Here is a 144,179-nt window from a genome sequence, read left to right as displayed (position 1 = left end):
ATCTTCTACAGTATGGGACCATGCTGCTTCTTTGCCTTTCAGTCCACAGTGTTTCATTCTCCATAAGAAAGAACAACTTTCTTCTAACTGGCATATATCAGATCTTAATAAAAAATAGCCTACAATCTACCAGGGAAGAGAAATCATCAACAGAATCAGTTCTGAGCATTGTCATTTTTATCAGAGAAAAAGTGTGTATTTTTTATTTTCCCTCTGGAGGCTGGTACACATGAAAGATGAATCAGTTCAAAACAAACTCCAGTGGAGAAGCCTTGTTCTTTAGCTAAAATGCAAAATCTTGGGGGTTTACAAGCCCCTCCAAAAAATTCTGCTGATAGCCTAAGTGAGAAACATTGCCAAAAAACAACCCCAATTAAAACAAAAAAAAAAAAAGACACGTGCCCAAGTCTTTCCTTAGAGTGTAATTTAGCAGATACTCTTTTGTTTTGCTTTGTTGTTTTTTTTTTAAATATATCTGAAGCAGTAGTATAACAACTCCCCATATCCTAGCTAGCAACAGTGCTCATCTGGACTTTCCTCTTGGTCATCTTCACTTTGCAGCATGTCTCTATGACTTAGCTTGTACAGATAAAATCAAATCCTTCAGAGCATGTGCTTCCAAGGGCCTGAATGGGTCTAAACCACATCTGATAATGCAGATTCATCTCTGATCTGCACGTGATAACAGCAGATCTAGTTTGGATTCCTGTGCCTGCAGATTAAGTTATTAGTCACAGGTATTTTCTTATTGGTACCCATGGTTAATAATAGATGGAAGTTTTCAACCTGTCTGTCTGTGCCTGTGCAAAATTATGGTCTACTGTGGAAAACCTGGTCCTCTGCTTTGCCTGTTTGTGCTGCTACTTAAGGATGCAGGCAGCGTTGTGTCAGCATTGTGCACAGAGTTCATCGGAGCTCGCTGTAGCCCTCATGCGTGCAAAGGAGGAGCAGGAAGAAGACTACGATTAAGCTCCAATAAAGGGCAGAAATTCATCTTTTGTGAGGGGTTTTATGATTTTTGCATTTCAGTTTCCCTCCTAGGGAGAACCTTAACCCCACCTTCTGAAATGTTCTGTGATTGAGATCTGTGAGTATGACAAGTTAAGGTACTCATCATTCAGGAATCTAAATGTTCCTTTCAAAGTGGATTCATCGTAGTTTTCGTCTTCAGGTAACACTGAACATGTATTTTAACACTTGCACAGGCTAAAATTTATGAGGAAAACAAAAAATAATCTCAATTCACTGAAAAAAAGGAAAATATAGAGGTCTCTTCCATCTTATAGTTCTACCAAATAGCAAGGATCCCAGAAAGATCTGCTGGTGTTCATATAAAGTCCCAAGACTGGAATAAGGCTTGCATGTAAAACAACCTTGGGATTTTGTCCTGCCTTGGTGAAACCATGATGAGTAAATTGATGTTGAGGTTAGTTCTCACTTCTTTGTACTTCTTTAGTGAGGAAAGACACATTCCCAGGGAAGACTTAGAGGAAACTTACGCTCTAGGGTTCAAAACAATATACTAAATATAATATATGGCATTACTGTTGTGATACATGAGGCACAGAATATGCCTGGAGGTGACAGAGTATTGCCTATTTTTTTCTGCTTTGAAGAATTTCTCATGTATTCTTCCAAGTCGAGCCCAGCATATCTGCTCAGAGCCTAGTACAAGGCACCTAGGGAGTGAACGTGGTTTTCAAGATCTAAAACATTCTGTCAGATTTCCTTTTATCCCACCTAAGAGACTATAATTACTATCTCTTGCAAACTTCAGTTACAAGGTGCTTTGAATGCTGTAATGCTATGGAATCCATAGGAAAGTGCTTTCTCCCACCTGATGCTAGTCACTATACTCATCTCTGCCTCGGCATTTTTATATCTCCCACTCTTTTGACTCAGGTATTTTCAGGTGCTGTTTTGGTAGCAACGACAAGATGGTGCTCGTATTTGTTTTCTTAGTGCAGGATTAAGCCTTTGAAGAAATGGTGCATTGTGTGATATGAACTATTTTCATTACTTTTGACATACAGCATGGGATTTTCTTCACTACTTTCATGTGCTTTATGACAGTTTCTGAGACACCAGTGGGTCCTGGGAGCTGGGAACTGGGATGCTGTCCATGAGCCTTGAAAAACATCCCGCTCAGGGGCAAAAAGCAGTGCGAATAATAAAAAATAATACATGACCTGCTTGATTAATTTTTCTATGTCAGGAACTTGATCAGGAACAATTAGATATTTGTTACTTCTCATCAGAAAAACAGGGAATGTATAGCAACATCAGTCTGGTATTTCAAAACTATAAGATTGTTAAAAATAAGATCTTACCTTACCTAGGTGAGATTCTTCATAAGCATGCTGTTTCAGCCACTCCCTTTGATTATCCTTCTCATTAAAAAATATCTCCTAATTCCTATGTAAAAGGTTTATTCTCACAGTTTCAGGCCATTTCTTCTCATCATATCATCCTCTGAGAATTACCTTCTTTATATTTATTATTACTCTGAAGTGATACATAAACTATTATCACATTCTTCATGAATCTTTACTGTAATAGATTGTATAGATTCAGCTCCCTCCATGTCTCCACTGATAGTTTTGTCTCTAATACTTTTATCTTTCTTGCTACTCTTTTAATTTCTTTGGTTCTCTGCTGCCTTCCTAAATGGTGCCATTCTTTTGCTCACAAAACCTTTTTTTTTTACCAATGACAGAAGAAAATGGACAAAGAAAAGGCATGTTTTAAAACTCTCACTTTTTCCTTTACAAAGTCAAAAAGATTAAAGGTAAAATTCTCTTGTTCTATTTCTACCTGTGGTTGTTCCTATCTTCTGACCACCAGGAAAGATCATAAATTGCCCAAGAGTTATATAACCACAGTCGCTGTCTACAGCAGCTGTTTCATACTCATTACGTTTTCCTTTCCAGAACATTTCTCCAGGGACAATGGTATAAAATCTAATAACAATAAAAACCATTGTGGGAAAAATAGTCCAGGGACACTCTTTTCAGTATATTTTTCAGAGATATGTCCAGCAAAGGTCTGTAGCAACTTAACATTGCTGTCATCAAAGATGAAAGTGTGTCTGTATATAACAAATGTTCTCTGCAAAGATACTCTTTCACACATACAAATGTGTAAATTTGTAGAATGAGCAGCAGATGGAATAATGTTTTCAAACATTTTCCACAGAAACTAATTTAGTTCCTAACGACCCATGGCTAAAATTATAAATATTATATTTTGTCTGTATTTCCATTGTTCTACTTGGCAGAATGAGTATCTTTCAGTCTTTTCCTCTTATGCTTGCATTTTGATGTAAACTTGATCACTAGCTTTGCTAGTATTTTTGTGTCCTGGTTCAGTCAAACCTCCTCATGAAAGCACCAATATTTGTCATCTATTTTCTTACCAGCAGTTACTCCTTGGCAGTGTGACAAATATCAGGCGTACCTGATTCCCATTACTTTTCCCTCTGCGGTCCAGATTACTATAGTATTAAGCATACACATTTTTGTATGGTTTTTGTGCACTGGAAATTCTTTTGAGGAACCTGTGGAATTTTCTGCTGTTTCTGGTTCCCCACTGTCTGCTGGGGACAGGAATCTGATATTATGCCAGGATTTGGGGTTTTTCTTCTCTTCTGTTGTCAGAGGGGAATATGTGGATGTAGAACATAAGGAGAAACAAAGATAATTTATCTATAAATATCTATAATAGGTAATTTATCTATAAATCTTGTGCTATTCTTAACTTCTGATCTCTCAAATCTGTAAGAATAAGCAATTTTTGACAGCATGTTCATCCTAAGTTCAATAAGAGAAAGAAAGCCAGGACTGAAAAAAACAATGTTTCTTTTTCCACATCCATAATCTTTTCTCTCCCCCAAGCACTCACCAGGCTCCACAATGCATAACAGCTGACACTGTTTTACTGTATTCTCTTCTGCAGCAACTATCAATTCATCTGCAGATTTCACAAATGGGAGGCACATAATATTTGTCCCTTTGATACATAAATACTAACTAATCATGAGGTGGGTTGGAAATATACATTACTTCACTAGGAAGCCTGTACAATACTAAAATTGAGGAAGGGTTTTAGGCTTTGAGAAAACTGACTTTCATTTTGCCCCATTACCACAAGTACAAACCTCACATCAGTGAATCCTCACACAGGGCGTGTATGATATAGCAAAATTGTATGAAAATGTGTAGTAGTGGGCAGAGAAACGAGATTAGCACACCTGCAGGGAGACCCTGGTTCAGCACTGCCAAAAGCAGCCCTTTGACTATAGTAGGTTGTTTAGATCTTTAAACATTTTGTAATTGTCTAGTACTGTGGGTTATCTGTTATATTGCTAATACTGATCCTGAAAGTGCAGTTGACTGATTGGCTTTTAATTACGTATCATTAATATAATCTATAAACAGCCTTGATCCTGGTTTGAAATAAATCACATGAATTGAGCAGTTTTCCCCTGCAGCAGTCACCATCATTCATTTTATCTTTCCAGGAACGAATATTTTTTATGCAGTGAGTTAATAAAATAGTTTGGTCTTTAGTACGGTACAGTGTGTTGTAGTTAACTCCAGTAGAAGTCAATTTCACCTAACAAGAAGAGAACTGAAGTTCAGTGTTACTGTAATTGAGGGATAAGGAATATGACAGCCACGTGGGAGACCCGTGCTTTTCTCTGTTTTCCTGCTGCCTTTCTCCAGCATCAATAACAGGAGAATTTGCTTCTCCAGACCCTGAAATCCTGAGCCTTTGTAATTAAATACAACAAGGTGAGGCAATGCACTTTGCTGTGTGTCATACAAGAGCTAACTCAGTGAGGACCCTGATGGTTTTGAGGCTGTCCGGGTGAACTGAAACAAAAATACTGAAATTCTACAATTTACTGACTACAATATGGCTACCTGCAATTCATCCATAAAGATAGCGGGATGACAGAGAGCACTGAGGAGTTACCTCTGTCTTTGCTCTCTCTGACTTTCTTTGATGTGCAATAGTTAAGGATACACCTATTCATACATATTTATATTTTTCAGACAATATAAATATTCTCTTTAATCTTGGCACTAACTGTTTTCCTAGGGATCTTGTTTGGTAGGAAATGTTTCATTAACCCTTCCTGTAAGTACAGAGACATCGGACTTCCCAGAAGCATTTTTTTAGGTTCTGAGGGGTTCTGTGAGGCATTGAACAGCAGGTGAGAATAAAACAAAATAGCCAAGAGCTGCATTTTTTTTTTCCAAACTATGGCTGTGGGAAAGTAACAAGTTTGCTTAATTTTTTTCACAGTCCTCGTTAAAGGGTTTGTTTAGATATTGCTCAATTGTCAAGAAGATACTGTAGAAATGAGCATGGCCTGTGTGGCCTCGAGAAAGTAAATGGCTTCATGCTTGTTCTGAGAAATGCTGTTATTTGGATTTGAACCAAATAGCTTCACAGGGAAAACACTGCTGCCTTCGGCTAGGGAAGGCTGCAAATAAACACCATGGCTGAATTTCGTCTGAGTATGGAGAAAGCTAACCTCTGCGACTGTGCTCTTCTGAAAGCTTTATACACAATACAAAACAACAACTGCACTCTTCTCTCTTGTTTAGTTCTGAATGTCCTTCTCAGTTCTTAGAACTATTAATTATGAGGATAGATTTAATTGCGTCTCAAACTGCATTCCAGATCCTTACTGTTGATTTTTGATTTTTGACCTTAAGATGAAGGATGTAAAGTCTGTATAACCCCACAGTGGGTTGCAACTCTCGCTGCTTATACACCCATAGCCACCATAAACAGGACATCAGATGGGAATATAAGCCCTGTCAGCAATGTCCTCACAGCTCAGGAACTCAGAGAGACTAAAATGCTGGACGATTAATCAGTGCTAGGCACTGCATGAAGGTAAAGAGTGGGAGGATGACCCCACACATCTCCACAAACACTTGGCCTGGAGTGGATGTGACTATCCCACTAACTAGCTAATGGCTGGTAGGTGTTGGGGGGCTGTGAGATACCAAAAGGTGATACAGCCAGACTTTCAACCACAGTAGTGGGCTCAGAACATTTCATGTGGGTTAGAAGCTTGGAGCAGGTCACAGCAGAGCACCTTAGATGCTGCCTCTCCTCTGCTAAAACTTTTGCATCCACTGTTTGTCACCCTACAACCAGAGGATAGTGCACTCCCCCACACTCAGCTCCCAGACCCAGAGCATCAGACTGATCATGGGCAAAGCAGTTGTGATGGCAAGGACTCCCAGGGAGCCATTCTGCCCATCCTCCTTCTCAAAGACTGTGAGGCCTGGGGCAAGGGGAGCTCCTTTCATTAATCATTCATTAATGAGTGTGTCCTGTTGCTCTGGATGCAGGATTCTGTTCTCCATTACTTCCATATGACATCTTGTAGTGCAAAAAGCAAAGTGGGAAGATGGAGAGGGCAACAGGTACTGGAGTTACTGGAGTGTCACTTGTAAACCACAGGAGGAATTACAGCATATCTTTTCTCCATGAGTGATGGTAGCAGGGATGCTGACCTGCTCTGACAAGCCCCTGCATCTGCAGGAAGCAGCCACATCATTTGTAGAGGAGTCTATTACCAAGGAAGCAAAGGTTTGTTGGTTGGTTTCCTTTCAGAAAGTTTCACACCACATGTGCAGAGATGATGTCTGGACCAAGCCACTAGACTTAAACTAACTCATAGATGTTTCTTTGAACTACTTGTAAAAGAGATTGTAAAAATTCAACACAAATCACTTCAATTTACTGATCCACTTCTGATGTGCTAAATTACTTATAAACGTAGCTGTAGCCCCCAGCACCTGTGTGATGAAGTTTTGTCAAGCCCAGAGCCTTCAGACAAGTTTTGGAGCAGGAAGTTCCTCTGCCATTGCCCAGGTCAGAACGGCCATGGGACAAGAGCCAAGAGCTATCCGTGAACTGTTGCAACATTCAACACTGTAAGCACTGTTTCCTTTTTCCAAAGGCGTAATTCTGATGTGGGTTTCAACAGTCCCATGTCAACAGAAGCTCTGGTTTACGCCAATGTCCAAAACCTAAAAATCCACCTCTTACCATATGTTCTGTTGAGTGAGAAAACAGCCTGACTGGCACTTTTATTACTACATTCTCCATGCCTTGATGAATAAATCCAACACAGCTGTCATTCATGGGACAGCATGATGGCAAAACACAGTGGAGTTTCTCCATGATCTTTCTTACTGAAAGAGAAAACAGGGATGGAAAGCAAAAAACTTCAATTTTGCAGAATGCCATTTTCAGTTCGCTCCAGAATGTCATTACGATATAACAAATGTGAGCTGGCAAGCATCTGCTTCTTAGCAGAAAATTGAAGTATTTTGTTGGGGCTGGGGATAGTTTAATATCTGTGATAAATCATCTGTAGGAGGTAGGGAAGAAGGAAAAAATTGCTATAGAGCTCATGCAGAGAAGCAGGATTGGCTGTGCCTGCTTAGAATTCGGAGAACTGCATTCATATCAACACCAGGAGCTTTGAGAGATCACACCTCTGTAGACAAATTTTATTCCACATCATAGGAATTTAGCCATCTAAAAATTAAGCTAAATTTGGTTACTCTTGCCTTTTTTTTTTGTGTGTGTGTGCGTGTGTGTTAAGAAGAACAAAATACAACCAATTAACCTTCTGCTAAAGGGATCACATGAACATCTATGGATGAAAGAACATGGGTCAACACGAAGAAGAGACTAGAAGCTAAATTGAAGCAACTGTGACAACAAGTCAAATAAACAGAATAGCTTTGGACAGCTTGAACTGAAAAGAAAGACAGCTTGTGCCAGCGCAGGAGAGCTAGTCTGCTTTGTCATATTTTTAGATTATACAATAAGAGAGCATAAATAGAAAGACAAGCAGAGGTAACCACAGACCCAGAATAAATATGAGATCAATGAACTGTTCCACACTTAAGAAATCTCACCCAAATGACCTTAGCACATTAAAAGCTATGTCTATGCCTTGTGCTAATCTGTAATAAAAATAATTGCAAAGAGTTCATCCTGATCTGGGAACAAAACTGTTCTTTTCTTTATATTCATGTCCTTTACCCATGCTTAGTAGTCAGATTATAGACCTAGTGTGACCTTTGTACTGGAGTCCTGACTCCTGAACATAAGAGGGAGTAAAAGGTGAGGATACTACAAACAGAAGATAAGCTATGCCTTATCATGTCTTCCAGCCTCATAGTTCTCTGGTTTCTCCCTCACAAAAGAAAGCAAGAAACAAGAAACTAAAATTTGTTGAATCCCTTACTGAGGATCAACTGCCAAGAAACATCACAAGCCTTAGATATTTCCACAGCCTGGTGGAGGCACAGTTTCCAGTTCCCTCTGGAGAAGAAAAGCATGTGGTCCAATTTCGTATTTGAAGAAGAGGTAAATCTCTGTTACAGGGCCAAAAGCATACAAGTAAACTTATCTGGTAGGAGATATATATATATATATAATTTTTTAAAAAGAAAATTAATATGCAGCAGTCTGTGGATATAATTTCATTTCCTTGGATATTGTAACACTCCATCCAGCCTAGACAGCTTTTAGGACATAGTTTCCAATTTATGAAAAATTCCCCCAAGGTTTCTCCAAGAACACTTTGAAGTACTTTCACATACCAAAATATCCTATATTTCAAAGAAACAAATGCACGTCTAATACAGTTACAGTCATATTGAAGAATCTCATCTGATTGTTCTTAAAATCAACAAGAAGACATTACATTTTCAGCAGCAGATACTTCATGCCAGTTGTCATACAGCAATCTTGGCTGAGATTCCTCTGGACTAGATACTGTAACACTTTCATTTTAGGCTCTTGTCCCTCAGAATAGGATCCAAAATAGGATCAGAGCTGGAGGTCCTGAAGGAGGGTGAGGAGGCCCTTTCCACTGGAGCCTGACCCAAGCTCATCATGTCAGAGCTGGCCTTGAGGACCACCAGCCAAACCTTGGGCAGGGGGGAAGAGGTTGTTGAGGCCCTTGGTATGCTCAGGACCATGACACCCCTCTGTGGATCCAAGCTCCCGAGCTACTCAAGAGGAGTATTCTCTGAGTTTGGTTTCATCTGAGTTTCATCTGCTGTTCTGAGAAATGCCTCCTTCTACTCATAGAGCCAAGGCTAGCCCAGGGCTTAGCATACTCAGCTGGAAAAATAAGGGAACCCAAGCATGAAGACGACCTCTTCTTAACCTCAGGGGATTCAAAGCTATGTTCCCTGGGAATATGTGAGTAAAGTATCAGGTGAGTCTCAGGTTGTTGCTGGAGAGTATCTGACCATCCTGCTTAAACCACCTCCTCCTCCAGTAATGACTACAGGATTTATTGAATAATAAAAAGAAAGCCTAGAAGAAGCTTCAGTCAATAGGATAATGTTCAGACAATTTTGTTATAATAAAGAAATTCCTGGGGCCCTGGTCTGTGTTTATGTGGGGAATTGTTTCTTTTTTTTTTTTTTTTAACCTGTAACTAATGTAAAATGTGTATATAGTTCCTGGTAGTTAGGATTGAATTCCAGCCTCCCTTTCATGGCATTTTTCTTTTTAATATTATTTTCTGTATAGTGCACAACCTTAAAATACCGCCGAATTTAATTTTTTTTACCTGTCAGATTGAAAATGAAAACAAAAATCTGAATGTGCACAGTCCTACTGAGTTGATGTGCATCAGTATTCTCATGCTGAAGTCAAATTATCACTGAAGAAAGAGACTGGTACTTAGGGGAGCACTCAGGACTGGGATTTGCTGTTTTGTCTGGTACCCAGACATCTGCCTATGTGCACCTCCTGAAAATACCCTTCCGTTGTGGAAGAAAAGCCCTTTCAATAGAGGAAACATGCTAATGAATGAGGCTGGGGAAGTCACTGATGTTTCTCTGTCCCTGTACAGCTAGTTTGACGATAAAAGCTAACAGGAATGACCTGTTTGTACATAAACTTTTGCTGATGGCCAGAAGCAAATCCTACAATCCCTTTTGCCTGTTTAACCTCTTGGGTGTCAGATTCTTTTGCAGATTCAGTCTTCCTGATAAAGGGGTTTCTTACTAAAGGAGGAAGGAAGCAATTGGCAATTTTCTGATCATGCAGAAAAGCAGGGATGTGATCCTTTCAGGGACTCTGAGCTATTTCATAAAAATTATGAGCTTGCTTCTCATTTTCAGCAAGAACTCTGGGCTCAGGTAGGCCCGCAGGCACCTGATTCCCAGCACACTTTCCAAAAGAACCTTTTAAAGTAAGACCAAGCCCACAAAAGTATGTGCCAGGCACTGGTAGATTACTGCAGGTATGCCCCACTGAAGTTTGTCCTGCAGCCGGGTTGCTCCTGTGAGGTTCCATGGTCATATGTGTGGATGCTCCATCCCTTCAGTAGCTGTTCATAACCAAGACATCTTCAGAATGCCTGACTGAGCCCTGGAAATGCCACCAACACCCTGGAGGGGGGCTCCACAGAGCAGGCTGGGTGCTAGCCCCAGCAGTCCACTCCAAGCACACCATCAAAATTGTGCTCTGGCTTTCTTCAAACTTGGGTTTCTAGACTCCCTTCCCATCGAAACAGGGAATGTTGGGGGGTGTCCATGCCCCGGGCTGGGCCAAATGGGCCCCCGCAGGGCACAGCTGAGCCCCTCAGCCGAGCCGGGGGCGCCGGGGAGGGGGAAACAGGTTTGGGCAAGGGCCAGAGGCGGCCCAGGCAGAGGAGGAGGCAGCCGAGGGGGGAGCAGCAGCAGAGGCAGCCCCAGGCCGCAGCAGGAGGAGGGCAGGAGGTGCCGCAGGCCCGGAGCAGGGCTCCCCTGCAGCCCTGGCGAGCCCCCGCCGGGGCAGAGCCCCAGCCCGCAGCCCGGGGAGGGCCCCAGGCCGCAGCTGGGGGCTCTTTCCTGCAGGAGCTGCGGCCCTGGCGAGCCCCGGCGGGAGCAGGGGGTCCCTGAAGGGCTGCAGCCCGGGGCAGGGCCCGCGCTGGCGCAGGGAGACGGGGCAGGAGGCGGGAGCGGGGCTGAGGGGCTCACACGGGCTGGCGCACGGCCCACACCGGCACAGCCCGGCCCGCGGGGGGAGAGGGGCCGGGAGCTGAGGGGGCAGCTGGGCAGGGTTAAAGGGGGGGGTGGGAAGGTTTTTTAATATTTATTTTTTTCTTTCCCACTACCCAAATTGGTTTGGGTTTTATGGGGGTTGTTTTCCTGTTTGTTTGTTTTAATCGGCAATAATTTTCCTGAATTTGAGTGCTTCTGCCTGCTATGGCAATTTGCAAGGGATCTTCCTGTCTTCATCTTGATCCATGAGCTTTTTTATTCAAATTTCTCTCATCAGTTCGAATGGGGGAGCAAGCGGCTGGGTGGGTGTTTGGCTGTTATCCAGGGCTAACCCACCACAGCACTGAGGGGTGTAAGGGAAGGGACAGGCCTGGTCTGTCCTTATGTGGAGCTGCGATGTGTCCAGAACATTAATATGGACTGAAGAGACCAGAAAGAGAAGTTGCCTCCACACTTTTAAAATCCATCAGTAGGAGAGATACAGTTCAAACTTCCCATGGAAAATAATGAACAGCTTTTTCTACTTCACTGTGAGAAGTTTCCTGAGGAATACCCTTCATACAGGTGCTCTTTCATCAGAGCATGCTCCTCCAAATCCTCTCTGTTCCAATGGCTAGCGGAGTGTTTCATTTTTTATACCAGATCTTCATCCACAATTTACAAAATAAACGCTGAAAAAGCTGTGTCAAGAACATCATGCCATTTCTCCTGCCCACAGGTTCTTGTGGGGTTTCAGGGCACTGGGGGATCTCGGTCCATGTTTTCATGGCCCAGGCTGCTAGATGCAGTGGTTTCTGTGCCATGTTTTGGAATGAAATAGGGACTTGTCTGAAGGGCAGAAGACATGGAGACATTTCTAAGCTAAGAAATGAGCCAAAAAAACTCACTGGTGCCTTTGGAAACAATTGCACCAGGGCCTTTCAAGCTTGTGTCATATGTTTTATTAATGGATGTACATTTCAAAAGCTGTTATTTCTCCTCAGTAGTTTCCTAATGCACTCTCCACTGCACTTGCATGAGTTCTCAAATGCATTTCGCCTTTTGGGCATCTTGGGCAGAAGAATATTCCATTAAGGACTGGCAACTTGGAGCGGTCCCAGGATGGCATCACTCTTGCCCACGCCTGGCATATTGCTTAGCAACACCAAGGAACATTCATTGCACATCCTGCTATTTATGTTTCATGCTTCACATGTTGACTTTCTCTCCTGCCTCCAAGCTGCTCTGATGGAATTGCTGTGTGAAATGCCCCAGTAGTGATGGACAAACACAAGCCCCTGTTCTGTCCCTACAAACTAAGCAGGCACATGATTTCACCTGCTGTGACAAGCCTGTCAGCTTTTCCTGTTTGTTATGGAAAGTTGTAGCACCTGATTAACATCAAGTATACGCTCATCGTTAAATTAACACTATATTCACAAACACATGGATACAATAAGGATGCTTCTAATCTTTAAAGCTGATGCTTCACCTAGATTGTATTTTAACATAGTAAGGTGCAGGTCTTGCCTTCATTGCCCTGTTGGCAGACTTCAAAAGATGTCCTTGCCCTTTGGTGTCCCTCTATTTTACTGGTACGGCTGTACCTCCTCCATACTGGTATTCACCCCACACACTTCTTTCAAGAACCACAGCTGACAGGAAAGACTGGAAATGACAGGGCAACAGGAGGCACAACTGGCTAAAGGTGACCAAGAACACCAACCCTACCCCCAGCAACTGCTGGCTAGGTGTTTTAAAATATTTTTGCTCTTCCTGTTTTTCTACATCTAGAGTGCACATCAGCAGAAAGCCCAGACTGGCATCATACTGTGCTATGCTACAGTGCAGCAGCTGCAGTACACATAAAAACAATAAAGTGTAGGAGTTTCTGTCTGAGGGGCTTCATGTTTTAAATATGTGACTCTCTTTACAGTTGTTTAGAGAGGAGCTCAACAGTCAACATAGGCTCAGACTAGAAATTTACCCTGATAAACCCCCAAATAAATGTTTCTCAGGGAGGAGGAGAGGAATTTCTCTTTAATATCAAGCTGAATTTCTTCACAGTAAATTAAAATGTCTAGCAAAGAGCAAAAACTATACATGTTGAATATAAATAAGATGTGGAAACATAGGGGAAAATATCAATGATAGTTGTGTGAAATGCAATGGGCTAGATTCAGAGAGGTGTGTGAAAACCTTTTTTTTTTTTGCTCATTTTATTTAGCATCTCTCAGATTTCATTTTGGGATTTGGGGCTTCAGTCTGGTTTTAAAGAACTATTTCTGGAAGCAGCTGAGCTACATTCTGGGAACCAATCCCAGTAATTGAACATGAAAAATAAACTATGACCATATATCTGATGCACTCTTTCCATTTTCCTTATGCATTTGACTGGAAAGATGAGAAAGAGCATCTTATGAAAAATTTTACATGAATTTAAGATAGATTCAAGAATATGCAATATGGGGCACTATGACTTTAACACAATAAATCAATGTGAACCTTGATGTAAGTGGAAATTACTTCTGTATGTAGTCAAATACTACATTTCTGGGGAAGAATGGAAAACTTTGTGGGAGAAGAATAAGCATATAGTTCAGAAGAAGGATATTAAGTATAGTTGGGAATATAGAAAATTTCAGATTAAAATCAGATAAATTACATTGATATAAAAACGGGTCAGTTACTGTCATTACAAAATAAAGGAAAGCACAAGAGTGGCAAAAAATATATGAGCTTCAGGAAGCTCAGTTTCTCGCAGTGTTAAGTGCTGTGAATCAGAGTATATGCACAGAAGGTATTTCAGACTTTCTACAGAAAATGCAGTACAATTAGACATTTTGTCAATGCTTCTTTGAAGTTTTCAAGGCACATTAACTGAAATGTCTTCAGGATGCAGATGAAGTTTTTAGTTGTTTGGATGATGTCTTGCAAGAATCAACACAGATTTGAAAGCTAACAATAGATCACTAAGAAAAAAAAGTGCAAGGGAGAAATTGCCATGTGTATCTAACAGTTCATTACTAAATATTGTAAGCCATACAGTAAGCCTCCTCAACAAAAATCTAAACTAACAGTAACATCCTACTCATAATATGAAATAAATGTGGGGAAAACAACATGGACATATGTATCAGTTAACATCAGCATTTTTTCTTCTGCCAGTGCTTGCATATAGGAATGAGTGGACCAGACAGAATGATTGTGTTCAAAACCCATTCACTCAGGGAAAGTGGCAGCTCACTCACTCTCATGCAAAGCCGAGATGTGAGGATCAACACCAAGTGCTGCAGTATGGGCTTAGGAGAAAGGCAAGACTCCCTGTTTACAGCAGCGGCCGCGTGAGTGACAGTGGCTCAGACCCTTCTGCTCTATTTTGTCAATGTGCTACCTACTGGCGGGATGGGGAGATCCAAGCATCTAAGCAACACCATCTTCAGTGTAATGTATTTCTTCCTGTGTAAGGGAGTGTGTCCAGCAGCTCCCCACTGAGATACGGCTGCCTTTGTGCAAGACTCATGGCAAAACCTTACCAGAGTCTCAGGGTGAGTAATCCGTATGCCAAGCAGGTTGCATAGTTCCCTGCCTAGTTACAAGAGGAGCTACCTGACTACTCAAACTTGTTGGGACTACTACCTCCTTTAGAAACGAAAGCCTTTGCTCTCAGTTGTGCTTTGATGTGGGAGTATCAGTCTTGAAATCACAGTTGTCATTCACACCGCATAGGAAACTAGGGTACCTGCTGGCCTTTTTACTTCAACAACTGAGTCAGAAGTCCCATAGTAGTCACAGTGTTCATAAATGATACATACTGATCATGAAGTAACAACCATACACCAGCTGTGACCAGGAGCAGTTCTAATCAAGAAAAGATGGTAAGAACAGAAAGACATACTCCAGATTCCTGGTGTGGTCTCAGTGAGCCTGAGAAGCTCAGCCCCTGATCTGTCTGGCTACTGCCATCCCATTATCTTTCAGGACAGAAGCTTTCTGAGGCCAAAGGCATCTGAAGACAGATAATCCGTAAAGTTCAAATTTCAGCTTGGGCTGCTGGAGACTACCACCGATGGCAAAAACCATGTACCAGCTATCAATAAAGTTAGGGTGCAAGGTCCAGTGGGAACCACTGATAGTCAGAAAATGCAGATCAAGGTCATACAAGCCTTTAGGAAACCTGATGTTCCTTCAGGTCTCCCAGCCAAATATTTCAAAGAAGCTGATAAACACTTGCTAGTGCAGGAATGTTCTTTCCTTCAGAAGACTGCAGAAAGTGCAGATTGTTTTTAAGACAGACTCACCGCCTCTTCCCCGCCCCCCCCCCCCCCCCCGGAAAGAATTCCAAATATCTGCTGACACCCTCAGGCAGAAAGGCAAATTTTCTTTTAGTGTAAAAAGAGTGTGCTTTTCTCTAAAAAAAAACCAGCAACAACAAAAAATCCCAAACCAAAAAAATACATGCCTCATCCAAAGTAACCCAGGAGGGGGAGTTTGCCCCTTTTACCCAACTCAGCTGCAAAAACATCCAAAAGTAGCTCATCTATAACATTCTGCGCTCAGGGCTGTGGATAACAGATCACAGTTCCTGTTCTGAGCAACCTATAACAGAAGTCTGAAATGTGACTTATTTTCTTCTTTATACGTGGTTACCCAGAGTTTTATATCCCACTACAATTTCTTCTCTCACTAGACAGTAAATTCCTTCAAGGTAAGGAGAACTCAGGAACCCAGAGCATGCTTTCAGAACCAATGAAAGCCAGGCACTAGGTGCCATCTTCTCCAGGAGTAAGAGAGAACCAAGAGAATTATACAAAGAGGCAGAATGGCTCCATGTTCAAGCAGTAGCAATAGGGCTACTCTGTTCCCACAGGTCTGGCCCTGGGCACTGCATCAGTCTGACCGTATCGAGGTGATGACACCCAGAGTCCTATCCTCAGCCTCCTGCTATTTAAATCATTCTTTCCAAAGTGCCAGCTCTGTGTGATTAGGTGAGAATTTAACTACCTGTTTAAAAATGTTTCTTCACTTGCAAAATTAAAAAGAAAAAATATAGGGAGAAAAAAAAGAAAGAAAGCAAAAAAAAAAAAAAGCTATTTATTCCAGTCTCGTTATCTTAGATTGGTTTGCTCCTTCTTGGGTGAGAAATTTTGCACTTCTGAGACTCGTTTGAACCTTCAGCATCCTCATTTCCGTGTTTTTCACTGCTAAAAGGAAACAACAGGGACACTGCTCAGTTTCGATACAGGTTTTCCAGATAAGGAAACTACCTGTTACTGTACACCAAAAAGTTTTCAGCTTTGCTGTGATCCTCCGTGCAACAGGAATTAATCAGTAATCTGTATGTACTGGAGCCAGGGTCATACCCTCGCATGTTACCACCACTGAAGACAATTCGAAAAGGTCTTTTTTATGAAAATGTAACTCAGAGTAACCATTTTTTCTATCCCTGTTTAACACATATCTCATAACACTTGCTCTGGCTTGGAATTTTACTCTGAGGGTAGTATCTTGCTCAGAGGAGTAAGTGCCAGCTTGCCATGTGCAAATATCTACCATTGACTTGCGAATGGCATAAATGAGTAATAGCAAAGGCAGACTTCAATAGCAAAGGGCACACAGGACGCAGTAAGAGGATTGTTACAGGACAGCAGAAAAAGACCATCCTTTTTTCTGGGAGAGACATGATTCATTGGAAGGGAAGAAAAAGTGAAATGTGAGCTCAGGAGGATCGAGGAAGAGCTCCTGCAATGGAGCTAAACCACTGTAGGCCAGACAGGACCACCCAGAGGGAAATGCCGGTGCAGAGATGACAAATGGAATATAAATGCGTTTCTACACATTGAAAATTTGCGATCAGTCAATAATTCTCCTTCAGGTTTCCAAAGGTTCTTTGTGGGCTTTTGTGGTGTGTTTTTTCCAAGTGACAACCACATTGTAACAGATATCCTCTAATGACCATAATTCTCCTTTCTTGCCCACACAAACTCTCCCTTTCCCCATCTGTGAGGAACAACCCAGAGAGAAGTCATCACAGGCATCAATATCCAGTCTCAGCACCTTGACCTTGTACATCAGTGGACACAGGAAAACAATACAAAACAGAAGGAGAAACCTCAGATGCTCAGAGGAGTTTTTTAGAGGACTGAGGTGATTTGCTTGATGGAGTTACTCACCTGGAGTTAGCCCATAACACTTCCTCACGGCACACTGCCTTTTAGGGGAGAAGTGCCCTGAACTAGCTCAGTTGCCAAAACTAGTGTAGCTGCTTCATATGTTACCTTTTACTGGTTCTGAGACACATTTATCCTAAAGGCATGAGTCAGGACCCCTCTGCTGAGCTGAGATTTGCATCAAGTCCTTTGCCAGAAGAGCAGCTATAACAAAAATGATTGAGACCTCATCTGAACATAGAAAGTAAGAAACACTTCAGGAGGAAGAAAATCTGGATGTGTAAATGGGAACAGGGGAATGACTGGGAGGACCAGGATCATGGGCATCATTAAGTATCTGCATGAAGTCCAAATCCAATCTTAGTGGATTTTCCCCATTGTCAACGAAGCATTCAAAGTCAAACAGGATGGCAAGGACAATTACGTCCCTGCAGCTATGATTATGTGAGCTATTCTACTAGACAGCAAGAACTTTCCAGAGGTGAACAGATAGAGCTGATAGCAGCCATTGGAGGAGGAAACAAGACTGAAAGATTAGGTCCAAGCTACAATTAGAGGGTTCATTTCATGTTGGTCTGAAGAACCCTGCAGTGGTATAAAAATAAGGCTATTCTTCTGCAGTTGGTAACCAAATATAGGATCAGTGGGAAAAGAAAAATATGGAACCATTGTAAGAGGAAGCCCTGAGGGAAGGTGCAACAGTGCAAAGAATTGCTTGGCAACATCAAAGAAATAAATGAACTCAAAAAACACTAGTGGGCTTATCTGGAGGGCTCATTTGCACAGAAAGTTACTTTTTAAAACTTGCGCTCCTTTTAGCCAAAGTGTGTCTCTGACTCTAGTTCAGAAAGAAGGGTGGGGAGTGAAGGAAGGAATATAGCAGAGAAAGAGGGAAAAAAAAAAAAAAAAGAGTAAAACCAAAGCTGAAAAGTCAAATCGAAATCCAAAATGCAGGTTGAAAGGTTAATGAATGCAAATAGCTCAACTGGGGTGCTGCATATTGAAAACTAGCAATCATGTTGAACAAGGGAATAATCAAGAAAGGATGAAAGAGGAGCATACTGGGCCATGGTAAAGGCACAATTAAACTGGCTTGATGTAAGTCCAATGCTTTCTCATGGAGACACATCCAGTGCAAATGTGATCCAAATTCGGAAAATACAATTTGCCGCCTTTTTCTTTTTCTAAGGAAAATATTTCTGCTGTTCTCATTTTTGTATAAACAGTTGTTTGCACAAATATTGCTAGTTTTATACAGCCAGTTTTAATTAATTATCTTCCCTCCTAGTACTCCCAAAAGCTGAAGGTGAAAACGGCAATCCCCTACAAAGTACTGTTCCTAATTACCGCAGCTCAAGGGCTAAGGGTGTGAATGGACACAAGGCAAAACAGCAGTGTTCATGGACTTTTCAGGAATGGACACCAACAAAAGTGAGAGCCTATAAACCAACCTTATAAATGGGTACAGGAAAAAACAGCGAGAAGTTTGTTGTATTTGAACAGCAGGTCTGCGTGCAAATGTTCTGCGTTGCAGAGTGAGAACTTTGCAGCAGGAAAAGGTTTAAATTTATGCTAAACTTGGCAGCCAGGTATGTTGTGCCTGAATGTAAATATCTGGCAGTGGCTTTCTGTGATGCACATGGGCAGCATTCAGCTTCTAAGTGAAGTTTCATTTGTGCTGACCTATAATGCCATAAAGAGAACGGGTTGACAGAGGCATGTAAGGAAGTTGTAGCCTTCCCCATTGACATCACCTGGAGCACAGGCTCTGCACCCTGTTATGGACAGGACACACTGCTGCGGAGCTAAAGCGCTCCTCCTTCCCAGCTCCTGGTTAAAATGCTTTGGATGCTTCCAGTCTGAGAAATCACCTCTGTACTTCCCTTGGACATTGCAGTATGACATTTAAGGAATGTGAAACTAACTTTTTAAAAAAAATTCATTTTAGCACTCATGGTTAAAGCACTTACGCATAGGTCAAGATAAGGTAAACAGTATTACTCCATCACTGAATGATTCTACTAAATAAGGATAGTTTTCTCAGTAACGGTTATATGGCTTCCCAAAAATCTTTCTTTTCACTGCTTCTTTTATTCTGTTTTTGTTTACCAGTATATAAAAAACCCCACCAAAATAAAAACAGCCCCCCCCAAAAAAAAAACAAAACAAAACAAAACAAAACAAACCACATTTCTGATATAACTGGAGAATCCTGATTCTAAATATGATCAGGAATTTGATTGTTTGCCCCATACAGTCTGGTCACTTCTTAACTGTGAACTGTCATGGGAGAAACAGCTTTTAACAGTTTTCTAACTGAATGAAGCTTCTCAGGTAAGTACTTTTAATCTGATAAAACCTGGACACCAGTAAAATTGTTTGGCCTAAAGGAGATGAGATGGTATGTGGTTTGGTACAAGACACAACTGGGGACATCACTAAAGCCTCTGGGAGACAGAGACTGCCAGGGCTCACGTCTTGTAAGAGGTCTGGGCCTTATCAGACTATGTGCTGTGGACCTGCCATATTCAAGAAAATGAGACTTTGGTTTGTATTTGTTTCTTAAAGTGTTTCTAGGAAAATCTGTCCCTTAAAAGAAGCTACCTAGTAAAGAAGAAAAGAGTATCTAACCAAAAAAACTCAGTGTGAAATTATTTATTTCAGGCAATAGCAAATCCCAGAAAAAAAATGCATTTTTCTCCTTCAGAGCTCAATACTAGTGTGGGGTTTTTTTAAATCTACCCCATCGTGGCACAAGTTCAACGCCCAGTTCTGACCTTGGGTACTGGCTTAGATCTCACTGATGCAAGATTTCCAGTTCAGGAGGATACCATATAGAGATACCAGAAAATGAAAACAGAATAAATATATAACTTATCTTTTTTTTTTTTTTGTACTTAAAAAAAAGGAGGAAAGAGAGGTGTCTGATGACTCTGTATGAGTTAAAAAACCTGCCAGTAAAAGGAAAGAGAAAGATCATCCTCAGAGTTCAGGGTGTGCTTTGTAGCTAAGCTTTTGCCCTGGGATTTTCTTTCTAAGAGAAAGGCAAATAAAACAAAGAAAAACAAGCTCCAGTCTGAGGCCAGTAAACAGACCCATAAATGTGCACATTGCTTCCAAAGCAAGATGGTTGAGGCAAAAAATATTGCAGTCATTGAAAACAGATTAGAGGCTGCCCTAGGGGAAGTGAAGCACGAGGGCTGGACAAACCTTGATGGGCTGAGGGACCTTCACTCATTCCCAGAACGACTATACAGTTTCCTTCTAATAAGCCATTAAGTTACACTGCTGAAATTATGTGGTTTTGAGGTCTGAAAGGGGCTATTACTCTTTCTCAGTAAACCCAGTAGTAAGTAGATAGACTCAATGACACCTGCCTCAACAGTGTTACTTAACACATTACACAGAGCACCTTTAAACAGTTTACTTTTTAAAATGGGGAGAAGATGATAGAATTGCAGTCCACATAAGCAAAAAAACAAGCATGATGTGCAAAGTCCCCAAGAGTAAACAGCAAAACAAGCATTTTTTAGTTCATTCTTTGTTGTATAACTCCCACCCCAGTAAAACAACCCTGAAAATGAATCAGCAGTATTACCTCCCAGCATCAATCTACTCCTTTAGCAAAGGAGTGCTGCAGGGAGGAGGTTCTCCTTTCTCCTGTATAGTTAGGAAGTGCATGTGTTTTCCTTTCTTTTATACAGAATGTACTGCTCTCTGTCCTTACCAGAAGGAGAAAAAAAAAAAAAAGAAAAAACAAAACAAAACAAAACAAAAAACCCCAAACCAAACAAACCAATCAACAACAACAAACCAACACCAACCCCAACAGACCCAATGAAGTCAGAATTTAATTCTCTAATAATAAATGAGTATCAGAGACTATTAAGAGAAAAGATGGGGGCCGGGGCTGGGGTGGGGGTGTGGGGGAGCTAAACTAACAATTCCATAGAGCCTTTTTTATGCAAGTTCTGGAAAGAAGCTTTATTAAATGATTCATTCTTACTTTCAACACAGCACTTACCTTAGCAGTATCTGGTCGGCAGCTGTCTGCAGCCTGCTTCTAAAAACACAGCCGCACGCCAAACCAGAAGCGCAGAAAGAAGAGACGAATAGACCCAGGGACTCAGTTCTGCCTTCGCACTTTGAGGTGTTTGACTTTGTTCATAATGGGCTTTCAGCAGCAGATGCAGTTAGTGCAAACACTCTAGTGGCTTTAAGTGCAAGAGCAGGACATTGTCAGCTCTGGTCGCAGCACTGGTGGCAGCAATACAAACTGTGTGAGTGGGAACAGCAAGTGGGGAGCTGTGCATGGCTGACAATTCACCTGGACCTGCTACTTTTTTGTCCATATCGTATCTCCAGGATTGTTGTAAGTCTATTTACTGCTGCAATTACCATCCTGCTTTGCTACTCTAGGTCTGCTAATTTTTCTCACACCCTAATTCCCTAGAGGAAATGCTAGTTTATTCTGCTAATCTTCAAAGGTCTCTAGTTACTTCTGCCCTACCTGTCCTTCTATCAGTTTGCAGCTAGGTTGGCTCCTTCCTTTGGTCCTTAGGTGGTTCTGTTGTTGATTTAAATCCTCCTCCCTGCCCCAAGTTCCTTTCTGCCATCTTTCTTGTGTGAGATAAAAATAATTCTGAAAGTTTTAAGCCTGTCTGCACCTCAGCATTGCCTCAAAAGCCACTTTGGCTTAAAGCAGCAGCTGCCATGAGAAACCAGCTGGTGCATTGCCACCAAACCTGTTGACTAGGAATTAAGAGCACGGACAATTTGTGTTAATGTGTCGCGTTAATCTTGTTACCCAGACCTTTCCACTACTGCTTGTTATTACCTTCTCTCCTGTTATAATTTCTCTGAAAACTGAGGCAAATTCTCAGTGTCTGGATTAAAGTCCACTGTGCAGTGGAATGAGACTTGGCCAACAGACGGCACGGCATGCAAAGAAGGGAAGGGATCTTTATGTTTAGGGCTGTTAGTGGAAAGTTGTGGACTCTAGCATTGAAAAACTTAACCATTTTTAGCTGTCACGTCCTAGCACTCTCCAGGTGATGGGATGGTAGCCTTTGTCCTACCAGGTATCACGGAATTTTGAAGACGGATATACTAACATATTAGTATGTTTGTAGCCTAGCCATGTGGAGGTGGTGTTTGTTGTTTGCCTCACAGCTTGATCCTCCACAGCCTCTCTGCTCTAGAGGTTGCCTGAAAACAAAAGGCAGCTTATTCAATTTTTCCATATAAGAAGCTCTTCTTTGAAGAGATGCAAAGAGGTTTTCACAGCTGTTCAAAAAGCAATTCCAGGACACTTAATATCCCTTCCTTCTAAATTATCTCTGGGTTGCAGAAGGGCTAGAGTATTTGTACAAGATTATGGTGTGTTGCATCTGCCTGGGAAATATGATTTTGTAGGTTCCTTGTGAGCTGTACTTTGAAATACCAAAGACTTCACACTTGCTTCTCTTATTGTTCTTACATCCTCATCTTGCTATTTCATGATCTTCCCCCTAGCTACCACACACACACCGCCCACTGTTCTCAAACTGGTCTTTATTCATAGAGGCAGAGAATGAGCTGCATGAGATCACTCCTGTGATGCTTTGGTGCTGTGTCAGTGTCAGGCTGAGGGGATGAAGAGCTCGGTGGATGGTCTGCAATAATCCTCTCCTGCAGGCCTCAACCTCATGTACCAGATGCATGTGGGCTGTGGACCTGCAGGGCACAGATCAAGCCCTGCATGCCAGTCTGAGGCAGGGGAATTTGTGACAGTGAGTGTTCCTGAAGTGCAGCCAGCGAGAGCAACCACCCCCTTTCTCAAAGGCATGAATGGCCACACTGAGAGTTTCTCCTCACCACTGCTGCCTAGCTGCTCACCCTGGCTATAAGCAGGGCCTATCAGAAACGATCACATTATGTACCAGGTGGAGGCACCTGACATGGTGCCTCTCACACTGTCCCCTGCTCTCCTCTGCCTCTTCTGTTAAGCTCATCTCAAGCAGTTGGGAAGTTTGATAGTCAGGAGGAACCAGGAGACCTGAGGTGAAGAAGAGCTGTGCAAATGTCAGCTCCCTGGAGCTGAGGAAAGCTGAGGCTTTGAGGAAACTGTGAGGTTTGTGCTTTCATAAGGGTGAGGTCATGAGATGTCCTCACAAAGACCACCAAGGGAAGAGCTGGGGTAGGTAATGGGTGATCTTAAGAAGTTTTGTACTGTGGTGCTGTTTGACGGAGGAATAATTCTCAACTTTGTTGACAAACACACAGATCCTTCTCATTACCAACGCCCTGCAGATTGCCCACCCAAGCTGGTGTGCACGGTTATGTCTATTGAGGCAAACGTTTCTTTGGGCAGTAGTCAGATGGGAAGGGGAGAATCCACATTTCTGCCAGTCAATAACACAGTCCCAATATAAAGATATCCCCAGCTCTGTGCAACAGCCTGAACTTCTTGTAGTCTGCTTCTTATTCCCTGCTTTTTTGGAGATTTTCAATGCCATCTTTATAGATCTCCATTTTCCATATATAAAGCAGCAATAATTATTTATTCTTTCCTTCCTTCTTTACAAAGATCAACCTGTTAAAGTTTTAGTTGCTGGGGTGCAGTACTACAGTCATAAATACCAGAAACCAGATAGACACAGATCAATCATATGTGTTTGGGTTAATAGGAATTTTACTTTGCCTTTCAGCTATTGATGATACCATTGACTACAGGTGCATTAGTAACCCTTTGAAAATCTCACTGGTCTCCATGATACCATATTTTATCCCATTCTTTTGCCACCATCTCAGAAGCTGAGTAGTGGCTAAAGAAAGGAAGACAAAAAAGAGCTGGGTTTCATTGGGAATCCAAGTTTAGAGCCTCTGAGAAGCTTTAGAGACAGCATAGCATCTACCCTTGCTAGAAAGATCCCTTTTTCCTGCCCAGAACTAACCTTCCCCTCTATAAAATGTCAGCATCTCCCTCAGCAGCAGCCATCCAGTCTACTTTTTCAGGCTCTAGAACAGGCACCAGGCAGCAACAAGTTGGCTATCTTTCCTGCCAATACTAATGTTTCAAATATTTGTGCTGTTCTTCATGTAGGTTTAATTTCACTCATTGTGGTAACGTTGTTGCTAATGAAATAACAAGCTGCATGACTCAGAAACCTCCTCTGCAAGGACCTTGAAAAACTGTAAAAATATGCAATTTCTGCATGTGTGAGAGAGTTTTCTTTTCTAACAAAAGGTGTAAAGTGCAGCATCTTGTTAATGCAAGTAACTTGACTCATGAGAGCCATCTCACTAATGTGAAGGGGACAGCTCAGGGAAGTACACTTGTTCCTATTTTACTTGTTCTGTTTCACACGGTTCAGGAGTTGTTATTGTCTAGCTCTTCAGAATTACATGCTTTAAACTGAAGATCTAGCAGAGCTCTTAGCTGTGCAATTCCCTGTTCAATCTACATTTGGTATAATTTTACTGGGGACTTGCTAGAAGTCTAGCTTGCAGAAGATTCAAAGACAACTCATAAGCTACTGCGCACCAAACCCATGGGCAAAGGTGTAAAGGTGTGCTGTGACCCTCCTTCCCTTCTTTGCCCTCCACGCCTACCTCTTATTATAAAACTTTAGTTTGAGTTCAGTTTGTGACAGCTGATAAATTTCACTCTGGATATTCAGTGATTGTTGCCAAGAGACAACTGTCATGTGATAATTCCAACATCTGCAGAACTGGCCCATTAGATATTTCATTGATAAATAATGCTGCTGGCTATCAAGGTCCAGATAGCCTTTAAATGAAGAGTGTCCGCAACAGAATGACTGGAATCTGAAAACTGAAAGACATGTTCATTTGTTTTGAGAAGTGTTTGAAAATACAATTCAGCATGTGCTAAATTAATGATCACAGGCATGGATCAGATGGTTGGTACAGGAAAAAGAATCCACGCGCCATGTGCCTGTTTCTGCTGTGATGTGTTGGTAATTAGTTTAAATATATCTGTTACATCTGTTGATTTGCGGTTCTACTTTTGAGCAAGAGTCCAATCTGCATCATTATTTAAAAAATAATTTAGCTCCATACTGCAGCAAGATTTATTATAATAGTGTAAATAAACCAAAGTTAAGATTTCCCAAGTCCCAAGACTGTAATGACATAAATGAATAGGGATGGATAACTCCTTTTAACACACACATGAAATATTATTTAAACTGGCAACCTGCTGAGTTTCTTCATTATATCATAAGCAACCTTTAAGATTACGTAACAGCTGTAAATATAGCACTGAAGCAATTCATAGCTAAGAGAAGATTGACAGAATTGAATTAAGTCTTTCTTAATTATTCAGCTATCAAACTCAGAGAGGCTTTTTTGATCCAACAGCAGCAGACTTCTGCCCTCCAGTGTAATTCTCACTTGTGCTGAGTACCTAGTAAAACTGAAGTATGGTTTGAAAAAAGGTAAATGTATCTCCTTGTCCATGATAAACATAATTTATTACTCTTTGCCATATCTGATTGCCTTTTTTTTTTTTTTTTTTTTTTTCATAAACAGTGAGCTAAGCACTGTGTTGGAGCCCAGCTGTCCATAGAGACCTTAGATCTGCAGCATCATCCCTATAGCACCTGGTATTTAATCACACACAGGTGCTTTCCTGAGCTGGGAATAGCTTAGTATGTCCATACCCAAATGAGCTTCACCTTTTTGGCCAGATCAGCTCTGAAGATGTTCTAGTAGAACTGTGTTTCTGCAGCGCTAAACAGGCTCACAGGCTCAGGCTAATGTCAGACTGGTTTTAGTTAAATCCTTCTGGCCCTAATGCAGGATAGGGTTTTTCCGCCCTCTTTCTTCTCTGTGCTTCTCACATACTATTAGAGCCACATCAAAACCAAAAAGCTTGGTAAGGAGTCTAACCAGGACCATACCAAGCCATGGTTCTGTGACCTGACTGTCAGGGATTTGCAGGTTGAGGTATGAAGTGTTGGATTTGATGTTTAAACCCCCAATGTATTGAAACCCACTATCTAAGAGGAGTGTCTTCCCCTGCATGCCCTCCTGCCAGGGTGAAATCCTCAGGGATGCAGATATGAGCTCCTGTGGAAAGAGTCAAAGAGGACACTGCCCTCCCTCGGGGACTGGCTGGTGTCAAAATCCATTCTCCAGGTGTGTCTCCAATAGTCCAAATATTTTGCCTTATAACAGCAAATTATGCCTCTCCTTTTTCCTCAGATAGTCAAAATTTGTGGAGTATTCATTAGCAGGATCATTTAAGTGGAATGACACTGGAGCACAAGCTTAACACCTTAAATGGAACTGGATGATACATTTTATGCCTGACATTATGTTAGTGAGCTGTAGGATATATTTTAAAAGTATAGCAAAATTCTGGCTTTCAGAATTCTGGTAGTTCAGGATTTAATCTGTAAAATCAAAATAGATTCAAAACGCTTCATTTTCAAAACTGAAGAACTATATTGATTCATACAGTAGTAAAGTCAAGATTTTTCCATATTCAAAAACATATTCAGAACACAGGGCAGTAGTGAGACAGATATGTTTAAGAATAATCTTTCGGTTGTTATATCCCTGAGGACTGCTGCAGAATTGGTCTCATGCAAATGAGTGGAAATGGCATCTTTCCTGAAATAGATTGTCATAAAAAAAATACTTGTTTTGAAAAATCCATTTTCTTGGAGGGGGATGGCTAGAAGTGGAGCAAAACCAGTTTCACCTTAAACCTTTGTAAACAGCTATACTCTAAGAAAAAAGTCTAAATATTAAACCAAATCTACAGAGTGTGTGAGCATGGGTGAGTAATTATTTTGGTTTTTTACCTCCACAATAATAGACTAGACATTTCAGTAAGCATGCTCAAAAGTTTTACTTCTAAAACTATTGACAGTTTTATATGTGTTTGATACTAGAGGGATTCATATTTCTATTAATGTTTCAGGAGCCAAAACTACTTATTTTCCCAGTATTTATTGGATAAGCTTGTCTTGTCTGGCTTAAATAAAATATTTTCCTCCAATGTTTAAGAATGTAGATGAGGGGCAGGACCGTTTTTTTTTGTGTGTGTGTGTGTGGATAGAAAGAAACTTTCATCTGACTTTTATAAATCTAGGACAAAAATAGCAAGCAATCCAACTCGCCACAATCTCAACTGCATACTATTTAGATTATCAGATTGACAGAAGAATAAACGACATTCTGGCTGATGGATTTCTCTCTCCTATAGATTTGAGTAATTTAGAAAAATTCTCAGGGTGCAGTTCTTTTGTATGGAATTCATGTAATTTTCAAAATGTCATGGTGTGGGGGTACCCTCTTTGGTGGGGAGATGTATCACTACCTCGTTAGTTAGGAATGGGTCTAGAATATTTTGACCCTTGGCAAAACTGCGTTGTCATTTCTTGGTGTATCAAAGATAGATCTAACTGCATTATTCTCTCAGTTAAGGCATCACAGCTTCCCACTGCTTCACGGAAGCAGAAACAATCTACCTAAAATATTCTCCTCTGCCAAAGTTTTAATTTTGTTTCAATGTAAATAATGCATGTGCGCAGGCACTAGTGCTGCTGTCATTAACTGGGAAAAAAGCTGGAGCTTTCAGCTCTGGAAGTACAAGCCCAGACCATTTGAGCAAAACCAGCAATTCTGTCACGTACTCTTAAATAACAGGCTGCTGTAGTCACTGTTACTCACCATAGAGAGGGCAAATCTGCATGCATTAAACACTGTTTATAATATTGATCATGGAGGTGCTAGCAGACAATGTAGAGCCCTCATTTGATCAGTTTTAAAGGGTAACAATCAAGCATGGCATGAAGACAGGTTGCATGTAGCTTTGCTTGCAAGCACATCTACCTCACTGTTGATTTCTCTGGCTGTGCTAGAGTTATTAACTATCATAGCTGTGCTATTCAAAACCAAACAGGCTAGAAGTAGCAACTGCAAATGAAATAATTAAAGTCATCTCTGTTTTGCTGAATGTTAAGAGGCTAATTGTTCTACATACACTTACCGAAAGCCTGAGTCTTTTTTGTGTGTGAAGTAGTGAAAGCTTAATTAAATGCTGCAATGTGCTTCAAATGATCCAGACACTACGTGCTGTGGTGGGAAAAGCAAAAAAAAAGTTTTTTTCTCAAGTCTCAAAGTGATGAAATCTCAATTTCAAGGGATGGCTGTCTTGAAATGCCTGAGAAATTACCCAGTCCATTGATATTCTGTCAGAGCCTTCCACTGCTGAAGATACAGAGGTAAAACAAATAAATCCCTTCGCTAAGGAGCAAGCCGACGTCAATACTGTACACAATGTTTGCAAGGTCAACTCCATGCTCTTTACAGGCAGGTCTGTTTATAACTGCTGTGTTCAAAACCAAAGCCTGCTGTCGATAAAGCCCATGTGCTGACAGCAGTTACTATCACACCAAAACCAAAATAACAAATTGCAGGAAGCATTCCTCAAAGGAAGACCTGTATTCTTCAGGGTTAACTTCAGAGAAGAGGAAAGTGACGTCAGCATGGAGGCAAACATTAAAACACATGCTGGAGAAGCTTTGAAGATCACTTGGGCTCTGGGAGGGGAAGAGTCCAGAAGTCACACTGCTTTTTCCATCGCTCTTCTCTTTCCAAACAATCCCTGTTGCTCTACTTGTCATTCATGTTTTCTGTACCTTTCATTGTATTCTTCCATGACTAAATTGGAAGAATCCCTTACCAAAACTTTTTAGGATCTCTCTACCTGGTTCTTCCCTTTCCAAGCTACATGAAGGGGGCAAAATTGATTTGCTGCCCAAGGATCAGTGGATCCCCCTGTCATGTTCTGGATAACTATATCTTACCCACAGAGACACATTCACTCTGTGAATATACAGATTAAACCACAGGTTTAACTGATCAAACACTCACTACCTTCCCTGTCACTCTGCTGGAGGCTGAATGATGTTCCCACCCTCAGAGGTGTCTGTTCCAAGGGAAGGGGACACAGCAACAAGGTTTAGGGTCCCCAGTGACTCAAGAAGGCAGCTGATCCTTATGCTAGGACACCAATATGCAGGTTATGCAAATAAACCTTAAGCCCTAAACCCTCCTGAGCACATTTTCAAATCAAGGAGAGAATAAATGATTCAGGCAGAGAGCAGATGTTTAGGCTGTGGCTGCTTAGTTTGAAAGAACGATGTTTTCCTTCGTTGATGTCAATAAGGTTGAATTATTTTGTTCTTTTATTTGAGAGAAAATAAAAGCTGTTTTGAAATGCTACCCCTGACTTGTGGTGGCACCCACCGGTCTGCTGAGGAGTAGTCACGGCCAGTCAACTGCAACACATGAACTGCGTAGGGCAAAATGGGCAAAACTATCAACCTCTGCAGTATGGAAGAATTCAGTGAATACCTTGCCAGTCTTCTTGTCTCATTAAATTAAACTAAATTAAATCAAATCACCTCTGAGGTCTAGATGATAGAAATGTGCACAACAGAGATCTGTCTATGCTTTAAATTCTGCTTGAAGTGCGGATAAGAGGAGTGTGTCTTTGCAGCTCAGTTTCATTGATGTGTGAGCTAGTATTCATGTCAGGTTTTCTTTTAAGGATACTTGAATGACTCTATTTTTAGATTTTACTGTGATCTTACTTCATCAGATATTGCATGCATAATGCATCATCAGCAACAAAAATTTTAATCATAGCATAAATCAGCCAAAAGATGCTACCAGAAATCAAAGTCCAAATTGCTTTGCTTGGAGACTTGAGTAAATGGATTCTGCTTTTTAATTCTGAAATTCAGAGGCTTTATGGGGGATGCTCCCCAGATGTGTAGCTGATTGGGAAATGTGTATTGCAAGGCTCCTCAGGTGCAAGTCCCAAAACGTGAAACATCGTATTTCAATCTGAAAGCAGCTTTTACCTTTACAGTTTTTGCTTAAAAGAAATTGAGACCAAAATATGGGTCTCTCATTTAAATAATTCAGGTAAAAGTACAGGTCCTGATTGATGGCTGAAAATCACTTACTGATCATTCACAAATTCCAAACCAAGGAAGAAAATCCTGCAAAGTAATTTCAGTGCAGTCCCCCATGACCCAGCAAGTAAATCCTTCGCAGGCACAGGAGGCTCAAATACTTCCAGTTTCATTTCCAGCAGCAAAGAGTAATTACCTGGGGCTGTGTCCTGTTATTAATGTGTTAAGGAAATGGAATTAAAATCAGACACCTTATGGAACAGCAAAGAGCACTGAAAGGGAATTAACAGACCTGTCTTTCAGCTGGGAAGGCTTTTTATTCATTGCTGGTTTCGTTATAGGCAATCCATTTAATCTAGCTTGACACCTTTAAAAAGTAGGTCAAGTATGTTATTTGTGGGGGGGGCAGATTTTGGGGGGAGGGTGTATTCCTTTTCTTTGCAGGTTATATGGATGTGACAGCACCAGCCATTTCAGCTAGACAAGGCTTGACTGCTTGGGCAAGCAGATGTCTGCTGCTTGCTTCACCCTCTCTGGGCAGCAGAGGCAGGACCAGCTCATGTCACACTCCATACAGAGACACTCTGGGCTTGAAAGAAAGCACTCAGGGGTTATGGGAGCTCCTGCTGCCTAAAGAGCCACTCTGGGTTGGATGGACGAACCAGATCTAGACAGCAGGTCAAGGTCAGCAGCTGGACCTCTCCATCTTAAGGAGACAAATCTCGAGTGAAAGTTTCATTTAATCTGAGGGCCATAACTATGACAGCAGAAATATTTTTTCCTGATCTCAGTGACTCTTTTTCACGTGGTGTTTTATCCTTTACAGGGAAAAGCGTTCTCCTCCACAACCTCTGCAATCTGGAAGAGCCTTTTGTATTCCTCTGGTTCATAGTACCATCACATTTTATCTTCAAGTTATCTCTCTCCTTTGATTAGGCCTTTTATTTCTCTTTCCCTGGGTTATTCATCTCTGTTTCCTTGAGCTGCTGAATATTCATTATTAGTCCCTACAGTCAAATAAAGATCTCCAGAGCATGATAAAAATCTCCTTGGGTGTGTTTTGGTTAGATTAGCGCCAAAGACCTAAATGGAACTGGGAGATGCAATACCTCCCATTTGTTCATAAAAAAAAAAAAAAAAAAAAACCACCACAAACTAGAGAGGGAACATTTATCCTTTCATAAGGGAAAGGAGGGAAAGAAAGAATTGGAGAGTGAGAGGGAAGGAGGGAGGAGGAAGAAAACAGCCATGGAGCTAGCAAGAAGGGGAGAGCAGACTACTTCAAATCCAGCCATCATGATGTGACACCACTGTGTTTGCTGAGGGTATTGTGTCACTACTTGGTAGTGATGTCACAACACACAAATTTTCAAAGCAGCAAGAGTAAAAAATTCAGTAAAAAATTCAAATTAGTCAGTCAGTCAAGCATACCTGCCAGAAACAAGCAGAGGAGTAATAGTGCTTCAGACAGCCCAGCCATTAATGTGAGAGGAGATTATATGTGCCTGAGCAAAGCACCAATGTGTTATTTCCCTAAAGGCATGATTTAGTTCCTTGGGGATCCCAGCCCCACCAGGGCATGAACCTGTAGCAAGCGAGGGAAGGCTGTGTGCAGCCTGCTACCCTGCCTGCTTTGAGCCCTGTACCAGGAGGCTGGTTTCTCCAGGCTGGGTACAGAGGCAGCAGGGAGAGCAGCATTCCCAGATGGCAGTTCAGAGCATCTGGAAGTCCCACCCTCACCATTAACTGCTTGATTCATCCTTGATAAATTCCCCATCTGATATTGTAGCTTATTAGCTTAATAAATATGTCAGGAAAACATGTCAATTTGGAAAACCAAACCCATCCCTTTTTTTTCTTAATAAAACAATCTGCATGATAGAGGGATTTGAACAGTTTTGCATTTGTCAGGTAAATGCTCTGTTTGGCTGCAGTAATTGCTCCTAATATTCTCATATAGTAGGATTTCAGTTTGACCTTTGCATACTTTCCACTCAGTGAAATACCACTCCATCACTGTTGCTGGGACGTGAACCTAGGAACCACGATCCTAGATATACATTACATCCAGAGATATAATGAGTACTTAAAAGCATGAACAGGGGAGAATGAAAGTCTGCAGCCTTTCTAGGAAGGTAGAAGGGTATATTCCTGACTGGGATACAGCTGGACCAAAGATCCCACAAGTGCTGGGTTAAACCAAACTTGATCTTTCTCTCCACTCTCTATTACTAGTGCTTACATCATTGCAACCTTCTGATGTCATTGCTCAGGCCCTTCCCTCAGTACAGGCCATTTATCCCAGCACGGATCTGTGCAGTCAGCCAGTGTGTTACATATGCTACAGTTATGTTAAATTCACCATGAGGGTTTGCAAACAGTTTCTTACATTTGTATACACAAAGTCCCATGGTGAACCTCTGCACTTACAAATGTAGACATGCATCATTTGCATACTGAGAGGCAACGATGGGTTGTATCCCCATGATCATCCGTCTCTGTACATACCCAAAGTGATTCCCTTCACTTCAAAGCTGCCTGTAATGCTTTAAAAAAAAAAAAAATGAGGCTCAGGACACATTGTCAGTCTAAAAAAACCAACAGTGTGTTATAAAAGTCATATTAATTGCAAAGCAGTGCCTTATGGATGATGATCTGTCTGTATGACATTTCATTTGCTGCCTTAGGGAGTTTGCAGAAACAATATATTTTAATGAGTCACTGTAATGACTTAAAATCAAGCAGAAAAAGATACTTTCTGTAAAAGGCTACTTTTAATTGGGAACATGAGATATTCAGGAAATAACAAATATCTGTTGCTCATGTAATGATTTTTTACAAACCTAATGTAAAACTTTTCCTCAATAACTGCTGTGTTAAAGGAAAATATAAACCTTGGCCCAAGTTAATAACTCTTATCCTTATATTTCAAATTACAAAGGGAATAATTTTTACTCAGATTCTTTACCATGTATGCTTAGAATCTTTCTTTCAAAACAAACAAAATTTAAATTACTAAATGTCCAGAACAAGTCTCCCTAAAAACTGACAGTGCCCATGGGCTGGTACTGCTTGGCTTAAGCATCTTTCCTTCATTTCACCATTGGTTATACTGTGTCTGGTGTCAATATGGAGCTCATGACAGAATGAATGTAAATAATTTAATGAAGTTATTATAATTTATTTTTTTTTTGCCTGTGTGGTATTATTTCTTCAAGGTAAGCATACGTACTGCTGAGCTTTCAAAAGACTGTAAAAAGAAGTCAAGTGGGCAGGAAAAGATGTGCAAAAAAAGAGCAACATAATGGACCATAAGAAGGACTGAGAAAGAAATGAAAGGGTATAACCATCTGCCTTACCAGGAGATAACTCAGTAATCAATTATTAGGACCAGAGGACATGCTTTTTACATCAGGGACCTTCTCCAGGCTCAGGTAACAGAGAGAATAAGCAGGAAGAGGCTTTCCCAAAGAAAAAGATGCGAAAATGCCATGCTATGAGGCACCATTTTGGATGTGACTGTGTGTCTCCAAATCTTCTGTAGCAAGCCTAATGAAAGAAGCCTCTTAAAGGAAATAGAAGTTAAATGCATAAACCTGCATGATACAAAAATCCATTATGACTATCCTACTACTTGTTTATAGACTTTCATCTGTAATTTTGCTGGCCAAAACTGGAGGTGCCCAGAGCTAGACATCTAGCCAGTCTGTAAGGAAACAAACCAACAGAATTTCACAAAACGGATGCTTTTTTCTCTTTCTGTACTGGACAAGGCATCACTATTTGGTGAAATTAAAACCAACTTGGAAAAAATCCTTTTTTTTTTTTTTTCAATTTTCATTATGAACATTTTTAACAGATCAATTAAGACAACATACACCACAGAAAGAAGCAAGGAAAGCACTTGAGTTAATTGTGTACAAAGTGGCGGGGAAGGAGAACAGGAGTCAGGATTCCTTCCTAAAATTATCAGGAAATCATTTTGCACTCTGAAGCACTTACCAGTGTTTCTCAATTGATTTCAATGAACTTTTTTTAATGAAAAACTGAATCAGTTTGGTCTTTATTTCCAAATAATCCATGTTAAATTTAAACTAGTAAAGCAAAAGATAATGGAGTCAAAAGAAAAAACTGAGATGTGCCAGGAGAATGAAACATTACATGAAGTATCTCTTTGATTCTTTTTAAGACATAATTAAACCCAAGACATTTTTTGAATCTATGCATTAATAGTCACAAGAAAGAGACCACTATACAAAGTATTGGAAGTGTTACAGAAGCAAATAATAAAAGGACAAAATACACTAGTCCTGAAACTTATGAAATGCAATTGCTCACAGCCATCAAATCTCTGAATGAGTTCTAATTAACTTCATTTTTCAGCCTCATGATGATAAATAAAGGATATTTTGAACTATTTTACATAACCAGTTATAAAGGAATGTATTGTGGAAATGTAATGTATGGGAAGTGCTTAAGTATTGCTATAAATAAAAACCAAGAAGGAACCAGGAAAGGCACAGCTCCCCCCAAACACTTTGGTCAGGGAAGGATGGTTCTGTCAATTTGTCTGACCTTGCTGCACACAGATGGACCTGGTGAATATCTTTTTATTCATGACAAATATCCAAATACGCAGCACTCAGTTGCTGGTGTTTCAGAAGGTGGCACTGTGAGGCTGAATCAGATCTTCCCTGGGGGGCTGAGGAAAACAGAGTAGTCTGCAACTCTAACAAGATTTACAGATCTTCTGAACCATAAAATATATGCATCATGTCTGCCATGAAGAAGGTCAAGAAGGTATGGAAAATTCTACAGAAGGCATAGAAACTCAGGCTTTAGTGACTTCTCATCATTAAAAGCCATGTAATCACTAATCTATTAGCTGTGTCTAGAAGTGCAAGTCCCAACATTCCAAGCATGCTCCAGTTTAGATAATTAAAGACTGCACAGCTACAACCCCTCTCCTGGTTAAGTGGACATCATCTGTGCGCCACCCTTTTCTTGGCCTCCTTTAGTACACTTGCTTTCCAGGTTTCCTTTTCTGTTTGCATCTCTTTGTTTTGAATTTCTTTCCCCATACATGTGTTAGCTTGAGTCTTTTTCCATGCTGAGTTTCATTTTGTTATTTTCAGCTCAGCTCTGAATGAGTTAGATGATGCTCATGCTGTAGAGCATTGCCAATCTTGTCATACCATCTGTTTCAAAAATTAGAAAAGAAGTTGAATCCCTTAATGGGATGAAATAACTGTACTTTGCTCTGGGAGTTTTCTTCATGGGTTATGTTTTTTACTCACTTGTTGATCGTTCCATCCTTTATGGCCCAGTAATTTAAATACCATTATGTTCTCTGCCATTATGGCTCCCTGAAATCCTTAATTTTGCCTGACTGCTGACACTCTATACAATTCAATTTATTTTGCACTTCCAAACACAAAAGCCTTTACAGATTTTGTAAAAACTCAAGCACTAATGAAGAACAGCATGCTTTATGAGATGATGAGTAGATGGCTCTTCTACTGATATTTAAAGCCATAAAGATTTTCATGTTATTGCCTAAAACAATAAAAGGAAATAATCTTAGCACTCCTCTTTAAAAATGCTTGTGATTTTTACTTAAACTGAACTTTATTCAGGTTCCCTTGTGCATCCAGTTGTTCCTGCCTGAAGTAAATTAGATTTGGAGGATTTCTGACAATTCAGTGATCATGTGCACATCTACTCCCACAGCAAACAAATGGAAAGCAAGCTGAAAAAGCTCCAAGAGAGAACGAGGGGCACAGGAGCATAATTAAAATGTGACTATGGGAACAGGTAAGAATTGTTTCTCCTGTGTGTACGTCTGAGCATGAACTTGTTGCGTATCAGTTACACTCCATCCTCTTGCTCATCCCAGCAAACTGTCAGTAAAGGTGAGCTCACAGGTCTGCCGCAACCAGACACGATCAGGAAATTTTTTTTATTTTTTTTTGCTAAGGCAGTAAGCATGTATAATACAATTGAAAAATATATTTTCTAGTTATACAGTCCTATGTATGTATGGGAGTGGAGGTTTTTTGGAAAAAATCATTCATTCATTTCAACATTTTATAATGACTGATTTGGACCTGTTTTCTCTAGGGGATGGTATTTCCCTCACCTGAGGGAGAGCAAGAGACAGAGCAGAGCTGATAGAACCCTTCATGGCACGGGCCTTCCAGCGAAAGGGACACCAGGAAATTTTCAAGTCCATAAATAAACAGAAAAACCCACTATTTTTTTTTAATCTGAGACTGAGGAAGAGTACAGCAGTGGCAAGGGGATTCAAGAGGAGCTGAAGACTTCAACAGTTGTAGGAAGTTCATGTAGCAGCTGTTGCCAGATTTCTTTGTTTCAAGCCCAGCTGCAAGCTGCTATTTATGCGCAGTATCACAGCTCTTGTAGTCCTCACTCTCTCCTAACTAGGTTTATCTTTAGGACTTCAAGCTTTGTTTCTTCAATCGACTTTTTTCTTCTGCTGGACTTGCTGGCACTGTTCTGGGAAAATGGAAGATGGCTGTCGTTTCAGTGTAGAAACATGTAGTAGAACAGAAAGGGAAAATAGGTAGATGCGAGTGAGTAGTAGGAGTCTGTGTGTTCTCTTGAGCACGTACACTGTCTGCAGTTATCTGCCCCACAAAACACTCACAGTGGGCACTGCCTTAGCCCGCTGCCTGTGGACAGCCATGAATTTCGCTATTCCCTGGAGTTTGGCACAGAAGAAAAGTCATTCTTCCATTCTCCCTCTTTGCTTCATGCAAACAAAACAAAGATTACAGCTGAAGTCACAGGCATAGATCCACTTTAAAAGAGTCAAGCGAACTTACAGAAGTAAAACTAGCAAGCTCTTATGGCATCATCTTCCTTTGGAAATCACTGTTCTTGTATTTGTTTCAAATGATAAGATGGGGGAAAAAAAGGATTAGAAAATAATTGTGACTATTAGAAAGGATTAGACAGCTGCTTTAATTCAAGAAACAGTTTTTCAGATTGGATCATATTTAATAAATGTTCATTCTTCCTTCAGCTGATCTCATCTCCTAAGCCCTTAAGTCTTCTCTTCTTTCATAGGAAAACTTCTTGTTTCTGTGGGAGTTTTGATTGCATAAGGACCGCACATGTTCACAGGATTCGAGTTACTTTTAATTTTTTATATTCCTCTTTGATATTAATTATTTATATGCACTGTTTAGAAACTTTCAAGTCTGGTGTTACTAATTTAATGCCTCTTTTCTTCCCCGGATCCTTTTGATAGTGCAGTGTTATGCAGCTCCATTCAATGAATAATGAAGCTACATTTTTTCATTCTAATTAGCCATCACATTTTTTAATAGCCTACAAAATAAAAATGACAAAGTGATTTATTTTTCTGAGACAATGACCAAAAGTTTGGTACATATAGTCTACACTGTTTATCTTTAAAGCATAAATCAGCCTGTGGCATTTTATTATGTTATCTGTACAAGGCTGTATTGTGATGGATAACAGAAAGAATTTTGAATTCCTGCAGTGTCACATGTTTTGGTAACAGAATAAAATTATGATGATACCATAGATTTCATGCTAACTACAAGCATGTATTTATGTTTTCCCCACGGCAGGCTCTGTACTGACAGAAAATATTTTTATCCTGTTCTTTAAATGAAAATCAGCATAGAATTCAGAACTCTTTAAGAAATCTGTTGCTGCTAGGATTTTCTCAGAAAAATAATGTTATTATGAGGATCTAGTCAGCCAGCAGGCTGATTACTTTAAGCATCAGGTCCTCAAAGTTCTGAGCTCATGTTTCTTTGTGAAAGAGACAAGACATGCATGAATTACTTTTCTTCTGAATCTGCGTATTTTGGATTATTTATAGATACTGCCTCATCATTAGGCTTTTTTTTAAAATTTGGTCCAAGATGGCTAACTTATTTGCAAGTGTGCCAGAGCAGTAAACTGCCTGGAAATACCTATTTATGCCAGTCAGTCTGCAATGATACCTGTTAACCTTTGCTGCTAAAAGAGAACTAGTTCTTGACAAAATTATGCAAATACAGACAATAGCTACAAGAGATTCTCACCTAGTATCCACAAAATTTTAAAATTTTCTTGGTTATTTATATTTGTAGATGCCTGAATTACCATGGATCCATGTTGGATTTTTTTTTTACTCTTTAGATGCTAACAGATTTTAATGTTCCCTAACAAAGGCTCCTATTTATTGAGGTTTTAGTCCTCTAATGTCTGTTGAGGAAATGTCCAGCCCAAAAGAAGAATCCATTTTCATACCAAAATAATAACATTCAAGGGGGGAAAAAACATATAAAAATAATGTGGGGTAACATCCTCAGGATGTCTGAATTATGTAAAAATACAGTTCCATACAAGGCTGGCACCCATGTAACTTTTTTGGTGGTAGCAGTTCAAATTTAAGAGATTCCTATTCCTGCTAAACCTACCTCCTTGTTAAAGCACATAAACGTGGGTTCTGACCTCCCAATAGAGGAGCTGACCCAGTTGCCCAATCCAATGTTTCATTGAAGATGCTGTACTGGTTTGGGCCGATAGAAAAGTTACCGTCCATATGGTGCTGTTTTGAATTTGTGACCGAAACAGTGTTGATAACAGAGGGTTGTTTTGGTAATTGCTGAGCAGTGCTTATGCAGCATCAAGACTTTTTCTGCTTCTCACACCACTGGGGGTTGGCGAGAACTTGGGAGGGGACACAACTGGGACAGCTGACCCCAACTGACCCAAGGGGCATCCCACACCATATGACATCATGATCAGCATATAAAGCTGGGGAGAGGGAGAAGGAAGGGGGAGGGGGGGATGTTTGAAGTGATGGCACTTGCCCTCCCAAGTCATGGTTACACAGCTCATGAGGCTTCTCACTTTCACTCTTCTTACTTTCTTCCCCATCGCACTGGTGGAGAGAAGGTGAACACGTGTGGGACTGAGTGGATAGGTGTAACCTCAGGGTTGCAAATGGCAACTCTTTACAGGCCTTGTGCAGACAGATTGACCCTGCAGCCACCAGAGATGGGAGAATATTTACACTTTCACAGAATTGTTATCGCAAAATACTATGTTACTTGTCTCAAATTCTCACTACATTCATCAGGGGGGCAGGGAGCCGGGAGGAGAGGAACTCCAGAACGATCACGTTGCAGAAAGCAATCCCATCGAGAGGTGGTGCTGTATGTTCATTTTAGAGTTAAGTTTTACCTGATGCTCGCTGCTGGTTAGGAAGGAGGGGTGGGAAGCAAGTGCTATCCTTCTATAACACGGCTGTTAACAATCAAACCATTGACTTCTTTACAATACATTTTGCCCTACTGCTGCCCACAGAATTTATATCCACTCTCACAGAGAGATTTGTGCAGTATAAAGTGTGAATCACCTAATTTCCACTTGTACTTCACATCAGCTGTGGTTATAAATTCAAGGTGACCTCTGAACCCTTATTTTCCACTGAAGTATTCTACAGCTTTAATAGCAGAGGGTTTTGTGATGCAAAAATTGAACCTCTGTAACTAAAATGATATTTCATAAGCATCTTGGCTCAGTTAATCATTACAAGTAGCTGTTCTACAAAACTTACAGATAGAAGGTTGCTTTTCAGGGACTTAAGTCACTGTATTGGACATGAAACTGGAAGTTATTCTTAAAACACAGTGGTTATGACATTTGGCCAACAAAATACAAAACCTTGTTTGAACCAACATCTTGAGCATGATACTGAGCAGTCGATTTGCTTGTCTTGTTTTGCTGAAGCCACGCTTGTACAACTGACAAAAGCTTTAACTAGTCTGGAAAGATCAAGAACTAGGAGCTACAGGCTGGTCAGCCTCACCTCAATCCCTCAGACAGTGATGGAGCCAATAATCCAAACCACCTCTACACGTATGAAGGATGAGGTGACTGGGAATAGTCAGCATAGATTCATGAAAAGGAAATCCTGACCAACCTGATAGCTTCCTAAAACAGAATGACTAGCTTGGTGGACAAGGTGAAAGCAGTGACTGTTTTTTATCATGACTCAGCAATGCTTTTGACATCATCTCTGTATCGACAAACTGATGAAATATTGACTAGATAATGAACAGCCATGTGGAAGGAAAACTGGCTGAACTGCTGGGCTCAAATGTTTGTCAGCAGCAGCATGAAGTCCAGCTGGAGGCAAGTTGCCAAGGGTGTATCCTAAGGGCCAACACTGTTTAACAACTTCATTGATGACCTGGATGATGGGACAGACAGCACCCTCAGCAAGTACACAGATGATATGAAACTGAAGGAGTGGCTGATACATTAGATATGTGTGCTGCTATTCAGAGGGTTTTCGTTAGGCTGCAAAAACGGGCTGACAGGAATCTCAAGAAGAAAATAAAATGGAAAGTCCTACGCCTGGGAAGAAATAACCCCATACACCAGTACAGGCTGGGGGGCAACAAGCTGCAAAACAGCTTGGCAGGAAAGGCCCTGGAGATCCTGGTGAACACCAAGTTGACCATGACCCAGAATGAGCCCTCATGGCAAAGAAAGCCAACAGCCTCCTCCGCTGCTTTACAAAAAGGGTTTCTGTGGTTGATTGAGGGAGGTAATCCTCACACTCTACTTGCCCCCCATGAGACACATCTGAAGACACAGGTCCAGCTCTCATCTCTCCAGTCAAGAGGGACACTGCGAAAGGTCACAAAGCTGATTAAGACACTGGAGCATGTCATATGAGGAGAGGTTGAGAGGGCTGGGACTATTCATTCTGGAGCAGAAAAGGCCCAGGGGCACATTATCAATGTGTATAAATACTTGACAGATGGAGGAAGGGCAGAGGCAGATTCTGCTCAGTGCTGTCCAGCAACAATATGAGAAGCAATGGACACAAACTGAAATTACAGGAATTTTTATATTTAAACGTAAGAAAACCTTTTCACTGTGAGGATGGTCAAACTGTGGAATAGGTTTCACAGAGAGATTGTGGAGTCTCTATCTGTGGAAATACTCAAAACCTGAATGGACACAGTCCTGAGCAATGTGCTTGAGCTGACCCTGCTTTGAGGAAGAAGGTTGGATTAGACGATCTCGAGATGTCCCCTCCAACCTCAACAATTCTGTGATTTTGTGATCATTTTCTATCAGTGTATATATATTTTTTTTCATTTCTCTGCATGTCTGTACCAGTTAGGATCTATCCCAGTAACCCACTCTCTATGGACTCTCCTTTACTACAAAATACTGCAGATCATGATGATGTCAGCTACAAAACAACAGTTTCTGGTGTGTAACATCAAAGTTATTTCACCTTTTTCTCAACAATAAGATATGAATTTCCCAGACAAAAATTATATGAGTACTTAAGATAAATACACTCCCATTGAAACTGTTTTACTAGTTGTTTGGGTTTTTTTATGAAAGACTCACCACTGGAACTCACATTTGTTTCTCTTCTTCTTTTCAGAGGTTATTATAGTCAGAAACAGCATATGTAATATTTGCTTTCCTGTTTCACATCAGATGTTTCAGCCTTCCTGGCTGATGCTCTTGACATCTAGACATGACAGATTACTGAGCAATGTATTTTCTTTTTTAGCTATTACCACCTGTGGTGGTCTGACCTTGACTTGCTGTCAGACCCTCACCCAGCTGCACTGTTACTGCCCCTTCTCAGCAAGACAGGGGGAGAAAGTAGGATGGAAAAGCTCATGGGTCAAGATGAAGACAGAAAGATCATTCAACAGGTACCACACTGCAGGCAAAGCAGGCTCTAACGGAGGAAAATTAATGTATTGCCAATTGTTCAGGTAGTGACAAAGACAAACATTAAAACACTTTCCTAGCACCCTCCCTAAATTCCTGTTCCCAGCTGCCCCCTCAGCTCCCGGCCCCTCTCCCCCCGCGGGCCGGGCTGTGCCGGTGTGGGCCGTGCGCCAGCCCGTGTGAGCCCCTCAGCCCCGCTCCCGCCTCCTGCCCCGTCTCCCTGCGCCAGCGCGGGCCCTGCCCCGGGCTGCAGCCCTTCAGGGACCCCCTGCTCCCGCCGGGGCTCGCCAGGGCCGCAGCTCCTGCAGGAAAGAGCCCCCAGCTGCGGCCTGGGGCCCTCCCCGGGCTGCGGGCTGGGGCTCTGCCCCGGCGGGGGCTCGCCAGGGCTGCAGGGGAGCCCTGCTCCGGGCCTGCGGCACCTCCTGCCCTCCTCCTGCTGCGGCCTGGGGCTGCCTCTGCTGCTGCTCCCCCCTCGGCTGCCTCCTCCTCTGCCTGGGCCGCCTCTGGCCCTTGCCCAAACCTGTTTCCCCCTCCCCGGCGCCCCCGGCTCGGCTGAGGGGCTCAGCTGAGCCCTGCGGGGGGCTGCTGGGGCCGGCCCCCTCCCCCTTTCCCCCCCGAGGCTGCCCCCCAGCCCCACTGCCTGGGCACAGGCACCCAATGTAGTACCACATGTACTTCCCCCCTTTTCTCTGCACAAATGCAAATATAGTCTAAATCATTGAGATCGTTCAACATTTAGGTCAGAGCCCAAGAGTTTAAAAAACCTGAATTTCCACTGACTGCCCCTGGCAGGAGGATTTACAATGCATGGCGCTTGCAAAAAGGAAAATAAGAAACAAGATGCTTTCTTCATTCCATTTCTTCATCAGATACTGAGAAATAAGTTAAACTTGCCAACAGCATATGAAGTTAAGTGGAATGGACTGCAAATCATCTACAGAAAGAAGCTGACTTAACATCTAGCTAATTCGGTTTCATAGGAATTATTTTCAGTTGAGATTAGTCTCCAAAGAACGTGCATGCAACATTTTTCTTTTGTACCTACTCTAAGATCAGCGTCCACTCAGGACACGTATTGATGTGATTATGATTTCATTAGTATACTATTTCAAAAAGTACTTTAATTGGTTTATTAAAGTATTCCACTGGGGGCAAAGCGAAGCCGCATGCATTGCAGGGTGTAATTTGTGCTCCAAAATGTATTACCTGCTGTTTGTAATTTGCTTAGTTTCACGATACATGCCGTTTCTGGAAAAGTGGGTTGTTTTGCTTTATTAAGCCTGTTTGAGCTGCCACAATTAATATGTGAATTCTTCTAGGTATCAAGATAAATGTTCAGGGCCAAATTCTAGGAAGCAAAATTCCTATTCCTTGGGTTGTGTGGTGGGCTGACCTTGGGTGGCTGCCAGCTGCTCCCCCAGCTGCTCCCTCACTCCCCTGGCCTCTGGAGGGGAACTGAATTCAGTCTGCAAAAGGAACACAGCCATTCAGAAAATCAGAATTCATCTGCAGAAAAGGAGCAGTGGACCTCCAGGAACTAAAACTTTATGTGAAATATGAAACTAGGAATAATGCAATGCGAAATTACACTGTAGTGAAAAGCAGGCTGTGCACCAAGTGCTGTGGTTTTAGACACTGTAGACTCATGGTATTTTATTTGTGTGGCAAAGCCCTGACTACTGGATTATAGAAATAAATTTTCACATAAGAAGCTAAGGCTCTGATTGCCATGAATAAAAAGCTTGAAATAAGACACAAGGGTAACCGTAAGTCTCAAGCATCTGAAGGAAAAAAGAAAAATCTAATTCTTGTTATTAAATCTATTATCTTCTTATTCTTGCTTTAACCTTATAATAGTTAAGCCAGTCTCATGGTTTGGGGGAAGCAGGAAGAGAAGCAGAGTGGATTAATAAATTTTTAGTGCTTGGATGGCTGATACTATGAGTGATATAACAGCCCAAGATAGGAGATGGGAGGATGGACAGTTTGCAACATTATCAGACCATCTTGCTCCAGTACTAGTGCTTTGTATCACTGGAAGTAAATATTCTTTGTAGAGGATGTAACAATTATTGATCGCACTTCGAATATGGGGATCAGGAGAACAGATAATGTGTCTTGCCCCTAAGCACATAGCAGGGTAAGGGCAGAGTCCAAGCCCTGAGTCTCTGTTCACAGAGAATGCATTCCTTTATGACAAGAGTAGTTTATACAAATTGTATTTTTCAGCCAGCCAACAAGTTTGACAGGAAAGGTAAATTTGCAACAAAATGTTCTGATGTAAGCTTTATTTCCTGCAGATACATTTCTTAATCAGAACTGGAGAATGTGTAAAAATGTTGATGCAGTCTGGCTGTGTAAGATACAACATAAAGTAATGAAGGAGCTAGGCATCAGTGTCTCAGCATATCCCTAGAGATCCTGAAATTAATAGCTATATTTATAACTGAATTACATTCTGAATCTTAACAATGGCAAGGGACATTGTGTATGAACTGAACCATACTGTTATTCTGGTGAGATACTGTCTTGCTAAAGGAAGAACAGAAATGGGTCAGCCCTAGCAAAGGCAGAATCTATGTCAGGGAGAGGGCTAGTGTTACCCCTTACTAATTTTTGAAATTTCAAGTTTTCTTCCTTGTGGGCAAAACATAAGGGATTCATTCTGTGAAACAAACCTTCGAAGACCAGGCATCCTTCCTTGCTTTTTGTCTCGCAGTAATAAATGTGCCTTACAGCTTGCAGGCACAGCCTCTTGTCTGTCCCCGCCTGCACTTCCCTTACTCCCATCAAATGGCAGTCCCTGAAGGGTCGAAGAAGTACGGCGGAGAATGGTATTGCAGACTCCCTGGTGCCTGAAACCTGCTGATGGAGATAAAGAGACTTTTGCAGGATCAGTAGAAGTGGGTGATAAAAGAATGGTACCAATGTTCCCTTCACCCTTTATGTTCCTCTCACCCCAGCTTCATCTTACTTGGGTTCCTTCCCTCCAGAGACAGACGTTACTTGATTAAGGCAATCTTCTGCAGTGCTAGAACACTTCACGTAACACTGAACTGTGAGTTCATGTATTACAAATAAGGAATCGTGTACCGCTTATCAGCTATATTCAAATATTCCATGCACTTCAGCAGATGTAAAATGGTCTGTACAAATTTCTTTTATAAACATACAGTTCTGTAATACAGGATTTTTTAGCACATCCCTCACTACGCTGAATCAGCTTGAACCTTAAGAGGACTTCATACATTAGGGGAAAAGCTGTGTAATTGGTGGCCTTTCTGAGCTATTCATCGTTTTGAATTCAAAGTCACAATATAGCAGTGTGGGTGACATTGGTTACTGGTCTCAATTCTTTCTTCACCAGGCTCACCACATAGAAAACTGACCTTCACATCAACTAAATGGTATGAGTGTTCAGCTGAGATTTTAATTCCTTAGGGGACTCTCCTGATCTTTTCAGTGTTCTTCCTCAGCAAGGCATGGGATGGGAATGTAAGTAGGTTACCTTTCCAGACAGCCATCATGGCTGGGGACACAGCTGGGAGGAGACGCTGGGGCTAAAACGACATTGAGAGAGCGGCACTGAGAAATTATTCCTAGTTCTGAAGTTCTCCACCAACCTTTACCTCGTTTCTTGTCCCCTACCTTGTCCCTGCCATAACTTCACCCAGCTACCATTTAGTTAATGACAATACAGTCATCTATTCTCACAGTTAAAGAAACCACCTTTTCAAGCTATTTTGATCAGAAATTCTATCTGTTGAACGTTTCAAAGACAAGGAGAGTTCTGGGCAAATATTCTTCAAGCTCAAGTTGGACATGCAATCACATAAATCCATTCCTAATGAATGCTATGGGAGAATAAACGCAACTTCGTATGAAGAAAACATAAAAACCTACCATTTGCACCTGCTTTGGAGAGCTGTTTTGAAACTCCATAACACAAACCTGAGAGGCTGATGGAGTCCTTCAGTTTCTCAGTCTTCTTTAAAAAGTAAAATTAAGGATGAAGTCAAGATAATTGTCAAACAACACTTGTATATTTCTCCATTTCATCTTGCTTCAAATACAGGTTACTGCCTCTCATTACCCTGGCTTGTAAGCAAAGTTTCTTCTTGTCACTATACAGAGTTCCTGGAAAAAACTGTACCTTTATTTATTTTTATTCCTCCTTTCACTTTAAGAAGTCTAGCCTTATGCAAGAAAGCAAAAAGATAATCTGTTGCAAGCCAAGTGGAAAGGTATAATTTTATAGACCAGTTCTCTCTGGAATGGGATGGATGAGGTAGGAAGCAGTAAGTCTCTCGTTCAGGTACAGCACCATAGCTGGGAGGGAAGAGAGGTTTATGCAAGTCTGTTCCTCTAAAAAGGTCAAATAAGGAGGCAAACTTTTTCTTTCAAGATGGCTTTGATTATGTGACAGCAATGCTTTCTACCTACCCTTTGAAAGAGTGTATAAGAATACAGGGAATATTGAAGTATCTTCTGAGCCAGTAAGAAGTAGATGCAACATGAAAGTGAATAAATAATCACATCAGAATTTTGTAATCAATTACAAACATCTGTCTAAAGGTAGTAGGAGATGTGGGATGGGTTAATCTTTTGCGTTTTATACAATATTAAAAAAATATATACCTAGCTTGCCTTTAATCTTGCCAATAAAAATTTTATTCTTAGTACAATAAAAATGTGTTTCACACAGTTGCCTTGCACTTGACAATCAGATATACAAGTACCAGTTTTAAACTAAGGACTGTTGTCTCTACAGTTTTTGTGAATAAAAAGAAAGCAGCACTGAGGCCATAGAAGGATGATGCCTGAGACCACAGCCCACTTGTGTGGCATCAGAACACGTTTAGATTACCTGACAGAAGTCAGATCAGACATTAAAAACAATGAATCCTTTGGACACTATCCAAAATGAGCTCCTGCATTTGGAGATAATTTTATTGCCAGTGTAAATCACACTGAAGATGGCTTAAGCTATAAATGCTATGTTAATAAATCTGATGGGTTATAGACATCAACTATAAGCAGTAACAACCAACCACTTGATCCTACACCTGTAGAGGCTAAACCTGGACTGATTTATTTACAAGTGTATCTATAATTGCAAGACATCTGAAGATGGTCAGAAAATGACTGAAATGGGTCTGAACTAGATCATGGCATAGTATTTTTGGTTATAGCCATGGGTTTCTCTCCAGTACACATGTTGACAGTTATGTTTTGTTTTAATAAAAGTTTTTTAAAAACACATGTAAGCTCTCTTGCTTCAGAAACTTTGAAGTAGAAACAAGTTCAAGTATTGCAAAATACAGTTTTTATACTTCAAAAACAACAACTTGTTGTTATTCCTGAAAATAATGTAATTTCTTTTGCAGGCTATTAAAAAAAAATAAAGCAAATATCTCTTTCATGTTTGCTTTAGAAGGACATATATAAAGCCATCAGAACATAGAAGCAATTGGAATTTAGAAATGCTTGTTTAATCTCAGTAATTACCTATTCAGCAGAGACAGGATAGGTTATAAAGGACTATAGATATTTTTCTATTTAACACTTTAAAGTTTCCTCAGATGTGCTAAACACAGTATAAATGTCATATCTGTTCTGCTGTCAAAATTATACCAAGATAAAGCACAGAATATGATCAAGCAACAGATATTTTCTGCGTAGCAGTCACAGCAGATGAACAACTCTGAGCTAAATTTTGTTCATTCACATGTATACAGCCTTGCTTTCTTCAGTGAAATTCTGTAAGGCAAGGTGACGTCAGAAATTAACCCTGTCAGTGATCTCATGAATAGCATTTCTTGAAGTGGTTTTAAAAGTCAGCAATATCAAAAAGCTGCATTTTAACACTGCGTTCTTTTTAAATGTTCTGTGTGTTTGGGTTTTTTTTTCAGTCAGATTATCTACTATTTAAATACATGTTCGCTCTTTTATTTTCTCATAGGGCATCCTGATTAGCTTGGAAGTCATATGAATTTGGGAATCCTATCTACTTATCTACTAGCAGATAAGGGTCAGGGGATTAAGAAGTACATGGCAGGGCACAGCACTTGGCTGTGCAAGTTCTAGATCACTTTGGGCAAAATTAATAAATTCCAGTGCCTAAAGAAAAAGAATATGAATGATAGACAGCATCAGGCTCCTTTACTGACAGCAGTAACCCAGCTTTGGAAATGTTAGCCTTACTGGCTGCCACCTTTTCAATCAGTTTTGGCCCTAATTTTGTCTTCAGGGTGACACCTCATGTGAACCCTTAATGAAGGACATACGACTCACAGAATCAGGCTGTCAGCACGCAGGGCCAACTGGCATGCTTGAAAACAAATCTTAAACTAATTTCAGATTTTGATAGTCACGTATGTCATGTCAGGGCATGGCCTCTTCCCAGGCTGCTGAATCTAACAAACTAGATAAAGCAACACTTTTATCACAATTTTATATTTATGAACTTGGCATATTGGCATAACTAGACAGTGCTCTCCCAGGAAACACTCTGGGGGTAGCACAGGCCAGCCCTCGTTCCCAGCAGTTTGGGAGAGGCAAACTTATCTGGGGAAAGGAAGGGGAGGGGAGGATGCTAAAGTTGGCAAATACTCTCAATATAAGTCTTTGGTGATGGCAGCTTTTATTCAGCTTTTCAGCTCTGCAGGCAAAATTCAGCTTGGTAGCATGTGGCAATGTGGGTGGCAAATGGGTAACAGGAAAGCTGGCAGGAGATGACTGAAGAAAAACATGAGAAATACATGCAGGGGCTGGGAAGGCCAAGGGGCTGCATGACAAGCAGGTGAATTTGAGTGGGCATTTGGTGAGGGATACTGAGTGATGCCCACATGGCTCTGGAAGAGTCTTGAGAGAGAGAAGGGCACAGGGTCTTTGCCTCCACCTACCCTTTTCCTCTCTCACCATCTCCCATCCTTCTGCTTTAGTTCCCCTGAACTACAGGACTCCCCACCTCTCCCATAACGCACAAAACTTATCTTGCCCTTAGCAACTATTTATTTTTGCATTTTTTCCAGGAAAGAAGCAACATCCACTCCTCTCCCTACATGTTGCTGCAGAGGGATTAAGAAAGGAAAAGTTGGACTTTAGACCAAGGAGACAGGACTGGAGTGGGAAACAACTGGAGATATTGGAAGGGAGCGGGTAGGTATTGGCAGTGACTGTTTCTGCAAGGGGCCATTTCATGTAGCAGTAGCAATTGCCCTTCTAAGACAAATACTCCAGAAACCCCAAGTTTTCTGCACTGCAAACTCTATATCCCAAACCTTAATCTTTCTGTGATTCAGTTCAAATGAGGTAAAAGTATCTTATTTACTCATCTCAAAAAAGTGCTGGGTAAAGCAAATTAACACATTACATTTTGTGAGGAACTCAGACAAGCATCAATGAGCACTAAAGCAAAAGTCCACAAGGAATTAAGTTTCAAAAGCAAGATCTGAAGAGGTAACAAATGCTCAACTGGGACACACATTGAACAGCAATGAGCAAACAAATTAGAGAATAGTTTCTCATTTGGTAAACACTAAATGGTACGTACCATTTATGTAAATTGTGGCAGAAGTCCAAGTGGAAGCAAATGCACGTATTCAGGTACCTGCAGCACAAAACTGTGCTTGAATCTGAAGGAGCAAATCAAGTAGGCACACGCCACCTCCTGGCATTTCTTAAACACAGCCTGGTGACATGTATTTCCCACATTTTAAATTTGCAGGAAAATGCAGATCTGACATATGTACCAAATAATGACTGAAAAAAAAATTGCATCTCTATTATTATTTACAAAATTAAGTCTACCAGGGTCTTTTCTCTGTATAGCATTATTTCAAAATGGGCCTAAAAAGACAGAAGTGGTTAAACATTCTAAACCAGCTGAACAGAAAGTTCTGGATTTACCTGCTGTCAGGAGGGGGATTTATTTTTTAAAAGAAATGAAATCATGTGAGTTGATCCAAGTCATCTGTCAGCTACCTCTGACCCCAGTATTCCCAGTATTTCCGGTTAACCGGTACTTCTTACAAAGATCAGCTAACAGCAGAGAGGCAGTGGGATTCCTGTGCCTTAAGAGTCTGTTCCTCCAACAGAGAGGAGATGCTGTAGTGAGCACAGTTGATCCTCTGCATTTCAACCAAGAGTGATTCCCAGGCTCGGGTCTCCTAATGCCACCCTGTATTTCACTTTGCTACTGACTCTTCCTCACAGTCCTGGTCACCTCCTTGTATCCATGCTTCAGGCTTTTTATCCCAGCCTAGGTGTTCGTGCAAAACTGATGCTACTTCCTGTAACAGGGTAAATAAAACTGATAAACGTTTTGGGATAGAAAGGGATGAATATCCTACTTAGTTTCGATACCAGATCTTAACATAGTTAATATTTTACCTCCCTACCATCTCCTATTACACCGTAATGGCTTTTCATATTGTAATATTATGCCCATTTTCCCTAAACGTATTCCTGCCTAAATTTTTTGTTTCTTTTCTGTATTTGCTTGGAAGTATTTTTAACATCTTAAAACAGTAGGCCAATTGGCATTAAGTCAGCACAACTCAATTCATTTCAGATTAATCCTGCCAGTTCACGCAAACTGAGAATCTGGCCCACTGTGATAGGAAATTAAGTCTTTTTTTTCTCAGCGGAGGCTGTCACCCACAGGCCTTTTAGAAACTTGTTTGGTTATTAATGGGTGTGACATGTCTTTCTCAAAAAGGTATTAAGAGGAAAAACATAATTTTTTTCTGTGATTGTTGGAACTAGTGAAACCTCTTTTCCCATGGATTTGTGTCCCACATACCTGTACCTCCACTGTAATAATCCTAATTCCTCTCTTATTTTCATCATGACCTTACTCATCCCCTAATACTTTTAATAGCCCCCCCCCCCCCATTCCCTCACTGCCATCTGCGAAGAAAGGAACACACGTCAGGCCCGGCTTGGTGTTGTATTTGTGCTGTCTGCTGTTGGCTGTATCTGTAGCTCGCAGGCACAGCATGCCTGAGCAGACCAGGCCAAGCAACATAAAAAACGTTGAGTTCACATGATGCTTTTTTCTCTCAGTGAGGTCACTAATTCAGTTTGCTTTTGCCTAATCTTCTACAGATTTTCACAAAACCTCCAGAACCCATTTACCTTTAAGACTTCTGTTTGTGTCTATCTGTAGCTGAAATCAGCCTGTTGGTTCTCAAGTTATTAGGGACTGACCAATGTGATTGCAAAAGCCTTAGAAACCAAGGAAAAATAAACAAAAATAAATTGCATGGAACATAATGTGCATTATTTGTTATCAGTACGTTAAATGTCACAGAATAAATATTCTTTGCAGCAAAACTGGAGCACATTCATTCTTTTCAAGAAGGTTTTAATTGATTCTCAAAAGAAAAAAAAATCTAGCTGAGACCAAAAACGGAAGAGAATAATTAGATTCTATTTTTGGATGTTACAGTAATAAAAATAAATTAATATTACTCTCCTATTATATAGTAGAGGGAAGAGAACACTTCAAGATATACAGAATACCCTGAGGTACATCAGTAGCTTACTGTAATGGATTGGGAACCTGTCACTGATTTGGAGTATGAAAACCTGTAGTATGATCAGCTGGGACCCATATACATAGCTAGCTCTCTTTACAGGCAACACTTCAGGAAATCTGGGTTTCACATACAGTATTTGAGACATCACATTGTGACCCACTGTGTTGGTGGAAGTTCTGTACTTCATTCCCCTTCTGCCCCCAGCTGGACAATGAAGTTAAATTTTAATAACACAGACCTCATTTAAGTATGGTAGTATAAACCCATTTACTTTATAGAAACAGTACCAATCCTAAAAATAGAATCAAAATTGCTCCAATTGGCCAGAAAAATTATAACTGTAGATGCTCCTGATGCCAGAGGAAAGGATGAAGAATATGTAATCCAATGGAATAAGCATGTCTCCTCCTCTGTTTGATTAAACTTGTTGTAAACTCTTAAACTTTAGGACAATTAATGACTCAATAATAAAGCATCTGTGAATCATAACTATTATTTGTTATCAAATATATACAGGTATGTATATATGCGTCATATGAGAACTTTTCTTACACACTTGAGGATTCTATAATATTGACATCTTTAATTTTGATGTGGAATTCATTCTCAATCATATATGGCCCCAGTTTTGAAAAGTATTTGAGGATTTTGGATGCAATTTTAAGATTCTTGCTCTAAGACATCTGCAAGAGGCTAACTTTTCTGACAGCAGCTGCTCAGCACTTTCTCAGAATTTCTAAAAAACTGTAATCATTCCAATCTATTTTTGCTGTCCCCCTGACAGCTGTCTTCCTAGTGAACATAGTTGTCACTGACAACTCTTGCTTGAGAAGAGCTGGGGCAGGGGGGGGGCGCGGGAAGCATCCACCAGGAACTACTGGATGGTTTGGGGGGCAGAACTCTCTACTCTGCTTTCAGGGCTGGTTAATACTGTTAGTTTGCATCCACTGTGCCTCCTGCCAAAATGAACAATGATGGAATAAATGTCTTAACACAGGCCCTGAGGATGTGATCTCTGCAGTCTAACTACACTCGGTAGAAACATCTTCTATCATCAGATACATTTGGAAGGTCGTAAAATACTGTAATTGCTACCCATTTATAGAACCAAGAAGAAAAATACTAAGTTGGAAAAATACGCCACTGAGTAAGTATTAACAAAATTATTATTTAATTGGCAATTGATTATATAGATAAAACATACTTAAATGAAATTCCTGTGAATGGTAGGAGCAAGCCACAGAGTCATTGCTATGAAAACTACTGTTTTCTCACTATTGAAAGCCAGATTTAATTGCTATAATGGATTTTGTCAACACAGTGGTGAGCTGCTGTAAACCACTCACCAGTCCAGCTTTTAGTCATTTCTGTTGAACGCTGTATATTTCCTTATCTATTTTCTCCATCTAAAACATTTTAAACTTAACTGTATCTTTCCCACACAGTTATAAAAGTAACATTAACTTTCTACTATTCCTGCATTTTACTGTTGTCGGTGTACATTAATTCTTTGGGGATTTTTTAATTTGTTCCTCTTTTTTCTTCAAAACTCTTTGAAAAGACCTCATACTTTAGATGATCTAAGGCTAACTAATCATTCCTGTTACCCTTTTGAACCTCCACTAGCATTTCAAACTAAGGCACTTTTTACAGCTTGCTGCAGACACTAAGCATTTGATTGTACTTTTAAGTGAATTAGTAATCTAATTAGAAAACATAGAACTGCTACTGCCAAATTACTAATGCAATTCACATTTTGTTATTGGTCACAGAACAGGAAGTTTCTGTCTCACACTTAAAATGCTTCTAGACTGAAAACTCTAAAAGCTATGCCTATGTAGTAAATATCACTTCTTTTAAAAAGATTTAAAGGCAGGTCACATGGGACATAGAGTTTTGTGCGTGTGTGGATTCACACATATATGAACTGCTGCTCCAGAAGATTTAGATGTTCAAGCAAAACTGGACAGTCCACTTAGATGGGACTGGGATCAGAAGTAAAACCAGACAGTCTGGCTGCAAATTAGCCATGGAGCAATTTTATGTGTGTAATTAAACTTTTTCTTAATCTTACTGGTTAGTTTGATTGTCACCCTAGATGTAGTCAAAGGATCAGGTCGCTCTTTCATTGACAGTAAATTAAAAATTGGTGTTGGACAGAAAGGTGCCTATATACTCTTCTGATGTCCTCAATAAAGGAAAAAATTCTTCTAATGCACAACTAAATTTGCTACCCATTACATAACACATAAGGAAGCCCAGAGAGATCAACACATACATATTCATAGACTCCAGCTGTTTGCTCTGTTTTGAAATTGAATTAGGAAAACAGTTGTTTTAAACAACAGCACTACAATTATGCTAAGGGCTTTACTGACTTTTATTGAATATTAGGTACCACATGGTTTATGTAATAACATCATAAAAGAGGCCTGCTTTAAAATGCATCAGTTCTTCAAACAAACATCAATCCCAACGCTGTATTTATTCAATGATTTGAGCTGTGTAAGTCTACTCCGTATTCACAGACGTTTGTTAACACAATAAAACCGGAGGAAAACGTTTGAAAAACCCTCAGAGAAGAAAAGGTATTCATCACAGACACAGGAGTTGTATGTCAGACAACTGAAACTTTGGCTTTAAACTGTTTTGGTGTTTTTTAAACCAAAACAAAAATAGAGAAATCAGGATGTTACTAACAGTATTACATTTAAATCTAAGAGTAGTGACTGAATGAACACCAACCCAGCTTGCTGCTCGTCTCATTCACACAACTAGTAAGAACTAGTAGCTTTTCCTACACTAGCCAGCATTTTCCTGAAACCATATGGCATGACAAGTACGTTGCAGCCTGCAAACCCTTATGCACAGCTAATAGAAAAATGAGACAAACAGCTTGAAGGAAACATTTCAATAAAGACAGCAGGCTACCAATAGCTGATGGTCGGAAGAATGATCTTTGAACTAAAGCTTCTTCTGACATGAACTGAGACCATAAAAATTCATTTGTATTTTTGGCTGATGAAAAAAATTAAAACTTTCCTCTAGATTACAGAAAAGAACTAGGAGGATTATTATCTATCACCAGCTATACTTAAAGGATAAAGGACAAATGTAGCTATACAGAGTATCTCAGTGTTGACCACTGTTGGCTGAAACATTAATAAATTACACTCTAATCTTCACAGGCTATGCTTTATAGGCAGTGACTCAATACACCTTTCTATGGAAGGCAGACAGTTCGTTTTTTTGTTATTATTTTCATTATGTTTGGCACCAAGCGTTCAAAACCATAAGCTGTATTTCAGAAAACAAGTAAGAAGGACTGTAGGTTACTCTTTTAACTCCCCCAGTTGCACCCACATGTGATGTCTTGCTAATTTTCCCTAATTAATGAATCTTTTTTATACTGCCGAAAACTGAGACATAGAGACATCTCACCTCCCAAGTTTTGCATTTTTAGGGATTATTTCCAAGGAACACAAATCAGAAACACTGATCCTGTTTCTGCTGTTGGTGAAAGGAAGAAAAATAGACTCAACACGCTTATGAAGATGAAACACCAGTTTTTTGCCAGATGTAACATATGCAAACCCAAAGTCAGTGAAACAGATAAACTCTAATGTGGAGAATGACTTGGACTCACCCACCTAATTAGACGGTTGGCCTGGCATGTTTTCTTTCAGAAGGAACTATCTACAGCTGGAAACAAATTTTTCAGATTTCCCCTTGGCTGCCCAGAAAATAAGGCATCAAAGACATCAGGTTTTGAAGCTGGACCTATTATTTCAAGGGGAATGGATTAAGAGATTACGCTGCCTCAGATGATCAGTAGCTGTGTCACGGTTTCCCTTTGGGTTACACATCACAGTCTGTGGGTGCGCCTGAACGCTGGTTTCAGCCGAGCTGCCAAGCGCAGCTTGCCCAGCCCCTGGGCCCTGCCCTCAGGCCCTGGGCCACAGGAGCCGAGCACAACCGCTGCCCCTTCCTGCTGTGCAGTTCTGCCATTATTTGGCAGAAAGACACAGCCAGGGCAAGGATCTTGTGCCACCACAGTTTTAGTGTCCAACTTCGACTAAGCATTGCCTAAAGAAAGAAACGCCTCTTCCCCCTCGGGCATCCTCCTGTCCTTCACAGACAACACCTGTCGGCGCCGCCACCACTGCAACATGGAAGTTTTAGCGACAGCACAGCCTAACCGCCCTCAGAAAGCCTCTACATCAGGGCTGCAGCTTGAATGGTGAATGCTGTACCACTTATCTAAAGGATGTTTAGTTAGGGTCGGGAGATGTCCAGGGACCCTTATTGCAACATGACACATGCACAGACTGCTAAGTCCTTGGGTTGGTTATCTTTAAAAAAAGGACATTTTGTCTTAGATTCCTGTTGTACATGCAACGTGGCGAAGATGGAGACTTTAAACGTGACTGCTAAGGAATAGAGTCTGCATAGAGACAACTCCTCAAGGACATTGTCCAGGCACAAGATATGTTAATGTTGTTAACTTGAAAATATACTAGGTCCTTGAATGGAATGTGCTAATTGTCCAGGCACAAGATATGTTAATGTTGTTAATTTGAAGATGTGCTGGGCCCTTGAATGGAATGTGCTGGTTGTCCAGGTGTGAGATATGTTAATGAGTTCCCGGAAAGCTAATGAATAGACACGAGTGACTTGTATAAGGAGAGGGCTGAGGGGTTCCCTCGGTGTGCATGCCTTTGGTGGAGCGATCCCCCATGCACCCAGCGCTGCCAATAAAGGGTACTTAGTCACTAAGAAATTTTGACTTCTTTCTTTAAATCAAGCTCATCCGGGAAACAAGTGCGGGGGGCGCCGCGGCTCCCGCCCGGCAGCGCAGAGAACCAGTTACCGCTAGCCGGCCACCCCCCTCCCCCGGCTGCCGCCAGACCGAGGCGCCGGCCACGTGACCCAGGGAGAGCGGGAAGCCGGCGGCGGGGCGGGGCCCGGGCGAGCTGCCCCCGCCCCTCTGCCTCCAGGGGCTGCCGAGCCTGCGCCGCAAAGGGTGCTGGGAGTTGTGTCCTCCCGCGGCACCCTTCGTCCTCCCCGACCGCGCTTCGCGCCGCCTAGGCGGCCCCTTGCCCCGGGGCTGGCCGCGCGGCCGGGGTGCGCCTTCCTCCGCCGTGCCCCCTCGCCCTTGCTTGTGTGTGGGGAGGGATGGGCAGACAAAGGTTCCTCACAGAACTACCAGCTCCCGGCGTGCGTTGCGCCCCAGGCAACTTAATGGGGGGGGTGGTGGGGTGAAGATGGCGGCTGCTGAACCGAGCCGGAGAGGTGGATGAGGTGAGTCTGGGGGAGCCAGGAAGCGGGCCGTTTACTTGTCTGCGCCTTCGCAGCCGTCTCTTTTTCTCGTTCGTCCGTTCTAGGAAGCGGCCTCTTTACTTGTCTGCGCCTTCGCAGCCGTCTCCTTTTCCCGTTCGTCCGTTCCCCTGCCCGCTCTCCACGGCTGGGAGCGAGGAGGACGCGCCAGATGGGCGGGCGCTGAGGGGGGGAGCGGGAGGCTGGGGCCGACGTGCTGCAGCGGCACCCCTCAGGGCGGTGGGGGCCGCGGGAGAAAGAAGCCTCAGGACATCGCCTCAGCCCATGACCCGGCGCCCCGCAGGCTGTCAGCGGGGCAGCCGGCCTCAGGTGCCCCCGTGGGCGCTGCTCGGCGCGGTTCCCGGGGGCGGGCTCCTCATCCCAAATGCTGTCCCGGCCCGGGGGCTTGCAGTAGCGAGCGGGACCTCGTTGCCTTTCCCCGGAGATGGCTTGAGGCCCTGCCGCCGCTGAGTGGTGCCTGCGTGACGCTCCTCTGGAGGTAGAGGCCTTCCACGAGTCTTAAGTCAAAACCTTGAAGTGGTCAGTCGTGTCTGATGTGGTTGGGCATACCTGTGGTAGCGGTGGGAAACCAGGGAAGCGGTGAAGGACTGTGGCTTTGGGATTTCCCTACGATGGACCATAACACAGTGAGGTATTGCTAAGCATTAACCAAACACAATGCAGATTTACACAAGGACTACACCGTGAGCTTTCCTAAATAGTCATTTTCTACTTTAAAGTTAATTGTGCAGCACGGAGCCATACTTTAGATGACTGAGGTGTAGGTTCACAAAACCTGTTACCAAGAACTAATAATAGTACAAATTCTTAAGCTGAATACATCTAGGAAGGTATTCTATGGCATTTTGAGCTGAGATACTAGGAGAAGATGCTAGCTTGGATTGAGACATCTCTCCGCTCTGTTGGCGAACTTGTGGAAAAGCCTGCAACTTAGAACCAGATTTGAATTCCTATGTCAAAATCAAGTTTGCTAGCACCGATGTTGTGCTTTGTAAAGCTACATGAGATGTTGCTGTGTAAATTGAATAGGTAAGCTAAAATGAGAGTAACGGCCAAGGCTTTGGCAAGATGCAGGTAGTCTGCTTCCTGAAGCCTTTGTAATGTGTTCAGAATAATTTGAAGTGTTTTCTTGAGTAACTTTATTATTCAGGGCATCTTGTTGGAAGACTCAGGGTATGGATTCTCTTAAGCATGTCTTAAAGTTTTCCTGAATAATTGATGGTTTGGGGATGAAATCTGGTTGTAGTGCCCTGATATCTGTAAAGGCTTATGCATAAGTTTTATTGGAGCCTTTTAGTAACACTTTGTATTTGCCTAAAAAAACGCTGGTAGATTTGGATTCATTTCAGATTCAGGAAAAAACTCACAAAAATGTGAATTCAAATACCGTTTGTAATTAAACAACTGTTTTCAAAATAGATATTTGTTTGGCATCCTGTTATGAAAATGTTTGCTGTTACTGATGAACAGTAACTTGTCTCTACTTCTGATCCAGCCTTCGGCAGGAGAAAAGAATAAACAAATTTTATAGTACATGCAAGTGGAAGGAGAGCTTAGAATACTAATCAGACTTGGCAATTGAATTTCAAGTATAACGAAAGGGGATTGCACTTCAAATTATGAAATCTAAATTGTAAAATACACAGCTTAGAAACAGCTTTGGTTGGTATTAGTGATTTAACTGCCCAGCCCACCTCTGTAGTGAACTAATTTTTGTAAAATTACTCTTTTATTTTTAAACCATTTTGAAAATACGTAATTTTTTTTAAGTAAAAGCAAATCATGTTTTCTGTAGTTGGCATAGAGCAAAACCTATTTATCTGATAGATTTTTAATGCACCACTGGTAACGTAAGTACCTAGGCATAGGAACATTGCTTTTAATTTTGCCAGTGAAATGGATATTGGGTTGAACTAGCCTTTGAGATGGTGGGAAGGGTTGCTAAGGAACACTTATTTAATGTGCAGGGTTTTTCTTGTCCTAAAACCATCTGCTCAAGACCGAATTCTCTTAAGGTGAGGCAGGACAAATGTCCTTTTAGGTACGCCTGTTTAGCTGAACGCTCTTCAGTGAGAGAACAAGATAGCCTTATTGATACAGCCAAGCTCCTCTATTGCATTGCTTCTCTACCCGAGAAAGCTAATTCAAAATAAAGTTAGCTACTTTAACAGAACTGCACTGTGCTATGTAATTCCATTTTATATTGCATTGTTTGGATTCTGGGAATATTAGTTGGAGCCTAACTGTCTATGAAATGAGCATGTGACTAATCTTGCATTGCACTGGCCATTTGCCTACCTTCAAAACTAAAGGTGTTGATTAATTTTTCACATAGGAAACATGAGTGGGGAACCAAGTGATGTAAAAACTTCATGTGCAGTGTATTTTACTTTTTCAGTTCATGACTGCCCAGTTTGGGTTGCCTGACTGTCAGAGGTGCTTAAACCTGTATTATTCTTTAGCTTAATTTGGAGGAATGAATAGGTGCCCAGCTGGCAAAGTCAAGTTGATCATTTATAGTGTTACATAACAGAGTAACATAATGGTGTGCTTAGTAAAAGAAAATAGTAAACCTTGGGTATGCTGACTTCTGTTTCTCTACCTGTAGCACAAAGATCTATATACGTTTTTCCATTTTAAGTCTTACAGAGATCTGTTGGTTTAGGGCAGAAGGGAAAAAGATGTCTGCTCTTCTGTTTGGCTTTTATGGAAGAGCCTTATGGAATCTTGTGATAATAAATAGTTTCTGCTTATAAACTATCCTTTAATTTCAGATCCCAGGTTAGTTAAAGTAATGAAAAAATTAATCACATGTAAGCATGTAACTGGAGGAAGAAGATGATCAGAACCAATAAGTTGAACAAAGTGTATTTTTTTTCCTGTGTTAGTGCTCCTTGAGTCAGATAGAACAATGAATTGACCTTGGATTTCCTTATCCTAGCCAAATTGCATAGACTCTCCATGAAACTAAATGAAAGTTTTTATTAAGAAAAATTATGTTTAGGTGTCATAGAAATGTTGTTCTGCCTTTTAAGGTACATTCACAAGCATTGCAGTTTGATTATAATTGTGTTTAGAATTATTATGATTATTATATCCTTAGGAAAACAAAATAACATTTAGCCCTCTGCAGAAAAGTAAACATGTCACTTACCTCTTTAATATCCAAGAGTCAGTTGCTTTGGTGCAGGAGATGTTATATAGGTACATAACATTCTTAAGTTGCTTCTGGTGGTCTGTCAGATATCACAAAATGACATGGAATATGTTTAAACAGGAAGTGTTAGACTATTTAGGAAACTAAATTATATCTCATGATTTGCCATACCTGTCTTTTAATTGTAGCCAAGTTCTACATCATCAAATTCTGGTTTTGGGTGTTTTTTTAACTCTGTCTTGCTATGTAGAATTTAATTCAATGACGAACAGCAGAGCAGACTCGTGGTGGGAAACTTCTTATTCTGTTTTAGTCTGTTCTACCTGAACAGATAGCAGCATCTGTGGACTAAACTTTACCCTAGGCCTAACAAGGCAGTGATTGAACACATGGAGAGGAAATTGTTTGCTCTGTTCTGCATACAGGAGCAAGGCGATCTCCATATTGAATTTTTGGCCCTGTTCCAGATCATAATATAATTAAAAATCCAGTAATTGATTTAAAAACAGAAGCAAGATTCTTCAGTTTGAAAACTTGACTTAGGGTTTTTTATACAACTTAACTCGTAATTTCTGCATTAGTATCTTCTAAAGTTAGTTGACTTTGCTAGCAATCACAGTGATAATGTTCTAGGAAAATGTATTGAATTCTGAATTGCTAGCGATGGTCAGAACACTCAGTTGAGTGTCTGGCATTTGACTCCCTTGAACCTCTCATCAGATTCTGCATTTATAATATGTAGTAAATCTGTCTTCTGTAATCTCTCAGCTAAATTCTTAACTACACTGTAAGTTAGAGAATTCATTTTTCCGTGTGTCTGTTGAACACCACAATCCACAGCACATGTTTCCTTTTATAAAATTATTCTGCTTCTAACTGTGTCCTCAGAGGGGGACATACAGCCTTCTAATAGGATAGGATATTTTAAAGAAATTACTTTGAAGCAATATTTTTAATCACAGCTGCTATCAGCAAATTGGAATCTGATTCTATCAGCAAATTGGAATGTGATTGAAATACATTGGAATATATTTAATGTGAATGAAAAAAGTTTGCTTTCAGTAATTATGAACATTGCTTTAGTGTGTGGTCATTAAAACAGTTTGTGACCAAATAAAATGTTTATTCTCACATTGTCAGTATCTGGAATTACTTTTTTTGGTGTACATATATAAGCAACTATTAGCTAAATATCTTTAATTTTTAAATTTTGTCCTTGAAAAGCAGCAACACTGTCTCTAACTGAGATTTTTTTGTCTTAGTTGTGAAAAGGTACATTTGCAGGAAGGTTGCATTTGGCGGTTAATAAAACCCAAATGCACAACTTTAATATAGAAACATCTTCAAATGATTTTCATTTTAATGCTAATTAATGAAATGTAGATTAGGCTATTTTTATCCCCAAAATAGATTCTTATAAGTTCAGTTGAGTTAATTATATGAAGATATCTAATTGCATCAAAAATTATTTGAGCAGCTATTGTTTATAGTAGTTTATAGTAGTTTATATTAGTTTATATATATATCTAAAAAAAAATCTGTCCTTTTTGATACCGGGACAAAAATGTCCTAGAAAGTGCTACAAATTTTTCAGCATCGTTTTTTTTGTATAGAACAGAAACCTTTCTCGGGCATTTTTAACAGAGAAGTGCTGTGATTTACGTTTGGAGTGTAAGTACCCTGTAAGGCTATACATCATTTAGCATCGTAAAGAGTGGCAGTTCAAGAAGTCATCCCAATGAATAAAGAGAAAAATGTTTACTCAGGCATCAAATGCAAGAACAGAATGACTACATTTCAAGAACTGGTGAAACCTACATAGAGTTTGGTCAGATAAAAAGATACCTGGGTTACTGTGGTAACAGCCTCTTTGATTTTGGAGCTGAAGACTGTCTTTGGTTCATTCTGTGTAAGTTACTATGCATATTTGGACGCAAATTATCTAAAGCTATTGTCTTGACTTATTTTTTTGTTTTCTTTATAGCTTATTATATTTTTGCATGATTGAGGACAGGATCCTGATTAACAATGCCTGGCAGTAAGTATTGTTACCTTAAGTATGTTAAGACAGTATTTAGGGGCGTTTACTGTAATGATATTTTCTTTGGGAGTTAAAAATCCTACCAAAATAAAAAAGGAACAAAATCCAAGTTATGATACCTGTTGTCATTTTTAAGATATTTAAGATGTCAATATTATCCAGCCTCTGCCTTTGTAAATCTCTGTATATTTTTCAAAGGAACCTAGTATGAGCTCTTCATTTTCCTCTTTGCTTAGAAGTTCACAGCTTAACATTGATGATTTTTGTGATTTAAAGTATGTCCTGAAATAGTTGTATTCAAAACCTAAAAGATGTTCTGATGTAGCTATAATCCCATCTTTGGAAAATTGCAAATATAGTTTATAGAAGAGGGAATTACTATTTAAGATATAAAGTGATAAGACTTAGAAGTTTTAACATTCAAAGTTAAATGAGATTTTTTGAGGCAGATGTTTCTAAGAATTAAGTTATTTACCTTGAAGAACAGCAAATTTCCCTAACACAAAGGCTCAAGTTATGGAATGTGTTACAATAGAAAACAGAAAAATAGGAAAACATTTTAGTTGGAATTAATACTATTTAAAAAAATCCTGCATGGTCTCTAGTAAAATTACTAACATGAGTCTTTGGATAAAGAAATCTTCATAAATTCAGTAGTAATCATACTGAGTGCACTTTATTTATAGGTTTGTAATGAATTTCACAAATGTTTAGTTTTCATGAGGGAATGCTTAAGTATTTTCTTTTGCAGTGACATAAGATTTGTAATAAGCTGTGGCTACTGGGTACTAAAAGTGTCTTACAGTAATTCTGTGTTGTGTTGTTTGAACCACTGTCATGTAAAATACCCTTACTGTAAGTATTTAGGTGTTTTCTGCTTTTGTGGTAAATAGTTGAAATTATTTCTCTCCAGAGACATGAGGTTTTTTAACAAAAAGGTGGCAATATGTATGTATTATGTTGTATATTTGCGTGAGAAGCAGCTGGCACAAACTGTTCCGATTACTGTGGTTCAACTTTTGTAACACGGTGAACTGCTGCTGTTTCGATTGCAGTGTTTAGTATTATTAAGGCCTCTAACATGGGACTTACTTTTGCTGTGAAGGAGTGTGTGGCTTTTTTAAACAATTAAACTGGAGAAGTAAGACTTGTTCTTTCTAAACCAGGTATGCTTATGTTTAGAGTCATTATTAACACTGTTTACCCTACTGCTTATAGTATCTGCATTACTACAGTCGGATGGAATGTAAAGGAGACCAAAAGAACTAATTGCAATACTTACCTGTAGAGACATTAAGAACTACGCAGCCATTTATTTTTCCTCTGTGTGTATTAATGGGCTTTTTAAGTGTATGGGTGAAGGGAAGGTAACCTAACAGATGCATGTGTATTCCAATTCTTACAAAATAACAGTACTTTCTTTATAGTTTCTTTCAAAAAAATTGTGTTGATAAGCTATGATTAGATTTTAATGCAAGCAACGATTACTTTGTGGCTAGCTGTGTTTATCAGTGAGCATAGCAATAGTCTTCAAGACTTCAACTTTGTTGCATGTGAAAAGGGAAAGCTTCTGCCTGCTTATTTAGGCTTCAGTAGAGATTGGACAGGATTCTTTTCAGAGCATAGTGATGAAACAGGTTGCTACTATTTAGTTTGAAATCTTAAAGTATTTGTCCTTGAAGTGTGAAAAACAAAGTTGTTTGTAAAGACTGGGATTTTTAATTTTTTTTTTTCCTTTAACATGGAGTTCTCTCATCCCACACAAGAAGTGTATTGAGCATCTTTTGGATTTTTTTTTTTTCCCCCAAAAAATTTTTCTGTCATGCTTCAATGAGTTCTTTATAAATGAAGTTCTTCATTAACAAAGACAGTTGTAGGGTCATGCACCTAGGGAGGAACAAGCCCATGCACCAGTACAGGCTGGGGCTGACCTGCTGGAAGGCAGCTCTGCAAAGAAGGCCAAAAAGGCCAATGGGATCCTGGGGTACATTAGGAGGACGGTGCCCAGCAGGTCGAGGGAGCGATCCTCCCTCTCTGCTCTGCTCTGGTGGGGCCACATCTGGAGTGCTGTGTCCAGTTCTGGGCTCCCCAGGTCAAGAGAGACAGAGAGCTACTGGAGAGGGTCCTGCGGAGGGCTGTGAAGATGATTTAGAGGACTAGAGCATCTCCCTGATGAGGAAAGGCTGAGAGAGCTGGGCCTGTTTAGCCTGGAGCAGAGAAGACTGAGAGGGGGGGATCTCATTAATGTCTACAAAATATATTAAGGGCAAGTGCCAAGAGGACAGGGCCAGGATCTTTTCAGTAGTGTCCAGCGACAGGGCAAGGGGCAGTGGGCACAAACTGCAGCACAGAAAGTTCCTCTGAATATGAGGAAGAACTTCTTTGACTTGAGGGTGGACGAGCTGTGGCACAGGCTGCCCAGAGAGGCTGTGGGGTCTCCTCTGGAGACATTCAAAACCTGCCTGGACATGACTGTGCAACCTGCTTTAGCAGGGAGTTGGACTATATCACCTCCAGAGGTCCCTTCCAACCCCAACCGGTCTGATTCCACAAAGTAAAACAATAATATCTAGTTAAAAGGAAAGTTTGATGGACTTCTTGGGTCAAACTTACCAACTCCCTCTTCCAGTCTTATCCTCATTGCTTTCCTGAGTCTCTGTATCAGTTCCAGGTAATATTTTACCCCTTTTTTGCAGTGCAGTAGTTAGGGAATGTCTAGGTCTAAAGGTGGTTTTGAAGGTCAGGAGAGGCCAAGATATGGTTTTATGGCAAGACTGGACAAAGAGACCTAGTCTTTCTGGGGATTTCAGCTGTTCCTAGAGACATTTTAGAAGTCAGTCTTGAAGTTATTGTACATGAAATGTTCACATGACTGTATACTTTTAATCTCCCTCAATATTAACTGTTCAGAAAATAGGCATGCCGTCAGAACTGGGATGTGGTATTGAGAGGGAGAGATGAACATAGTTAAGCAAAGGTAATGTTTTATTTACACTCATCTCAGTCGTGTTCTGATCTCTGCACTAGTTGTTTGTTACATATTGGATTATCAGATTTTCTGTTGATGTTGCTGTTTAGTGATCCCATTTAAGAATATGAGGATATAGTACTGCATTGAGTCCTTACTGAAATAAGGTTTTAGTCTCAATACAGTAACAGGCCATAAAGAGAAAAATTTCTATCTGCTCCCTTAATCTTAAGGTGTAGAAGTGCTTGGTTTTGACTAGCCATGGCAGGGCATTTGTGTTGACATCTAGTCTGTAGTGGAGGTGTAACACTATATACTTGCTGCAGTACGTGCACAGCCTTGCCAAAGCATTGCTTTTCCCTATATTCATTGTAGCTATGACTTTATAGTTCGTTTTGTGCAAATAATGTGGGCATTGATGCAGGGTGTACTTACAAACATGGTGTCTTTATCTGAAGTTGAAATGCAAGTTCTAAACTGTTGAGAAAGCAAATGTGCTTCCTCATTGCTGTTATGATACAGTAGGAGTAGACTGGTTTGAGTCATGGCTGCTTTAACTGATTTAGCTGTGACTTATCACAAAGAAATGGTGCATTAAAAGATTAATTGGCCCTTTTATTTAAGAACAAAACCAAAGAACTTGTAAACAGATAGCCTTTGCAGTACAGACTGTGTATTTTTCATTTGTCACAAGTGTGCTCTGTTTCCCTATCCAATAATTTGTCCAGATACTTTCAGTGAATGTACTTCTGTTATGGAGCATGTGTGGTTTTGATAGGTTTTCTTGGCTGCATTTGGGTTGAAATGTTACAAATGCTTCTGTTAGAGGAAAAAAGCATAGCTAAATCAGGTATCAAAACATTTGTTTAAGACACTTTTCTTTTTGGACATTATGTTCCAGATATTCACACTTAATCAGATGCCTGAAACAGTTTGGTAGATAATGAGTTTTTTCTGAAACAGCTAACCTACTTACTGGCTGTATTCCCTGACTTCAATTAATTATTTAAATTAAAGGCAGATTTTGTATAAAATGGGATTGCTTGGACTAGAAAAATTGTGTGATACAGGTGAGACCACCTGTTCACTATAAGAATGTACATACTTTTGGTAACTCTGATTTTTTTTTTTTTCTTCTTTATTCTCATTCTTTTCTCTTGTTATTACTTATGCCATTAACATAAATGTATCTTTGCTTTTCAAGGTTTTGTTAATAATGATCGTTATGTTAAACTGGTTTTAACTGCTGATTAGCAGGTCTTTATATGACTGACTAAATGGGCAAATTAGGAGAACAAACAAATAAAAATAAGGATTTTGACAAACATAATTTTCCCACATTCTTCCCTTGAAGTACTGCTGTGAAATGTGGTAATATGAACATCTCCTGTGCTATTCTGTCAAATATTTGCTAGTTAGAAAGGGACCATTCTGACTTAAGAGATACATGTGTTATATAGAAAATCTTCCATGGCATATCCTCCTCTTGTTACAGTGAAGTGACTGTTTTGTTAACTTCAGAATGCTTCTCCAAGTATGCTCAATGCATTGATTGCTTCTCATTAAAGTATGTAACATTTGGTTTCCTCAGCTTTCCAAACACCTTGTGTCTTTTTGCCAGTTGTCTTAGCAGAGACAGCTAGTCTGCAGTTGGTGTGTACTGGTGGCTCCCCTAGTTTGAGCTAGATGAAAGTAAATGGAACAATTGAATAGTGATTGTCAGTCTTCATTGTCCTTGAATGTTACTACTTTCAGTTAAGTTGCTTCATGGTCTTTAAACAAATAAACAACTCGCCCACCCCGCCCCCAACCAAAAAAACCCAACAAACTTTTAAAATTACAATTTTCTTTTTAAATAGAGGTTCCTTACCAAGTGTAGGAAGGAAAACAGCACTTGAAATGGAATTTGAAATGAGTGAATACTTAACTCCTGTTTAATGTTCTTAACACGTTTTAACAGGCAGATAATCTCCTCATTTTGCCCTCAAAACAGTTTTGGGAAATTCATTTATTTGCCTTTTGTAATTCTATTTTTGTATTCTGTATATAATAAGTAAGTAATAACAACATTGTTAATGAAAAGGGAAGATTTATTTCCCTGTGAAATACATTTCTAAAACACCCATGGTGGCTGGAGATTTAGTCCCAAATCTGTTTACCTAAATATTTCATGGGCTAAGCATCCTAATGTTTTTTAAGTGAAAATTAAGCCATAGTTCCAATTAATAACTTTCTCCAGTGTTTTTTATCTAATGCACTCTTTTTCCTCATCTGGAGTGTTTCTCACGTACCCTTGATGCTTTAAAACCCTAAATGGAACCTTCCACTTCATGAAGCATTTTTCATATATGCTTTAATTTCTTTTGTAGGCAGGTGAAACCCTATTATTTTTCTGACAGTATTGTTGACTACTTAGGACAGTGTTAAATTAAATACATTATAATCCTATAGAATTTTCAAATTTTGGCTGTTATAGAAGAGTTACATGGGGGAGTATCTCAAATCATTGTCTGCTGCTTGATCCTAGTACCTTAGGAGGATGAGAAACACAAGCAGCCCTGTATCAAGTCCATCTTTTGAATACTATCCTAACTACTGCAGGAACTTGAAAAACAGCTGCCAAGGGTATGTCATAGTTGGGCTTCCTTTGGCTGTTTGCCATTTGTTAGACCTTGGCCAGTAAAGAAAAATAACTATTTCAGTGTATCTGTAACTCCTGTAACACTGTGGTTACAAAATATGTAATGGATTCTTTACGAATTAATATACAATAAATGCTTTCAATATGTAAACACAGATCTATTTTTTTTCCACCTGATTTTTAGGTGATTCTTTTTTCTACAATGAAAAGAAAAAGTAGTAACTTCTCTAAATGTATCCTTTGATTAAGCTAAGAAAAAAACAAACCACTGGAACTTTTAGCTAGAAAACTGTAGGTCTTTGTAGATATTTATTTCACTCGTGATACTCTAAGCAACTTCGTGTGCCAGTGGGGTGGCTGCTTCCACATTCTTTAATGAATCCGCATGGGTTTCTTTAAGACTTCTTAATTTTGAACAAGTGTTCGTTCTTTTGTGTTCTGTTAGCTGCTAATTCATTCTATGTACACATCATTCTAACCCCATTTGGGAAAGTTAATGTTTAGGAGCAGTTTTGTAGAAAGTGAAAATCACCAGTCTAAACATGTTGCAAATAATTCCTAGTAACATCATTAACATTGTTCTTTCTTTCATTCCTTCCATTTGTTTTGGAACACTCTTCTGTGTGGCCAAGAAATGAACAACTTTGTTTCAACCATTCCTTGTCAAAACCTGAAGAGTTTATTTTTTCAGCTGTTGTCATATTTATGTGTGCGCAATCTGGATATATAACATAGAAAATCAGATGGTTTAGAAATTAATTTAATTCTGTCCCCATCAAAGCTTTTGTGTGCTTTTAAACTGTACGTGGACAGTTCACTGAATGTTCAAATGTAGTTTAATAATTTTTTCAGGTTTTATTAAAATATGGCTATCATTGTTATTTACAGAAATCACTTTGCAACTGGTTTTCCTATCAGTCGATTAACCTTCATGTGCAGCATTGTTTGCTATTGATTTCTCAATCATGGGACGAAAGGGTAAGGCTCATGCTGATTATGCATGCAAGTGTCCTATTTTTTTGTGCATGACAAGAAAGATATATTGATTTGTTGGGGGGGATTAAGTTTTCCCCTATGTGGAAATGCATGTCTCTATGGAAATACCAGGGTAAGCTGCTTTTAAAAATATTTTGGCCTTCCTTTTACATGGTATATGGACTTTCTTTCCTGTCATTTAGGGATCCTCAGTGGCTTTCTAGAGAATTGGGTACCTTGTGAATTGCTGAAGTTGGAAGTTAGCTGTGTACATAACTCTTGGCTTTCAAAGAGTGCTGTTTCATTTCTAGAAAGTTACATTATTCAGGATTGATTTGTGCAGGAATTAAGACATGAATGAGTAGAAAGTTGGGGTTGGTAGATGAATGAGACTCTTCCTTATCTACTAACTTGTAGATTTCAGCTAATGATCGCATCCAAAGATGAGCAGTTCCAGATTTTGCTGTTTTGAAGATGTTTAGCTGTACAGCCAAAGTTCTGCTTGATTCTGTATTCTGGAGTTTGTATCTATGAAGTATACTAGCAAATTTGTAGCTGATGTGTTCAAGGGAATGACCTATGACTTTTACTGGTTACCCAGCTGGCTCAAATAGTACAAGCCTTTTGGTACCCATGTAGAGGTGAGCATGAAGTTTTCTAACATAAGCGACATCATAATTGTTTACATTTCAGAAGTTAAAACAGTTACAGAATTGTTGTCTTGACAGATATATTTAAGAATCTTGAGACTAGCAAGTCATTTGTAATCTAGAAAACGTAACACTTTGCCTAAGGTCAAGATATAAAAAGCAAATTAATTAGATCTGTTGATGGTGTACTTGCTGTTTTCTTGAACAGAAGTTTAAATCAGTAAATGTATTTGTGTAGAGTGAATATTGCAGTGGTCTGACTTGCATGCTTTTAATTGAGAGCAGAGGTTTCATTGGCAGTAAGGAACTGTCTAGCCTTTGATAATTTGCATGTGGAAATAACTTAGCTCATGAAGTGAATGCTACTGAAGTACTGGTATTTTGTGTTTAAGAACTTTAGCTTCTTTCAAAATATTGAACTGTTTTCCTAAACTGGAAACATGGTAGTAAGAATCTTTTGTAAAGATGTGCAAAATCCCCAACAATTATGTGCGAAAAGGTAAATATTTGATTTCAAAATAAACTTTTTTAGTTCTTTTTAAATTCAGTGGCTTTTTAAAAAATAAATTTGTAAAGTGTAAAGTCTGAATAGAATACTAGATCCTAAGATTTTAAAAAAAAGATAGTGCCTGTATAACTCAGCCTTTCTTTTCACGTCCAACGAGATCTGTTAAACTTCTCAGTCCTTCATTTTTCAAGAGCACAATTGTAATTCAATGTTGTACTTGAACAGGGTACGGTATTTTGCTGATTAAAGTCTGTACTTTGTCTTGAAATGGATACCCTGTGTCTTTAATTGTGGTTGAGAATGCTTACTCATGCTTTAGTAAGAGCATGAATAAGGAAATTTCAAGTTAGCTATATCATCATACTAAATCAGTACTCCTCCCTGATACTTTCGTAAAGCTGTTAATAGGTAAGGAAATATGTGAAGATAAATCTTCACAGATATTTTGTTGGTGTATTTCTGTAGTTCTAACATACAGAATAATTTATACAATTAAAACAGATTATCAAATTTTCATTAAAATAGGACATAACTGGTTAATGATTAGAAAAGGACTTAAAGATGCTGATACCCTACTTTTGAACTTCATAGGTAATAAAATATGAATAGTTACTAAATTATAATTTGTCTGATGTGTTTGAGCTAGCGAGTTCTCGCCCTGTAATAAATGCAGGGCAAGCTGTATCCAAGATTTTTTCTGTGTGTGGATTTTTTTGAATGAGTTTGTGATCTGTTATTGACGCTAGTTTAGATGTGAGCTTAAAGTTCTTCAGAACTGCCAGAACATTATTTTTACAAATTGAATCTGATGTTGGAGTTGCAGCATGGTGAGAAGTGCTGGTTGTGGGGAAGGGTACTTGGCTTGCGCTAGAAATCAATGAGCTGGTATGCAATATTCCATTTTGTAAATACTTTCTGGGAAATTCAAACAGGTAGGTATAGACACAAACAGGGTACTTGATTGGTGAGACTTGTACAAGAATTTTGAGTTCTTAAGCTTATCTATCTTCTGTGACTCTTTTTTCAAAGTAACATTACAACATTTTTGTTCAGCATTTTATTTTTCAGTAATGTCAATACAATTTAAACACTGTTGCTGGACAGTAATGGATGTTTTGTTCTGTTTTGAGCCCTGTGTATGTGCCTCAGAAGAATTGCTGCACTTGGTTTTCTCAAAGCAGATACCACACTATGGTTCCAGATTCACAGAAGAGTTTTCATTCATTCCCTTTCTTATATTGCTTTCTATGCACAACATGTAACTGTGGGGGAAATCAAAATTATGTAAGGTAGTATTGAACTACTTGTACACAGAAAGTTTTCTGTTTAATTAGGAAATGTTTTTCAAAAATCGTGTATATGTACTGAGGTCTATAGCTGAGTGTGCTCAAATGAGGGTAAAGCTTGTTTTTGAAGCTCTGGGCATGCTTATGTTGGCATTTGGGGTTTTTTTTAACAGAAAAAAGGAATAATGTAGAGCAACATACTCTTATGTGCCCTATATATAGTTCAGTGGTTTACTCTGAACTAGCTAAAATCTAGTTCCCTGGGCTAAACCTTCCCACTGCATTAGCTTTGACGCTGCCAGAAAGGCAGCCTGTGAACCTTTGCTTCCTCATCTTCAGGGCTTTTAATCATCACACAAATGCTGTTTTCGCTCCCAGAAAGCTTCTCATGCATTGTTTTTCTTCATGCAATTCAAGTGACAATGTGGTACCTGTTCCCTGATCTGTTTCAGCACTGTGCATTTGGGCACGGCACCATTGGGCAGGAGTGGGGAATTTAATCTTCCAGCCTAGATACTGCTGTCATAGGATACCTGTGATAAAGAGGTGACGTAACTGTTCCAAGCATCCTTTTCCACTGAGGAAGAAGACGGGCAGCAGCATAAGCATTACCAGTGCAGCTGTGTTCCTCCCTCATGGATTGGAAGAAAACAAGCTGCATCATCTTAAAGTTGAAAAAGTAGCAGTAGTCAGGAAACTTCATCATCCTTCTCTACATTGAGATTTTTCATTGCACAAAGTTTCCGGTGTTTATCACCCTGAGAAGACTTGCAGCCCTGAGCACTTGGTGACCATTTACTCATTAGTTTGAAGTGAGCTTGTCTTCTGTAGGGTGGAAGGTGGTCAAAGTTTACCAGTGTCATCCTTCAAGCTCTCTGCAAATAGTGTAAATGTGTAGTATTGACAAAATCTTCGTGACCTTCCAAAAGCAGGGAGTGTTTGACACTGTTCCGTCTGTTGCTTTGTGTAGGGAAGCCACAGGTTCAAAACCAGAAGAGGCTGCTATGTAATACAGATTTCAGTTGATCAGCAGGGTAGATCTTTAGATATTTTGGAAACTTTCCCATGTATCGGGAGTCATTCCAGTTTCTTTCCTGACTCTGACCTTGGAATCAAAACATCTGCTGAAAGGCAGAACTTTTCATGGTGTTTGGGTGACCATTTGTGTTCGAAGAGATGCTAAGTAATCCATGTGTGCTACTTGCATAAGCTTGAGACTTTAAATGTACCATTAATTGTAACGTTGCCACATTTACAATGGGAGCTTGTGTAATCTGCAGTATCACTGGGAGATGGTTGGCTTTGCTTTGGCCCCTCCTTAACAGACTACCAATGTACCATGTCGTAATGTTCTGCCTAGAGTTTTGTCCATACCCATGCTCTTGTCCCAGCTTCCTGTTGATGCCTTCCTCTTCCTCTCCCCTCTCATCCTCAAAATACACATGTATACAAGGGGTGTTGCTTTAAAAGCAATGGCTTAATCCACATGAAATCCTGTAGGGAAACAGAAGCGAGCAGCAAGTGTTAAAATAACTTTCTTCCTTTCTGAGAAAGAGGGCTGTGTCCAGTAATCTATGAGGAAATGCACTGGAACAGGGAGTGTGGACAATGTAGTTTAGAACTTTTAAAACTAGAACTGGGCATGGGAAGAGTGGCATGGAGAAAGTCCCTGTTGGCTGTCTGCCTTGCTAGCTGGAGCTGGGACTGGGAAGAAAAGGTATGACCAGCTTGAGCATCTGGCAGGGATTCTGTAGCCTATGCTTAAGTAGCAGTCACCAAAGCTTACCAAGGTATTTAGTCAAGTATGTGTATTTTTACTTGTAGTTGGCCTACCAGATCAGAGGTATGGTTTGAAAGCTCCAGAGGGAAACAGTGACCCTTTTGGAATAGTTTTGCCCCTGGCACCCCTCAAGAGCTGCTTGTTACTGACCTCTGGCCTCCCTGGAGATCGGCCGTGTGGTATTTGTTCTATTACCTTTCACCCATGCCTTCCATAGTGTATTTCCTTCAAGCACAGTGTCCATCTCAATCCTGAAGTGCTGCGGCATCTTGTGTAGGACAATCTTCCATGATACGTGTTGTTCCCTACCTTCAACAAAGTGGGAACGAGGTGGTAGGGGAAGTGCAAATGTTGCAGCCCCCTTCCTCAGTAAAGCAAGTTTGTCGGCCTTTGCCTACAAAGGTTACAGCATGCTTACCTGTCACCTGCAGCTGTGAGGTGTTCAAGGATGCAGTATTCTGAAAATTGTTTATCTAGGTTAGAGAATAGTTTGGGGTCAAGGTGAAGCCAGGCTTTGAACAAAATAGACTGTCTGGTACTGGGAGCTTACTTCTATGCCAGGGTCATCAGTGTACTGGGGAGATTCTGTTCACCTGTACCTACTGATCTTGGGAGGAGCCAGGCATTTGGACAAGGTGGGACAGATGAAAGTATTCCTGTTAAGCAGTGGGAGTAGGGAGCTGCTGTGATAATGTCAATCCTTCCTTACTTTTTCATTCTGAATTAAATAGTAGGTAAACAATATCCTTCTGGCTCAGTGTGTTACTGGGTGAGGCCTTAAGTATAGTGGTTATTCTGTCAGTGTTTGTTATAAACCTGCTCCATGCTCTACTGCTTGTCTGGATGGAAGAATAATGCCAGTTCATGTACTTCAGAGATTACGCAAAACACTATGAGCCTCCTTTTCCCTCCCCTTCTTCTTTAGTCCAGTAGTTTGCTCATGTCCCCATCTTGAAACACCTTGCTATGAAATCAGTATTTATTTAGAAACAGGAGTATTATGACACAAAACCTCTCTCTTTTTTTTTTATTTTTTCTCTCCTCTGGGTTTATCACCTAGAATTCATTTACTGACTGTGAATCCAGTATTGAAAGCAGGAATGGAAGTTGGAGTTTACCCCATTTTTTTTTTACCATGAACAGGTTATCAGTGCCAGCTGTGATGGAGAGGGGTCAGGGAGATTTACGGAGATGTGTCTTTCCAAGTGTCTTCTGAAATTGGAGTGACAAAATTTCCTTTTTGTATTGCTTTAGTGATGAGAAGTAAATGACCTTGTTATAGCCGGCTTAATAGGAAGATAAGTAAGGACAAGAACTAAGAAGCAAAATTCATAAGCCGTAGAACTTCTTTCACTGGAACCAGATTAATTTTAGATATTCTTAATGCTGTATTAAAAATAGTGCTGTTTACTGTCTCAGAGTAGGAAAGGAGGAGGTGGTGTTGAAGAGAACAGAAGTGAGCAAGTAAAACAAAGTTGCTATGTGAGAACAACAAAGGTGCAAGGAAGAAGAGACAGTATGGAAACACTGCAGGCGGTGGAGCTTGTGAAAAAGAATGCAACCAGAGAACTTGATGTAATGAAGAACTTCCTTTTAATGGATTAGAGGCCTTCAAAAGGCACCATCCCAAAGATAATACCTTCCCTGGGGATAATTGCTACTGGTTCTGAAAAGAATACTTCATTGAAGAAGCTTAGTGGTAAGCTTTGGTTCCCCTCCCCCCGCCCCTACTTCATGTAGCTTGACATGCATTGTCATTCCTCCTTTTTACAAAAAGTTTATATTCAGATTATTTTTGCATGCTTTCCACTGTAACATGCTCTGCATCTCCATGTTTCATGATTCAAATATAGAAGAACATACCTTAAAGTCCTATGACACGAGAATTATTACAGCTTCACTGTAAGAATTAAGTTATAGGGATAAAGTTGTTTGTTTTTTTCATTTGTTTCAAATTGAGCACCAAAATAATTTTGAAAATAAATGTAAAATTGTCAGACTTAGGTAGTGGATGGAATTTTCCATGTTAGCTGTTACTTAGCTTTTGCTGTCTTAGGGCTCAGAAGTTCATGTCAAGATGAATATTGTGTTGTCAAGACAGAAATTTCATCTGCATGTTGGACATTTTCTTTGCTGCGTTTTGGTGGAGGCTAAAACCCAGCTGTTCAGAAGTCATGTAGCAGTAGGGTGAGAGGTGGAGGAGAGGCTTATCTGGAGGATGGGACTTCATCCTAAGTGATGAGAGCCCTCTGTTCTCTCTGGGAGTGCATTACAGGGACATTGCAGTGGCTGATGAGTGTGTCCTTACAGCAGTTGTTCTTTTTATAGCAGGTTGAAGAATATTTTTAATTAACTCCCTTATATGGCCAGAATAATTTACCTGTTCTAAAACATTTGATGTGTTTTTCATAGTGGAAGAGGAATGCCCTTGAAAATAGTTTTAGTTCTGAATTAATGCATCAGCTGATATTAACAGTTCAAAACTAACTGGGTATTATTTTATGCACTTTGGGTATTTGAAATAAATTTCTCTTTGTTTACATTCCTCATCTCAGATATAGAAAAATAAGTAAAATGAAAGTTTAACATGTAAAAGTGAAGTACTCAATTTTTACAGTTATATTCAAGTACATTGAGCAACCAAATGCAATTTTAATATTGTTTCTTGATATTAGCAAAAAATGTGTTTATCTGTAGATTCAAACTTTTGTATTAATTAATTTTTTTGATAGAACAAGATTGTTTTAAAAATCCTGGAAGACAGACAATAAAGATATGGACTATCAGATCCAAGCTTGGGATGTAACAAAAATATTTAGTGAGTGAACGTGGAATCTTGGTTCAGGTCGTTAATGTTCTGCAAACAGTTGACAACAATATTAGACAGCATTACAAATTTTTGGAAGACATTCTAGCATTAGATAAGTAATGCAATCCACTTGTTTCCTGTTTTGCTAGTTTCTGATGAAGAGGAAAATAATCTGGAAGTTTTAAACTTGGTGGGCAGAACTTGGTGATTTATGCTTAAAGTCAGCTTGAAGGTGGTTTTTTTTCTGTAGTTTTGTATGACTAAGAAGTAGCAGTTAATAATCAGGCAAACTCATTTGACATAAAACTTTCTTGTAATGTGTATTTTTCTAATTTGCACCATAGGGTTTCTTTAGTAAACTATGTGGTGACAGTTTCTGAGCAGCTCGGTGTTTTCTCTGAATTTATTTGCAGTGAATGCTAGTTTATTAGCCCTGGTCTCTTAAGTTTAGAATTGGTGTGGTATTTGTTATTTAGTGGAAATTATTAGTTGTGAATTTTATTAAAAACAGTGCCTTTTAATTTCCAGGGCTTATAAAAATATAGATATGAAACCCCTGTATTTGTGTTACCCAACTGGATGTAATGCAGGAAGCAGAACAATAAAGTGATGAGAAGTAATGAGAAGCTAGAAAGTAACTTGAGAATTGCTTAACTGAAAATAATTTCTACCTGATATGTCACAATCCTTGTGAGTTAGGATGTTGAAGATTTAAATTCTGTGATCCTTGCTTCTTAAATCCTGAAGTATTAGTAGAGATAATGTTAATTTCATTAATCTAATAATTTTCAAAGTGCTTCTCTAATCTTAGGAGGGCGAATCCCTTCTGTTTAAAAAGCCTTTTTGGTCAGCAGCTTGCACTAAGCAATTTTTTTTCTGGCTGTTCTTCAGTAAGATCAAGTGAGAATGTTTTGCTAAAATATTTATAACTCTATGGTGATATGTGGCAGCTGACTGAGCACAGTTTTTTCTGAAACCATACTGATTTTTTTTCTTCTGGTCACAGAAATAATGAACTGTGGTTCAGAGGAAGTTGAAGTAATGAAATTGACTCCGAGCAGTTTCATTCCTTGAGCTGTGACCCCATGTTGACAATGTATCTTTTTATGCTTTTTTCTTGTGCCTGGCCTTGTTAACAGAATTTGATACTGAAGTTTTTCACGTGTTTGGTAGCTTTATGTAGATGTCACAGAGCTAATCAGATAAGCGTACAGTATTGCAGAGCCCTCATGCGAAGGAACTGCTTCTGTGCTAGTGTGAGAGAGCAAATTTCTGAAAAAGGATAGAGTACCTGGGGAGTGAAATCATATCCAGGATGAGGCAGTATGTTCAAGTTCCAACTGTTGAGCAAGAAAAAGCCTATGATTATAATTCTGCTTTTGAACCAAGACCATGTATGTGTTTGGGTAGGTGAAATTACCATTTTCTGATAATGTGAACTGTTTCTTCTTACTGCTATTGTGTAGAATAAATGTGTGTAAAAAGAAGTACGTGTACAGCTGGTAAATATGCATGGTCTTGATGTATAAAATGCAGATTACAGGATGATTTTAGCAAAAGAGAATATACATGTTTAAACTTATAAAGTTCCGCTATTGGAGAAATAAATAATAAGGATTTTAAACCTTTTACCTTGATTGACATGTTAACAGTATGTACTTCTCTGTAGATACTGCTTTAACCTTTATATTTTCTTGTATAAAATGACATGAAGATGTCTTCATGGGGAAACCATTAAACTGGAAATTTTGCCTGACACTGAAAGGGAATTGTCGTTGGGTTTTTGGTCGATAAATCTGCACAAAATGGAACAAGTTATTTTTTACCTGGCTTAGTGACTGCATTCTTTAGACCTGCAAAACAGGTTGTTTCTCTGAATTGAATGTATTTATTTGGATCAGCTTTTATCTGGGTTAGGTTTGTATCCAAGAATGTATCTGTTTTCAATTGCTCAGCTTTTAACCATCTTTTACAACATTCATCTTTTCTGGTCTATATAGTGATATGTTCCTTGATTTTGGTTTGGTTTTTTAAGTCTGATCTATTTCTAATGTTTGTTGTTAAGACTTGATTTTTGTGTGGTGTTTTCAATATTTATATTTTTAATAAAAATGCTATTCCTATGTTTTTATTTATCTTTCCTGGTTATATCAAAACACTGAGCAATGATCTGTAGTTTTTTCCACAACCTGTCTTGTGGCTGTTAATTGTTTGGGTTTTGCTTTTGGTTTTCTTTTTTTCTGTGTTCTTTGGAGAGCCTGTCAGTTTGGGGTTTTTTTCTGACAGTGTTCTACTTAAATTTCTCTACTTAAAATATCTTTGATGGCTGAAAGCTTTAACAGATTAACTCTTGCTGTCTGATACTTGAATATTCTGTTTAATTTAGGAAATTATTTTAATTACATTAACATACACATTAATTTTATTTTTGTATTTTGATGATAAGAGAATTCTTTGAAAAGTTTGGTATGTTTGGGGTTTTTTCTTTTTTTTTTTTTCTTTTCCATATAAACTGTGCTGTAATGAAGTACATAGCAATGCAAAGATACTACTGAAAATCCAGGATGGGGAGAAGAGAAAATTTTTGAATCTTACGCAATGTACTTATTGTTAGGCTTTTTTTTTTAATGTCAAAATTCACTGTGTGCCTTATGTTTGAAGAGCAGTATTTGAATGATACTGAGTTTCCATTAACTGAAACCATCTGGTGAGGCTGCCTGGATGAATTGGTGCTGTTACCTGATATTCTTTTATCCTTCTCAAAGGAGCAACTGTATCCAGGGTTTAGGTTGAATTTATGTAATTAACAAGGTTCTAAAACAGTGTTTGAAGATCTAAATGGTTCTTTGCAAGGATTTTTTTCTTCTATCACTTAAAGAAACAGAAACTAACTCTAAAAGTATTTTACTTGCCTCTGTCTTGCCTATAATATTTTACATATTTTTTACTCTTAGTATGTGATAGCTGTAGCAAAATAATTTACTGCAGTTATTGTAAGAATACTTTGTGTACTTAGTAGTAATCAAATATACTGTTTACTTTGGACCAGTGTTAGAGGTTCAGAAGGTTGAAAATCAAGTAGGAAGACACAAGTACAAAGAGTGTTGAGCCAGGTACAGAGCTGCGTACATAACTGAAGAAACATTTCACAATATTAGGTCTTGTTTTCTTGGGTTTTGATGGTTTGTCTTGAGTGTCTCAATCCTGAGTGATATACTAGACACTAATGAAGTACTCCTTTCTTACTATGATTTTATTTACTTTTAAAAAGTTACACAATGTTGCTCTCTAAAGAATATTTTTGTACAAGTGTCTAAATTACTTCAGTTTTAAATCAAGTAGGTTTTTAACCTCTTGATACCTATGTTTTCCCAAGACATACAAAATAGCTTTGATTTTAGCTACTTTGTACCTGCACCTTTTATGTAAACATAGATTTTTACATTGGTTAGACCTCTGTGAGTAGGGGATGTCAACAGGAGTCATATGAAGAACTTGACAGTAGTAACAAATTACTGTTTCACACAAAAATTCTTAGTATTTACAGTTGTTTATTCCTTGAATGTTTCTGTTTTCATAGTTACATATTGAAGTTGTATGTCTGTGTTCCTCTTATTGGTGATATGTCTCTAATGAACTGAGCTAAAAGACCACTGAGAACTTAAAGTGTGATTTTAAAATCATACTCTATTCAATAATTGTTTTTGATTAAATAAATTGCAAGAATTAAGTTGTCAGACTATGAGCAGAATTAATTTTTTTGTCCAAAAGACAAGTAGTGTCAGAAAACAGGTGGAATGGAGGGAGAATGTGCTCGTGTAGCGTCTTGTAATAAAAACAAGTACAGCAGGGGAAGTCTTTGTCTTGAATCTCCCAGATGTTCTGATAAATATGATTAAAACCAACTCAGGTTATATCTTAAGTAAAGAAATACAAATCCTGATATATTTGTCTAATACTTCTTCACAGCCTGAGAAATTTGCAGATAAATTGCAATCATCAAAGTCACTGGCAAGATACCCTTTATTCTTTTCCCTGTTTTGATTAACAATAAAAGCTGCTGCAGCTTTTACTATTTTTAGCAGAGTGTTTTAGGATTTTTTGGAGTACATAAATGAATACTTTTAATACAGTGTTTGTAAGATATTTAGTTACTCTGAATGCTCTACGTATTGAGATTTGAAAGACCAGAAAGCCACTGATCTGCATGCATACTGAATATTATTATTCAGTTTACTATTTTCTACATAGTGGCTCTTGTACATCAGAGCTGCTTTAATGTTGATCTGAGACCTAACCTGTGAGTTACTCTAATAATATGTCCACTGAAACATGTAAAAACTCATTTGTCAAAACATTTAAATTCCTTGGGAATAAATCTGTACTTAAAAACAGTTGGACTGATATCTAGAAACTTTTTTATTTTCTTTGTGTGCTGAGTTTTAGTTTCGGGTGCTATTTTTTGGTATAAACTGGAATTCCTCTAAAGTTTTAGCAGTCCTGAGTGCTAGGAAAATCAAACCATACTTTGTAGGTTTCTATCTTTTTAGACCAGGCAGTATGACTCTTTAAATGAACAAAAATGCAAGTTACATGTATGGTTCTGATTATCTTTGTATGAGTATGGTATTAGTAGTAGAGTGGAAATGAGGAAAATTCTTTTCTCTATTTCAAGTGACAGTCTCTTGTCCAATGCCTAGTAGAATAGTGGGAGAAGGAAGGGAGAGCTTGTTTAGTATAATGTGGTTTATGTTGCTTTACATGGGTGCCTGTAAAACAGAAGATTTTGCAGTTGACTTTTTCGGTAGAAGAGTGAACATAATGCATGTATAGATACGTCTTGAAATGATTGTTCAGAATGAAGATAAAACAGCACGTGAAGTACCCTGGGTTTTATTAATACTAAAGTTTTAAATGTCTTGATTTTTCTACATGTTTTTGAGTGTGGCTGGATGAGAGGTGCATTTCTAGTGCCCAAGATGCTTGCATATTTTGTCATGTGTTACGTTATAACAGTAGTTCTGCTTACTTGACTTGTCAGTCATTTTCAGTTACCTTCATTTTGCTTTATGCTGCTAGTAACAAGCAGCTGAATTCACTATCTTTTTCCTCCTTGCTTGTCAACTGTTTGCTTCAAATGAAAATACTGGAGTTCCTAAAACTTAATTCTAAATGCTGTTGGGTAAATCTCTCTGCAGGAGTGTGCTGTTGCTGTGCTGCTTTGCGACCTCGCTACAAGCGTCTGGTAGATAACATATTTCCTGAAGATCCAAAAGTGAGTGATGATTTTAAAATTTTAAGGGATTGGCATTTGAAAAATTCTAATAGTAACTAATGCTTTAGCAATTTTTTTTCTTTTCTATTTTAAGATTTTATGGAAAATTCTGCTTTAGCACTTGATAGCTTTAAAAGCAGGTAGCAGAATAATTTAGCTGGAAGTGGATCTCTACAGATCATCTGGTCTAATTCCCTTTTCAAAGCAGGGCTGTGCATATTGAAAAGAAAAATTAGTAAGTTTCATTCAGAGGAACAGAGATTTAATTAAACAGGGTATTCTGCAGCAGAGGTAATACAACTTCATAATTGCTTAGAGCCATAGGCACTTGTTTTATTATAGTTGCAGATGTCAACAATTTCTGGTTTTCTACAAGATTTTTATTTTCTAGCTCTTGATGCATTGACTGTAAGTTTCTATAGTTCTGGTGGACTGTTGTGGTGCAACAGATTTTTTTGTTGTTGTTGATTTTTAATTTCTCCAGTTATTCATACAGAGTTTTTTCTATTCACTGGAACAGTCTTGGAGCTATATTAAAGCTTTGCTCTTAAGCTCTGTGAAAATCACTTTGTTACCATTTAGTAACGCCTATATAATGGTGACGGTTCAGACTGATCAAGAGTTTATGTTTCTGCTGCAGTATTTTTTTTAAATGTGTTACCAGAATTTGTTGTCTTGTGTTACAGTAAAAGTAAGCAGAACAGTCAGCATTTGTATAATGTTTGGCTTCTATCTTACAAAGGACATGGGCTTTTCTTTAAACTGTGTTGTTACTGAGTGCTATTTACCATTTATAAGTTTTAGTTACTGGCTTTTAAAGGAAGTGGTTTCTGTGTATACAGTATGTTGAAAGCATGGAAGAATACGGTTTTATAGATCTATTTGTTTTAATCTACTTATTTGGTACAGGTGTAGAAACACTCAGAATTGCTACAGTTGTAGGCTTACAGCTTTAATCTCACTCAGTAACTCTGAGCTGGCACTCCTTCGTCTCTGCTTTTGTTTATGTTCTGTGGCTCAGTGCAGGACATGAGCCAGTCCATGATGTTTCATTAAGTTACAGACCTTTTCTAAACTATAAGACTTGCTTGATGAAATCCACTAACTGAGTGTGTTAAAAGCTTCAAAATAATTTATTTGAAACAGATAATTTCTGCTGAACTTCTAGGGAAAAAAAAAAAAAAAAAGACTTATCCTTCTTACCAGATTGTTTAATTATAACCTCACCTGAGGAGATCCATATCAGATTTTTCATGTTGGAACTAATATGTAAATCTTTTATCTTGTTGTAACAATTAGGTTTCAGGTACCCTGTATGTCAGCCTTGTCCAAGATGTGATACTGAAGAAATAAAATATTTAAACTACAGTCTAAAGTATTTAAATTACAGTCTTGTTTGTATATAGTGTCAAAATTGAGCATCAAATACACATTTCTGGGGGGAGTGGGAAAAGAAAAAAATTACATTGTACCAGTAGGGAAAAAGCGTGTCTTAGTAAGGTGTGTCACCTGTTCTAAATACTTTCTTTTGGAATACCCGGCCCTCTGCCCAAAACATTGGGGAAGACAGTTCAGACAATTGCTTCATTTCTTTAAAAGATATTTTACTGAATTTTATGTTGCTGGTTTCAGAACTTAGCTAGTAATTTTGCACAAAATTTGTGGATTTTGGGGTTTGGGTTTTCTTTCAGTATCTTATACCTATCTGTATGGCTCAGATCTTTAAATGTTGAGTAGACAAAAGGAAAAAGACTTCAAAATCTTTATACATGCTGTGAATTTTTTATTTTATATTTTGCATGGCTGTTTTTAGGATGGTCTTGTTAAGGCTGATATGGAGAAGCTGACTTTCTATGCAGTTTCTGCACCAGAAAAGCTGGATCGCATTGGTGCTTACCTAGCAGAGAGACTGAGCAGAGATGTGGTCAGACATCGCTATGGGTAAGGAAATAAGCCACAGAATTATATATGGATGCCAACATGTAGCAGTATTTCGTCATGGTTGTTCTAATCAAGTTTAGAAGGCAAGACAGACCCAGTCCCTTTGTGGTGAGTTAGCCTTGTCTGGCTGCCAGGTGCCCACCCAGCCACTCTTTTGCCCTTCCTCTTCAACCAGGTGGGGGAGAAAATCAGATGAAAAGCTCATGGGTCAAGAGATAAGGGCAGGGAGATCACTCAGCAACCACAATCATGGGCAAAAATGACTCAATTTGGGGAAGATTAATTTATTGCCAATTAATTGTAAGAAATACCAATAACTTTAATTTTTAGACAGTGGGAAATATATGCCTTCCATTCTTTCTTTTCTAATTTTTATAGTGATAAGTACCTAAACTGATTAAGATAATCATAAAATGTAGCATGTCTTTATGTGATTCTGATTAATTTTCAGGTATGTTTTAATTGCCATGGAGGCATTGGACCAACTCCTAATGGCTTGCCATTCTCAAAGCATAAAACCATTCGTGGAAAGTTTTCTTCATATGGTGGCCAAGCTTCTGGAATCGGGCGAACCAAAGCTTCAAGTTCTTGGAACTAATTCTGTGAGTAAACTCGGATACTAAATCAAATCATAATAAATCTTTATTTGCTGTGGAAAAGTAGTTTCAGAAGTTACAAAGGATCTGCCAGTTAACATGAGTTGAGAAGATTCTGTATGTGACAGGGTATACACCATTTGGGTCTAAACACAGAGCAGATAGTGGCTGGAGGCAGAAAAACTGTTTCCTTTCAGTCTCAAGTTTTTTTGATGTCTGGGCTTGTCCCCTGCAGAAAGAACTTCTGGAAGGAACAGCAAAGCCGTTCTGTGAGTTCATATTTTGAATCTTTAAACAGACCTCTTGGAGCCATTGTATAGTTAAGACAGTGTTTGTTTGCTGTCCAGCAACGAGAGCGATGGTGTGAGAGGAAGGATTCAACATCCTTCTCCGCAGCATTGACACTACACAGAAAGATTCCTGTTAGCTGAAAAGTAGCCAGAAGTCAAAAGCTTTCAGTATTAACAACCTCACCATTTTACTAGCTTAAATATTTCAGGATTGGGATCCATGCTTGGAGGACATAACTAGAAGTGTCAAAATGAAGATTTGGAGATGCAGTTTTCCAAATAGAGTGATGGGTGCAATCTGTGTTATGGTTCTGCCATATTTCCCTTCAGCCATTGTGTTTCCCAGCTTGTGCATGCAATAGGAATCTCTTAAATTCCAGGATTGTGATGTGGACTGTTTTCACTTGAGAGTGGTTGGTTTTACATGAGTAAAGAAGTAATGCTTGCTTTTTGTGTATACTGCCATTGTTAGCTGCATGTGGATTCTGTAAAACTGTTCGGCTTTCCTTTGGGCCTGATTCCTGGCTGATGGAATTAAATGGAGTTGCAGTTCAGGGAGAGAGGAGGGTATAGTAGAGTGCTGCTGTTCCTGAGTAGAATTTCTTGTTACAGTAGAATGCAGAGTTCTTGTTCTGATGTTGGGGAGTAGTGTTCCCTTGTGCCCCAAACTAACAGGACAGCTTTACAGAGAGTAATGAGATATGTATATATATGTGTAAAAAAAATTTAAATATATTCTATGAATTATGATGTTTATTTACCTTAATATATTTGAGCCAGACTATCCTGCTTCTTTTGATTTGTTTGTATAATAAAGTCTGGGGGAGACCTCTTAGGGAAATAGCTTTGGAACTTATTTCCTGGGCTGCAAAATAGCAAGATGTGTATTTTTTCCCAGTTGTTTAAAATCCTTGGTGGCAAATGGTTACTGCCACCCTCCACTTTGATGTACAGGACACACGTCACTTCCAAATGAATGTTATTGAACAGAACTCCACCTTACAGTAATCTGTTTGATGTCCCTGTCAGTTCCTAATGAAGTCTTCCATAAGCAAAGCAGATTAATGGACTTCCTAAATTAGGAGATAATTTGTGTTTGTCTGTTGTAAAACTCAGTAGCCAAAAATAATTATATTTTCCTAAATAAGATGTCAGATTCTGTGAAGGGAGTGAATATGTATGGCTCTTCCAACAGTATTCCAAAAGCTAATTTTAACCTAATTATGCTAATTTCCCTAGGTGCCTTCTGTAGTCAATGAAGAGAAAAGATAGAGTCTTTTTGTGTTGACTCCAAAGGAACAAAGTGTATTGGCACTGACAGCTTGTCTGTTACCAAGATCACTTGACCTACTGTGTTCTTAAATAAATTTTGTTAGACACGGAGAAAGTCCGCCATCACATTTAGCCTTTAATAGCTTTTCCTCTCCTCCTGAAGGAAAAAAATAAACAAACAAGCAAAAACCCCAGAGGAGTAGAGATGGTAAAGTGACTGTATAATGTTCCATGTGCTTTAGTTCTTCTGATAGTACCCCTTTGGAGTGGAAACTGGTATTGTCTGGGAAAGAAGAATAAATTGCATGTGAAGTAAATGTCTCTAAACTGGTTGGGAAAGTTTCCGTAATACTTTTAGGTTAAACTCAATTTCAGGCCAAAAGAAATTTGTAGTCCGCTTAGACTTAGAAAGATATGGAATATGATTGTGTCCATAAGTAGATCTTGATTATTTTCTATCCCAAAAGCTGACTTTCAAAGCTTAACTGGGATACAAAGGCAGTGATGTCTTTTGAGTGAGATTCAACTGTCTGTTTTATGTTGTAGGCTTTTTTTTGCAGCCTCACAAACAGATTTTGCTTCAGCTGTGGGGACTCTTGTGATTGCTCAGAAGTCAGGGTTTCAAATGAAACAAATCTTTACTGAATGACTTAGTTTAAAGTCTTGGAAACATCTGGAAGCTCCCACTGTTTTTCAGGTTTCTTTCCCTGACTTCCCAATATCTGCTTTTAAATGCAGAAGTAATTCTACTTGGTGCTCTGTATCTTACAAAAAAATGAAAGTTTCATTCAGCCATTTCATTTTGAAATTAAATTTCATTTTTTAATTTATTTCTAAAAACCAAACCTGAAGATTACCATTTTAGATAATTGTTTGCTTTTAATTTATATACTTTTATGCCTGATCATCAGGATACATATAATTAATTCCTATGACTTTTTTTTATATGTTGCATTTGTAATTTAAGTTCACTTATTTGCTACAGCAGCAATGATTTTTTTTTTTATAACATAATTTTAAATCTACTTATATAGGCAGATACTTGAAAACTGGTGAATTCAGTAGTGGATATGTTCAATAGTTTTTTACTTTTCTTTTTAATGTAGGCCACGTTTCAAATTGGCAGTGTCTATGAAGTTCAAAATAGTTTTTTCTATCATGGAAGATATTTTTATTAACAACGTGCTAGGATAGCATATGGTGGTGAGAAAACTGGAAAAATGTGGGGGGAGAAAGTAAGATTTCCTTGGCTTAAGTATTACAGAAACTGAAGGCTGACTGCAATAAACTTTTACTTAAAAACTTATGGCAATACTGAATTTCTCTCTAACCATTTTGCAGAATTTCAGTAACTTGGAAGACCATGTAAAACATCTTATCTCTCATCTACAAATAATTAAATGTATTACTTAGATACATAGTGGTTATTACTAGGATAGAATGAATTAATTAATTAAGCTTGTTCTTCCTGTCTAGGGGTGAAAGGCTTTAAAATCTTTGAAATTCTGTTCAGAAATTTTTTGGACAAGAGATGATGATTTTTTTAAAAAATATCAAACTTTCTGTCATTTTTATTTGGAGATGCTCCAGAAAATTTCTTTAATAAGCAGCTGATCAAAACCAATGGGGTGCATAATTTAGTAAAACTTTCATTTTAAATTATGTTGACAAAACCCAGTTGAATAAAAAACATTTTGAGCTAATCTGGGATGCTGACAGGGAGAATTATTCTTGTATTTTTGGCAGTGAAATACTGTGGGTTTTTTCATCTGCAAAACAGCAGATAAATGTGGAATCCAGTATCACCACATTTTCAATTATTTCCACAAATGCTTTCTTTAGTTGATGGGGTGCTTCATTTTAGAAGGGCAATGTTGTCTTAGGACCAGTGAAATAATGATGCCATCAGTGACAGTGCTGGGCTTCCTGTGCATGATTAAGTAACTGTTATTGCTGGTTGTCATCGGCAGCACAAGAAGACAAGCAGTACCCCCAAGTGGAAAGTTGACCGGTCATTGCCTGATATTACAACAAGATTTTTATATTTGTTAGTGTTGGCTTATAAAAGCAGTTGGTTTTGGCAGAATTGAAGTGCATGTAAATGTAAAAATAGTATAAAATGTCAAGGCTGTGAAAGTAAGGAATGTCAGAATTAACATTCCCAGCAGAGTACTACTTTTGCTTGTCTGCAGCATGCTAATCTGGAAGCATGTGATGGAAACTTATCTTTGTTACAAGATGCTTCTTTCATTCCATGTACCAATACAGAATTATGTGCTAGTAGTGATTTAATATACAACGCAACTATTTTATCTCCAGGTTCCCCACTTGATCTTTTTTTTATATAGCACTTAAAGCTACAGAAAGACAGAATTATACAGAGCACTCTTTCTTATCCTGTTGGTTATAAAACTATCTTCTAAATTCTATGCCTGCATCTACTAGAATTTGAGTGATACTGAGTACATCACATTAGCCAGTCCTTTTAGGGTCATTTACAGTTAAATATTGCTTCCTCCACCTCATGCTTACAGTTTCTGGTCTTGCAGTTTCATAGCCACACTAATATGGCCCTGTAGGCTAACATACCATTGCTGACTGTTACACAACTGCACACGTGGCAGTCAGGATAATTTTCATACAAGTTGCATGAAGTAGAATGTGAAACTATTCATCCCATTCAGGTAAAACTCGAAGAAAAGTGTCAGGTGACCTTAACTATTAATAACTAAACTAAATCACTAATTTCTGTTGCTGAGAACCTTATTTTATTATGTATTATGATAATTTTAATACTGTTTGTGCAGTTAATGTATCAATCCAATGTCAGAAACTTTTCTATTTAGAAAAGCTGACATTGCTCTTTTTTCTTTTTTTTTTTTTTTTTTTTTTGCAAAGTCCATATATACATTCACACACTTCTCATTAATTCATAGAATTGTTTAGATTGGAAAAGACCTTTAAGATCGAGTCTAACCATTAACCTAGCACTGCCAAGTCCACCACTAAACCGTGTCCCTAAGTGCCACATCTACATGTCTCATAAATGCCTCCAGGGATGGTGACTCAAGCACTTCCCTGGGCAGCCTATTCCAAGCTTGACAAATCTTTTGGTGAAGAAATTTTTCCTAATATCCAATCTAAGCCTCCCCCGGAACAACTTTCCTATTCTCCTGTCCCTTGTTACCTGGGAAAGAGACTGCCGCCCTAGCTGCCTACAGCCTCCATGCAGGTAGCTGTAGACAGAGATAAGGTCTTCCCTGAGCCTCCTTTTCTCCAGGCTAATCAGCCCCAATTCCCTCAGCTGTTCCTCATAAGACTTGTTCTCTAGACCCTTCACCATCTTTATGGTACTGTGTAGTTTATAAGTCTTATGCTTATAGGATATCATGTCTTCCTATGTGGTAGTTTCCTAATAATGAAATACAGTAGCTTTGTCTATAAAAGATGGTAACTCTTAGTCATCAGCACCTCCTTTCCCTGGTCTGAAAACTGAGAAAATGCAGGCTGTAAAAGACAGACTGTGGAGCTCAAATATAAAAGCCCATGCTGCTCAGATCCAGCCTGCTGTTTTTACAGGAAGCTACTTTAAATAATGTAACTCAAACTTAGATGTGATGCATGTTGATTGCTTGTTCTTGAATTGCTGCAAAAACCTGACCTTCTTTAAAGCCATTCAGAGTCCATTAAAAGTTACGATTTTTCTCCTACTGTACTTGCTACATAAGAGTGATAAGACAGCATTTCTTATATATATGTACAAGAAATTATGTCCTTAAGAATTTAATTTGAGAACTTGCATGATCTACTTACAGGACTCACACAATCTCTCTCTCTCCCTTGTAATATGATCCAACTTTCTTGACTCAGTCTGGAACAAACATCTTCTGAATAGATAATATGTACCTTCTTTATTTTGTGTTAGATTTATATGTTTTTATACTGATTGAATTTTATTGGTTTCAAAATTATTGGAAATGAAATATTACCAATGTAAGTACCTTTTTGTACCTTTTGTACCTTCTGTATTTTACAAATATAGAGGATGCTTGTACTGACAAAAGTTCCATAAATTACCAGTGTGAGATTCAAACATTTACTATAACTGAATGACATGTTTATATCTGTAAAAAGTTTGTAAGTATACCTTAGGCAAGTACTTGGACTTTCATAAGTTTTGTCCTTTTTTACGTTGAATAATTTTTATATTTGAAGTATACTTGAAAATATCTGAGGTGCTTAGGAGTAAAATATTCTTTATTTAACAACAATAATGGCTTAATACCACCACTGCTAAGCAAGGAGAAAGCGTAGGCTAACATGTACTGTAAAAACTTAAAATTTCTGTAATGAAGTGGAACTGTATACTTGCAGTACATGTCAGAAGTGTTAGCACACAGCTTCCCTGTGGCCTAAATGTTCAGTCATCTGAATGCTAATCCTGGAATATGTTTCAGAAACGCTTTATGTGCAGTGGGTGAAATTGTTTTGTTAGGCACATGAGGAAATAAAAAAAAAAATTGCCTTTTCTGGACATTTAACTGTGTGCACCATTTTGAGAGGTAGAACTTCTGAGCTGATTACTTGCTTCCCTGCTATGAAGCTACGTTGTGGTGCAGGAGAAATGTCCAGCATGAGAGAGTCCCTGACACTTTTCTTGGCCTAAATTAATTATTTATTCTTACAAAGCAATGTCTTGGTACAATAAATCTTTCTTCTGACAAAACAGTTATTAGAGTTCTATTAAGTTTTCATGTTGGAAGATCTTGTCAATCAAATAATTTTATATTATAGATAATACTAAGATGCTAATACTAAATGGTAAATGGGTTAATATTCTCATGGCTGCTCCCATAGTGTTCTGTGTTCTTTAATCATTTTGCTTCTATTTTTTTACATGCTTATATGGAAGTTTGCTAGGTGAAACAATTGTAGCCTTGAATACTTGAATGTCTGGAAACTACTAAGATCATATTGATTTTGGGGTGGGGTTTTTTTTGTTGTGTGTGTGTGGGTTTTTTGTGGTTTTTTTTTTTTTTTTTAAAAAAAAACAAACTCTGCACTTTATCCTGTATTGTAGGGACTAATTAGGTTCCTGTCCTCAAAAAGCTTCAGAAAACCTATTTCTGTTTTGTAATTAACGACTCCATGAAACAAACCAGCGAGATATAAGACATTTAAAGCATTTTCCAGGATCTCATGGGAGGGGAATGAACGTTCTTGTAACTCACTGTATGGAAAAGAAGTATGGTTGCTGTTTGTGGATTGTCTTTCAAACTGTGGTAATAGACTAAACAGAATTTTTTTACAGTATGTCACTTTCTTATCACCAGACTATACAGAATATTCTCTGCTGAAGGACACTTAAAATGGACTAGTACTATACAATTTTGCTCCGTTTTCAGTATTGGCTGAGAATATGATTTTACAAACTGTATCGTTCTCAGCTGCGCCTGTAGCTTTCCATGTGTGAACTGCTGGCGCAGTTGAAAGGGATGTGTTCTAGATAGAACAGAAAAAGGACTAGAAAAAACACTAAAAAGTAGTGTGTTTTTTTCCTGAAATAAAGTTTTTACTTTCAGTTTGAAAACTACCTCAAAACCTCCACAAATCAATATGGTGTAGGTTATGCTGAAGTGCTTTGGGCTTGTCTAAATGTCTATGGGTATTGTGCTGATAAAAGCAGGTTCTGCATCGCAAAGTATACAAGAAGTGCCTCAGCCTGTGCTTAGCAATTGGTATGAAGAATACTGGGGTGTGAAAAAGCAGAGGGATATTAATGGGGCACTTCTCTGCTTCAGGGCAAAACCAGCACTATACCCAACCTTTCCTGACACCTTTCATTTCCCTTTTTTCTTCCCTCTATAGCCTGTTCTTAAAACTGTCAGTGTTGTAGAGTCCAAAAGGTCTTTAGGCAGTCATCTTGCTTTAGAAGAGGGTTTTTAAAATGTCTAACTTAGGGGACCTTTGCTTCTGTGTAAGGCCATTATTGCTTTTCCTATTACTACTGAACAAAGAAAACTATTTATTTCTTTTCTCCTTTTATAGCTGTCTTCTGTATATTGTAAGATAAATATTTTTTAGGCAGCTCTAGACCAGATAATTTAATGTCTTTTAGTTTTTATTAACAGGTGTTTATATAAAGCTTTGTTCATCCCTTGAATAACTGAAGGACTGTACCAGTTAATCACCATCTTCAGCTGTGATGCTTCAACTGGATGCAGTACTTCATCTCGGAACTTATTAATGCCAACTAGATGGCCAAAATTTCCATATAGGTGTCATGGGTAATACAGATGTATCACGATATATTTTCTTTTTCATGCCATTATAACGGCATTGACTTTTGTTGAATGTGCAGTTCATTATAACCCCAGATTGCTTTTCTGCATTCAGCTGTGTCTGGATTGTATTTGTACAGATGTCTTAAAATGGTACGTTGCGCTTGCCATTCATAAATTGCAGCTGTGATTTTTCAGGTTCTCAAGAACTGGGCATCAAATGTGCCTACAGCTCTGGTCAGCTTAGTGTTCTTTGCAAATTTGATGAGCTCACTCTCTTATCTAAGTCTGCAGTGAAACTCACACACCTACTGTATTCCAGACAGGCCCCTTCAGAAGTTCATTTGGTGTGTTATTGTAGTTTGATGATTTACAAGTGTTTCAGTATTTTTTCCAAACACTTTTGCATCTATCTTATGAGGAATGTTCTTTTGACAGTGTTTTTCTAGCTCCCGTTTGAGAATTTTTTGTGGTTTTTTTGTCAACAGCATCACTGAAAAAATATGACAGATTCTGCTTGGTCTGGATTCACAAAATCTATTTCCTTGTCACAGGAATAATTTAGGCTGTGTTGATGTGATTTGTTCTTGACAAATACACGTTGACTGTATTTACCCCTTTGTTGTGTTGTAGATGTTTGCAAATTGGAACTTTTTTTTTTCAGTGTGTCTCTGCGAATGGAATTTAAGTTGACTGGGTATAATTCTATGACTCCTTCTTTTTTCCCTTTTGTAAAGATAGGCAGAATTGACAGAATGCCTCCAAGTTTATTCGCTTTGAATTTTGGTAAGTCAGGATGTTGCTAGTTAACCTGCTAGTGAGAGTGTACCCTTTGATTGCTTGGGCTGCTCTCTGCAACTACCTGAAAGGAGGCTGTAGCAAGGTGGGGGTCAGTCTCCTCCCAAGTAAGAAGCAATAGGAGAATAGGAAATGGTCTCAAGTTGTGCCAGGGGAGGTTTAGAATAGATATTAGGAGAAATTTCTTCACCGAAAGGTTTGTTGAGCATTGGAACAGGCTGTCCAGGGAAGTACGTGAGTCACCATCCCTGGAGGTATTTAAAAGGTGTGTAGATGTGACAGGTAGGGACATAGTTTAGTGGTGGACTTGGTAGTGGTAGGTTAACAGTTGGACCCAATGATGCGTAGGGTCTTTTCTGACCTAAATGACTCTTAATATTCTATGAATTAATGACATTCACTATATTGCATAGTATGTTGTATTTCATGCAGTTGTACCCTTTCATAATGGTCTAAATGAAGTTCTAGTGGAAAGGCTTTAAAAAGAAAAGTCTCCAATTTAACTTTTTCTTCTCTGAAGTTAAATACTTGAGTATTGTCAAATCTGGATTTTCTCCTATGCAATATTTTATGTTACTTTCTAAATGAAGCTTAGTATTCATTATTCTTTTGGGGGAAATTGGTATCAAAAGCTTTTTTTAATGTATTTCATTTTCCAGTTTGTCAAATTTGCCAACATTGAAGAAGACACACCTTCTTACCACAGACGCTATGACTTCTTTGTGTCTCGATTCAGTGCCATGTGTCATTCATGTGACCATGATCCAGAAATACAAACTGAGTAAGTGTCATTCTGTATGCATTACAGAAAACGGTCTTAACACGTTAATACAGTCTGTAATACAGCTTGTATTATGACATTTAGTGGAATAGGTTATTCCATAGGAAGAAAATGAAAGTCTTGATGTTTTAAACAGCACTGAATATTACAAATCCTACATGTCTAGAACTCCTAGAATACTTAAGTGGAATTTTACCTGAATAACGCCTGCCAGATTGCATGGATTTTCTCCAGAAAGGCACTACTTACTACTTTAAATGTGTGCAAGTTGCATAACTCATTTGAGAAATTAATGGGGCTACTTATATGAATAGCAAAAGCATATTTTGAGTCTGCTGTTTGAGAATTACTCATTAGAACTGAATTTTCTTAGATGTCTGCAGTACGATACTGTGTATGAAACTGAAATGCCTTCATGAATTAGTATTACAGATTTTCACATGATTATGTAAGTACCACAGGTTTGTTTAACTTCGGCTCCCCCTAGCGGGATTCTGTACCTGCAGCGGTAGTGCGTGTTCCACTCCTGAGCATTTTAGAAAACTGAAAGCTTTTCAGCTTAGATTATTTGCATCTCTGTTGTACTCATCTTTTCTATTTCTATGCATTAAATTGTTTAGTCAACTGTAAAAAAATCCACGTGCTGAACACTTACGCAACCCTTTGGGTGTACTGTTGTTACGTTAGCTGCAACGCATAAGGACTTTTCTTAAAGTTTGCAGTTTCAAAAATCTGTGAACTGTATTTTCAAAAAAGATGAATGCTCTGTACATTGGTTAGGAGAAAAAAACCCAACAAACCCCCAAAAAGTCATTCCTCCTTATTTTCTGTAATTTGCTGCCATCTTACTTGTGTGCCCTATTGCTGCTGCATACGGTTCTGCTGTAAACTGTCTCTGAAAGCGTAAGGATTAAGTTTGCCTGCTTCTCCCATACTTTTCCCTTGCCCCCACCCATTTTCCTTAGGAACATTTATTCCAGTGAATGGTTTTACAGGATGACCCTGTAAAATTGTTTGGGGAAGAACTGGATTGTACTTGGGGACCAAAAGGCAAATGGCATGGAAACTTCTTAAGCAGGTGTCACTAGTGAAGCCATTGTGTCATGGAATTAACTCATAACTTAGGCTTCTGCCAGGTACAGTCTTATTTACCTGAAGCTGATGGTTGCAAATTGTATTCATGTTTTAATGAGCTTTTTAAGATTTTGCCTTTCTGGGCTTAGTGAAATTAAAACAGACATGTTAAACTACTTACCATAAAACATTTCGTAAGAGGTTAGGATACGAAGCTCAGGTCAGGATTTTTAGTAGTACTTTTGCCTTCATTGCCCCTTGCTAATGGGTGGTTATATTAATAATGAACTAGAACATGGAATGAATTAAGAAATCAGTACATCCCTGATTTCATCTATCAAGTATGATCTACCACTCACAAGGATGCCTCAAAGTAAAATACCTCGAACTGATTGCTGTAGGAGCAAGAGAATTGTGTTAATCTTTTGCTCTTCAAATTGTCAGCCTGCACCATTACCTGTGCTTCAGTCTGCAATGTTGATGTACCCTTAGACAAGGAGGAATTTCATCCTAGTGACATAAGACTGTATATGACCTTGATTTAAATGTAATCTCTGCTTTAATACCTTTTATTCTTTAGTGGAATGAAACCTCTCCTGTATGTGCTGGAATTTGATGCTACTCCATCCTCAGTTCTTTAATCATCATTTTTCAACCTCCTATACAACAGTAAGAATGTAAAATTAGTGCTAGTGGCGCTCCATTAAACAAAAGTGTAGCCTTTTTTCCCCATGTGAATCAATTTTTTAATCGGGTTAACCAAATGCATAGAAATGCAACTTCTTCCACATCATCCTAGATAGTTTAAATGCATCGCTTTTGAAAGAGATGTTTGTGAACAGCAATCATTCTTGGAGTTGTCATAACAGATTTGCTGTAGGCACAGGTAATTCAACAAAACAGAGAAGCTATGACTACAGGTTACAATTCTAAATGCAGATATCACAAGTAGTCAATGCAGTTGATGGGGCTAGGGTGTGATTCAGCTGATGCTAAAGACCATCTGGAGTCACTGTTCACCTGCATAGCTTGAGGTTCCACTGAACTGACTGGCTTGAATGGGAGCTTGAACATCTTCTGCACACATAGTCAGGTCATTTAGGCTTCAGAGTCTGAAACTGAATATCACCTGTTAAGTAAGATTTCCCTTTCAGCAGGGGAATTAAGTGCTAGTATTGAATGTATCTGAAGCCAAATATCAGCAAAACTTGATTACCTTAAGAACTAATAATTAAAAAGAAAAAAAATGTTTCAGTGATGGAAGTTTGGAAGCCCTGTTTCTTAAAAGTCATTCTTAGATCCTTATATTGAAAACTTAATGTTGGAATACTGCACTGCAGTTTTAGTGCAGTAATACCAAGTGCTTTTCTAGCTGTTTGTGCATCACTCTTCTTCCCTGTTTTGTATTTAATCCTGTTAAAACTGTCCTGAAAGTTCTAGAATGGTATTGTATCCATATTGGAAGGCACATGGCTTTGTTCAGAAATAGCTGAAAAACAGGAGGCTACAGATCTAAGCTTTTACAAATTGAATTCTAACCAAAAATATTAATTATAGAGTTTGGCTAGTTCATCTAGCAGACGTTTTAATTTAGCGAACTTGACTGAACAAAATATAGTTATGTGTTGTCCATACTGAAATTAAGATTTAAAAAATGAGGGATAGATTTTAATAGAAATAGTTTAGAGAGGCTTGCGTTTATTTCTCTTGATGGCTCTACCACCCTTTCTTCTACTTGTTTTCAGTAAGTAAAATTCTATTCCTGCCATTTATTATAACAACTAATTTGGTATTACCACTTCAAAAAATAATATTTTGCCATTTGTTTCATTGCACAGGTCCTCCTGCAAACTATTTGTTTAACAAAATAATGACAATAGCTAACAGCTAGACTAAGTCTTTTTTAGAACGTACATTAATTTTTTATTTTTATGGGTTTATTATTGTTGATTAGTTCTCAATTTCATTCAAACAGTTTTAGCTTAAGAGTGATGGTTCCTTTTGTGTGTCACACTTTGGTTGATAGAATTATCCTTTGCTTTAAATCTTGTGAATCTTGCACAAATCTTTAAAGATTTGTTACGATATTGCTTCAGCTCTACTATGGTAACTTCACAATATTTTTCTTCAGCACTGGAGTAGGTTGAGATTGCACACGGTTTCAACTAATGGGTAGTAAATCATGTGGAGTTGGTGGGGTTTTACCCATGTGACTTCTGTTGGAAGTGGCGTACACAGTTTTGAGTATTCATTGATCAGTGTCAACACTATCCTTACAGATCATCTGTTCAGTTGTTTTGTCAGCTTCATTATGAGTTTTAAGGGCATTTAAAAACAATATGGGCAAACTTAACGAATTGGCCAGATTTCCAAATTACTATTTGTGAGAATGTAATGGGATTCCATACTACATAATTACTACTGCCCAAAAGGTAGAGGACCATACTGTGAGGTGCTGTGTTTCTCCTTTTCAGTAATTCCTTTTTTCCCTTCCTTAGGATACGAATTGCTGGAATCAGGGGCATTCAGGGAGTGGTTCGAAAAACAGTTAATGATGAACTTCGAGCAACTATATGGGAACCTCAACACATGGACAAGATAGTACCATCATTGCTGTTTAATATGCAGAAAATAGAAGATATTGACAGGTATTGATATTCCTGGTCACCGGAATGTTTTTTTAAGCAATCTTTATGCTTGTTTTTTATGGTACATACCTTTTTCTTCCCTTTAGTGGAAACAACTGCGGACATTTATTAGCTAAGTCTCCTTGAAACAGCTCTGCTTATCTGTCTTTAATGTTTCTTGCCTTGGAGTCTTTTCAACCACCTTCATTTCACTTGTTCTAGATTTTATTGGCCTAAAAATTGCTCCAAAAATTGTATAATCATGTTTAGACTTCTTAAAAATTGTAAAATCTGTGTTTTGTAACATCAGATGCAGAGATTAGTAAGTGCACAGGCTTTTAGGTGACTCAAATGATTTTGCTAGTTGTTTGTTAAAAATTGAGGGTTTAATTCCCATTTAGCAATTAGTAACAAGTGTCTGTCCTGTCTGCAACAGTACTTAAACTGAGAACTTAAAATCTATTTATATGTAGACACCCTTCTCTTTTTTTGCTTTCAATGACTCTTGGGCATATTACCTGCCAGGTATGCCTTCAGAAAAGATCTCTGTGATAACTGATGTTGAGGATATGCCAGTCACCTTGCAGTTGAAAAGTCGCTTTTTCTGGTCCGTGTCTTTATTTGTGGCTAAGCACTATGTAGGTATAAAAAGTCTTTATTGCTAGAACTGGGAAACTTCCTTAAAACCAACTTCAGCTGTGCAAACAAGGTTAAATGTTTGTTTCACGCCCAACTCTAGCTGCTTTAAAACTTGCTTGGTAAGTAGGCTCAGCAGCCTTCCCATAACAACACGCTTCTCATGCTTCCACATGATGCTGTTGCTAAATCTGACAGGATTCTCTTTTGGTTTGTTGGATTTTGGGGGTGGTTTTTTCCATTCCTCACCCTTATTTGTCTTCACTTATTTCTGACTGCTAGTACCTGTCCCTTCTCCAAGGCAAAATTTCAGACTAAATTACTAAAATCACTCATTGTCTATCTGTCCATGCTTTATCTATTCACTGCATATAACTGAGGGCCCACACAGTATGGGCAGAAATATTCTCTCACATGTTACATCTGAAGAGTGATCTCAATAAGAAACAAAGGTTTCTGAAACTGCTGTTTGAACGAGAGCCTAGTTAGCTTTTGCTTGCTCTTGCAGAGCTTCTAGATGTAGGTGAGCTCTTTCCTTTGCTACTTTTTACAGTGCCCTCAAGCATATGCTGTCCTTTATGTAGCAAAATTAAACTACTGATGGAAAAACTGACTGAAATAGGATTTGGATCAACCACTTAAAGAAGATCAGTTTATATGTACTGAAAGAATTTTTACCGTTTGTTGAGCAATGCAGTAGTGGTGGTAGAAAAACAAATCTGTCACAAAGAAACTGTTAATTAAATATCTGAACTGGCTGCTTGAAACTTTTTCTATAATGCACATTCACCAGAAAAAAAGACTAATGACTTTCCAAGAGGCAAGTAGGGGCTTTGTGTGAAGCGCATATGAGAGAAAAGCTGAAAACAGTATTTATAAATTGTTGATCTGCTGGCCTTAAATGATGTTATAGAAAATTTCTCATCTTGTTTTATATGCGACTTCATATTTGCGGAGCACAAACAGAGGCATATTGAAGAGTAGGAGTAAGAAGCATATTGTTCTGGCAGATGGAATCAAAGCATTATTTGAGAAAGAGCAGAAGTTCCAGAAAATACCCTCAACTAAAGTCCATAGAAAATAACCATTTTTAGTTAAAGCTGAAGTACACATAGGTAAAGCTTACCTTAAAGATCAGTGTAATTTTTACTTGTAGAACCTTACTAGCTTAATTTAAGATTCTTCTGAGTACATGTCAGATGAGACAATTTTTTGGAGTAAAGAAATTAATATTTAAACAACATTTTTAAAAGATAATTGTAATTGTGGATGTCATTATTTATCCATATATCTGAATGCACATTCTAGTTATGTGACTATCAGACAAATCTGCAAGTGTAACATATTCTAAAAATCAGATTGGGTTTTTTCTTAAGCTGTACTTCACTATGATTCTGTATGACAAAGTAATTGTCATGTGTACTTCAGTATAGTATAAGGCATTGCCTGAAAGACTCTGCCTATCTCCTTCAAGTTTCTGGAAGAAAATTCAGAAGAGTTGATCATGTATGTCAATTTACATGCATCTCTAAAATGGGAAGGGGATGTATGAAATCGGAAATTCACTTAGTTTGTAACATACTCCTCGTGATAACTGCAAACCTAAATGTGAAAGCCTTATTTAAGGCAGAAGGACATCGAGCATTTGTGGACTTGACTTCAAATCCTTCTAATGGATCTATAGTGTTCATATAAATTCTGTTTTAGAGGTAGATCAGAATATATTTCTTTCTCAGAGTGAGTGAGTCACAGTCAAACTTTCCTGTGGCTGCTCTGCTCAAAAGTAGTGGTTAAGTCTTCGTCTGCCCCATCATATTTTTTGGCCAGTCCTGGTTTTGTGGTTTTAAAATTGCTCTGAGCCAGTTTAAGCCTGTGATTAGATGTTTGCTGTGGAAACTACTGTACCTCAAAATGTCCCTCCTTCCATTCCTTGTTGCCACTTTTTCTGATACAGATTACCCACCAGAAAGCTGGTAGAACAGCTAAAGGGAGTGCTTCTTGCCCATTTCATTGCAAAATGCATTTCATGCTTCACTCCTCTGGGCTTGAGGTAGTACAGAAAGTCTGGATGCAGAGGATGCAAATCCAACTGCAGTGTTGCAGTTGGATTTGTCAGAGGTTTTGTAACCTCTGCTTAAAAACCAAGTCAGTGAAACAAAATAAGTAATGAGTTGCTGATTTGAATTTAGAAACTTGAGGGGCTGTACAAAGCTTTCCTTTAAAACTAAAACATTAAAAGAATAGTTTTGTGTTCATTGTTTTTCATCTGATAATGCTGAGAAATACGTAATGAGGAATACTTGGAGGTAGGTACTATTAAAGTTCAAAATAAAAATGTGATTCCTACAGACATATTCCTACATTCCTATCCTATGAGAAATAATTTTGAACATTCTGATGCGATCTAAGACTAATATTTTAGACTAGTAAGACTGAATTGCAATTTCTTTCTTTAACCTATTCTAAAATGAGATTCCTAGCAATGCTGAGAAGTCACCTTCTTGTAGGATTGCATATACAAACACTTAAAACATAACTTATTTTTACTACATTTAACTAGAATTCTTCCAGATAGACGAACTCTTGTGTGTTCTGCTTGCTTTCCCCTGCCCTCCAACACCCACCTTTAATGCTGCTGTGTTCTAGGGAATCTGTCAAAAAGGCAATGAGAATGACAGAACTGCACTGTCTTTTATACCTTCTCTGCACTGAGAAGGATGCCCATCTGCCTACATCAGTCTAGGCAGTACAGGGAAAAAAATGGGGAGATTGAGGGGCACAGCAGCTGAGTAAAGCTGCAGTTTAGTGGTACTCATGGTGGATTATATACAAATTGTCATGCCTTTTAGAATTCTAATCATTGTGCATTTATAAAACTATTTCTCTTTACTTATCTAACAGGGTGCCTGGGGCTTTTTTATTATTAACATTGCTAACTTATCAGATTTTATGGTAACTTCTGAGACACCGGTGTTACCAGAGGCAACAGGATTTTTATATTGGAACTTTTAAGACTGTAGTAGTCTTGAAACACTAGAAGATCTCTTGCTGTCAGAAGATACTACAACTATGATGCTAATGTGTCCATTTAACTCTGGCATTTCAGTATTTGACTTTTTATAATGCTCTAAAGCTATGGTTTTATGGTGCTGAAGAGTGAACATTAATTAAAGTTGATGCTCTTCGTGAACACTTTTAAAAACATATTTAACGCACAAGCTTGTTCTGCAGAACTGAAAGTATGTTTACCGTTTTAGTGTACTGATTTCTGCAGTCTTAAAGTCTCCTAATGCATACATGCATAATGTTAATGTAGGTGAATGAATTCTCACTTAAGTTTCTGTTTTTTGTGCAAAAAAAATACTTGACACCTGTAGGAACAGTACTTCTTGATACCTTAGAAGAAACAGTTTTCTTTCTTTCTCAGTCTTCCACCTGTCAAGTGCTCAATTTACATGAAATACTAGTAACAGCTTAATGGTATGATGTGTGAAGCACTTCAGAAATAAATTTCAAATGCCTTTAATTTGCTCTAAGGAGGTAACTTCGGGCAAAGGAAGAAAACCAAACAAAAACCCACAACCCAAAATATGAACCAAAAAACATTACCAAGACCTGCATCAAAAATGAGAACTGGAAACTCTTCAGGAAAGGCTCTGCCCTTCACTGTTCACAGTGCAGGTGCTGATTTGAGTTATGCCAAGGTGAGGAACAGGCTATTCCCTTCAAAACTTGGTGATAGAATTTGGGCTTGAGCAGCTTTTAGGTTGTCCAAAATAGTGTGGAGTTTCTGTAGTTCTCTTGTATCTGAATTCAGTCTTTAATTCAGTACTCTTGCTTCCTTTTTGTACCATGTTGATTTTAAATAGTCTAATTCCTAGTCAGAGAGAGAAAAGAAAGAAATGAAAATGCCAGTATTTGAATTTTACAAAAGATTGGTCATTGCTGCTGTGATGAGGATGAAACATTAAAGCCTTGCTTTGCACTGAAAGATATATTAACTCATAAGTTAACATTTCCATATGAAATGAAGCTGATATTTAAATGCTGATTTTAATTCCTTCTTACTATAAAATAATATTCATTTTAGTTTAAGTCATTCATTGGGATATTTTAGCAACTGAAGAAGTAGTAGCTTAGGCAATTAAGCAAAACTTAGGCAGTTTAACACTCCTAATGGTGTCTTTATCTGATACAAGGTTTAACAGTGTATGTTTTCACTGTTACTGTTTTCTGACTGAAGAAATCAGTTGGTGTTTCTGAGTAATGCCTTTAGTGAAAGAAGAGTCCTTCTTCAACAGGGACCACCTTTGTAAATATGGTATGGGGAAATTAATATCAATATCTATGTCTTAAAAATATATTTGCAAATCTGAAAGGAGTTTATTAGGGTTCCCCCCCCAAGTTATTTGTAACATACTATGTGATAAATATGGGAGTCCAGTTGCCCAGCAGTATCATAGAATACTATAGGACAAAAAACCAACTTGACAAAGGATTATATTATAATAAGGTTAAAATGCGAGGTTTGTGTGTACTGATGCAGACATTATAATAGGTACTATGCTTAACTTTGCAGTCCTTGTGGTTGATTAGCCCTGGCTGAAAGCCAAACTGAGCACATGCGTATGCACGTGCGCACACACACACACACACGTACGTCCTGCAGAAGCTACCCCACAGCCTCACAACCAGCACCTGGGCACCCCATACAATGCTCTCCATAGTAATGTTGGGAGACAATCAGTTAGTTACCTCTAACCAGATAGTGTAGAAGTTGCTCACCTTCTATGTGGGTGATAATGTTCTAATTAGTTCAGTCAGACTTCTTTTGAAGTCACAAGCCATCTGTTTCTGCATAACTATTGGAGTTTTATTTAATACTCACCCACACAGGGTGGATTCAGTAATGGGCAGGTGAATGAGATCATTAGTCTGAACAAAATGACTAAGATTCTGCCTAACTTTTTGCATGGTTTCGTAGCTTTCATTCATTGTTAGCAATGGGTAGTAATTTGTCAAAATGGAGTGGGTATTAAGTTAAATCAATGTTAACAGCCATTGCTTTTGTCATGTAAATATTCACTAATACAGTGGTCAGTACTGAGTGAGCAAATGGTGACCTGTAGTACTGCTATAAAAGAATAAAATATTTTTTTCAGAATTCTGGGTTGATGCATATTTGAGATACCAATATTGCCTAGATCAGGGGTCCTCAAACTGCAGCCCGCGGGCTGGATACGGCCCCCCAGGGTCCTCAATCTGGCCCCCAGTATTTACAGAACCCCCCGCCGGGGGTTGGGGGAGAAGCCAAGCAGCCGCAGATGACTGCCTGCCACTTCATCCGCACGCTGGCCCACTGGTTAAAAAGTTTGAGGACCCCTGGCCTAGAAGATCGAGAGTATGACTGATGAATGTTGAAGAACCAAGGCTGAGTACAGTAAGGAAGATGAATATTAATCAGTAGTAAAATAAATGTATTTTTGTCTTATTTCAGCAGAACCGGCCCTCCATCCTCTCCTACAGGAGGAGAGAAAGAGGAAAACCCTGCTCTGCTAGCTGAGAATTGTTTCAGGGAGCTACTAGGACGAGCAACGTATGGAAATATGAATAATGCTGTCAGACCAGTTTTCGCGTAAGTTGAAAATTCATGGAAAGGTCTTATCTTAAGGGAATTATATTTTTTTTTATTTCATTATCCAGCTGTCTTGCATTAAATTCCTTGCTCTTTACAACCCAAAGGATTCCATTCATGTTTCTTCAAAAAATTGCATCTCTTTTAATCTCACCTCTTTGTTGCCTTTCTGTTAACTTGAAGATAGTTATTGAGAAATGTGTTCCATTTTATTGGGGTTTAGAAGTGTAATATAATGATTTGCATGGGTTATTGCCTCAGCTAGTCTTTCTTTTGAGCGTGAAACTGTTTATTCAAGATATTAATGTCCCATAGATGACTGTTGCAGTCAGTAGAGACAAGCTAAATAAAATGCAAGTAGCACAAATGAATACTCTGCCCAGATTAATACATAAAGTTAAGAATTCTATTTTCTTGCAGTTTTCTTCCAAGACCCGTTTTGGTATTCTGTGAGGAATATCTTTTTACAGCTCATTTATTAGTGAATGGCAGGTGTGCACACTGTGTGCACATTATGTACAAATGTACGCAGTACAAATTATAGCTGGTGTATAAACAACCATGAGCAGCATTTTTCAGTTCTCTGCATTGCCCCACTTGCTTCCTTAAAAAAATGTGATGTGAAAAAAAGCTACAAGCATTGAGATAACTTAAATATGCTTCTTTCACCTCTGCTATTGTCTAGAAATTAGACATGTTTTCAGGACAAATCTTTGCAGGAAGCTTTAGACTTGGTAATACTACTTTTAAACCCGGGCTTTTGCTGTTGATGAGGAGAGCTGCTTGCTCCTTATTGTAGATTTTCAAGATACCCACCGGCTATGGGAATATCTTGGTTTAGATGGCCTCATGCTTCCCACAAAGACTTAAGTATTCTATTCATACACTGAAAGACACTCAAGTTACCAAAAGCCATTTTCAAGTTACCACTGTGAAGTAAGAACAAAAATGCAAAAATAAGGTGGGGTAGATACTGAGGGCAGAAAATACTGTAGCCCCTTGTTTTTTCACCCAAAACCATTAAATACAAAGAGTTGTGCTGTTATGTTACTTTCCAAGTATACCTATTATACAGATCTGATAGGAGTTTAACTGTTGCAAAGTTGAGTGTTTTACTTAACAAAAAAAAATATATTCCTCCGAAATACCTGCCACTAGAGTGAATGTTTAGGTACTAAACAGTCTGTATGGACTATTTGGAACTATTGCAGTGCTTTCTTACCGCTTTTCAGTTCCTTTTATAGGCTTATCTCAAAACTTCATCAGCATATGCAGTTACTTCAGTCTTTTGAATGATTTCAGTATCAGGGAAATTTTCCGCAAATAATTCCAGATTCTCTAGATTAGAATTAGTGCTTGGTTTGGGATTTGAGGTGGTGTCACACCTGCCTGTGGTAGAGCCAAAGCTTTATGTATTCAAAGTGATATTTCCAGCCTAGTTTCTTTTCTTGGTTGCTATGATCATAAGGAACCACTTGAGTCTTTGGGCATCCCAGTGGTGCCACATGCTGCATTTGTGAGCTGAAGTCATTAGATAATGACCAGTTGCTCAGAATATACCATCTCTTCTATGAATAGAGAGTCTTTGTGGTCACCTTTTTTGTGTTCCATTTTAAGGAAGAATTGCCAGATAAATTTATCTTTTTATAAAGAACTACTGGAAATGTTTAATATTTCTGAAGAACAAGAGATGCAAAAAATGCAATTTCCAAACTGATTTTCCTGAGCAAAAAGTGAGTGCTCGCTCTAATCAGCCTCACTTTGTGAATGGGCAGAAATGTTAGAAAGAAAGTTTGAGACAGTGAATCCATTGCACTTTATCTGATTGAAAAACCTGACTTAGTTTATGTATACTTGATTAGAAAAGAGGATCTCCTAACATTATTCAACAATTTCACAGCTTTTAAGCAAGCTCTGGAAGTAAAGGTAAGGCCGCTTATTACAGTGCTAACACTGAAGATGCAGGTTCAGTTCCCCACTTGAAGGCTTAGTCATATGGCATTGGTGTATCGGTCAATGCTGTATCACTCCTTGTGCAAAACTGAGAGAATAGTGCTTCTTGGATCATGAGGCCGAGTACGTTCACTGATTGAGGGATTTAACTATAATGATGACAGTTGAAATCTAAAGTTGGTCTTCTGATGTGGGTTTGGATTGACCTTAATTCTCCTTGTCTTTGGCAGAAGGTCTCCATGGTTTTAAGTGTCGACATGTAGCAGGTAGAAACTCTCAAATTCTCATTTTTAATGAAAACTGACAGATCAATCTGGAAAAGTGCTTAATGAAAGTAAAAAAATTTATATTAATATATGCTATGATTTTTTTTTTTTATTTCATGTCAGCAGTCACAAGCTATTTAGATTTCTTAGCATGAGTTTTCAGTGGTGAATAGATCAGGCAAGTCCAGAGGGATACAGGAGTCTAGCGTATATAAACAACTTCCCAAGTATAACAAGTTACGCCTTATTCATCTTGCTATATTTCCATTCTTGTGAGTTATTACATCATCTGTGCAAGTGTTTTGATTATCAAAAGACTGGTGTATTGATTTGATTATCAAAAGACATGTATCAGCAAACATGATACATGAGAAGATTTTATATTCCCATATATGTTTTGTTTCTGCTTTCCAATCATCAGTATCAATTTATTGTTTTGTACTGTAAAGGATTGCTTGCATGTGTGACAATGTGAGCAAATCCAGGGACCGTTAGTGGCTCTCGCTCCATAAAGTAGTAATTTGCAGCATTGGTTCTGCTGTTCCTTTTAATTTGAGAAACCTAATTGTGCACATTTACTATGTATATACAGCAGATCTTAATGAAAGGCAGAGTTTGGCATTTATTAATCCAGCAATAGAATGTTTTGCAATCTTACTTAGATATTCTTTATTAAAAGAAATATAATTGGAAAAAACAACAGGCAAGTTGTGACTTGATTTTAAAGAAACTAAATGTGCCATGGTGAAAATACCATTTACAGTCTTTTACAAAAACAAAACTACATTGAATACACTGCCTGCATTATGACAAGTAAAATATATCACCTACAGTAATCTAATACTCCTTTTCTTAGGAGGAAAGTACCACTGTGCAAAGTATGCTGTCCATGGAGCTATTACACAAAACGTTAACCTAGGCTGTCATCTTCCCCCTGCTGTCTTTCCATCAGTTCAGCTACCAGAAGCAGCTAATACCTAGCCTTTCTGGAAAAAGAAAACTATGTCTTGTTTTGGGAGGAAAGGTTTTTTTAAAAAATCCTGATATGTGATTGTTGACCATAATCTGCCTAAATGGATCTTTGGGGCAGATAAAGAGGAACTGTCAAGGGTAACAGAGAACACATGCTACTCTGACAGATTAAAGGATCAGTTCTAATTGGGAGAAGATAGTGGAGAGCATGATTTTTTTTGTATTTGATGAGACAAAAAGAAAATAAGTTAGCTAAAATAAGCTATCATGTACAAGAAATGATGGACTGTGCTGGAGTGATATTAGGGAGAAAGAAGACATGAATAAATAAATCATGAACTGATAAGCCTTGAAAGATTTATAGAGGTAATTTTGTCTGTCTTTCTACCTGAAGGCAGGATTAAATATACCTGTGTGTTTGGAATGTGGACAAGAAAGGCAGCTATCCTCAACAGGTAGTCCAGTTTGATATTTAGTAGTGTAAATTTGCTGTTATCTTGGCAGAAAAACACCTTTAAATTTCCTGAAATTCTTTCCTGTAGGGATTTCTATTAGAGTATGTAAGTGTCAAAATTTTAAGCTCTGCAATAGGCTGCATCATAATTCACGGCACAGGAGAGGGTAGCTTTATGCCAGCTGGTTTAATCAATCTTGAAGGAGACCTGTGTACTCAGCTAGGTCACTAGGCTGGTAGCAGCTGGCCAGTGAGTTAATTGAGACCTCCAGGTTCTAGGCAAAGTAGGTTAAAGCATCCAGTCAGTCCTCCTGTGTTCAGAGTACTGACTTTTCACTTGTGTGTTTTCAAGTTTGTTATTTAAAGCATCTTTGTATGTTTACTACGTTCTTTGAGAAAGGGCAGTCCAGTAGTGATTCTGTAGCTGAGGTACGTATTTGGATACTATCTAAATTCAGTTTCTGTAAGATTTCTTTGTGGGTTTTGGGGTGATTTTTTTTTGTTGCTTGGTGGGTTTCTGTGTGGGTTTTGGGTTTTGGTTTTTTTAACCTAAGTCATACCAATTAAAAGGCATCCAAAATTACGTTTTTCAATCTTAGAGATTTGAAAATGCATTTATTTTTGTCATGCTTTTCCAGGTACTCGGATCTCCTTTGTGGAAAATTTTGTGTGTGCCCTGTTCATGGCATTCAGCATAGTGCTTAAGCCAAATTTATTGTCTTTGCTTGAAACTGACAGTTTTTCATCCATGGTTCCTATCCCATTTAAGGAGAAATTGATGCATGCATTCTTCTGATTCTGTTTTGATATTTCTTACAGAAAGTGTTGAAATGCTTCAGAGTGATAAAGGATTATATACACAAAGAGTAGCTCTTCTTTGTTTTCCATATATATTATTCATTAAACTACTGTCAAAATGAAGATACTCCTTAGAGTCTCTATTCTGAATGTAACATTCAGACATAATTATTTTGTAGCTCCTGATTCAAAACAAGTGATTTATCTTATTTAGAGTGGAAGTTTGGCAAGGTATTACAACCATCCTCTTCAGTATATCTTTTTCATCTAAATAAGCATATAATGTCACAGCCATTTTTATGTATGCACTTTGTATGGAAATGGTATATTCTTAACTGTGTATCTTTGATATGACTACGTTCCTTAAATTCTGGAACTAGAAGGTCAGGACTTTCTGTTCCAGCCAAATGTTTTGAGATCACATCCTAAACCTTGGAAACAAAGGCTTTGCTAAAGTTCTGATTTTCTTACCTAGTTAGTAAGTCATTGTTTGGAAGCTTTCTGTAAGGAAATAATCCCTTTGAGGTGAATTTTGAGTATAAGATGCCATTTATTGTATCTGTGGAATGTCATTATTTGAGTTCCCTTAATTTTTGGTTACAGGCATTTAGACCATCACAGACTATGGGATCCCAATGAATTTGCTGTTTCCTGCTTCAAAATCATCATGTATTCTATACAGGTAGGATTTTCTCGAGGGTTTTTTTTCCTCGCATAAAATGTTTCAAGCACATGAGAGGGGTCTAAGTGCTTACCTCGCCATGGTAGTAATAGACAGATGAAGTCAAAGAATCCAAACTCCTTAGCCCTATCCTTTAAGCTTTTCAAATAATAACCTAATTGTGGTTTGTGTTATCTGATTTACTTGTAATTACTATACATTTGTATGAGGGAAAAAAGATACTAAGGTATTCTCAGTGGAAGGTAGTGGCAGAGTTCCTCCAGCAAGCTCCAGAACAAGGAGCAGGATAGCCCTACTGATCTGACATTGTGCTACTTAAATAGATCTCTCTTAAGTTCGTAATTTCTCGATGCCAATACAGCTGTACTGCTTTTACAACCCAAGAAACCAACTTCATGTGGAACTGTGTTGTGCTAATTGGTTTTTACTAGTGGGCAACCTCTGTTGTAAACATGGTCAAAGTCTGGTTCTTGGATTGCGTCAAGAGCAGACGCCCAAAAGATAAAGTCTTAAAATTCCAGGTTTGTGGAAGAAAGGTGAGTTTTCTCAGCATTTATATCAATGGCGCTTTTTTGTAAGACCAACTAAATTCCTTGAACTGCAGTTAGCTGAATGAAGTACCACTTCATGCTTCCTCTGTTCTTGTAAATGTTCCTGGATATTTTAATACTGTGAGCTTTTGTATATGGGGCTGGATGGACCCGGGTGGCTTCATCTGTCATGGTGTTTTTTTAAAAATTTGTATCTAATAATGAATTGATTGAAATTTACATTAATTTATAAGTAAGAATATTGCAGAATAGGAACATGGTAATGACTGACACTTCATGGTGTAAGAGTTTATTCTTCTTAAAGTCACAGATTAAGCTTTTCTTCCTGTTTTTTTTTGTTCTTTTTTTTTTTTAATAGGCACAATATTCCCATCATGTAATACAAGAAATTCTTGGGCACCTTGATGTTCGCAAAAGGGACTCGCCACGAGTTCGTGCTGGCATTATTCAGGTTCTTTTGGAAGCAGTTGCAATAGCAGCTAAAGGATCAATAGGTAAGTCATCTTAAATAAAAGGCATCAAGTCAAAGAATAGATCTGAAGAGTGGTGCTCAGTTTTGCCTTGTTTTCAGACTGAATTAAAGCATATATTTTGAGAAGGTTTGATTTATTAGTTTTTTCTCATCTGTGCTGATAAAACACTTGAAATCTTACTTGGTTTACAATTATTCAAATTTACTTACTTGGCCATTTGACTGTTTTATAGTTCTTTACATTGAAAAAAATTAGTAGATGTGTTTTTACAGCCTTGTAGAAGGCAGGAATTCCTGTTTGGTAGGAAGTCACAAAGCCTTAGAACCTTGTGTGACTCTACAAACAAGAGCACTGTTGCTTTGTGGTGCAGCTACTGTGAGATGAGTGGTAATATGGGAGTCGAGTAGAATGATCTTTGAGAAATTTTAGTAACAGTGAAGCAGCTGAAATAAGGTGAATTATGTCATGTAGGGTAGCATAGTTCCTTGAAGTACAAGTAGTTATGAAGATGTGTACACAGATGTGCTCTGCTGTTTTCTTTTGGTCTACGGCTGAAACTAATTGCATTGCTTCATTAGTTTGAATCTGAACCTGTCCTTTCTCTTTATACAAAACCCACTTGCATACACAGACTTGTGAAGTCTTTTACTATGTTATTAAAAGAGCTCATTCATTGTTATAAATATATATATATAACTAGATTTTAGTAGCAGGTTTTGAAATAACTGAAATTCAGGTGCAAGTACCTGCAGTTTAACCCATTGTTGATGCTTAATTTCAGCGACCACTCATATTTTCTATGCAAAACTTGCATGGCGGGTTGACTCTGGCCAACAGCTTTTGCTCATTCCCCTCTTCCACAGGACAGGGAGAAGGTAGAAGGAAGGTGAGAAGTCTCATGGATCAAGATAAAGACAATTTAATGTGTGGAGCAAAACCTGCATGCACAAGGAAAGCAAAGGAATTTATTCAGAACTTCCTGTTGACAGGCAGATGTTTAGCTGCTTCCTGGAAAGCAGGGCCTCAGCATGCATAAAGGTTATTTGGGAAGGCAAATGTCCTCCACTTCTTCCTCCTTTCCTTGAGTTTTTATTGCTGAGCATTATGTTATATCTTATAGAATAGTCCTTTGGTCAGTTTGGGTCAGCTGGCCCAGTCGGTGTCTCCTCCCAGTTTCTTGCACACCCCAGCCTAATCTGTAGGGACAGAGTGGGAAAAAGAAAAAGCCTTGACACTTGCTAGCACTGTTCAGCAACAGCCAAAACACTGGTGTGTTGTCAACACTGTTCTAGTCACAGATCCAAAGCACAGCACCACCCAGGCTGCTGGGAAGAAAGTTAACTCCATCCCAGCCAGACCCAGTACAACTCGATAGTAATGGATTACGCTTAACTGATTGCATTTCCTGATTCCAAATTAATTTCTAAAATATCAAGGTATAGGCACACTTCAAAAGTTTATCCCTTGAACAGTGAATTTCACTTGTTCTTTTCAGCTTAATCTGATTTATTCTGAAAAGGGATTGAAAATGTTAGTTTTCCTTTTCTTATGGCATCTTTCCCTTTGAGATGTGCAGTCCTTGTTGTGTGTTGTTTCCAGGCCCAACAGTTCTGGAGGTTTTTAACACCTTGTTGAAGCACTTGCGCATCAGTGTTGACTTTGAGCTGGGTGACAGGCGTAGTTCAGCAGGGAGTGCCACTTTCAGCACAAGCTCCAAGGAGAGTGATGAGAGGATTGTTCAGAATGCTATTATTCAAACAATTGGTGAGTAATGATAGTAATATAGGCTCATTTAAAATTCCTCCCCTTCTCCTTCTTCCTTAATCAGATAGTATTAAAACAGCTTGAAGCAAAAAGGAATTGTGGCAAATGTGGTATCTCTGCTTGTGCTTGCCTCTAAATAAATCTCAGGCTCACTTTACTTGACTTTGAAAGACTGTTCTTTTAATTGTTAACTGAGAAGATAGTCAAATAGCTTAATTAAAATTGAAAATGCTGGTGAACTTACAATAAATTTGTTGTTTATATTATTATATGGCCCTTGAAATACAGACATCATTCTGTACCTTCTAGTACAGAACTACTGTTAGTCCTTTTATGAAAATCATATTGCCATCATATGCAGTAGTATGTTTCAGTAGGTACTACTTGGAAATTTGTAGAAACCAATGTTAAACACAGTAGCAACAATGACACCTGATGGCCAGTTGTGCTACCACAACTTCAGTACTTTTCAGTATGATGCTGAAAATGAGCAACAACTTGTGTAAATTATTTCATTGAAATACCCTATCCCCTTTTTTCAAATTTTCTCTTTATGGTAGTGACAAATGCAGTGCATTTATGAAGTGTATTCCTCTACTTAAAGAACAAGGGGGAATGTAACTTACATTAGTGAACAACATTTATCTGTACCATTGCTTATGGCTTAAAGCTTTCTAAAGAAGTAGCAAATATGTAGTAGATTATTTCTCACCATGACAATAAAACTCCCAAGTTAAGATGTTAAACAACTATCCCCCCCCCAAAAAAAATAAAAAATCACCCAAACCCCAGAACCCAACCTTTGAAAGTAAAGCTTCTATCAAAGTTACATTTTTGTACTATTGCATAGCAATAGAATGGAATATCTCAAGTTGGAAGGGACTCATAATGATCAAGTCCCAGCTCCCTACTCCTCACAGCACTACCTAAAACTAAACCATATGACTAAAAGCATCACTCAGACACTCTTTGAACTCTTGAAAGGCTTGGTGCTTGACCACTTCCCTGGGGAGACTGTTCCAGAGACTGACCAACCTCTCAGCGAAGAACCTTTTCCTAATGTCCAATCTGAACTTCCTGTGATGCAGCTTCATTCTATTTCCTCATGTCCTGTTGCTGGTCACCAAAAAGAGGAGATCAGTATCTCCCCCTCCACTGCCCCCTTTGAGGAAGTTGTAGACTGCCATGAGGTCACCCCTCAGCCTTCTGTTCTCCAGGCTGGACAAACCAAGTGACCTCAGGTGCTCCTCAGAAGTCTTGTACTAGAGGCCTTTAACCGTCTTCGTTGCCCTCCTGTAGATATGCTCTAATAGTTTGTCCCTCTTATATTGAGGCATCTAAAACTGCACACCATAGTTGAGGGGGGGGCTGCACCAGTGCAGTGTAGAGTGGGACAGTCACCTCCCTTGACCAGCTCACTGTGCTGTGCTTCATGCACCCCAGGATACAGTTTACCCTTTTGGCTGCCAGGGCTCACTGTTGACTCGTATTCAACTTGCCATCAACTCAAACCCCCAGATCTCTTCCCACAGGGCTGATTTCGAGGCCCTTGTCCCCCGGTTTGTATACAGAACCAGGATTACCGCATCCTAGATGAGAATCCAGCACTTGCTCTTACTAAATTTCATACGGTTGCCCAGCTCTGTAGTCAATGCAGATCTCTCTGTAAGGCCTCTCTACCCTCAAGGGAGTTCACAGCTCCTCCTAGTTCAAGTATTGTCAAGAAATGTACTTAATGTACGTTAGATTCCTGTGTCCAGGTCATTTATAAAAACATTGAAGAGCACTGGCCCTAAAACTGAGCCCTGGGAAACACCACTGGTGACCGGCGCCAGCCTGATGTAACCAATTTACCAAAAGTTTTTGAGACTGACTCCTCTGCCAGTTGCTCACTCAGTGTATTATGGACTTGTTTAGCTGTGTGCTGGACACTTTGTCCAGAAGGATACCGTGAGAGATAGTATCAAAAGCTTTGCTAAAATCTAAAACCACATCTACTGGCTTCTCTTGGTCAACTAGATGGGTGATCTTGTCAAAAAAGGAAATTGAGTTGGCTAAGTAGGACCTTCTACTTGTGAACCTTCACTGGCTATGACCAATGACTATGTTGTCTGACGTTTTTTTCGTTAACTCCCGAAACAGCCTTCTCTGTAATCAGGCACTGAAGTGAGACCGACAGACCTGTAATGACCAGGGTCTTCCTTCTTACCCATCTTGAAAACTGGGACATTTGCCGGCTTTCAGTCCAGAGAGGTCCCTGGACTCCCAAGACCTTTGAAAAATAATGGAGAGAGGTTCTGCAATGACATTGGAACCTGAGCTAAATCCCATCGGGCCCCTGAGACTTAGGTTCATCCAGCTGGAGCAGCAAGTCTTAAACAAGTTCAGGGTCAGCTGGGGGTTTATCACCCACCCCACCCCCCCCAGTCATGGTCTTCCAACACAGGGCTCCAGGGGTCCCATCATCATCAGTGTTAGACAGAGGTGGAAAAGACATTAAACTTCTCTGGTTTGCCTATGACCTTACTTGTGAGGTGACCAACCTCATCAAGCAACAGACCAATGTTATCTCTGATCCTCCTTTTGCTGTTAACATATTTTAAAAAGCTGATTTTGTTGTCCTTAACAGTGCTGGCCAGCTTAAACTTAATTGAGCTTTGGCCACACAAATTTTCTCCTTACTGTGTCAAGCAGCTTCTCTGTGGTCTGTGTCTCCTGTCCTTGCTTCCAATATCCATACACTTTCCTTTTCCACCTAATTATAGAAGAAGATCCCTGCCTCAGCCAATCTGGTTTTCTGCCCTGCTTGCTTGACTTCCAACACTTTGGAATGGCTTGCTTCTGCACTCTTAAGAGATGGCTCTTAAAAAGTGACCAGTATTCATGGACCCTAATACCTTCAAAAGCAGATACCCAGGGGACCTTACTAACTAGCTCCTTCAGCAGCCCAAAGGCTGCTGACCCCATATTCAGGGTTGAAGTTTTGTCGGCAGTTTTTCTGCTATTGCCAATGATTTGAAACTCAGCTACTTCGTGGTGACTATGGCGGAGACAGCCACCAATCACCTCTGTTTACAAACAACAGATCTAAAGAGGGTACCTTTCCCAGCCAGCTTCCTTAGTATCTGCACCAACTTATCTTCAACGTGCTTCAGAAATTTTCTGTTTTGTGTCCGCTGTACAGTATTGTCTGAGAAGTTAAAATCACCCATAAAGACAAGGGCAGTTGATCTACAGAAATCCCCCAATTCCTTGTAGAACAATTTATTGTTCCTGTCATCCTGGCTTGGTGATCGATACCAGTCTTCCGCAGCAACATCTACTTTATTTGCTTTCACCTTCACCCTTACCCAGAGGCTCCCAACCGTGTCATCACCATCTGTGAGCACTATAGAATCCAGCCTCTCTCTTGTATACAGTGGCAGCCCCCCTCCTCACTTGCCCTGCCTATACCTCCTGAAGAGCCTATAACGGTCCATCGCAGCACACCAGGCATAGGACATCCCACCAAATTTTGTTTATGCCAACGATGATGTACCTCTGGGACTAGGCCAAAGCTTCTAGCTCCTCTTGTTTATTCTTCATGCTGTGCGCATTAGTACTTCCTGCTGCACCAGGCAGGAACTTGTCACCATGGCCCCCAGTTCCTTAAGTCACCGTGTTCTGCCGGGTGGAGAGAGGGTAGGGAATCCTCCATAATGCATCCTGTGGGCTGACTGGCCTGTCCCAGGGAAGGTAGGGTGCCGTTCCAGTAGCCTCTCTCTCTCTCTCTCTCTTGCACTCTTCCAACACTCCTCAGCCTACTTGCCTCCTCTGGAGCTCTGTCACTAATCGGAGCAGTTCCCCTCCCCGGGCACATCTCCCACAGGAGCGCAGCCCGGCACCTGGGTGGCTGCGCGTTCCCACCGCAGCTCTGTCTGGGTGGCTGCATCCGTCATGGTGGGTGCAGAGCTTAGAGGCTGCGGCTTTCTGCCGGGTGGATAACATTGCTCCCTGGTTGAGCTGGCAGAGCTACAGCACCCTCCTTGCATGCCAGCTGCCATGCTGCTCCTGGTCACTAGTGCTCCCCAGGGGCTTCTTTTATAGATAAAGGTGCTTGCCTGCTGTTGCTCCTGGCCCTGCCCAGATCTCCTCAGCTGCTGTGGCACCAAATGTAGGCTTCTGGTGAGTCTCTCCACTCCCCTAAGGTTCCCCCACTTTTGGAAAGCCCTGTGCACTGTGCTGGAGTGTTCTGCTGCAACTGTGCTGGCACTAGAGCTGCTCAGCATGGTAGTCTCTTAAGTAAATATGTCTGAGATTCCTGTTTGCAGACCTGTAATATTTAATGATGACTTCAGAACAGACAAAAGTAACAACACTGTTTTTCTATTAGAAGAACTTCCAATGCCTCACTAGTTACAAGTTAACAGATGTCACATACTTAATTTTAAATTATATATTTAAAGGAAGATAAAATTAGAAAGTTTCAGGATTCAAAGAAGAAAGTGAGTGTCATGAAAAGACACTGTCAAGCCATTCAGCAGAAATGAACATACAATCATAGAGTTGTTTTGGTTGGAAAAGACCTTCAATGTCATAGTCTAGCACTGCCAAGGCTACCACTAAACCATGTCCCTAACTGCCACAGCTACATGTCTTTTAAATACCCCCAGTGATGGTGACTCAACCACTTCCCTGGACAGCCTGTTCCAATGCTTGAAATGTGAGTATTACACCCTAAAACAAATCATGGGTTTATACTTCATCTATTTTGACCTTGTTAATACATTCCTTGTATTCATAAGGCTTTTCTTAGGAAGGGAAGGGCCCTATATCTCTTTCCTTCTGTAATTTCCTTCAACTTTTATTTAGGATTTTTTGGAAGCAATCTCCCAGATTACCAGAGATCAGAGATTATGATGTTCATTATGGGGAAAGTACCTGTTTTGGGGACAACTACACAATCACTGGATACCAGTCACCTTGGGTTTGTATATCCTGCGTTTTTTAATTTCTAATTAAAAATTTAGATTTTAGAATGCTGATAAGAAGTGAAAAGCATTAGGAAAAGTGAAATTCAAATTCTCACTCATTAAGGTCTGTATTAAATACTGTGCAGAATAGAGATTTGCACAGTGTCAACAAATGAAAGCAGTTGCCAAACACATTACCGGTAGAAAATAGCAATTGGAATGCAGTTTATTTTTTTGCACTACAACATTTTTTCTCTCCACATCTGTACAAACATTTCTAAAATTATCCACTTAATGGTGGTTAATTCCATAACTACTTATATGTGTATTTTGTGAGTGAGGGAAATTGAACTGTGACTACATTTCTTCAAGTAGGTGCATAATTTACTAATGTTTTTTGCGTTTTCTTAATTCTATACAAGATGACTTCAGATTAAGAAATCAACCACAGAAATTCCAGTGAATTTGTTTTGGTTTAGATTTTCCCTGTTTGTGTAGAAATAGGAAAACGATATAGGTGGGCAGATTTCTGTAATAAACCCATAATGAAAAAGCAGCCATGCACCAAAGTAATGTTTTTCCCTGTAACATGAATAATTATGATTAATGACTCATTTTTCTCAGTATGGGGAAAGTCAGTGGGAAGGTTGCAGCTATTCTTTGCAGGTATGCATGGATACTTTGTGCCGCATATGTCCGATCACCTGCTGTCTTCAGTAGGAAGTCATTGTCATTCTCCTGGCTGCTTGGTAGCTTTTCATAGAGTATTGGGTCCCTGCAGTACAGGACACTGTTCCATGGAAGACAGGAATCTGTCTGTGCCAGGCAGTTGTCACGTGTTAAAGTGGTATTTGAAAATACTAATCCCTTTGGATTTGGATTTATTTGGATTACCAGCTGGTGTAGGGGTTTTTGTTTGTTTTTTTAACTATACAGTTTTCCTTCGTGGGATTTTATGTAACTATGGGACTGAGTAGTATGTTAGTATGATGCGTGTATGTCATTCCAAATAAAGCAGGCTTTCTGACTGCTGATACAGTCTTGTGTTACCTGCCTGAAAATTTGGTCTCCGTTACACAAAAGACATGAATGATACTGCCAACGGAATATAGCCAGGATTATAGCCTGCGAAGGTGGAAATTTCCACTGTTATGCAAGGGATAACTTTTGTGAAGAGGCTTGCTCTTTCCTTATACTGTTTGGTAGACAAAAGGGTTTGTACCTTTTTAACTTTCTTGAAAGAGTCTCTTTGGGCCAATTTATTCCAAGTGCACTTTTATCTTGTAAGATCTTGCAAGAACAGTGCATATGTGACTATATACCAATAGGTATTTAACCTCTTTTTGTACTAGCAGATGGAAATGAGAACAGATGAAGAAAGGTTAAGTGGTGTTCTGTGTTCCTTCCTGTGATCTGAAAACTGAGGGTTCTTTCAGTTTTTCCTACTGATTTTGCAGATAACTTTTTCCTAGTCTCAAAGTTTTGGGGTCTGATTTAAACAAGAAGTGTTCTGGTTTCTTAAAAAGACTCAAATTTAATTCAGAAGAAATGCTGAGCGCTGATGCTTGTGAAAATTAAGTCAAGCATGTAGCAGTTGAAGAGTTCAAGATACAAAGAGGTTTTGGAATGAAACACGAAGATTTAGATCAACTTCCCATATATCACTTACTGTATTTTTTAATTGTATGTGCCTTTGATTTTTAAGCCTTCCTTTAAATGTCTTGTTCAAAAACATTTAGTTATTGCACCTCGTTTAGAGAGATTTGCCCCTTATTTGTGGTCGGCTAGCATCCCTTCCAAGACTGCTGTATTCCCTTGTCAAAAATGGAGGTGTTAGAACGACGTTTGAAGTAGAATAATATTTTGAAAATATGCAAAGAAACTAATTTTCAACTTTTTTCCAATTGTAGGGATTTGGGAACTAGGAGGATTCAAATCATGTTGCTGAGATCTCTACTTATGGTAAGCCTTCTGTGTTCAGTATACTATGTTATAAATGCTTCACTTTATATATCTATACATATAAGTACAGTATTACAACTCTGCATTATGAAATTAAACATACCTTCATATTACTTAGATCCGCAGTTCTACTGCATAAAATTGTGACAGCGTTTTCCCAACTTAACATTACAAGAAGTTCAAGAAATATTTGTTCATCTCTTAGAGCACTTTACCATTTATAAATGGATCTGCAGATCCAAAAGAACATCATCAAGAGGTTGAGTTGACTAGTTCTGCCAGCAATGCTGGCAACATTGAAGTGAAATCACTTTTGTCTCTTGACACCAGAAAACCTGTAATTAGTCAAAATGGGTAATATTTTAAAACTGTAGGAATGGATGCCTACTTCAAAGCCCTTAAAGCTTCAGGCACCATTGTTCTTTCCTTCCTAGTATTTCTCAAGTTTATTGTAAGGTATGGTTAAATATTCTATCACCAGTACATTTTTCAACTGTGAGCCTTCAAGGAGTTTTTCTGGAAATACATCCTGATGGTACAAATCAGAAGTTGGTAGTAAAGGAGGCCCTTGCCTGTAGAATTCTGGCCTGTTTTGTTGCAGAAACCAAAAATTAGTGACTGAAGTAGGGGAAATAGCATGAAGAATGATTTCATGACTAAAGCAGAAGAGTGCCTTCCTGGAAAATGAATTTCTGTCCCTGCTCTGACATGAAATTGTTGTGTGGTGTTAGGCAAATCAGTTAAAACTGTTCTTTCTTTGTCAGAATATAGAATTCTAGATTCTGGCTTGCAGAAGACCTGAGTATTGACAGTTGCAATTTAAGGAGAGAAAACACATTAGAAAGGACCTCAGGGGGTCATTTTGCACATTGCCTTCATTAAAGGTAGACTCAGCTATGCATAAACTTTTCCTGACAATATTCATCTCACCAATCTTAAAAATTTCCATTGAAGTTGGTAGGAATTGTTCTAATTATTCAGGGTGCTGCACAGTCTTAAATATGCTTTAAGGGATTCAAATTATGCATGTGGAATGAATTTAACATTTTTGATAGTGATTTTTGCTTTTGATCCTCTCAGAATATGGAAGTAAAAATCCCATTACGGCACAAAGATGTGAAAGTGAATGTTTTGATGCTTAATGAATTACTCAGACATTGATAAATATCATGGAAAAAATGTGGGAAGGGTTTGTGTTCAGAGCAAAGCTTTTGTTGTGGCATATAAGGCTTAGTCTACACACATAATAAAGAACTAGAAACTACTAAACCCTGCCTGTTCTGTGTACGGAATGGAGCATTGCACATCACGTATTCTTTACAAAAGCATAATACTTCACAATATAATTAGCCTGTTGTCATGCATACACACAGGCAGACAATGTGGTATATGCAATTAAAATCTGGCACTTCATTAAAAGCATGCACTTCTATTTGCAATCTTACTGTTTGTAATATTAGTAATTTTCCATTTTCAAAATGATTGATTAAATACCTTCATGTATCCTCTGCCAGCTAGCTTCCTTTCAGCCTGTTGAGTTATGCTATAGGAATAGCACTTGCTCACACAGTGTGGTTTAACCCCAGCAGGCAGTAAGGCACCATCCAGTCACTTGCTCACTCTTCCACAGTGGGATGGAGAAGAGAATTGAAAGGGTACAACTGAGAAAAGTGGGTTGAGATTAAAACAGATTAATAAGTGAAAAAGGGAAACAAGGCGGGGGGAGGGGGGGGGGGGGAGAAAAAGAAAAATTAGTGGTAAATAAAACAAAATCAAACACAACGCCCACCCACACAACATAAAAAATGCTGCCCACAACCCATTTGGTCACCACCAGCCAACTGATACCCGGCCAGTCCCTGGGCAACAGCAGCCCTTGCTGAGCATGATGTCATGTGATCTGGGATATCCTTTGGGTCTGTTGGGGTCAGCTGTCCTGGCTGTGTCCCCTCCCAACTTCTTGCTCACCCCCAGACCCTCAGCCTCCTTGCTTGTGGGGTGGAAGCAGAAAAGCCCTTGGCGCTGTGTAAGCACTGCTTGGCAATAAGGAAAACATCCCTGTGTTGTCAGCACTGTTTCCAGCACAAGTCCGAAACACAGTCACATACCAGCTACTATGAGGAAGAGTAACACTGTCCCAGCAAAAAACAGCACAACACAGTTCACTTGTAAAATCTGTAATGGTTTGAGATATGTATAATGAAGATATAATTATTATGTAAAGTCTTAGATAAAAATATGATTGCTTTTTTAATAATTAAATTTTGAATAATTTTGCTTTGTCATCCTCAACAGTTTATGCTTGTCAGTTTTTCTGAATTCTGTTTTGGTTTTGAGATTGTAAAATTCTGGTAACCTCCATTTAAGAGACAGTAAATTCTAAACATTTCTGACTGCTGTAAATTTTTAGCAAATTAATGTTTAAATTGTCAGAAGTTAACTTTTCCTTATGTACCTACAGAGCTTGCTTTAAATAAAGGTCATTGAATGAGGCAAGTCAAGGTAGTATTAGGTTAAAAAAAAAAAAAAAAACCAAAAAAAACCAAACACCATGGTAACAGATTTTTAAGAAAATTATGTTTGCTGCTTGCTTTTTTGCAATAAAGTAATATCCATGAATGTTCAAGTTGTACATAAAAGCCCTGATTTATCTTTTTTTCTTCACATGAACATACTTGGTACCGTGTATGAGCAGCTCGGACCCTGAAATAGAAAAATCTCTTGGAATTATTACCATCTTCATTTTATGCCCTGCAACTTTTCATAGGTCATTTTTTGAAAGAATTTCAATTTGTTTTTTCTTTCGGGTGTGTTGGTAGAAGAAGGTTCCTGAGAAGTACCACTTCAAAACAGATGAGGGAGTTCATTTGAACATGAGTATAAAAGTCTTTCCAAATTCATAGTGAGTTTAGGAATTTTCAAAACTAATACAATACTAGAGTATGAATCCACCTTTCAGGTGCCAAAGCAAGCCCTCTAAAAGGTGAGTGACAGCTGCAAGTAATTCTTACAATGCAATAATGACACACACTAATTTTACTTCCAACAATGAACAGGTGACTTCAGGATACAAAGCAACGATGATAACTAATGCACTTCCTCCCCCATTTCTGGACCCATTATTGTCTCCTTCACTCATGGAAGACTCTGAGCTAAGGCAGCTGGTCTTGGAAATATTGCATAATCTCATTGATCGGCATGACAACAGAGCAAAGCTCAGAGGGATACGGTAGTTCTTTCTCTTTGCTTTGGCCTACTTGAAATTCTAATTTAATATCTGAATTGATAAGTACTGTTGGTTTTTAAATTTTTTTCCTCATTTGAAATGTTAATGTACGGTTCTGATAAATGCACAGTGCTCAGCATCATTTATTGATGGCAAGAGCTTTACAGGTAAGCCTCAGTGCATGATACCTTAAATGACCATTGCCAATATCGGCTAGTTTAACCGGAAGACAGAATGTGGTATTTTATGTAGAGAGAAAAAAAAAAGTGATTGTCATAATTCTGTGTATGTTTCTCCTTCTTCAAATGAAATGTGAATGTCATTGTTAAACATTGATATAATTAAAATGGAAATTACTTCAAGATTTGGTTGAATAGTTCATGTATTTCACATCCTCTTCCGCAGCTACTTTTTGCTAAAACAACGTTTTTGTTTCCTTTGTAGAATAATACCAGATGTTTCTGATCTAAAGATAAAACGAGACAAAATTTCAAGGCAAGACGTGAGCTTCATGAAAAAGGTAATAGGATGAAAAAGTGAACTTTCCTATCTGGAAAGAAGATAAAGTAACTGTTAAATTAGTTTGAGTCAGTGGGGTTGTGGGGGAGGCAGCCCTCCTGTTGAGTCACAAGGTTTGGAAGGTATCCCATTGCTTTCTAAACTCCTTCTCAGAGAGTAGTCTAGGTGCGGCTAGATCATCCTAGTCTCAGACTGTCAACTGTTTTAAGTCAAAAGGATTTATATGTGGAGCCACTCATCAGAGTCAATATTTGCCTGTCAGAGCCCAGTTTAAGGCCTTTCACTGAAACAGTTTCACAAAGTTGAAAAAAATTGATGCTTTCCTAAGGTGACAGATATGACAAGTTCAGCATTGCTGCTTATAAAAGCACTTCCTGCAAAAATCGACCTGGAGTTAAGAGTTCAGCACTTCTGTTAACAGTATTGTCCCAGGTGACATCTGATGTAGTCAAAGGCACAAATCTTAGTAAAGAGACATCCCTTCTTGGTGAGGAGAGGTCCAGGCCCGTTGACCCTGACCCGGTAGTTTGAGTTCTTGTCCTTAAAAAAAAAGTCTACAGTGCCAGATTTTATACTCATGGTGAGATGGGACTAAGTCAATTATTGTGTGCTGACTGGCCCTTAAGGAGGTATCAGTTCTGGAAGGTCAGCAGGGTGTGCTGGAGCAGGGAGGATTCTGTACAGACCGACCTGTGGTACAGATTCACAGTTAGAGATGTGTGGGAGCCTTCCTGGACAGCAGGCTGTGAGGCCCCCACCTCAGCCCGGGTGTCCCTCAGTTATTTGTTAGACCACATCCATTACCTGTTTTGTGGGATAGGCATGCTGCTGGAGTCAAGCTCCCAAATCCACTTTGGGCCAAATACAGTTGTTCGTTGTTAGGTCGGGATGGGGGGGGGAGCACAGTGCCACAATAACTGAATCAGTTGATTTGCTTTTCTTCTGTAACTCTGTTTGTGCAACAGGTTGCAAAGATCACTGTCGAGCAACTTTAATTCAAATTAGAGTGACTTCACTGTTGAGGTGCCCTAGACTTGAGAGGTGGTTCTGTGGAATGAAATTTTCATTTATATCTTCAGTGAAAATTTTTGCATGTATGAAATTAGAACAGTGTATATCTAAACCATTATTTTGAAAAAAACCTTCCCTATAGTTAGATCCCTATGCAGCATTTTATTTATGCTTGGTAGTAGTTTCTCGTTTGTATAGCTTTTATTTTGTTGTATTTTCAGATTAATTTTTATTTATAAATCTTTTTAAAAAAGCCTTTGTACAGGGACTTGTGTCTTACCTTTTAGGTAAAGAGATTAAAGAAATTTAACTTTGAAGAAAAAATGCATCTCCTTACAAGTTTGTTTTTACAGGACATTATGCCAGTTGACTTTTGAGTATGTTTGGTTCTAAAGAAAAACAGGTGGTTTTTTTTTTTAGATGATGATAATGTAGGGTGAAATTCTTTATAGTAAACACCTTATTTTCTTTGTGGGAAATATACTTACAGTTATTTAGTGTGGTCTGTCATTCTTGACTGTGGTTTATGTGTGTAGATAGGTTTGTAAACAAAAAAATACAAATTACTGAAGTCACCTCTAAAGCAGGCTAGAACATATATCACTGTTAGCTGAGAAAATATATTGACTTCTTCCAGCTATCCCATGCTACTTTGTTTCCTGTTAGCTGTGAAATAAAAAAAATTGTCTTCAGAGTGCTAACTTAATATTCTAATTATAAAACAGAATAATTGCACTTTAAGTTGTCCAGAGGCAAAAATACTACATATGTAATAACATGCAAACTAGAGTTGTGCAACTTTAAAGTAATATTGCAAGATAAATGTTCTTGCTAAATTAGTACAGTTAATACTCCTTGTAGTAAATTTACACCTGTTTTGGTTAATACTAGAATTATGCAAACGTAAAGATTACTTCAACATTGGCAATTCTTGCATTTTGCCATCTTCTGGGAAGATACTGTGTGTTGAGAAGATCCATGTATTAATCTATTTTCATGTGCAAGTTTAATTCTTTATCAGTGAGATGAATAATTTCATTACTTTTATTTTCCAAATATGCCTTTATTTTCCAAATATGCCTTGTCTTTAAATAGCAAACTCTTACAATGCTTATTTCATAATGGCTTCTGTGCTTTGCTAGTAGCTTGGTTTCCCACTTTTGTAAATAAAACATATATTTGAACATCTATATATTTGATTTTAGAAGTAATAAAATAAACAATGCCATCTTTATTATTTCTTACGTGTATATGTCCTGCTTGAAAAGCAGGTGTTAAAAACGAGTTTTCTCCTTCTGGAGCTGATCTACTTCTTCCAGAGATAAAGCATCAGTCCTTAGATCTTGAAAATCAACTGGGTCAACTGATACAGACCTGTATCCTCTACAGACTAAGAATGCTGGAGTGGTACTGGGTTGTTGCATGCAAAACCTGCTGCTTATCCTGCCTTTCTGTGGTTTCTTTTGTTTTGGGGTTTTTGTTTGTTTGTTTTGGGGTTTTTTTGTGTTAAGATAATAGTTTCTTTACGAAGATTGGTTAGGCACAGTGTTACAAGGAAGGGAAAGTCACTTTTAATTTGAGGGTCCTTCATTAGATAATCAGCGTTCATCACTACAGTTAGTGGAGGCCTCTATGTACATTAGAGAGCCCTACTCATCTTCTGAAACATCCTCTAGAAGAATTTTTTCTTAGTTTGCTATTCAAGGAGACTTGCTTAGTGAATAAAAGTGATATCTTCACAAGGATAACCCTTGAAAGCTCTTCAGTTACTTGAATGTTCTTGTGGATGTTTCAAGATCTTCTTTTTCCCCCCTCCTTTTCATAAATGGGCAGATTTATTTCTGAATATTTCAATAGGAAATGAATGCCAATGTCTGACACGCAGTGCAATATTCACATGCAGTTCTCTGTATATTCCCCACCTGTATAGTTCTACATTAAATAGTACTGTATTTATACAGAAGCTGTTGTTATAGTAGTCTTGATTAATCGTACTTTTTTGTGTGTATATGTATATACATGTATTTTATTTTATCCTTTTTTATTAATTCTTTATCTAAAATAACATCAAAGTTGGCCCTGCCTGGAGTAGGGATAGGAATAGAGGACCTTTAAATAGCCTTTCTAACCTAAAGTATTCTGTGATTTTAGTACTCATTTTCCCTATTTTGTCTTTTATAGCATGGTCAGCAGTTGTACAGACACATCTACTTAGGCTGTAAAGAAGAAGACAATGTCCAAAAAAACTTTGAGCTACTGTTTACATCTCTAGCTCTTACCACAATTGAACTAGCCAATGAAGAAGTGGTTATTGATCTCATTCGATTAGCTATTGCTTTGCAGGTACGAGTCTAAATCAGTGTTGCATTCATTGAGGGATAATTTGAATTTTTAATTGGAGATGTGGATAACTTTTTTTTTGTTTGTATATTGATCTTCAGATTGGAATTCACATAATTCAGTTTGAATTTGATCAATCCATTAAGGAAGTGTACTTTGTTCTTGCCACTATTAATAGGGAAGCTTCAACTAATCAGATTTGTTACAAACTTCTACAGCGTGTTCTCTTCAGGAAATATAGGAGAAGTGATATTTGTTGAAATATTCCCTAGAATGACTGATATTATTTAACAAATTGACAAGGTTTTCTTACAACCTGTGATCATGAATCAGTATTCCATATACATTGTGTGGGTTGTCCTCACTTTGGGAGAAAGCTTTTTGTTAATTGATCGATTGGAAATATTTGTTGAAACAGGCTATTTAATCTTACTTTGGGGTAAAATTGTATGAATGTATTGACAGCCTTTATTCCTTTACATTTCCTTTACAGGATCAAACATTATTTCATACTTGCATACAGTACTCAGTGAAACAGTGTAACTTAGTAGATTTATCTGTGTTGAAATTAAAGCATTCCAAAAAAAATTGTGCTAGTATGTGCCATAGAAATTTGAAGTTGTCCTGTATCCCCAGTTCACTTGCTGTCATTAACCTTATTCCCTAGTGTGCACCTGCATTATGAAACCTCTGAAACGCAGAGTGCATCCTCAGTTTTAACATGTCACTGAACCAAATCCTTACTTGATGAAAATGACATTGTGAGTTTTACTAGAGCAAAAATAATACAATCTGAATAAACATAGAAATGCTAATAAGCATTAAATAATTCCCTTTATGGTACTATGTATCTGTGACTCACAAGAGTGTTTTTTATTATTAAACTACTGTTTCTAATTTCTAATTTTCCTTTAAAAAGTTAGGATCAGCAGGTGGTAAGGACAAGAGACTTTACAGTCATTAACCTGTACTCTCTGAGAAACAGAGGTTTGAGTTGAGTAGATTTATTTCTCTTCATGGGGGTTGAATCCTTCAAGTTCTTTTAACTCTGGATCAATATATAGATGTAATTCAGGAGTGAGCTAAAAGATTAGGATTTTAAGATAAGAGGTATGAAATGCTAACTAATACCAGATAGTCATCATATGTCAGCTAGTGTTACTAACAATAATTTCAACTTTCATATATTCAGGACAGCCTGTTAACTTGAAAAGTATGATGCTATCCTTTATATTTCAGGACATTGCCATCATCAATGAGGATAATCTGCCAATGTTCAATCGTTGTGGTGTAATGGCATTGGTTGCAGCATATTTAAACTTTCTGAGTCAGATGATTGCAGTTCCTGCTTTTTGTCAGCATGTCAGCAAGGTAACACATAATTAAGTCATTTAAGTCAGTTTAGAACAGTACATATCCTACTGTAAAATGGGTAAATAACTTGTCAAGTAATTGCTTGTGGTGTTGATCTCCTGTACTTGTGTCCACAAACATTGCTCTTTGTCTTCAGTCTCCAATGGCATTACTTGCAGACTCTAAAAATTATGCACAGAATATTCTTCTCTCAGGGTATAGCATTTGTATTTTGTTTATGGTACCATATATAATGGGCTAAATCCCCATCTGGTATAAGACTTTACAACCTCCCTGGTTTTGGTAACAGTACTGACATGCATAAGACCTGAGAACTAGATTTTTAGTCTAAAGGGTGAGTGCCACAATCTTTCTCTGGTTAAAATAAATTCTAAAGGCCTAATTTCTGCTGAGGTAGATGTTAGTGAAGGGTTGGTAATCTGCTACAGTAAAACCTCTTTAGGCAATTTAGTCATTGGAGAAAACAGCTATGGAACTACTCCATTTCTGCTGTTTGTCTTGGGTTTTTTTTCAGGTCATCGAAACTAGAAGTTTGGAAGCATCTTATTTTCTGCCAGAAACAATTTTCAAGGACAAATGCAAGTAAGTACATATAGAATGTGAAATAAGGAACAGTGAAGTACCTATTTTACCATTAAAAATCACACATTACTGAAATACATTGCATATGTGAAAAATAATTTAGAGGATTAATAGCGTACAGAATAGGCAGAAGAAAACCAAGCATTAAAAGCATATATGGAAAAAATATGTTTTTCAGACTTTTTTTACTGTAGTGAGAGGCATTTACATCCGCCCAGTATGATGCTTGGTGTAAGTGCTAACACAGCAAAATGCATTTTCACTGAATCACAGAATGGGTGAGGTTGGAAGGGACCTCTGGAGATCACCTGGTCCAATGCTGCTGCTCAAGTAGGGTCACCTGGAGCAGGCTGCCCAGGACCACATCCAGATGGCTTTGAAATATCTCCAAGGATGGAGACTCCACAACTTCCCTGGGCGACCTGTGCCAGTGCTTGGTCACTCTCACAGTAAAAAAGTGTTTCCTGATGTTCAAGCAGAACCTTCTGTGTTTCAGTTTGTGCCTGTTGCTTCTCGTCCTGTCACTGGGCACCACTGAAAAGAGCCTGACTATTGTCTTTCCATCCTCACTCCCTTAAGGTAGTTGTATACATTGATAAGATCCACCTTCTCTTCTCCATGCTGAACCATCCCAGCTCTCTCAGTCTTTCTTCATTGGAGAGATGCTCCAGTCCCTTAATCTACCTTAGTGACTCGTTGTTGAACTCTTGTCTCTACTGTTGTGGGGAGCCCAGCACTTCACACAGTACTCCAGGTACGGTCTTATCAGTGGTGAGGGGAAGGATCTCCTCCCTCAACCTGCTGGCAGTACTCCTGGTACAGCCCAGGATACCCTTAATCTTTTTTGATGAAATGGCACGTTGCTGGCAAATGGGAAATACTATTACTCTGCAGGTTTTTCTATGTAGAGACCATATTCTTTCAAGATGTGCAGAATAGGTGAGGAACATACTGATAACCAAGAAACGTTAAGATAATTTAAACTGTTACAGAGGTATTAAATGGAGCAATTTGGGGCTGTATATTTATTCCTAAAAAACTAAGCAATTTTTATTTCCATCAAATCATTGCCATTGACCCTTTTTGGTTGCTTGCATACACTGGAAAAGTACTTTGCGTAATGAGCAAATATCTGTTGGTAGATAATAACTTCAAATATATATTTTCACAGTCTTCCAAAATCCTTAGAGAAGGATGAAAAAAATTTATTTTTCCTGACAAACAAGATTGCAGAATCATTAGGAGGCAGTGGATACAGCGTGGAAAGATTGTCAGTTCCATATGTACCCCAGGTAACAGGTGAGTGGTGATTAGTGGCAAGACTACTAAGTAGCAGTTACTAAGAATGCTCTCTTAAAGTGTTGTGTGCCAATGAAATGTAATGTGCCTACTTGGCAACAAAACTTAATCCTAAGTGTAATTTCGTTTTCCAAGATGTTTTTTTTCCCCCCTCATTAGCAGCTGTATTATTGCTAAGAAGTTTCAACACTGTGCCCTTTAAGATTATTTTTTCCTTAAATTCAGGAGGTGGGGCAGAAAGTTCTTGAACCCACTTCTTTGTTAAAGTCTTTGCTTTTGAAAGAATACCTAAGAAGATAGTAGTGATTATTACTGTTCCTCACTCAGTATTAACTTGGTTAGAAGGTAAGGAAGGATTACACAAGTTGACATAGTTTATCCTTTTTATGTAAAGACTGGATTGGAACATATTCCATCCTTCTGCCATATGGCTTTGTGCTGACTTGAGTTATGGCTTTTGTAAAATTCCTGATGAGCAGATGTTGATTTAATCAAGAATTTTATGTCTTCCTCCATTAGATACCTATGCTAGCTTAATGTCAGGTAACACAATGAAAATAGCCTGAGGAAGATTTGTGAGAGTTTGTGCTACCTGGGATGCAAGCATAGTGTGTGAATGACTAGCTGGTATGTGGCACTGTGTGTTTTCAGGTTTTAATGTATTTTCAACAGCCAATTGAGAAAAATGGGCTGAAAAACATTTTCTGAAGAATTTTTTTATTAACCATGTGTTGTTTTTCTGTGTACGTAACTGGTTGCTGTTGTAATAGATGATGGGGCATCCCTGTCTGAAACATGACCTTTTTGTGAAATAGAAGGACCTAGCAGGAAAATGTGATTCCTATGTTTTGTAGCACACACATAGAAAGAAACATAGTACATATGGACAGTGAATACCAGATCTATCACACTTACAGTATGATTCAGAGACATTGCTGCCTGCTCTTGAATAAGCTTTTTTGGATAGCTGCTATGGGAGGGAATGAGTTCTCCAGAACAGCAGATGTGGTTTTGTCCCAAGTGCTAGCAGGCAAACTAGTGATATATTCTGACACAACTGCAGTGTGTTGTGTTTTCTGTTGCTGGTTGTTGTCTTCTAAAAAAGGAAAATGTTGCTATACTTGATGGATTATTTCTTCTAGCGTCCAGAAAAATAGTTAATGTTACATTTTAGTATTGGCAGAAGAGGTAGGTAGCAAGTAAGGAAATGTTTTCAAATTTTTACTGAGTGAACGAGAAAAAGAGCCTAGCGTAAAGTTTCTGTTAAGCCTCCTCTAGAAACTGAGGTTTATTTGTACTCAAATGACCTTGCTAGGGTTTTCATGGATAATTTGATTAAAATGCATTTCTACAGAGGAAGATAATGCAAGTTCTGATATCAAGGTTAAGTGAGTTTAACTGCAAATATGTGATTAACTGCCTTTTCAGGTGATGAGAAATGGCCATATTTAACACTAAATCTCAGCATATGTGAATCAGATTATTCTAGTTCTTTTGTAATCTTTTTGTAAAGAGCTGTAATCAAAACAGGTTCCATGTCTGTTATCATGTCTAATTAAGATCATTAATCTCTGATCCTGTGGAATAGAACTTCCAAGGTTTTGATTTAACTAAATCAAGATCAAAGTGAGTATCTTGGAATTCTTGAACTTTTCATTTTTTACTTAAGTGAAATGTTTCATTGCTAGTATTATAATGCTATAGTGCTCAAAACATACTATTTAATTTCAGTAAAAGATGGATCCAATTTTTCTATATTCCTGTGAAAGTTATGGTTGAACCCAGAAAGCCAGTAAAGCTTTTATCTTAATTATTTCTAGCATTTGTGAATATCAATGATATAATGCTTAACAATGACTTATAGACATAAAATCATCATCCTGTCTTTGTTTTAGGTTTTGGGACTTCTTACCAGTTTGAATGACATTAATATCTGCAACTTCCTGTACCTTGTTCTCTTCCTTATTTGGGGAGGGGGGAAGCTGATAATTTAAATGCACATTTAATAATTTTTTTGTCTATAAATGTATAATTTTTTTTAATTTAGCTCTATTTTCATCAGGCAAAAAACCTCATAAGTGCAGACACAAGTCAAAAGGTAAAACTGAGCTGTAGTCAGCCTGCTCTCCTGCTAGCTGTAGTGTGTCTGTATAGGATGTGCACAGTCAAAAAGACAATATGTTTTTAGAAGATCTTTAAGCCAGAAATTGTGTTGTACTTAGTGTATTTTTTGTTCCTTCTGCTTTTTTTTTTTTATCTCCTTGATATACCTGTAGCAGTGTTACCAGCTGCAAGGTTTGTCTTTGTGTTTACTCTTGATTTGGGATTCTACATTATATTCTGATTTTCTTTTTCAGAGCAGGTAGTAGGGCTGTAGGTATCATTTTTGTGGTAGTGCTAATTACCTCTGAGTGACGTTGCAAGAACTTGGTAAAAAGTTGGAAGGAGCTCTCAGCTGTTCACAGAATGATGATTCATCTTATTGGCTGGCTTTTCAGGATGAAGGCCTGTTAGTGGCACAGGTATACATGCATATGTTCTGTGTGCATCCCACCAGCAGCTGGGCTTACATACTGCTCACCAGCTGTCTCCTGGTTCGCAGTCTCCCCAGTCACTGGCACCTGAATATGTGAGTCCCCACGGCCCACAGCCCCAGTCCAGCTGCTGATACAGATCCCAGCTGTGCGTAGAAGCGCAGACATGTGTGTACATGTGGGTCTCAATAAACCCCCCAGGCTCCATGGTCTTTCGGACAGTTGGCCTGAGCCTCCTGGTTGCTCCAGGTGCCTCCCCCTCAGAGACACAGAGCGCCAGACGCACACAGACACCCCTTGCTCCCAGGCCACTTGACCCACTCACCTGCTGGTCCCGCTTGATATTCCCTCGTGATCACACATTGATACTGTGCACTATCACTTGCTCCAGACACACAGGCCTTCTGACCTGTGGTCTGACTCCAGGTGCTGCGCTCAGACCCCCATGTGCACACCTGCACAAAGAATAGAGTCCCTCCCCCAGGAAAAGAGAAATGGAATTCAATCAGAAGATGGGGCAGGCTGTGCTGGTGATGCTCAGAGCAGGGCCAGATGCAGGTACCAATCAGTAACTGGTTTACATGGGACTGATGCCTTCACCCAGTATTTTCCTTGCTTGCTCCTTCTCAAACCATCTCAGTCCTCCTTTTCCCCACCCTTGCTTCCTCCCCTAAACATCCCTTACTGAGCCTTATGCAATCCCAAGATGCTGTTCCCCTGCATCCCACAATGTGTTCGGTACCCCAGTCACCGATACCGCCACAGTCAGTGAGGTGACCCAGAGAGCTGCTCCCACTGCCCTATGGGTGGGTGCCTGGGACAGCCCTGGCAGGGGACAGGGCAGTGGTTATTAGGGCTCCGCCACTGCCCTGGTGCCACTGGGCTCCTTTGTGTGTGTGGAGATGGCCTTTACATCATACAACAGAAAAAAATGGCAATTTTCACAAATTTTTACTCACTTAATACATTGAAATTAGAGACAAATGGGCATTTTTATTAGGCAAGTAGAGTGAGGCATCCACTGCAAAAATTAATTCTATCCAAAGTAGTCCCAGAAATGTATCTTCTGGTGTTTGCATGTCGATTGCAGAGAGAGCAGCAAGATGGCAGCAAAGATGTAGTTTTGTCTTGTGTTTACTCTTGAGGGATAAGGTGCTTTCCTCAGACTGTGTGTACTGGGTCGTGTACCAGCGAGCCATCAGGGATTAAAAATTAAGTAAATCCTTCAAAATGCCACTTCAAATGCTTCCGGGTCTCTGAGAACCTGGCAAAGATAGCTAGAATTCAGGTGTTTTTTCACTAATCTTGTTCTGTCACTGCCTCTTGATCTTAAAATGGCATTTTGTTTATGTGACTTGTGAAAGTTATTTCTTGATTTTCAAAAGCTGAGTATGTTCAGCTCTGCTGGAATGAATCCTGTTTGTTCATACTCAATATTTGCACTGCAAAAGGGCTTCGCTAGAAGCAGTTTAAACAAAGGCTGCAGAAGAACCAGCATAAATTACCTTGCAGTGGGGGCGGGGGGGGGTTTACAGTTGCTCCCCTTATCTTAGTATCAGGTGCCTGTAGGTGCTTCTAACTGTGCAGTTCAAGTCATCAGAAAATAATGGCCAGGTCTAAAAGTCTTGATCTCAGCTAAAATATGAAATGTGCCATCACAATTCATGGTTTTGTAAATGAGATACACAGAAGTCAGGCCACTCAAGTCTCCATTTGTCAGAGGATCCTCATGACATGTCTGTAAATGTATTTTTACTGATTTTTTTTTTTAATATTTTGTTAATGGATTAAATGTCAGAAATGAGAAAATTTTATTGGTGTGTTTGTCTCAGGAATGCAATCACAAAAGGAAAATCCATCAACTGATGGATCATTTGATGATGATCTGCTTATGCATTAATGAAATTGTTGTGCTCCTTTTAGTATTAGCACAGTTGGTCTTACTCTGAAGAGGCCAGCTGGACTTGCTAAAATGTTTTTAGGAAGTTAGAAACGGAAATTTTTCTTCCAAGTAGATTTTTAGACTTCTGACTGAATATGGTGCTTATAGTAACAAGAACAAGGAAGGAGTGCTGTTCATTTCATTCAGAAATCTTCATTTCTTCTGTCAATGAGGCAGCTTCTAAGAAGCCCTTTTCTGTTTCAGAATACCTTCAGATTAAGATCTTAATATTTCATTTTCACAATGAAAAAAATATTTGTAAATTACTCTGCAGCAATATATCATCATGTGCTATGTTATTTATTAGGCATTTGATAAGATCTCATATTTTTTTTTAAAAAAAAATCTGGTGTTCTAAGGGAAAGTTGGCAAGGTCTGGGATCAGAGGGGGAAGGGACAACAAAAAGGTTATTTTCCTTCATATTTAGTAACTCAGATCAGTAACTGGTAACTTTTCACAACAGTCCAAATGATAAAATACATGATCTTTGGTTAGATAGGCATATAGAAACAAATCAGCATCTGATGCGTAGAAATTTGATTGATCGTGTTTCAACTGTTATACAAAAGTGAGATAAGTTGTTTTTCTTCTAGATGAGGACAGACTCTCTAGGAGGAAGAGCATTGTGGACACAGTATCTATTCAGGTGGATATTCTGCCTGGCAATAACACAGAGGATAAGGTATGAAAATGGTGGAATATTTTAAAGCAGTATATTCAGGGGAGGGGGGGATGCAAATGAAGTTTTCCCAGAAAGTCTTGTATCTAATTGTTTTAGCAATATAAATTGTTTTGTTATTTTGATTTTTTTTTTTTACTCCTGTGTTTGTAGAAATGTGATCTTGCTGTAAAAAACATTTTGTTGTTATAGTTTTTACAGATAGTGCTGCAGAATATGGTAGTAATACATATCTATGCTGAACAACTAATATTTTGTGAGTAAATATCCTGAAATATTTTCTTTGGATTTTGAGGGATCAAATGGAGTCCTGCATCTGTATATCTGCATCATCTGAAGTGTCTTGAGCATCTTTTTCATCAGCATGGGGCTGACAGATAGAAGAATAGTGGGACACCTGCTGTCTTTGAGGGTGGCAGGTAAAGGCTGGGCAGGCTACATACATAGACCAAAACAGTTTAGCACACAGTGCTTCATAGTCACAGGAAGAATAAGGTAGCAATAAAAAGTTCATATGTAGTGTACAGGAGCTGATGCTGATTACCCCTTAGGAAGACTGCATTATAAGTTAAATGATCCCACATCTTATGACACTTCATTTGAAGTATGTCTTAAAATAAATTTCTATTTCTGCTGAATCTTTTTCAAGATTCTGCTGATTCTTATTAACCAGATTTCTCCTGGCTGTGATAGAGATTAGCTGTTGAAATTGAGGCGTTTGGACCTGCAAAAGAAACCTACCTTTGCCATCTTCAAGCACAAACCAGCTAGGGATATGAAACAATGTGTGGATAGAGTCAAAGTGAATGTTAGTTAAAAATGCAATATTAAGCTATTGCAAAGGAGCAAGTTTCATTTTAGAACTTATGGACAGAAGTGATTTAGGTTTTGCATCACTGTTATTTTTTCTTTCTGCTTTGTGCTGATGATACCTCAGGTGGTATTTTGTGTTCATTTGCTGTCATGCTTTAGCAAGCATAGAGATAAACTAGACACAAGTTAAGAAGAAAGAAGAAAAGCTGTTTGAAAAAAAGCCAGATTATCACAATTTTTAGCTTTCTGAAGGAAGTAAAGGCTCTAAATAGGAATGGGGGTGTTTGCAATTAGTATCCTTTTTAAAAATCTTTTACTATATGTTATTGTATTATGTATTACATATTAAAATAATGTGTTATATGTATGATATTGAACATCTCTCATGAAAGTAGAGTTAAATTATAGAAGTTTCCACTTCAGATTTAGGTGATTATGCTGATGTGTTAAGCATTGATCTATGGACATTTTTTGAAGATGATACAGCAGTTGTAGATAAATCAAAATCTTTGCATGAGTTCTCAGTTTAATGTGGTACAATGTCTTGGATAATGAATTACTGTTTATCTTTCTTATAAACAAGAATTTTATTGATCAGAAATGCATGAAATGAAGCATTCCTCCTTTAGTTGCTTTGCAATGTTTGTTTACAATGCAAAGGGAAAACCAGTACTTTCCAATTAACTAACTGCCCTTTGATACCTATATCATGAACAACTGAAAAACTGGTAGATAGTCAAGAATGAACTTCTCATTGCCCTTAAGATCACTGAATCCAACTGTTAACTCAGCACTACCCAGTCCACCACTAAACCATGTCCCTAAGTGCCACATCTATATGTCTTTTAAATACCTCCAGGGATGGTGACTCAACCACTTCAATAATGGTGCTCTGTAATTTTGGCTAATCTTGTGCCTTCGTAATGTGCATTTTTGGCCACCTGCCACATAAGGTGATAAACTGGATGTAACTCAAGAGGAGGAAAAAAGAAAAAACTTCAAGTATATTATATCTTGTTTTATTCCTATGTAGATTAGTAAGTATAACATTATCCAAAGGACCATGAGGCTTTATGATTGCAAGGATAAACCACTTAATGGAAGTTTTAGGATTAATGATGTATGGTATCATTGGTACACTGTCTGAGGTAGAAGACTGTTTATTCATAAAATATCTGTTACTGTATACAATACAAATGAAATTCTTTTGTACATGCAATCAAACGTTTTTTTGTTGTGGCAAGTCTGCTAGTGAATCCTGTTCAGGAAGATGGTTTATTCCATAGTTACCACCATTTATAAGATGAAAACACTTGTAAAAGTAGCTAGGTCTTCTGATATTAATAACAAAGTAAAATGCTGGCTAATATCGGCAAGTACTATGGTTGTTAATTAGAAATCTGAAAGGCTGCCATAAACAAGTAATATTTCCCAAATATGAATTGTGTAAAAGGTGATTATTTCAAAACCTGAATACTCTATCTCTAGCCACATCCACAAATATTTGGCATAAAGGGTGTTTTGCTGTGTCTTTGTTAACCTTTTATATATTCAGAGGTAGAGAATACAATGCTAATGTGGTAAAATCTGTTAGAAAAGTATCATTTACAGCTCCATCTCCTGGAACATCACCGATGTAAAAAGGAAACAGTTACTTCTGGCTTTTCCATTTACTATAGGTCAAATCAATGAATTGAAAAATTGAAGGAGTTTAGAGTCTTCTGAATAGGGTAAAATAACTTTTTGCTACCTTACAGATCTTTTATCTTAAATCATATTAGACCATTCTAAACAATTAGTGTTTATAAGGAAAAATAAAAGTGCTGGCAGTTTACATGTAGTTAGTTTTGAAGGATTAACGTAAGGCAGTCCAAGGCAAGAAACCATGGTGTATATTCAAGTGAACACTGTTCTGCCACCTAAGCGTTCTCCCCCTACTACTATCACAGTGGTTTCACTGTAAATATACTTAATGATACAGAAACTCTAGGTCTACAAAGAATTGAAACTCAAAAGATCCATGAGCTGGAGCTCTTCGGAGAAAATGTTCATGCATCTTTGGTAATTTTGCAGCCCCAAGCAATTCCTAATGAAGTACATCTGCAGCAACAAATGGATATTCATATTGCTAAATGAACAGATTTTCTCAGTGCATCAAATAGAGCTTGTTAAGAAGAGCCTTTTAGCTCCAACGTTTATGGCATAAGCACCAAATTATTGGGAGCCCGTACTGGTATGAAGTTAGCCTAAAGCAGTAATAAATTTCCACTCTACCCTTTGCTACCATCTCTTCTTTTAGTACCACATTGCTGGTAGCTCAGCTAGTCTCAGGAAGCAGTTGCTCTTATTCACAAGAGCTGTCCAAGAACCAGTACTGACGCTTAACTATAGAAACACCGCAGCATATTCCTGACCCAAAGGACTGTTCTGCCAAAATTAAGTCCTTTTCCAAAGTATTGTTGCCATAGACTGTCTTGGCTAGAACTTGGAAAGTTTTTCTTGATCTTGTTTGATAACAATTTCCTCACTAATTGCAGTGGCTTAAAAACATGAATTAGTGATCTGTCAGCTGTAATAGAACCTCCAGATAAAGCTATTAGAAAATTGTAAGGCAGAAAATGCTGTGGCTGTTTTGGCCTTCTGTATTTATCACATTCCTTATTTTTTAGAAGCTTATATGTTACATGTGAGGTTTTAAGGGGCTTTGTTTCTTTGTGTTTAGGTTGATAATACTGAAGAAATCACCTTTGAAGCTTTGAAGAAAGCAATTGGTAAGATTTATTACAGTTTTTATGCAGCATAGTTCTAGCTTACTGTGAAATTGCTAGAGAAAAAGATATGGTCAGAATAACAATTAAAATACTACGTTTAGGTTTATTCAGTTAGTAAATTTATTTAAAACCAGCTATGTATTTCTAAATTTCTGAAATGATATCTTGATAATTTTAGTGAATTCAGTTTCTGAAGCTAGTGTGACTGAATGACAAGCATCTGGAAATGGCTGTCATCTATTAAATTTGCCCTTATAGTCCAAGCTATAAATAATGTGAGATTTTCAAGTTCCATTGAGTAATTATTTATAAAACAACTTAGGTATTTTTTGCATACCAAGACTTTCAGGTTTTCAGTGCATTCAGAAAACAGATTGTAAGGTACACATTGCAGACTTCAAAAACACTTACTTTTTTAAAAAGAATATTTTTATGACAAGCGACCTAGTTACCAGAACTGAGAATTATCATTGTTCCTTCTTTCATATCACTAATTACTAATAAATGCTGTTCGGTCCACCAAAATCTTGTCCAAAATATGGAATAGACTTTAATGTTTTAAACAATAGGCACTGACATTTTCAGTAAATAAATTTGACAGTTTTCCTTAAATTCATTACATGCTGGAAAGTTCCAGCTGGTTGTAGCTTCACGCAGCCTATGGAGGTTGAACTCACTTTTCCCAAATTCTAATAGAAAATTCTGCCCACCTATCTTCATGATACTGGGAGGGAAGATACTCCGTTCTTTTCTGTTGAACTTGTTTGCAGTGACTGAGAAGTGCAGTCTTGAGTCCAGATGATAAAGCAAAAGGAAACCTGAATGTACTTGTAGTTAAAGCACATAGCAAGAAAGGGGTCCTCACACCAGCTCCCTGGAATTGTATCTGCATTTTTCTGTAGAAGCAATGACAGATGACAGCTTGCTTGCATATGGTTGCATCACTTCAAATACTGTGTATGCTTCTTCAGTGCACATTTGAAGGTTTATATCACTTGTACTTGATAGGCAAAGATTACGTTTGTTTTTTGTTTTTTTTTTTTTTAAACTTTAAGATAACAATGGACTTGAAGAACAAGAAAAAGAGAAAAGGCGTCTTGTGATTGAAAAGTTTCAAAAAGCACCATTTGAAGAAATTGCAGCACAATGTGAAACCAAAGTGAGTTTCTGAAAAATGTTATACAGCATTGAAGATACTTGTATAAGCATTAAAGGGGATGTGCTGGCTAAAGGTGATTTATATTATCATGTCGCTGCTGCTGTTACTTCTGAAGAAGTTCAGATCTTTGTCCTCAATTGTTGTGTCCACTATTATATCAGTGTTTGGAGACTCCAGTTATTTAAAGTGTGCTTTTGGTTGTTCCTAGACCATTTGAAAAGGAATGGAAGTCTTGTACACTCTTCATCTTAATGTTTTCCTTGCTATCTTTGAAATCTAGATTCACAGTCCATTCTTTTTTCATTCTGGAATAACTGGAGCAGTATTTAGCTCTTTATATATTTTGAATAATTTAAATGTATTTCAGGTTTGTTAAGCAAACTCACATCCCTCTTCAGGGTTCAGAATCCTTGCAGCAGTGTAAAAAGAAATCAAGACAAGAAATGCTGCCTAGATTTGCCATGTGGTGTTGTGGAACATGCTCACTGAGTGTGGCCTTGCTCATTCCTTTTAGCGGTTCAATATATAGCAGTTAATAATTTGCTATTTTATTTTATTTTTCCCCTAGGCAAACTTGCTCCATGATAGACTTGCACAGATACTGGAACTCACCATTCGGTAAGGCTTTATGCAAGAAGAATATAATAAATGAAAAATTAGTTATAAAGTTAATTGTGACTGCTTTCAGATGGGTCGTGTCATAGTGCTCTTAAAAACATGTAATAGGCAGGAAAGAATTGTTTTAGATGAATGTTGTTGTTTAACCCTGGTAGGCAATTCATCCCCACACAGCCACTGACTCACTCCCCTTCAGTGGGATGGGGAAGAGAATTGAAAGGGTAAAAGTGAGAAAACTCATGGGTTGAGATAAAAACAGTTTAATAGGTACAGAAAAAGCAGCACGCGCAAGAAAACAAGGAATTCCTTCACTACTGCCCATCGTCAGGCAGATGTTCAGCCACTGCCAGGAAGCAGGGCTCCATCACACATAACGGTTACTTTGCAAGACAAATGCTGTAACTCCAGATGTCCCCTGCTTCCTACTTCTTCGCTTAAAGCTATTATTGCTGAGCGTGATGTCGTATGGTATGGAATATCCCTTTGGTCAGTTGGGGTCAGCTGTCCTGGCTGTGTCCCCTCCCAGCATCTTGTGCCCCTCCCAGCCTATTTGCTGGTGTGGTGGGGTGAGGAGCAGAAAAGCCCTTGCCTCTGTGTAAGCGCTGCTCAGCAATAACAAAAACATTCCTGTGTTATCCACACTGTTCTGATCACAAATCCAAAGCACAGCCACATACCAGCTACTATGGAGAAAATGAACTCTACCCCAGCTAAAACCAGCGCGCTGAAAAAAAAGTAGTCTTCATCTAAAACAGTCACTTTGATTTTCATGGGGGTGTTTTGAATCTTTTTGGTAGTGGAGAATATCCAGAAAACATGTCATAGTATACTTACAGTATTTCTATGTATACTGGTAGTACTGAAGAATGCTGTTGTTTTACCATTGCTGTATCTGTTTGAGAAAGTATGTAGATATTGAACACCCAAAATAGTGCATGACGTTATTATAGACAGCTGTGAACATCCTTTGTGCAGCATAAATAGTATTTGTTAGTAATAAAATACATTTTCATAGTTCTGTAACATCAGCGAAGTTGATGGTTTAGATCAAAGTACAAAAAAATAAAACCCAAGGCATGATAATTTCATTAGAATTTCAGGAATAGGATAAAATATGATTGGGGGTTGGTAGTTTACTCTTGTTTATCAGCTATTAGTGTATAACATTACAAAAAAGAAAGCAGTCTATAATTATAAATTATATATATTGATTGTTCTTCTCACACAGTCCTCCACCTAGCCCCTCAGGAACGATGACCATTACTGCTGGACATGCTCATTACCAATCTGTTCCAGTCTATGAGATGAAGTTTCCAGATCTTTGTGTGTATTAAGTGTCTTCTGAAGTCTGCTGGACATTATTTAGAGTAGAGTACAATAGAAAGAACAAGATGAGTTTTCAAATTTTATTGTTTATTTCATCTAAGCTAACTTTAAAATAATGATGGTCGTGAGCCAAATACAAGTTACTCTAGCCAAACTCATGAGATGGTCTTGAGTTTTTTTCTTCTGTAATACAGATTTGTAGTTAGGTTTTTTCATAGATCATGTTTATTCATTTTCATATTTGAGTACATCTAAAAGTCAGATTTAAAACTTGTCTTGCCATATAGGTGAATATTTCAGTTACTCTAGGATATTGTATTTCTGTAAATTCCTTTATTTGAGGCATTGTAACTAAAGAACGTGTTGAAGCTGAATTGGGTTTGGTTTGGTTTGTTTCGGGTTTTGTTTGGTTGGTGTTTTCTTCCTCCTCTCCATCTCAACTATATATCCAAATAGAATGCTTTTGGCTTGCTTCATCTCGTTAAATGGAACCAGTGGAGCACTAACTTAGCTCCCTTTTGTTCATGCTGTCATAGCTAGTCAACTTGTTTATTTTGGACTATGTGGAAAAAACCAATACCTTACATGTGTTCAAGTACAGTAAATGAATTAATGGACACTTCTTAAGTATTTTTTTGATGCATCACATAGGTGTATACACCCAGTGTATGTCATGTGTTTCTTGCTAAAAGTTAACTGCTTTGCCTAAGAGAGGAGAAATCTCCTCTCGAAGCACTGAATTGTGCAATATTTTTCATGTCTTAAGGTGTATGGTTTACAACTGTACTTTTGAAAATGCAGTAGTATTTTACTGTCTGCTTTAGTATAAATACACGAGAGATATATTTAGTATAGCAGAAAATAAACTGAGGGCATTTTAAATCATAAATACAGAAATTACAAATATATTCTCTGAGGTATTTCTCTGTAGTTTAATACAGCTTTTTAATGATATTTTAGAAATTGAAAGAAAACCGGATGAAACCATTTAAAGACCAGAACTCATTATATATCTTGTCAAGCAAAAGCATTTTTAGAGATGCATCTCTGTGTTCGTTTTTGTTTCATTTCTCAAACCTTTCTAGAAATAAGGAAAATATGGTAACTTTCATAGGTTTATGTATCTGAGTATATATTCAAATATAAGTGAAGTAAAACTGATATGGCAAATCACTGACATCTTGATAAGAGTTGTCAAAACTAGCTTTATGACTCATTAAATTCTGCAGACAAAAAAACCAGCTTTTGTTGATGCCATGAATAGTACATTTGAAGTCCCTTAATCTCTCTGAATCTGACTGAAGCAACACAAACATGAATGAATGTTCTCAAATATGTGTAATAAATGTAAAACATTTAAGTTAGCCAGCAGTTTCCATCAACAGCAATCAGGCCGTGAATAAAGTGATCTAACAATCTCTTAGCCCTGCTTTGAGCAGGAGCTTGGTTTTGATGACCTTCAGAAGTTCCAGCCTAAAATAATCTTTGACTGCATAATTCTAAGATGTGAATCTGGTTATCAGACCAGCTAATTAGCTGGTTTGAGCATTTGCAAGCCCACTGTAAAAAGGATTTTAATTTTTTTGAACTGTAGTACAGTATTCCACTGGACTACTTTTAAAAGCCTGATGTGACATAATATCAGCTACTTAAACCTATGAGATAACATGCTGAGACTTTCAGAAAGCATTCACAAAACTCAAAAGGTAATTGAGACCTTCTTTTCAGTTTAACAGTGCAATCACAGCTGTTAGTGGATGACGAAACAGCCCCTTATCTACAGCATTCCGTTGTGATTTTTACTGCTGCAGCGTTATCAGCCTGATCAGACCACAGTCTACACATAAATAGGACTCTAGCTTTTAGTTTTCACTTTTTCTTTTTTTTTTTTTTTTTAAGGTAAGACATAATAGTTTTTTGGCCTATATAAAGAGTGTAATTTTTTAAATCGTAAATTTAACCTAGGGATACAATGTAAAACACTTATCCACTGTAATTTTTTAAGAATAACACTGCACTTTTGTACAAAAAGAAAATGAGGAGTCTAAGAAAGAATGTACTTCTGTTTACACTCTTGCAGTATGGAGACTGTGCTGTAAATACAGGATTGTTTCTGTGATTAAATTCTGTTGCATGAATGCTGCATGTGAAAATAACTAGATTCAGCATTTCGTTTTCTGTTTATGAAGTATTTTTTCATTTATGCTAATAGTAGGTTTCCATGTTTTCAATGTTCAAACAAAGTTTGTTTGGGAAATGCAGGTGTTGTGCAGGTATTGTGCAGGGAATGAAGAGCTTGTAACACACTGTGTTCACATGATATTTAATTTCTTCCTTTCTGGAAGTTCAGGGAGTCTGTAAGTTGATAATTGCTTCACTCGGGCCTTTCTAGAGAGCTGGGAGATAGGAGTGACTGTAAAATGTACTGTTTTGGTAGCTATTGTTATATGTAGCTAAAGAAAGAAACCAAATGGATTAAGAATGCCATTGTACAGTATAAAGTTGCTTTGTTTCACTTACATGTTCTTGAGACAAGTTGCAGAACTTAAAAGCTCCATCTGCATACTGGTCCTGTGTTATCTGCAACACATTGAGTGCTGTCACAATGTTTATAAATCAGTATCCAGCCCTTTAAATGTATTCCAGCTTTTGCTTTGGGTTCTCTTTCCCATTATGTCATTTGAAAAATTATAGCTTTTGATAGTGGGTCACATTAAAGTAAATTAAATCCTTGTTAATTTCAAAAGATAGAAATAGCCTGTTGTCCAAAATCAGAGTAGGGCTAATCTGTCTGTTGTTCTGATGGTCATATATTCTGTACTGTACGTAATGAACCATTTTCAATAAATGTAAGAACACACTGTGCAATCTATATTTAAGCAATAAAATAAATTAAAATTTAAAATTAATATTTCTGAGGTGTCGGTTAATTTTTATTGCTTACAATTAAAATGTCAGTGACATTTTTTTGCATGTAATATAGACCTAATTTTACACACCTTCCCCCCCCCCGCAAATGTCATTGCATCGCAGCATTATTAAACTACTACTTTTATTTATGATTAAACTATTACTATTACTAAAAGCACCAAAATTTGAGAATGCAACAATTCAAAAATCACTTCCTCATAGCAAAGAAGCTTCAAGAAGACATATAAGCTGTGCTTTTCAGGCCTGCCTCCTGGTCAGCAGACATACTGAGTTTGTAGTATCGATGAATAAAGTTGTCGGTGTGTGCGAAGATCGATACACAGCTCACCCACAGGCAGCTTTTTCAGTGATGCCATCTAGTGGGGCTGAGTGTTCTGTTGTTTGTTACTTTTTTTTTTTTTTTTTTGGATAACATGCATTTATTTCACAGACTGGTCAGCATTGGAAGGGCCCTCTGGAGATCGTCTAGCCCAACCCGCTGCTGAAGCAGGTTCACCTGGAGCAGGCTGCACAGAGTCGTGTCCAGGCAGGTTTTGAATGTCTCCAGAGAAGGAGGCTCCACAGGAGGAGACTCTGCAGTGTCTCTGGACATTTAAATGGTTTTAATAGTATGCACCCTGAGGGAAGAACAGTGGGTTTTTTTTCTATTTTGAGGAAGCTGGGACCTTTTTCGCTCACATGTGATACATTCTACTATATAGAGGATTATATTGTCTTTTTTTTCCTTGCTCCACTGTTCTTAATTTTTGCAGGCATTAATTAAAACTTTCTGTATATTTAGGAAATATTAGAGGGTAAGCATCTTCTTTCTGTGATCTGTGACTTATCATGGATCTCGGAACCTGATCACTTGAGGTTGCTCTTAACAGCAACCTTTTTTTGTTGCTCACGTTGGTCTGAGCAAGATTTTGATGATGGATACCTCAGAACAATGCGGGGAGAAAAAGAGTAGCCACGCTGGCGAGGTTATTTTAAATCATAGCTAAAGAGAAGGTGTAAAGGTGAATAAGTGATTCTGGCACCCTACCACATGAGACCAGGCAAGGAGGGACAGAAGTGGCAGCCACTGCAGCTGTAAGACAAACCAAAGGTGATCTGTTAAAAGCTACTTTCTGGGTACTGGGAGAGTTTCTGTCTGAAAGTCTTTTCTTCTTCACAATGTTGTCTTTATTTGAACGACTTTACTCATGTAAGCAGTGACATTTTAATGATACTGTGATCAAGATGACCACTACACCTGAATAGTGCTGGTTTTCAGAGTTCGTGTCATTTTAAATTATATCAAGTTGTTTATGAAATCATGTTCCCAAATCTTTAATACTTTTACCACTTTACAGTCAAAGAATAAGTGCTTAAAAAGTTGAAAGTAAATTAGTATGTAATGAAGTAGGAAATCTTTTTAGATTAGTATTTAATAAATTAGTTG

The 144,179-nt window shown here is 38.6% G+C and overlaps 1 protein-coding gene and 1 long non-coding RNA gene across 6 annotated transcripts; both read left to right on the top strand.

Moving 5' to 3' along the window:
* Positions 1 to 21,269: 21,269 nt before the first annotated feature.
* Positions 21,270 to 49,173, top strand: LOC114015952 (uncharacterized). Its single transcript, XR_003560156.2, has 4 exons — positions 21,270 to 21,572; positions 35,872 to 35,955; positions 41,732 to 41,879; positions 48,933 to 49,173. It is a non-coding gene; the product is annotated as an uncharacterized LOC114015952 (long non-coding RNA).
* Positions 49,174 to 56,487: 7,314 nt separating this feature from the next.
* EFR3A (EFR3 homolog A) lies at positions 56,488 to 142,731 on the top strand. 5 transcript variants are annotated; one of them, XM_055704569.1, is made up of 26 exons: positions 56,488 to 56,744; positions 61,922 to 61,975; positions 68,476 to 68,565; positions 80,794 to 80,870; positions 82,684 to 82,811; positions 83,263 to 83,413; positions 92,708 to 92,829; positions 96,402 to 96,551; positions 102,664 to 102,801; positions 107,848 to 107,926; positions 108,836 to 108,971; positions 110,550 to 110,714; positions 115,566 to 115,680; positions 117,577 to 117,628; positions 120,685 to 120,857; positions 121,299 to 121,374; positions 124,566 to 124,727; positions 125,964 to 126,095; positions 126,613 to 126,680; positions 127,852 to 127,979; positions 133,050 to 133,138; positions 136,671 to 136,719; positions 137,775 to 137,878; positions 138,447 to 138,496; positions 139,725 to 139,819; positions 141,551 to 142,731. In XM_055704569.1, the coding sequence occupies exons 3-26, from the start codon at positions 68,553 to 68,555 to the stop codon at positions 141,553 to 141,555; spliced, it is 2,457 nt and encodes an 818-aa protein (XP_055560544.1). In that variant the 5' UTR covers positions 56,488 to 56,744; positions 61,922 to 61,975; positions 68,476 to 68,552; the 3' UTR covers positions 141,556 to 142,731. The 5 variants fall into 5 exon arrangements, with proteins under 5 accessions (XP_055560544.1, XP_055560543.1, XP_055560541.1 ...); XM_055704568.1 differs by having other exon boundaries at positions 102,667 to 102,801; positions 139,725 to 142,731; XM_055704566.1 differs by having other exon boundaries at positions 139,725 to 142,731.
* The last annotated feature ends 1,448 nt before the right edge of the window (positions 142,732 to 144,179 follow it).

Source organism: Falco cherrug, chromosome 3 (assembly GCF_023634085.1).
Source record: "Falco cherrug isolate bFalChe1 chromosome 3, bFalChe1.pri, whole genome shotgun sequence".
Taxonomy (NCBI): Eukaryota; Metazoa; Chordata; class Aves; order Falconiformes; family Falconidae; genus Falco; species Falco cherrug.
This window is presented reverse-complemented; position numbering and strand designations above follow the sequence as displayed.

Coding starts and splice junctions, on each gene's coding strand:
- EFR3A (XM_055704566.1), top strand. Junction 136,720..137,774: donor AGCTTTGAAGAAAGCAATTG/GTAAGATTTATT, acceptor TTAAACTTTAAG/ATAACAATGGACTTGAAGAA. Junction 137,879..138,446: donor CAGCACAATGTGAAACCAAA/GTGAGTTTCTGA, acceptor TTTTTCCCCTAG/GCAAACTTGCTCCATGATAG.